General features: G+C 48.8%; 1 protein-coding gene across 2 annotated transcripts; it reads left to right on the forward strand.

The window, feature by feature from the left end:
* The first annotated feature begins 6,307 nt into the window (after positions 1-6,307).
* On the forward strand, positions 6,308-94,687 carry WTIP (WT1 interacting protein). 2 transcript variants are annotated; one of them, XM_071440216.1, is made up of 8 exons: positions 6,308-8,507; positions 37,732-37,833; positions 67,101-67,168; positions 81,174-81,236; positions 83,575-83,705; positions 84,775-84,826; positions 86,856-86,924; positions 90,590-94,687. In XM_071440216.1, exons 1-8 carry the CDS (start codon positions 7,055-7,057, stop codon positions 90,740-90,742), a joined length of 2,091 nt encoding a protein of 696 aa, XP_071296317.1. In that variant the 5' UTR covers positions 6,308-7,054; the 3' UTR covers positions 90,743-94,687. The 2 variants fall into 2 exon arrangements, with proteins under 2 accessions (XP_071296317.1, XP_071296318.1); XM_071440217.1 differs by lacking the exon at positions 6,308-8,507 and adding an exon at positions 8,552-8,683.
* The last annotated feature ends 11,081 nt before the right edge of the window (positions 94,688-105,768 follow it).

The following is a 105,768-nucleotide window of genomic DNA, read 5'->3' on the forward strand; positions in this document are numbered from 1 at the left end:
TCTTGATGCTTGCATTTTTAACTTAGTGAATTTGAGTGCCATGTATGGACAAGAAAATACAGACTATTACAGAATGTACCTAGTGTGCATGCTTTTAATTCAATATCCCTTTTCTGCAGCAGAGCATGGAAAGGAATATTGACCATTAATGATTGACAGCAGTTAACCAGAGATTCATGAAGCTGTTCTGAGGGAGGGTGAAGGAATTCCCAAAGCATTGAATCACCTTGATGAGGCAAATGATAAAGATTCAGGAGAAAGAGCTCTGGGGCCCTGGTGACAGCCCTGTGCCAGCCCATTTCCTAAAGAGCCACTGCAACTTGTAGGTGACCATTTAGTGTTTGTGGTGCCTGTGTGTGACATTTTAGCTTTATGAAACCATTCCATAGCTGAACCACAGAGAAAGGTGCATCCTTTCCTGGCCTCTGGCCTCTGACAGCTGGGAGCAGACTGATGTGCCATTTCAAGTTCTGACCTTTACAACAAAGACCTCTTGCTAACCATTTATTAGATTTCAGAAGATAAAATCAGCTTGTATTCAGTCTGTACATACCACTGATACCTGCTTCAAACCTTACTTCTACTGCCCCAAAATTTTAAATTTGGGTTAGAAAACTGAATAAACACAGAATTAAGGGAAATAGATTTGGTGTTGTTCTGTTTCTGTGGTAGACATATTTCTTTTCTTTGCAGCTAAAAGGACAAAAAAACCTCCATTTTGTGCATCTAAAATACAGAATGTGCAAGAAAGCAGGAACTAGGATCAGGATAATACAGCAAATTGTACACTTGTCAGTTATCTGTTTTTTGCTTGCCTGAGATTGTTTCTGGAATGACTACAGGAAGCTTATACCCGCAGACAAATGTACATGAGAGAGAGGCAATGCTTTGATTTGGAGGCCTTGATGCTTTTTAGGGGAGGAACAGGATGAAGTAATTACCTGTACTTGTAGATACAGCTTGATATCTGTTATATTGAAAGAAGGTAATTGCTGTGTAGATACTTGTTATCTTTATCTCTCCCACTGGCAGTCTCCTTCACTCTTATGAGAAAAGGTTAGAAGTCTGCAGAACAATTTCCAGAAGAGAAGATACTTATGGAATTGCTCTGCCAGTCCTCTTCAGCAGCACTTGAGGATACCTGCAAAGGTTGAGCAATTCCAGCCCTGCAATCCTGGAGGAGACAAACCCCCAGCAGCTTCTGTGGCAGCACTTTGGCTTTGGAGGTGTGGGACTGCCACCTTTGCTGCTGGGTAAGTGCAGGGCCAGACTGGGACACAGGGCTCACTGGACTGCAGCATTACTGGGGATTTGAGAGGAGCCACGAGCTGGAGAGTGCAGAGGATGCAGAGTGCAGAGACCAGGCTGGGTTAGTTACACATGGAGCAGCTTCATCCTTGCACATTTGTTCATCAGTTTCAGTTAATGAGTAGCACCTCTATAATGCCTCTAAAATACAAAGAAATGGAAATGTAATGGTGTTCTCAACAGACCAATGTCCTCCTCCTTCTGAAATGAACCTTCTCATCCCAGCTGAAGTGTGTTGTGCTGCCAGGTCAGGAGGTCAGTGCTCGTAGCCTGCCTCATTTCTTTAATGGGTATGAAGAGGCACATGCAGTCAGGCTGATACTCCTCACACCAGAGCAGAGGGGGCTGTGTGTCTGGCAGCCTGGCCCTCATGCAGTGTTTCTGTCCTTCATTCAGTGACTAATGCTCTCAGATTCCTTTGCTGGATGAAGGTTTGCAGGGTTGCAATCAGGATTTCTTTTTATTGCATCAAGAGAAAGTGTAGCTCCTGCAAGTCTCTGAAATCAGAAGCTATATAACTTCAGACCTCCTTAAAAGTACTAAGTGGGTGCACTGCTAACTGAGCTGGCCAAGTAAATGAGGGATTTATGCAAATGTAGTGGTTGCTAACTGATTGCATTGGAATATACAGTGACTGTGTCCTGTGAGTGCAAGGAATTATGGCCAGTGCCCTGTGCAGCTCCAAAGTATGAGCCCCTAAACTGTGCTGGACAGAAGTGTGATTATCTGAAATATGTAAGAGAAGTGGAAGATGGAGCTATAAAAGAAATAAGATACATATATGGTGCATTAATCATAAGTGCTTGGACAGATGTTGTCTGTCTACCCCAGCACGTTCACAAAGCGCCTGTTGTGACTGGAATTTTACAGGGTCTGTCCCAAGCTATGTTTGTGCAGCACAGTGAATAGCTGCAGTTGCAGTGAATAAAAAGAATGTAAAAAATGTTAAATAGTGTTTTATTGCAGATTTAGAATGAGAAATGACCTGTAAGCCTGCAGAGTGGTGTTAGTCAGAAATATTTTAAATAGTTGTGCCTAGCAAGGGCAGCCATTCAAATACAGTGTGTGCTGTCTGCCAGAAGATGGTGCCCTAAAACACACTCTACAACTGCAGTTTTTAGAAGCTGCAATCAACTGCAAATGATAATTTTAAAATACAGGTCAGAACAGAGTGATTTGCAAACAAATCACCCAAGTCCAAATACATATTAATATCCAAACTTCATATTCCAAAATGTTGGCTTATACGTAAAAGTATTACAACACAAATTAACATACAGGATCCAAATATGCAAAACAAACCAATATAAACCCAATACAGCTACCACTTCAAAGAAAATCAAAGCTTCAGTCTCCCATCCCAACATATAAACACTTCTTTGCATAATTTTTTAATTAATTTCACAACTTTTCTTGGGTTTTGTGTTTGTTTGGGTTTGGTTTTGTTTTTTCTTTTTTCATCAGACTTAAAACAGACCAGAGATAAAAGAATAATCATTTACGTTCCTTACCAAGAAACTGATCCATTTTAAAAGTGGAAAACAGGTGTAATTTCATTGATTTCTTAATGCTGGAGGCAAAGAAATAAATTGGAAAAAAGCAGGTAGCATCCAGTTCAGTAGGCAAATCTGCAGAGCAGCTTCAGAATGCTCAGTTGATGAAGTGAGACAAAGAACTCCCTCCTGCATTGTGTCAGGTCTGATATAACACACACACACCACAACACAAGTCGGGGGATTTTTGCCATTGTCTTCACCCGAGCTAAAGTTTCCACGGGGAGCTCTCACACTGACAGCTTCCCTGCCTGGTTGGTAATGAACTGTTTGCAGCTCGGGGAAGCAAAGGCCAGCAGAGCTGCAGCCCTCCCTGCCTGCTGGCTCGGGTGCTGCTCCCTTCTAGACACTGGCAATGCCAAGGACCCCGAGAGCTCTGCCTGGGAGGCCTGGCCAGCTGATATTCACAGATCAATGACTCCACCTGGCTGTGGAGTTATTGTTATATTTTGTTCTCTTTAAGTCTTAGACAATGGAGTTTATTTAACAGAAGCAGCTGGCTTTCCTTAATGTCTGATTTACTAAGATAACTTAAAATCAGGCATAAGGATAACCACACCAAACCATGACATGAAGTTCAGCTTTAATAACACTCCCACAGCTCTTGTGCTCTTAAGTTGCAGAAGTGTCAGTCTTTTTGCAGTATATACATGTTACTGCTGGTTGCTATAATTAAGCAAGTATTTTGAAAATTAGGTAGGGAGAAAACCACATCAGGATTGTCAAGCTGTAACTACCCAGTATTTTGGATTTTCACGTATCTAACTGTGAAGCAAACGATGGGGCTGCTCAGTACAACAACAGCTTTAACTCCAGCCTTTGTTTGCACAGCCTGGTACAGATGGTCCCTCTGTGAGCAATGCAGCAGTGCTGTGTGTGCTCTGTACCACTGCAAGCACGTTTATTCCACCTGTATGGCCCACACCTGGGGCTGTACTGCAGACAAATGAGTTTCTTCCTGTGTGTGACAGAAGAACAGCTCCCTGGTGAAGAGGGGCCAGAAGCATTGCCCCTGCAGCAGGTACAAGATGGGAACACGGGACCAGGATGTCACTCACCAAGCATAAGCTTTCTTACAGTAAAAGTGAGTGATTTTTGCCATTTGATCCACACTGCTTACTAAAAAGGGCCATTTCCTTAGACTCCCCTGTATGTTTTTCCCATGAGTTCATACCCAACAAAGTCCATGCTTTCATGACTCAAGTACCAATAGACTTAGTGCAGAAACCTGCTGGCAGCAGAACCAGCACAGAAACTGAGTGGCCTCAAAAGGCAGAGCAAGGGCAGATTTGTGGCTCAGAAGGACAGAGCTACAGAAGGACACTGTTGCTCTAAGTGTGAGCTGCAGCTTCAGCTCTGCAGTTCCTGCTGTAGGGATACCTGCCCAAAAGGCTTCTTCACATGAGCACATGGCAGGGCTTCCCAGCATGTCCTATCCTCTCTGTCAGATTAGTAATAAAGCTATCAAATGTTGTAAGGTTAAATAAAAAACCAACCAGACAAAAAAAAACCAAAAAACCAAAAAACCAAACAAATAAAAAAACCAAAACAAAAATACAAAAACAAATGAAAAACAAAATAACAAAAAGCAAACAAAACCCCCCAAAATAAAACAAGATGCCCTTAAAACAGAGTACATTTTCTTGACATGTGCTCTGATGGGCCAACCTCCTCCCAAGCTGTGCATGAGCTTCTCCCAGTTTCTCAGGAAAACAGCCTTACAAAAACGGACACTAAGTGGTGCTAAGTCGGTAACAGGAGAGAACAGCCTCACGCAGGCCCCAGGAACGATGGAAGGAGTACACTGTCTGCAGCAGTACACTGGAGGGCAGCAGGTCATGAGGTGCCCACTGCCACAAACAAACTTCATCCCAGGTGGGGCAGCTGAAGGCTCAAGGTAAAGCTGGTGTCCGTGTGCCCTGTGGGAGGGAGCTCTCTTTGTTCATGGAAGGGATGTGTCCATGTGGAAAGGATGTGTCCATGTGGAAGGGATGTATCCATGTGGCATGGCTCAGTCTGTGTCTGTGCTGACCGCTTTACCAGGGTCTGTGGCTTGAATGGATCAGGGACTGGAGCTGCTGCTGGGATTCTCCCACAGCCAGGGCACATTCCCCGGGCCGTGTTTGCTGCTCATCCCGGGAGCAGGAGCAGCGAGGGACTGCACCAGGACACCCTGCTGCACAGGTGCCTTCCACCATCACACACCTGCGGGCTACAGCTGAAACGTAACTTGTTCCACAAGTACCACACGTGGTAACAGCTTGTTTAGATGGACAAAAAGTGTAATGAAAGACATGAACACAGAAAAGAGCACTCGATTCCCAAGAGTGGTGGTGTTTGCTTATGTACATCCGCATGGATGTGGACTGCCTCTGTCATGCCTAACAGGTTTGTTTTTCAGGTCTTGCTCTGCACATTTACATAGTTTGTTGGATTTTTTTCCTGCCACCCCTGCACACACAAAAAAACAGATTGCCAACGAATTGCCCTCCACTGCTGGGGACCTTTTTGCGTACACAGTTGCTTTTAACGTTTAATTAGGTCTGATAATGGAATAAAATGTTCTTGGCACACAGAGTGCCTATAGCTCAAACCTGAGCCGTATTTCTCTCCTTGCAGGGTGTCAGCACCCAGCAGTGTAAGGACACCCGTCAGATACCTCTTGTTAGGGCTTTGTCAGCATTTCTGCCATCAACACAAATGATTGCCAGGGAGCTGCAGCTCAGTTGCAAAAAAAAAAACAAAACAAAACAAAACCCAAAAAACCAAAAAAACCCACCAAAACAAAAAAAACCCACAAAACTGTAGGCTACGTTTTAGCATCGGGGGTCTCGTTCAGTTGCGGTTCTGAGGGTTGTTTTCTGACAGCCTTCCCCATGAGCACACAGATGCAAATAGCAAGCGGCGCCGGGGTGTTCGTCACCGATCAACAGATGAAGCTCTTGCAGTCACACGCACAGTAGCTGCTTCTTTACACTCCCGTCAGCTCACAGATTGCTTTAGGCCACAATAATATGTTTATCATATGTCTTAGCGCTGCCTTTTTTTTTTTTTTTTTTTTTTTAAGACTTAATAAATAACTGGCAACAACCCTCAGCTGCCGTGCTACAAACACAAGTCCTTTCAGCTGAGACACCTGGCCGGCGCTGGGGACTCCGCACAGGTGCGGGGCTGCTCCCGCCGCTCGGCCCCCGCAGTGATGCCGGTGTTCGTGCGGGGCAGCCCCGGCCGCAGGTGGGGCAGAGCCGCCCCTTCCCCACGCGGGACGAGGCCGCGGCTCCTGCCGGGAAGTTCCAGCGAGGGGCGCGGGCGGCGGAGCCCCCCCGGGCCGGGATCCCGGGCGCTCCGTGCGCGGCTCCTCGGGGCCGCCGAGCCCCGCGCGGGGACCCCCGGCGCGGTGACAGCCCCGGCACCGCCGCGGCACCGCCCGCCGCCGGCCCCGGGCCGGGCGCGGCCGGCCCAGCCGAGGAGGGAGCTGCCGACCCCGCCGCCGAGCAGCGCCGCGGCCGCCCTCTCCCTGACTGACTCGGGGAAAATCATTGTTTGGCTCCGGCATTAGCTACATTCCAGCGGGACGCAGCGCCCAGTCTCCTTCCTCGCATTCCTGCCCCACACAAAGGAGTCCCTGCCTCGCCGCACCCCGCGCCGCGCTCGCCGCGCCGCAGAGCCCCTCCGGGCCGGCCGCCGCCTTCGCCCCCGCCCGGGGGTGCGGGCGGGCCGCGGCCCCAACGCGGGGCGGCCGCCGGGGGCGGCGGGGGCAGGGACCCGCCGAGCGCAAATTCCTCCGCGCAGCGCGCCATTGACTGGACCGAGCAACTTATTTAAGGCTGGAAAGTGACACAGGGGCGCCTCGTCTGCGCCGGCCGCGCTCCGCCGGGCAGCCCGGCCGCACCGAGCCCAGCGCCGCGGCGGGGATGCCGCCCGGGTGACCGCCCCGAGCCCGGCCGCCGCCTCGCAGCTCTCCGGACGAGGAGCCGCGTCCCGCCGCTGCCCCGCCAGGACCGCGGGAAGGGGCTTTCTTTTGGGCTGCTTTTTGTGTTGCTGGATTTGGGGATTTTTTTTTTTTTGGCTTTTTAGCTTTTTTTTTTTCTTAGCTTTTTTTTTTTTTTACTCTTCTTTCTCCGCTCCGGGCTGCGCTTTCGCGGAGAGTTCACCGCCCTTCCCCGCCCCGCGCCGCCGGGCTCCGGCAGAGCATGGAGAAGTACGAGGAGGACATGGCACTGAAGGCCACCAAGTTCATGGAGGACCTGTCCCTGTACGAGCCCTGCCCGGAGGGTCCGTACGGCCGGGGCGGCCGCCGGGACCTGGTGCTGCACCCCGACCTGGAGGAGACCAAGCGGGTCATCGCCGCCCACATGACGGCGGAGCAGCGGGGCCGGAAGATGAACGGCACCGCCGCGCCGCCGCCGCCCGCCGAAGGCTTCCCCGCCGCCGCCCCCTGCGGCAAAGCCGCCCCGCTCCGCGCCAACGGCCGCGCCGCCGCCGAGCCGCCTCCGGGAGCGGGCCCGCCGTGCTGCGAGGAGGGGCTGTGCACCCGCTCCGAGGTGGCGCTGCCCTGCTACAGCGGCTTCGCCGACAAGGGCAAGCGCTACTCGGCCGAGGGCTACCGCTACGCCGCGGGCAGCGCCTACGAGGGCGGCTACGTGGCCAAGGGCGGCGGGCGGGCGCCCGGCGGCCCGGACGGCAAGTTCGGCGCCGCCAGCCCGCGGGCCAGCCTGGCCGCCGCCGCCTCGCCGGGCCCCGGCGCCGAGCACGGCAAGTTCTCCAGCCCGCGCTCCAGCCTGGGCGGCGCGGTCGCGCTGCCCTACGAGAAGTTCTCCAGCCCCCGCTCCAGCCTGGTGGTGCCCGGGCAGGACAAGTACGGCAGCCCCCGCGCCAGCCTGGTGCAGTACGACGGAGCCGCCCACAGCCCCCGCTCCAGCTACGCCAGCACGGCCAGCGACACCAGCAAACACTCCAGCCCCCGCGCCAGCCTCACCGGCTACGACGGCGGCGGCAGCAAGCCCAGCAGCAACCGCACCAGCGGCATCAGCATGGGCTACGACCAGCGCCACGCCAGCCCCCGCTCCAGCACCGCCAGCCAGTACTCCTGCACCGCCAGCCCCCGCTCCAGCTACTCGGACTCCAGGTACGGCCCGCCGGGCAGCGCCGAGCCCGAGGGGGCGGGCGGCACCGGGCTCGCCCTGGCCAGCCCCCGCTCCAGCCTGTGCGGCCCCGAGGGCCGCGGCTCGGCCGGCCCCGCCGTGGTCAGCCCCCGCTCCAGCATCTCCAGCCAGAGCTCGCGGAGCTCCCGGGGCTCCATGAGCGCCTATCCCGAGCTGCAGCTGCCGTCGCCCCGCTCGTCCCTGCTGGGGCCCGGCCTGCCGGAGGACGGCGCCGTGCCCGAGCTGGGGGACGTGTACCACCGCATCCATGCCCAGTCCCCGCCGCGGCACGACCCGCAGCACCCGGCCGGCGCCCCCGAGCCGCCGCCTCCCTACGCCTACAGCCCCACCAAAGGCTCCGCTTCGGCTCCCAAATTCAAGCTCCCCTACCAGGTGACGCCGTGCCGGGAGAGCGGCCCCAGCCAGGCGGAGAGGCGGCTGGAGGCGCTGACGCTGGAGCTGGAGAAGGAGCTGGAGATGCACATGAAGAAGGAGTACTTCGGTGAGTGGGGCGGGGGGAGCGGGCGGCTGGAGGGCGGCGGTGCGCGGGGCCTGCCGAGCCGGGAGAAGGCGGGAGTGCGATGCCCGGGGCTGCTCTGGACCAGGTGCCTGCTGAAGTCTCACATGGCCACAGACCCTGTCTGGTGTCCGAAGCGCTTGCACCGTAGTTCACTCCCGGTATGTGAACTCTATCCCGTCTCTTCCTAACGCGCTTTGCCGGGATGTTTGCTGCTTCCCTTTCCACGTGTGGCTGGGAGATGAGTGCCTGACGTGTGACGAGAGCTGCTTGTGTACCGAGGCTTACAGCGACTCTCGTTTGTCTCCCTTCCTCACGGGATGCTGAAGCTTCTCTGCTAGCCTCCAGCATCCCGAGGATGTGGTATTTGCGATCCTCAATCTGTGGTAGCGTTTGTAGATGACGAGTATGGCTGGTGGGGCAGTTCTTTAGTGCCTGGTTCAATGAAATCTTTGTGCTAGTTCAGAGTACCTGTGGGAGCCCAGCATTGTTCCTGCCCCGCGAGGCCTTGCAGGGTGTGCTCAGCACACAGGGACATCCCTGGGACCACAGGGGAGCCCTTGGCCCTTGCTGAGGTTAAGTCGGCCTGTTGGTCGCCTCCTGAATTTTTGTTGCTTTTTTTATGGAAGAAAAGTAACTTCTTGAAATGTGTATGTTCTTGAAATGTGGATGAGTGCACGTGTTTTATAGCCACAGTAGTTAGATTAGGCTCCGCTGCCTTACTTTGTACTGGATGGTAAAGGCTAAAAAGCCCTTTGAAAAGCTGATCCCGGGGTGTGCAATGCTGCCCTGGCTCACAGAGCTGATCCCGGGCTGTGCAATCCTGCCCGGGCTCACAGAGCTGATCCCGGGGTGTGCAATCCTGCCCGGGCTCACAGAGCTGATCCCGGGCTGTGCAATCCTGCCCTAGCTCACAGAGCTGATCCCGGGGTGTGCAATCCTGCCCGGGCTCACAGAGCTGATCCCGGGGTGTGCAGATGCTGCCCTGGCTCTCCTGTGCAGGTCGGGCAGCCCTCGGGAGCAGCTCGATCGTTCCCTGCCCGAGCGTGGGGATGTCAGAGCTCCTGCAGCGCAGGGAGGGAGAGGCCTGGGAAGGTGAGGATGAGCCAGCCCCATCCGAGGCCTTTGAGGCAATGGTTACCTCCGTGCTTTGTGTGCTGCCGGCCCCGTGCGCTCCTGATGAGGATGGAGCCGTGTGTCACCTCGGTCCCTGACTCAGTCGGTGCTTTTGGCGCAGCACTGGGTGCTCTGCAGGGAGGGAAGGAGCTGCAGGGCTGCCTTCATTGTCTGGGAGAGAGACCTGGGCCGGCCAGTGCAGGTAGCTGAGTGAGCAGCAGCCTCTCTAGCAGGAAAACCTTTCTGTAAACTGCAGCGGCAGAGTTTCTCCGAGCTTTTGTGCCCAGACAAAGGGGGCTGAACGCAGTGCTTTTCCTGCCTTCCTTCACCTGTCATGGGCTGATAAGGAAGCTGATGGATCACCCGCGGGATGTTTGCAGTGCTGGCACCTGGCTCGGTGCTGGGGGACGCTGCTGAGGGCAGCTGTGGATCCCTTCGGAGGGGGCAGAGGCTGCGTGGGGCTTGTAACACACGAACTGCTGCAGGAAATGTTACCCTCAACATTCCCACGGTCTGCGGTGGGAGACTCAGGAATAAAATGTGAGAGTAAGAACAAGTTACCTGTCCTGAGCCTCTGGGAGGTGTTTGCAGTGGCCTGGGAAAGCTGAGGGTGCGATCAGGGGCTCCAGGAGCAAACGTGGGGAGTCTGTGCTGGGGATTGATTTTTGTGTTTCTCAGAGTTTTGCTGTTGCAGGTGCCCCTGCTGGCAGGGATGCTCCCAGTGCAGGATGAGCAGGGCCTGGGCAGCGTCTGTGCTGCTCTGGAGGCTCCTGCTGTGGCAGCACCGAGGAGTCACTACTGTGACTTCCACCCTGGAAGCAGATGAAACCCAGAAAACTGGGCTGCTTTGGAAGAGAAACTTGATTTCTGTGAGCTGCTGAGGTTTTGATAAATCCTGGTGGATTTGATCCCACCTTTTTGGTTCAGATGATCCATGTGGGTTTTGGCTGAGCCAGTGCATGAGGGGCTGGCAGGGCTGACCATAGGCTGTTGGGTCAGGGTGAAGGAGAGTGAGAACAGAACAGGGAGAAGTCTGGTTTTAGTTTGACTTTGAGGGTGTCTTAATAAAATGAAGCAAGGAAAATGCCTTGGTTTTCACTGCAGTTTGTACATGCTGAGCTGTCTGCATAGCACTGGTGAGTGGCACCCCAGAGGCAGTGGTGGGTGTTCTTTGGTGCCTGTGGAGAGCAAAAGTGTTGAGCCAATAGGTCCAACAAAGTAGAAGGGACAGAGATGCTTTACTGCTTCTTAATTAGATGAGCTCAATTGTTTAATGAGTAAATGCTGATTTGAGGACACCAGGTATTTACTGTGCTCTGTGTCCTGTCATCATGTTGTGTTGTTGCCTGCCCCCACACCCCCAGTAAAATTAGAAATTGAGCAGTGTGCTATTTTAGAACTGAGGTCAAGGGACTGGCCAGCTCTGCTTGGAGGAGGAGCAGCCCTGCCCTGCCTCCATGCTGGCTGTGGGTCAGTTTGTGTGAGTGTGGTTGGTGCTGGCAGGCCCTGGCTGCTTTCCCACCCCTCCCTCTCTGCTTCAGGAGGGAGCCACAGTCTGGGACAGATAAATAGGAGAGGGGGAGAAGTGCAGGGTCTGATCTCCAGAGAGGCTCTGGGGCAGCCAAGGCAAGCAGGGTGCAAGCGCTCAGGTCTCCTGTGCTGCTCTGCAGGCTGACAGTGCTGTGCTGGGAGCTTTGTTTGACTGCTCCAGCTTCTCCACCCTCCCCTTCCTTCTGCCAGGCTGCAGTGCATCTGGAGGAGAAGGAAGATGCCCTCCTACCCTTGGTTTAATCTGAATAAAGATGCCAGTGCTGCCAAAAGCAAGGCTCTGCACCTGCCCAGTTGCACAGGTGAGGCACAGCACCATTCCACCTCCCCGTGCTCCCTCCAACACCTTGCAGCCACCTGCACTCACTGATCTGACAGAAACAAAGCCTGCAGAGGAGGAGGGAGAAGAGGGAGGGTTGTTGGGGCTGGATTGGTGAGCTGCTCCAGCTCATCCTTGTCAAAGAGATGGCTGGGGCTGACCCAAGGGTGCAGACAGGGCTCCAGGAAGCCAAGACCCTTCCTTTGGCAGCAGCTGAATTGGGTAAAGCTGTGAGACTTTGTTCCCTTGTAGCTGCTTCCTGTGCATTCCCTCCAAACCTCTTCCTCCTCCACCCCTGAGACCTCCTGTATGACAGTTTGGTAAATGTGCTTGGTTTAGTGGCAGATGCTGAGAAGTGAGGTAATAAAAAAGTACTTTCACTCATTTTCATAACTCTTCTGAGCTGAATATTGGTATGAGGTGAGGTAGAAGTTGTTTCAGGCATGTTTTTTAAATGGAATGTTCATCCTGAGGTGTCAGCAGGACATTGGTGGGTGTTGGAAAGTCATGAGCTCAGGCACTGTCTTAAAATCTGTTTTCTTTGCAGAATGCATCAGTCTGATGTTTAGGTGTTGGAAAAAAGTGTGAGGTTAAAGTTGTATTTTGGCACACCCATCCAAGTCATGCATCCTTGTGGGACTGACTGTAAACCTGTGGCTTGTCACCTGCCAGGCAGGGAAAGGTCCCAAAGCACTTGGGCTGCTTGGCTGCTATTTTTGCAGCAGATGTCTCTGTGCAGTGGTGCCAGCAGTGCAGGGTGGCTGCAGGGCTACAGTCAGACACTGCTGCAGCCATCCCCCAGCCAGGGCTCTGCTCACCTTGGCCCTGGTGATGGAATCCAGCACCAGAAGTGACTTCATTGTCACCTTGGCCTCTCCTGAAGCTGCAGGAGGTGCCTGGGCCTGGGGAGGTGGGGAGTGCAGCTGCCTCCCTGTGCCAATCCAGAGAGAGCAGCAAGGCTGCGGCTCTGCCTTGTCCTTCAGCTGCCCTTGTGCAGGCAGTGCCCTCGCTGCTCCCCATCCCTGCACACCCCGAGCCTGCCCCAGCCCTGGCTGCCAGCTCAGCCCCCTGCCCTCAGCTGAGGTGCAGAACAGAGCTCAGACATGTGTGCTGCTCCCCAGTGAGAACAGGGGATCCTGTCCCAGAGCTGCCACCTTCCCTGCCTTCCACGGGCATCTCTGTGCTCATCCTGCAGGAGCTTTGCCAGGGGAAGCAGGGCTGTCTCTGGGGACACAAAGCCTGGATTCTGTTAATAATGCACTCCTCAGTTTGGCACAGCCCTGGTGGGTGGCCTGGACTTTTGGGAGCTCTCTCTTGCCAGAAAGCCACCCAGCAGTACCAGCACATGTTGGCTGGAGCACCACCAAGAGGCAGTGCTGATAACACGGGGCTGAAAAGCCTTTGGCTTGGCAGGTGAGGGAAGGGAAGACTGGGTGAAAGGAGGAAATAAATCTCTAGACCCATCCAGGCTCTCTGCCCTTTTTGTGCATAGTCAGCCATGTAAATCTGGATTTGAGCCCTACAATATGCTCATGGATTCAGAGTTGTATGTTTGTGCTTGTTCTGTGTGTGCAGGTTGATGTGATGGAAGGGTGTTTATGCAAGTGAGATCAAAATTAAGACAGGTAACAGTGGTAAGTCTCTAAAAGCTTACACAGAGATGAAATTTGAAAATTTGAATGAAATTTAAGATAAGCTTGCAGTTGGTGAGTAGAACACTTGAGAGATTTGCTATGGAGTTCTTTTCAGTCTTAGGAATTCCTGAAGGTTTCTCTGTGAAATATTAGTTCTTTCCTGTTTCCATCAAAGTAAAGGTGTAATCATTGATACATCATATCATTTGGGGGATAAGCAGAGGTTTATTGTCTGGTAATTACTTTATATTTCTCTTTTGCTGGGCTTAGAAATTCACCCAGTGTTGGTAAGCAGTTGATGTCCTTCAGCATTTGCAGTTGGGGCTGCCTGGGGAAAAAGTAGCCTTTGACAGGCAAACATTTAAACAGAAATAAACTCCCATGGTGGGGGATCCCTGAAATGCTCAAACAGGCCGTGTACCTCAGAGCTCTGCTTTTTTATAATCTCCCTGTTACAGCTGGAAAATCCATTGCTGAAGCTGATTTGAGAGTGGTCAGGCTTTTCTGGCCAAAGAGCAGGAAAGGCTCCAAGGAGGTGCTCAGGGGGAAGGGGCAGGAGGAGCTGCTGGGGTCCCATCCTCGGGGCCACCAGGAGCCTGTCCCCTGAATGAGCCAAGGAAATCATGGTCAGAGTGATAAAATCTGTACCTGGAACATCATCCAAGGGAGGAAGAGTAGAAAGGTGAGGAGAGAGAAAGTAGAAGGAACTGACATGGAAAAAGCATGGGGTAACAAGTGTACAGAGCTGGGAAAAGGGCATTTTGTCTGTGGCATTGAATGTACTATGAGGGATGCTCCTGAGATGGTTTCTTGCAGTCCCTGGTAGCCATGCACATCCTTATGACTCTCCTTGAAGCTGGGAATTGATATAATAACAGCAGGGGAGAGTTGTGGAGTATGTGTGGTTTTGTTTTATTAGATACTGGATAATGTAACATGTACAATTAACATGAAATGAGAATTTGGATGGCTGTAACTTGGATGGAAGCCTGTGTTATGAATGGGCACAAACATTTTCTTCAGTTGCAGGACACTTGGCTGTGGATGGGATATGGTTTGATAGCAAATGGTCTTTTTGTTTCTTTTTGTTTCTCATGCTTTTACTCTGTTAAAAGTAAAAGCACTGTGTGTAGGAGGGCAAGGAAAAAACCCTTTTCCCAAAGAACTGCCACGTGTTTGATTGGGGTGAGGTCCCAGGACAGAGGTTTTTGGGGTGGTGCAGGTGTGAGCGCTGCTGTGCTGTGCCTGCTTTGTGACCCCTGTGCTGCCCCAGGTCTGGGGATGCTCCTGTGGGTGCCCAGCAGGGTGAGGGGAGGGAATCTTGGCAGGGGCTGAGGGGAGCCTGTGCTCAGCTGGGTTTGGAGTGGGAATGCTGTGAGAAACACCGAGCAATTCATTGCTCCTGCTCAGCTTTTAGGGCTCTCACAAGCTCCAGGCCAAGGCTGTGGTGCTTCCCTCAAGGATAAATCCCAGAAGTAACATCAGGTTTTTAACCATGCCCTACTCCCTCATCCCCCAAAAAACCCCAACCCAATCAGCTCTGCCCTCTCAGGTGGGTCAGGGAAATCCTGAGCAACACTGGAAGTCAAAAATGGTTCTGTGGCAGAGTGGAACTTGCATTGGCAGTTGTTTCCCTCACCTCCATGCTGGATCTTCCCCAGAGATTTTTGGGTGTGAATGTCCTGTTTGAGCTCCAGTCACTCACTGGGGGTTCATATGTGCTGGTGTGAAAACTGGGAGGAAATCCCAGTTGAGTGACTTTAATGGGTTCAGTTTGCAGAACAGCAGTGCTACCCTGCTGTGGAGGAACAGCTAACTGTCAAAGTAGCTGAGTTTAGAATTTGATTGAAGTTGGGTTTTTTTCAGTGGAAAACATCCCTGAAGTTGTATAATTTTTACATCTAAAATGTGTAAATGGTACAAGTTTGTGTGCTACCACTGATGGCTTCATGGCAGCAGGTCTAGGCTGAAATCCTTAATATCCACAGTTAATGAATTAGGATGTAAATGGCTCTTTGCTGTGTGGATATTGGGTGCTTAGAAAACATTCTCCATGGAAGAGAATTTGCCTAATCCTAAAGTGATTATTTTTTAAAATGATTATTAAAAAAGTGCCCAAACTTGGCAAAGTAATTTTCAGGTATGTAATAGGATTTTTCAGCAATGGAAAGAAAATAAACTGACAGTGATAAGCCAGGTAGTTTTACTAAGATCAGAACGTTTATGCAGGTATTTAATCAGCTCTACACTTGGCCTTCTACCTACATCATATGCCCCAAATATCTCAGGGCAGCTTCACAGCACTTTGGTAGAGTCTGGTTGATTGTTAGTATAATTGTTAAATAGTTAATATGATTGTTCAATAATTTCCTCTTCTGTGGCTGGAGAAACTGAGTGTCTTGGCGTGTGATGTGGTGGTTGATTTTTGTGCCCACCCTGGACAAAGGGCCTCCTCTGGGACAGGGCTGTGTGCAGTAAAGCAAAGCTGAAGCAGCCAGAGGATGGGATGCAGGAACGTGCATGGTCTGTAAGTTTTGAGCTTGGAAGGGCTCCCTTTGGAGGGCTGTGTTCAGCTGCCTGAGGGTCCAGGGTACCTGGGGCTGTGATGTGGCATTGCCTGGAGCTGCTCCAGGGCTGTGACAGTTCTGGGGCTCCAGCAGGATTCCTGCTGGCTTATTAACTTCAGCTCTGAACAAAATTAGCAAATGTGCCAATGATCAACCAATAAATGTGCTGTTTGGCTGGACTCTTATGCGATTTTCAATGTGCCTGTGTGGGTGCTTTCTCTGGAAGTGGGTTTTCTGCTTTTTTTTTTATTTTCCACTGGAGCAGATAGCTCCATTCTGTGGTACGTGTTATCTCTTCTTATTAACCTCACTGGGTTGTTCTGGCTCCCTCTCAGCATAGCCCTGCTTGTTACTGTGCTGAGACTGAGCACAAAAAGCAGCCAAGCAAGTCATGTATCTCTTCCAGCTGGAGTATTTCACATTGTCTGAAACTTCATTCCTTGTTTCTTGGAACAGTTTTTACTGAATCTCTAAAGTCACATTTATGGTTCCAGCAAACTTTTAAGAAAAGGCCTGTGACTGATGAAGGAACAAACCCTGCACCCAGAGCACAAACACTCAGTGAAGCTCAGCTGAGAACTCCTGTGCACAATGTGGAGGGGCTTGCACAGGGACTTGGCTGGGGGTGAGGATTTATTATTATATATATAGGGTGATATATGTGTTATTTATTATATATAGAGAGATATGTGTTATTTATTATATATAGGGTTATATATGTTATTATATACGTAGGGTGACAGATGTGTTATTTATTAGATATGGGGTTGTATGTGTGTTATTTATTTTATATATAGGGTGATATATATAATTATATATATATATATGTATATGTATAGGGTGACACTTATTTCCAAATCTGAGATGCCGGAGAAGTTCTTATTGGCAGGCTTTGCATGAAGACCTGTGGGCAGTGGGGTTTGAGCTTCTCTTCTGTGTGGCTGGGGCTGGGCACAAGGGCCACTGTGCCATTGTCCCACCCTCTGCTGCTGTGGAAGGGGCTGCAGTGGCAGCTCTGCCTGGCCTGGTAAAAACCATCATGGGCTGAGCTGCCCTGGGGCTGCCCTTGTGCAGGGGGGCTCAGGGACCCCTGATGGGCTTTGAGCAGAGAATTGGGTTCCTCAGGTCCAGGGATGGGAAACCAAGTGCCTTGGAAAGAGGGATGGGATTGGGCTGCAATGACAGCACAAATACTCAATGATCTCCCCCAGGAGATGGTCTCCAGCCTTCATTGTGAAGTGTTTAATTGCAGGCAGCAGCAGTGAAGTGCATTTGGTGCCTGTGAGGGCTGATGTGTGTTTGGGAGTGAAGGCAGGGTGCAGTGGTACAGAGTGGCAATATCAGAGCTTGTCATGAAGTAGGGAGTGCATCAAATGGACAACCAGGAGGCATTTAATAGGTTACAAAAGGTCTTGTCTCATGTGTAGTATTGCTCTTTTAAGAATTTGGCTGGACAAAGCTTGTTTCAGTTCAGAATGTATTTACAGTTTTTTGGAAAAGTAGATGGCTGTTGTGGAAGGACTGCTAGGGACTTTCATTGTTTCCCAGCCATCCAAACATTTATTTATTTGGTGAACTGTTTCACTGCTGACACCTCAGAACTCCTGGAAAGAGAAAACAAGACGTTTTCTTCCTTTAATGTGGTCACTTGAAAAAATTAGAAAATTTCAAAGTTAAAATAAAGAGAAACAAAAAGCCATTCCTAAATGCAGTTTGACAGTTGTGCATGTTTAGATGCTCCAGCTGGCTTGGATCAAATTTCCTGTGGTCTGAGGAGAGCCTGTGGCCTCTCCCAGGCATGGGAAATACCCTTTTGTTCTGGTGGCCAGGGCACAAACCTTTCCCTGTGCTGCAGCTCCTGGGCTGGGTGGTCCTGCTGCAGCTCTGAGCCTCCCTGGGTGCTGGCCCTGCCCCAGGGGGCACAGGCAGGGCCGCTCCTGCTGGGGCTGTGGCTGGGTCAGGTGCTGGTGCAGGACAGCTCAGGGATGTCCCCAGTCTCAGTGCCACTGATCTGAGGCTCCTTTCTGTGGGTGTCTCTGCAAGGGCAAAACTGCAGCATGTGTGGGTTGGAAACCTTTGGGATGGAGGGGTTTCTGACCAGGTGGGAGAGGAGTGATAGTGGCTGTGATAAAGCAAGCATGGGCTTGGCTGAACTGAGCCAGCCCAGGGCTCTGCTGCTGTGGCTGTTCTGCTCTCTTGCCCTTGTGGATGTGGCATTGCCTTCAGTAGTGTTAGAGCAGGATCTTGGTTTTCTGTGTTTTGCTGGTGTGAAATTCCTGCTAAATCCATTTGTTTGGGTCAAATGTTGAATGACTGGAAAATAATCACTGACAGAGTGGTTCTGAGCAAGGGGATAGTGACTAAACTTTGTCACTTAGCTCTGGTTTCCCCTGCTCACAGGAGTGTGTTGACCTGGCCTGTGCTGCTCCTGCTGCCCTGCCTGTTCCTGTCACCACCCTGAAATGCAGCAGGATCAGACCCTGTCTGTGGATGCTCTCACCTGTCCCTTCCCTTCCCTTTGAACCAGCAGAGTTATGGAGAGCATGTTGATTTTGGGCTTTGTTTCAGGAAAAAGGGAAGAAGCAAAAGATACTGGAGTGCAATGTCAGCTAAGGCAAGACAACTGTGTAGCAGGCAGTGGAAAGAGCTGTAATTGGTAAAATCTTGGACTCTCTGTGTTCCTCTGTGTTGTGGCAGTTGCTGTTTACCTTGAGCATCCCAGATGTAGGTGCATTCTCAGGTGTAGGTGAGGCAAACTGGCAATTCCTCAGGGAGCAAGGCAGAGGTTTTGATGAATGGCAATAACTGTTGCAGCTCTGGTTTTTTTGTTTTGGTTTGGTTTTGCCAGGCAGTTATGTGAAAATTTTCTGCAGTTGGGGCTTTGCCTATTTTTAATCAAAGCCACGTTTCCCAAATCTAAACACTCAATAGAAAACAGACCTGCACACCAATCAAGTGTGTTAGAGCCCATATTTGGAGCTGGTTTCAGAAATAAGCATGTAATTTTTTTGAAGTGTATGTCAGTAGCTGGTTGTTTTGCAAAGTCTCTTGGCCTGCTGTACCTGTTCCTGGCTGGAGCAGGGCTGGGCCTTGGCAGTGCAGCCCTGCAAAGCTGCAGTGGTGCAGAGCAAGTGATGCACTTGCTGTGCTGGAAACCCCCCATGACCTGGGGCAGACCTGGGGGGCTCAGCAGTCAAGACATCTCAAAATAAAATTAATGCAAGGTATTTGGAATTCTTGCAGTTTTATTTAGGGGATGGAGCACATCTGATAAACCCAGGGCTGCCTCATGAGTGACAGTCCTGTTGAAGTCATGGGTGGCATGATGGATTTGTTTCTGACAGCTGGGAGTCATCTGGAGCTGTTTCCAATACAGCACAGAGATCAGGCAGTGAGGAAATTCACACCAGTGCTTTTCCCTGGCCGTGTTTGTCTGCCTGGCCCCTGCACCTCCCAGCCATGCCCACTATGGCGTGGTCCCAGGTGTCCCCCCTGCTTTGTGCTCTGTACAAGCTGTGTGCTGTTTGCCTGGGAACCTGGTACTGCAGCAGGTGAATACTTGAGGCACAGTTTGCAGGGAATGGGTGACTGTGAGCAGGTGGAGCCAGCCCTGTGGGACTGTGAGCTCTCCAGCTTGTACAAAGTCACTTCTGGGCCCAGAGCTCCCAGACTGCTCCGCTCTCAGGCTGGGGTGGAGGCTGTGTCCAGATGTGAGTTGTGCATCCTCTGCTTTTCCTCTTGTCATCTGCCCAGAGCAGGGGTCCTTAAAGGAATCCAGAGCTGGAGAGGATGTACAGCTCAGCTCCAGGCACAGACAGGGCTGATGCACATGAACTGCAGTTGTTCCTGTTCTAGGGATCCCCCTGGCACTGCCTGTGCTCAGTGAGGTGCTGGGGCTCTAAGGGCTCTTTCCATTTTATTCCTTTGGTTTCCTTTTTCTTTTTTTGCAGCAAAATAAAAGGTCCAGCCTATTCTTACTTAATGTCTGAAATGTTGGCAGTCACCGGGTGCTAGACTCAGGTGCTGTTTCACAAACAATTAGAAAAAAGCTTGTTTTGCTTTGCTGGAAAGAGAATCTCCCAGTCTTTCCATGTGTTGGTTTTGAGGGAGAGCCTCCTGTGTGAGGGTGGTGGCAGTGACAGTGCTGGGGAGTTGGCTGCTCATGGAGAGTGGGGCAGCAGCATCTGCAGCTGATCCCTGCCAGTTCAGAGAGAGGGAAGAACTCAAATCCACAGCATTTTGTTTTGTAAATGTTACTATATTCTAAAACCTTCAACTCTGAGTTTTCTACCATGTGATGTTACATACTTCTATTTAAACTACATAGCCATGATCTTAGTTCTGTCATTCCATTTTGGAAGCCTTCTCCACGGCCTCAGGTCAATGCAGTGTTCTCCTTGGGGTGAGTGCCAGGCAGCACAGAAAGTCTGAAATTCTCAGGAGCCAGGGCTCCAGCAGCTTTGGGCCTGGGGCTTTGAGCCCAGCATGGATGAGGTTTGCCCCTTGCAGGAGTTTCTGGCAGAGTGCAGATGTGGCCGTTCACTCACCAAATCTCACATTGCCTGAGAGCAGTGGGGCAATTCCACATGGGGTGGAATGACTGGAGTGCCAGAGCACACCTTTTAAAAAAGCAAACCCAAGATACCCCCCTGACCTATTAGGAAAATGTATAAAGAGAAGGGATGGCTTGGGTTAGGCTGGAATAGCCTTGCATGCTGTGTAAGAGCACAGAGAAGGTGGCTCCTTTGGGAAAAGGCTTTCCCAGCCCCTCTTTCCCACCTGGGAGGAATCCAGGCTGGTGAAGAACCAGCCCAGAAAGGGGAGGTGCACAGAGCCCGCCCCAAAGAAAACACTCTGAAGTTGTGCCAAGTGCAGACTTGCAAATCAGCTTCCTGGTGTGCCAAGTGTGTGAAGCTCTGCCTTTCCCTGCTTCCCACCCTGCTCCCACCTCCAGGGGCTTTGTCTGACTTCCCCATGGGGGCGGCAGGAGGATGGAGCAGGGAGCAGCTCAAACCCATGTTTGATGGGTTTGGACACCACATCTCACTCTGATTGACTTCTGTAACTCACCAGAGGGGAATAAATGAACCCCACAAAACAAAACCCCTGAGCTGAAGGACAAATCCTGGACTCCTTTGTGGCAGAGCTTCCTTTGAAATTACTGGGTGTTTTGCTTGGTTGGACTGGCAGAATTGGGAAGCCTGGGGTTAGATTATTGCAAGGTCAGAGAAAAATGCATTTCAAGTTGGGGGGAAGGACTTAGTTTTGTTTTTCTGACAAAGTACCCCTTGAATAGTGAGCATTGATTTAGAGCTCTGCTCCCAGCTGGGTCAGTGCCTGCATGGGCAGTTCCCAGCCCTGCCCCAGGTGTCACTTCCTCCAGCTCTCAGCCCCTGTCCTTGGTCAAGGGTGACATGCACTGGCTGACCCCAATGGTCAGAGTTCCTCTCTTCTGCTCTTTGGGGTGGGATTGTCCCTGCTTTGACTCCTGTTCCCTCTCAACATCCAAGTGCAAGGTCTGTGTGGGCTTCTTCATGGACTTGGCTGCTCTGGTCCTCAAGGTTGCTGTGAACTTTGCTGTGATATTTGAAAGCAGAGAGGAAGAGATGTGCAGTGTGTGTGGAGGAACATCTCTTCAGAGAGTCAGTCCCTCTGGGAGTGCCCACTGCAACTGGCTGCTCACTTGGGGAGATTCTAACTTAATGTTCCCATACAGTGTGGAAAAGGCAAGAGAGAAGTTTGATTAAAAAAAAAAAAAAAGAAAAAGAGGGAGTCTGCTGAGAGTTCTGGCAGGTACATGGTAATATTTGCTTAAGTTTCTGAGAAATGCATTATTTCACTTTTATTATGAAGCTTATGTCTGTGTATTTGCATCCCCCTAAGTGTTCTCTGGGGTTTTGCCATTTCAAGGCAATGTCTGTTGGTCCAGAACTGCCAGCACATGGCTGAGCTGAAAGTGGAATAAAATCACTTTGTTTTTAATTTGGGCCATTTTCATTTTGATCAGGGAACCAAATGATGGGGCGCTGTGAGGGAATGTTAGGTCATGGCTTCAGTTTTGCTTGTGCATGTTGTAAATTTGATTGGGAGTGCAATGAGATGAATGAGAGTGTGCCCTTCTCCAGAGACAAGAGCTGCATGCCCAGGTGACAACCATGTGTAAAAAATCTCCCTAAAGAGTAGAGTTAATTCTTGCTTTGAAGGAAGATCTGGGAGCTGGCTGTGCTGCTGGTGCAGGCTCAGTTCTTCATGCATCCTTTCCTGCTGGAACTCTACTGTTCCTCCTAAAAAACCAGCCAGAAAAAGTACCCAAAAGGGTCCAATTAGCCTGCAAATCAATTGCTGTTTGAATTTTTTGGACCATGCAGCTTGCAGTTGCTCACCAAGCAGTTGACTTAAGTCAACAGGGTAGGTGTTGTCTCGGGTCTGAATTCAGTCAGACTGACTCCAGGCCCAGTGTGACCACTGGGGAGCAAACAGTGCCGTGTTTGTGCTCATGCTGCAGCCCAGGGCAGGGCACAAGCTTGGAAGCACCAAAGGGAGGGAGGAAGGGAGCTAAGGATGTTCTGTGCAGGCTGGAGAACAGAGATCAGAACAGGTGACAGTCCACAACAGGACTAAAACAGTTCAGATGTTCTGTGAGAGAGCTCTGGGATCAGGTCATGAAGAAGTGGTGGCAAGTGTCGTGCAGGGGGCAGAGTGTGGAGCCTGGGGACAGCCAGGATTTCAGGGCTGAGCTGGAGAGCTGCAGGTGCTCCTGCTGCCAGCTCTGAAGGGCTGGGTGCTGGCTGGGATCTCAGCCTGGCTGCAGAGGACAGGGAGCAGCAGCTCCTCCTTGGCCACTCCTGTGCCTGCTGGGCCAGGGAAGGGATGTGTGTTCCTCCCTGCACAGCCATTCCTGCCAGCCTGAGTCACAGCTCCACTGCAGGACAAAAGCTGTGGCTCCACCAGATGAAAACCAATGGGGAACAACCATTTGGAGTGATCTCTTCAGGGTTGGCTTTTTTTTTTTTTTTTTTTTTTTTTTTTTTTTTTTTTTGCTTTTTGCTTTGCTTGAAGAAACATCTCTCTTGCAGGGGTGGGAGACAACCAGAGAAGACGTTTTGTGACTGGTACCAGAGTGAGGCACAGTCTGCTGTAACTGAGGATCAACAATGATTCCTTCTCTAAGAGGGACAATTGGCTCCTCTGGAGGAATTATAAAATCCTTCATCTCTCAAAGGCACCAGTGGGAGAAGCAGGAGATGTGCAGGCACCAGCTCAGTACCAACTCTGTACTTCACTCTTACAGAGAAAGCACAGTAAAGAGTTTCATCATTGATTTTGGTAAAAGCTGCCCTTATTTTCATGGATATAATTACAGAAGAGGTTACAGTCATCTGCAAACAAAGGCTCTAGTATTTTTTTTAAGCAGAAATAAATTTTAAAGCCCCCAACAACTAAATTAATTCTTTTAGCTAGTTTTCAAAAGATAAGTTTTGTGGGTTGTGTTAGTTGCTTTGTTGGTTTTTTTGCAAGGAAGCCTTGAGGAACCCATTTCTTGGTGAATACAGTGAAAGGAGAGATTCCAAAAGGGCTTTTGTGCAATTAAGGGAATGTTTGCATTAGGTTGTGCTGCAGTGATTTAACACATGAGAAGGAAAAATCCCAGCTGAGTGATTTACACATGGATCTTGAATGTTCTGATCAAAGGTCAGACTCAGAAATGCATTTATGCTTATTTTTGAGTCCAAAGAGAACCCAGTGGGGAGTTAAATCTCTAAGTAGGCATTTAATGTGTAAATATTCACAGGTAGCTCTTTACTTAGCCATGTCATTTTGCTGTGAGTTTAGACAGGGCCAGATTTACTTGGAAGCTGAAGCCCAGACTCTCTAGTACCTACAACAGGGGAGAGCATTTCTGTGGACTGAACTGACTTTGGATATTTCATATATGAATTCTGCATTTTACTGGCTTACAGGAGCTCTAAAGTAAGTTGGGAGAAGTGAAAAGGGGTCAGGAAAACTGGCTGATTTTTCAAGGCTTGCAGTCTCCAGGTTCAGGAATGGTCCATCCTGACATGCAGGAAGTGGCAAGAGGCCTGCATGGGTGAGCAAGGGGCTCTGAAGAATGAAATGGAAAGGATTTGTGTGATATGTGAGGGGTGGAAGCAGGGACAGCTGACCTGGGGGAATATCCAGAGACACAAGGCTCAGCTGGAGCTGGCCCTGGTGAAAGCCAGGGAAGTCAGGGAGTGCTTCTGCAGGTATGTGAGGGGAAGGAACTGCAGGGAAACATGGCCAGAGGTGCTGGGTTGGCTTTCTGGAATGAAAATCTTGGGGAATTAGGGGACAGCAGTGGTGCTTGATCTCAGCTTTAGTAAAGCTTTTGATGCTGTCACCCATAGCATCCCTCTGGACAAACTGGTGAGTACAGGCTGTGAGAGGGACTGAAAAGTGGCTGAGCTCAGGTGTGACCTGCAGGATGAGGCTGAGTTGGAGCCAGTCACTGGTGGTGTATTGCAGTGTTCACAGAGGTCCCAGGACAGGGGAAGAGATGAGAATCTTGACTCCATGTTTCAGAAGGCTGATTTATTATTTTATTATATATATTATAGTAAAAGAAAATGATATATAAAAACTTACTAAAAGAATAGAAGAAAGGATTTCATCAGAAGGCTAGCAAGGAAAGGAAAGGAATGGAATGATAATAAAATCTTGTGACTGACCAGAGAGTCTGAGACAGCTGGACTGGGATTGGCCATTAATTAAAAACAACCACATGACACCAATCAAAGATGTACCTGTTGCATTCCACAGCAGCAGATAATTATTGTTTATTAGTTTCTGAGGCCTCTCAGCTTCTCAGGAGAAAAGATCCCAGCAAAAGGATTTTTCATAAAAGATGTCAGTGACAGTGGTGCACCTCAGCAGTCCATGTTCTGGAGCCAGCAGTGTTTGACATCTTCATTAATGAGGGGACAGAGTGCCCCTCTAGCCAGGCTGTGGATTGTACCCCCATGGAGTGGATGTGCTGGTGCTCAGCAGGACCCTGACAGGCTGCAGAAATGTGGGAATGGGAACCTCAGGAAATTCAGCCCAGGGAAAAGCCAAGTCCTGCAGGTGGGGAGCCACAGCCTCATCCAGTGCTGGGAGCAGCTCTGCAGGAAGGCCCTCTGGAGTCCAGGCTGGGTGTTTGGCAAAGGAAACCACAGCAACTGGAGCTGGAGTTCAGGCTGACCACCCTGGGTCATGGATCAGGACTATCATGGATCAGAACCATCATGGATCAGGACCACCCTGGATCGTGGATGAGGGCCACTCTGGGTCATGGATCATGGATGAGGGCCACCCTGGATCATGGATCAGGACCATGCTGGATCATGGATCGTGGATCAGGACCACCCTGGGTCATGGATCATGGACCACCCTGGGTCATGGATCATAGATCAGGACCACCCTGGGCCACCCTGGATCATGGATCAGGACCACCCTGGGTCATGGATTGTGGATCAGGACCACCCTGGATCATGGATCAAGACCACCCTGGGCCACCCTGGATCATGGATCAGGGCCACCCTGGATCATGGATCAGGGCCACCCTGGGTCATGGATCAGGACCATCAAGGATCAGAACCATCATGGATCAGGACCACCCTGGTCATGGGTCAGAACCATCATGGATCAGGACCACCCTGGATCATGGATTGTGGATCAGGACCACCCTGGACCATCATGGATGAGGGCCACCCTGGGTCATGGGCACCCTGGAGCTGCCTGCATGTCCTGGTTGCCCGTGGGCTTGGTGCAGCCTCGGTGTTTGCCCTCAGCAGCTGTGTCTGAAGCAGGGGCTGGGAGTGGGGTGTGCCAGCTTTGGCTCTGGAGTCCTGGGGGGACACTCCAGCTCCCAGCCAGTGCCCAGTGGAAGCTCCCTCTGTGTGCTGGGAGCCTGTGGGGAGCTCAGCTCTCATCCAGGTTTCCCAAAGGCAGCCCCTCCAGTGCCCACCTCTCAGGTGGATGCCCTGAAACCTAAAAGGGCACCAAACAACTACCACATACTTCATAATCAGATGTGAATATCCTTTATTGCTTTTGGCATGATCCTAGTGGGAACCCCTGCTTTAGCCCTGCCATTGCACTGGGCTCCCCAAGGATGGGTCACAGGCAGCAGCTGAGGTGGAAAGGGTTGCCCCTCTCCATCACTTCTTTGTTCTGCTGAGTGTTTTAATTAAAACCAGATAGAGGAAAATTTCTCACAGTGTTTCCAATTTTTAGTGGTTTCACCTGCTGTTGAAAATTGCATCAAGACAAAATGGTAAAGGGATGATGCAAAGAGGAATGAATGCTCCTTTTAGTGGCTATGAATAGAGCTTCTCATATCAGTTAAGTGTTGACTTATAATTATGAAAAGATTATAGGTTTCTGTTATTTTTTAGCCAGTCCTTTAACACATAAATTAACTAACATTTCATCACTTCATGTAACCTTTCAAAACAGAGGAGGGAGGTTTGGCTGATGAAATTCATAAGATCACATTTATTTGGAGATGTTTACTGTAACTAACAAAGTGAAAAATTACCCTTTTCTATATGCTCACTCTTTCCCTGGTTATGCAGTTGAGGAGGTGATTTTTGCTGTTTTTCTAGAAAGACTTTTAAAGAATATTTATACCAGGGGAGTTTGCTCTTCAACTGTGCTTCAGTTGTGTTTTTGTAGGAGTTGCTAGAAATTCAGCCACAACTCCTTTGCTGTCTCATGGCTGTGGGTGGTGGAGCTGATGAGTTACTAAATAAGAGCTGTTTGGGTGTTGGGGTGCCAGGAATGGGTGGGAAGAGCATTTTGTGTCTTGTTCCTCCCTTGGACTGGAGTCTGGCATTGAGCTTCCAGGAAACAGAGTCCATCTTCCAAAAACCCTCCTGAGGAGAGGATGCCTGTCTGCCATCGGTGGGGAGGGTGAGCCTGGAGGAGGCACCAGGGTAATTCTGGGAGCTCCTGTGATGTGTGGCTGGGTCCTGCAGCTGCTTTGTGAGGACAAGGCTCAGTGCACAGGGATCATGAGCAAAGAGAAATCCTTCCCCCCTCAAGCAAATTGCTCTTTGACAGGAGCCACTGAGGCCAGGGGGGTTCCCTGTTTGCATCTCAGTGCCAAGGGCTCTGTGTTCTCTAGCAGCAGCAGCAGCTTTGGGCTTTGGCTGTGGAAAGAGCAGGTGATGCCAAACCCTGGCACAGGTGGGGGCTGCCAGGGACTCTTCAGGCTAAGTCAGTGTCTTGGAAGTTTGTCCCTCAGTGTCCAGTTTTGCAGGGCAGCCAGGCACTTGTGTCACTGGTCTGGTCAGTCTGTGAGAACAGAAAAGGTGGGTGGCAAAAAAAGCCAGCTCTGCCTGCTGGCTTGTCACTGGCAGGGAGAGAGCTCATCACTGGGGGCACAAGCAGGTTCAACATGTGCTTCCCAGCTGGGTGTTGTGACCATACCCATTTCATACCTTTTTCATCAGAGAAAACTAGCACTGTTGGTTTTCCTTTTTTTTCCCCCAATTTTTGCCCTTTTATACTCACTTTGCTCCTGTTTGATGTCAAGATGACAGTCTAGGTCAAAGTAGGGGAGAGGGATGGTCCTGGGTGTAATATTTGTGCATTTCTGGATCATTCATTGATACTGTTTGGATGTGGATCAAGTGTGTGTTCACATTTGTGTTGAATTAGCCAGACAGACACATACCCTGGAGTTCATTCCAGCTGCTGGAGAGCAGACTGTTACCTGATCCAGGACTGACAATATCTGATCCAGCAAAAAGTCAAAGCAGTCCAGACAGAAGATACCTGACCTAGTAGAGATCCCACCAAGATGAAGCTAACTATCAGTACTTTACACTGTGTGGCATCTTTTTCTATGGTACTGAGGGTTGTAAAGCTGGATTTATTCAGGTGCTGGATTTATTCAGCTGCTGGAACATGGCCTCCCGTGCTGCTGCCCATGTCAGTGGAAGGTTCAGTGTCAAAGGGAGAGCTGTCCACTCCTGCAGCTCTGGGTGGTGCTGGGGGGAGCCAGTCCCTGAAGGTGAGAGTGGAGCTCAGGCTCTCCCATGGCTGTGGGAAGCTCAGAGTTGCCCTCTTGCAGGAATCATTGCAGACAGGAGTCTGACAAAAGCCTGGAGAGCCCCTTGCCCACCTTGGGTCAGCCTTGCAGAGCAGCTGAGCACATGGGCAGTGTTGATTTTCTGATTTTTACTTTTCCCCCCAGCTGAATTCACAGGCAGGAAATGAGCCCACATCTACAGCATTTAGTGCTGCTGTTTCCCAAAGGTAGAGGAGGCAAAATTAGAATATCCTGTTTACATGTCGTTCAAGCTGTGTTTGAGCAGCTGTCCCAAGGGTTTTCAGCTTGCTGGATCAGGACAGGCTTCTCCTACAGTCTGAGCATCTTCCTGTGTGAGTGGAGAGAGTGGCTGCCTGCACTGAGCACCTCCCTACAGCTCAGAGGGGACAGCTTCTCACTGTCACCAAGCTGAGGCTCGCCAGGTCCTTCAGGACTAAAGGTGGGAGAAACCTGTGGCAAATTACTTTCTGAAATGGTTGTTCCTGTGCCTTACAGGAAGGTACATTCCTCCTCCTGATGTTCTCAATGCATTCCTGAGTCACTGGACTTGAAATGTCTGAGAAAAAACTGGTTCAGAGGGTTGAGGTGACAGATTTTTAGTTCACTTCCAGCTTTTCTTAAGTGAATAGTTCAGTCTTTCTCACTATTACCTTGGTGTAATCCCTACCTACAGCATGTTTGTGTTTGAGCAAACCCATTTATGCTTCTGGGCATGCTGAAGGGCCTCCCTGGGGCAGGTGTGACCTGGGAGAGGTGTCAGCACCTGTGTGGGGTGGGTGCTGGCCCTGGGGGCTGGGAGCTGCTCAGTTTGTAGCGTGGTGGTTACGTAATTCCTGCCTTTTCCAGGCTGTCATGCTCCTGCTGGAAAGAGAGAGTTATCTAAGAAAATAGCAAAGTGCACCTGGAAACTTTTAGACTAGTCTCCTTGTTTAATCATGAGCCCATGTGAAATAGCAAGGCAGCTGTGATATATGACCTTTTTCTGCCATATATTACAGTGATGACTCATCTGCAGTGTCAGGGAATGCAATGTGCAGTCTCCAGGCTGCTCTGTGAGCTGAGCTCTGCAGCTCTGACATCTCTGGAGTTCAGGGTTTTTGGACTGCATCCTCCCTGCTTTCAGTATCACTGTTCTTACCTGCTTGCACAGTTTCTGTAAGCTGAGGTATTTAAATTGATTCTGTCTTTTCCATGTCATCTCAGAAGGTTTTTTGTCTGAAGACCACAGAGGTGTCAGTGACACATTTAATATATAAAAGAGCCAAGACAGAAACTAAAGGTGACTAAGAACATCAAAACTGGAAAAGGGGGCTGGTGCAGTAGGTTTTGTGACTGGTTCTGTACTGTGAACCCTGTCACTTACATAGAAAAAATCTGCAATATGTGGGCAAATGTACTATTACAGGTAGGAAAGACAATGGCCATATGAGCTCTAAATATTTAATTTATTGTTATTTGCTGTAATAAAACTGTCTCAATGTCTCTAAACCTGTCACTGGGAAATCAAACTTAATAAAAGCTTAAATAATACATAAAAGGTCTATAGTCTGACTTTGCATTGTGCCAAAGTCTGAAGTAATGGCATGGCCAAGCATCTCACCCCAGAGTTCAGGTGATCCCAGCTGGTTTAACCAGCAACTGGTATAAATTGCAGTATCCATGATAATTAAAAACCAAGTACAAGTTTTTTGGAAAATCTCTTCTATCTCCCCCTCTGTGAAGCTCCACTTCTTCTGTTGCCCATAGTATTGGGATGTGCAGAGTGAAGGTCTGCCCTCTTCCTTGTCAGTCTGAGAGATGAGCTGGGCTCAATGCCCCTGGTGCTTCACACCAGCTCCCTAACAGGAATTTGCCCAGGAGCACTGGGAGCTTTGGCTGGTGGTATCTGATGAGTCTGGAGTGCTGCAGGAGCATGGCTCAGTTCTGCTGGCTCTGGGCAGCTGTGCTGGGCTCACTGAGGCTGTGCTGCTGGGTCCTCCTCTGCCAGCAGCTGGACCAGCTCCAGTTTTTGGCCATAGCCTCTCCTCCTCTGCTTGTACTACCCTGCTGGAAATTCAGCACTCCTCAGCTGGCTGCATTATAAATGTCATTACACTCACTGTGCTCCAGGCAGAGTAAGTGTGGTTGGAGCTGAGGGCCTTGTTGGCTGTAGGAGGGCTCATGTCCACAGCAGGACACTCAGGTGCTCAGTACTGGAGGGGCTGTAGGACAGGAAAGTCTGATTTACAGGCTTTCCCTGCAAGTTATTCATTCCCAGTGGTGCCCTCCCCAGCTGTATGTCTCCTTGCTTTGACAATCCCAGTCATCACAAGGTTACTTTTAGAAACAGGATTTATTTCTGTCTTTATTTTTTGCTTTGGTGCTGAAGTTATTTGCAGGTCCCCTTGTGCTGTGATTGTCAATGTGAGCATGAGCCTTGATCACTCAGCTGAGCTCTGAATCCCAGACAAAGCCACCCAAAGTTGCACAGCCTGTGGAGCAGCCAGGGGAACTCTTCTGTCTTCTGCTTCAGTGCCTCAGTGGCTAAAGATTTCTCTGTAAATGCCAGATAAGGAGTATGAATTACCCTGGAACTGCCATGCAGTGAATGCAGCCAGAGCAAGGAATGAATATTTTAAAGCAAGCAGAGTGTAACTGAGGGTGTGGGTATGGATGGGCCGTGCTCGGCCTTGTGCCATCGCTCAGGCACCAGGGCTGGGCCCTGCAGACACTGGCAGTCATTTCATGCCTCAGAGCAGTAATTTCACATTCTGTAGGAAGCAATAAGCATTTGCTGTGCTGGCTTTGGGCTTTCCCTGTGTGATGGGTGGCTGGACTTTAGCAGCAGCAAATCCCCTCTGGTTTGCAGCAGCTGCTGCTCGGGGCTGAGAGCGGCTCCGTGGCCTCTCCCTCTGCGCTGCTGGCCTGGAGCTGGCTTCACTCACCAGCACAGACATGCCCTGGCCTCAGAGCTGCTGAAACAGGGAGGGTGGCATTTGTGAATTGTTTCTGTGGCCCTCTGTGCTCCCAAACACTTGCCCATTACCTCACCCTGTGTGTGAAACTCAGCAGGGTTAAGGACAGAGCAGGACAGGCAGCACCTATGGCTGCTCTCAGGGTGAGAGAGTCCTGCTGGCAGCGCTCATCCCTCAGGCAGGTAGGGCTTGGCACTGTCACTCCTGGAACTGCTCCCAGGGCCTTCCTTTGTGGCCATAACCTCTCCCAGCTGCTTTGTCCCACACAAGCCTTGTTAAGCAACAGGCAGAGTAGAGGTAATGAAAGGTTTTCCAGAACCTAGAACTTTGCTTCTGCAAAACTTCTAGTGAATGTGAACTTTGCTGCACTTGTAACCAAACATAAATTATTTCAAATTTTGATTTTTCTGAGTAAAGTTCTACACATGCATCACTCCTGTGTATTAATTGAGTAAAGCCTCCTGTAGCACGCAGGCACTGAAGTGATGGAGATCTTTTTAAGTCAGCAGATGCATATCTCAAGGGCCTAAATAGTTTATTTATTATTCCTTGAGGACGAGAGTAAGGTTGGGGGCAATCACAACAAGGTTTAACAGTAACAACCAGAAGTTTCACAGTGCACAGGCTGCTTCTTGCCTTGCTTTGCTTAAGCTGTGATTTGTGTTAGGTGCTGTGGCCCCTGTTCCTCCAGTGTGGTTCCCTCCAGCACAGTCACTGCAGGGAGCACATGGGGACTCCAGCCTGGAGCTGGGGCTGTGTTGCTGGATGGGGTCAGGTGTGCATGGGCTGGGGCTTGGCAGGAGAGCCTAAAACATTTACTTGAGCATTTCTCGCTGTTCTTAGCCTGTCATTTTCAACCTTAATTCAAGCTGTGGTGTGTCCTGCTCTTCCTGGGGCAGAGGCAGTGCTGGTAGCTCAGCCAGGCAGTCCCTCCATCACTCCCAGCACAGGGTGTTGCTGCTGAGCATGTCCAGGTATTTATTTATAACTTGTGTGTACCAGATTTCACATTAGATACCGAATCCTTGTAAGGACTGTAATCCATGTGTAGGTTTCTGGCAGGTGGCAGATGCAAGCCCTGCAGTGAGAGCTGCCCACGGTGGGAGGCTGGGCGGGTTCCCGGGCTCCTCCCCGGCTCTGCCCCTGCAGGTGCCTCGTGTCTCCTCCCTGTGCCTGCCGGGGGTGACGTGTGTGTGTTGGAAGATCCCTCCTCCCGTGGTTCTTGGAAGGAAAGGAGCATTTTTCTCCCCTGAAGTCACCTCTTGGATCCAAGCTGCCCGGGAGCTCAGCAGGTGCTGCAGCAGCAGGGGCAGAACTGCCTGGGCTGGGGGCAGCTCTGGGGCTGCCCTGCTCACCTGGCTTCTCAGCAGAGCCCATCTCACAGGAGAGCAGCACCTGTGTGGGATCACAGGCTGCAGGCAGTGTGGGAGCCCCTCCCCTGGCACCTGCAGGTGTCTGACACAGCCCCCTGCTCTTGCTGCAGTTTGGCATCTGGTTTGCAGCTGAGGCTTCCCTCCTTGTTTGTTCTCCCTGCTCCATGGCAGTGGATGTCCATCTCCATGGATGGGCTGCAGGTGTACAGAATCTTGTGTGGGGCTTGTGTAGAGATGGTTTTCCTGTCTGAGAGAAGAAAAGGGGATTTTGCAGTGGCTCAGCACGATGTTCATCCGCCCTTTTCCCAGCACGGCAGAGGCAGGGATGGAGTCATCTGTGCCATGTGTTAGTTGTTAATTTTAGCTTTACCATAACTCTTGATGACAGGGCTTGGTTGTTTCCTACTGTAGGCAGCATGTAGCAGTTATCCTGAGATATGGTGGGGCTGCAGAGCAGGGAGGCTGCAGTTGCAGCTCATCCCTGGGCTGTGGGGCTCAGGCTGTGGATGCTCCCAGCTCCCACAGCTGCTGCCTGCTGCAGCTCAGAGGCCACGTGGTGCCATTTCTCTTGCATTTGTGCTAAACCTTTCAGGTTATAAAAGGATGGCTTCAGGCACAGGCTGAATTCCACCTGTGTCTGAGATCAAAGGTGGTTAAATATCTGCCATGATATGCATGGCATTTATCAGGATATTTCCCTAATTCTGGCTGCCTGGTAAAGTCTGTATGAAGGAGCAGCCTGTGCTGGCATGGCCAAAAGAGCATTACTGGATCTGATGTACAGGTCCCAAACTGAACTTCTTGGAATGCACAGACTACTGCAGGGAACTCTTACAAGTACCAGCAGGCTGAAAAACAGGTTGTTGCTGATACCTTTGTAATTATAACGCATTGCATTTGGTCTCAGGTTCCTGAGCACATCAGAAGGTCCCAGTGTGATCTGCTGTGCTGTGGGAGCTCCCCAGGAGCTGTGTCTGTGCTGCCATGCAGGGCTGGAGGCTTGCTGCCCCATGTCCAGGGATATGTTCTCACTGATGTGCTCCAGCTCAGCCAAGTGCATGGTTGAAGATGTGGGGAGCCCTGGCCATGTGCTGGAGTGCAGCAGGGAGGCTCTGGGAGCTCCTTCTCTTCCCAGTACCATTTTGTTGGTGGTCCTTTGCTGTGCTCCACAGAGTGTTTGTTCAGTCTCTGCTCTGTTTGGCTCAGTGCTCTGTGAGGGTGTGAACCTCTCTCCACCCCAGCCAGGACTGCTGTGACCCTGCTCCTGCCTCAGCCAACCTCACGGCAACTTTGAGTAAATGCAGCATCTTGTAATGTATGTTTCTGGGTAGACACACCAGGTCTGTAGGAGAGCTGATGACCTGGGCAGAAACAGCAGCTGCTGTGTTAAAGATCTGGGTACAGCTGACTGCTCAGAATTGAGCTGTCAGGAGGGGCAAGGAATTGTATAAAGGCAGAAGTTGCTCTGAAATCATGTCAAGGGAAGTGTCAGAAACCAGACACGGTTGCTCTGCAACAGAACATTCTTCATAGGTGGTTTAACAAGCCTTGGAATTAAATCTGGGGAGGGGGGAAAAGTGATGTAGCTGTTATGTCAGGGCTTCACAAGCCCACAGTGTGCAGTCTGGGCTGGGGCTGGTGGAAAAGCAGACCTGAGCAGCCATGTAATCAGGGCTTCTCCTTGGCAGCTATGAGCTCACACTAAACTCACACTGCAGCTGCATATATATTTTCCAAAATAGCCTTTTGGAATTTTACATACACTTTTTTAGTATGCTAATCATCTCTGTGGTCATTCCTTCCTGGAGTTAATGACTGCTCTCTTGGAGAAAACAAGTTAACAAACTGACAGCTGCTCCTAACTAATCACTTGCTTGGAGAGGCCAGTGCAAGTTTAGCATCCACAATAAATCCTTCTTTTGCTTCTGATGGTTCAGTGCAGCAATGTCAGAGAAATGAGGTAATAACCTGCATTTATCAAAGCAGTTAGGGCTGCAGTAGATTTGTCCACAAGAGACCAGAGACAGAATTGCCAGAGTTACAGACTGTGGGTTCCTGCTCTTCTTTGAAAAGTTTTAAGCGTAGATGGGAAAACGTAGTTGAGTTGGCATAACCTACCAGGCAGGCAGATCATCAACAGCTGCCAGGGCTGGCATCAGAAGGTGGGCAAGGAGTGCCCAGGGAGCTGGGGGGCTCTGAAGGGGCTTCCTCTGTCCCCACAGCCAAGAGAGAACCGAGACTCAGAGCAGGGTGTGGTGCTGAGGTGGCACCGGCTTGGCCCAGGTGTGACCCTGGGGCTGTGCAGCCCCTCCTGGGCAGGGCCCTGCAGAGCCTGGGATGTGCTGGGACAGAGAGCAGGGCCTGGGCTCTGTGCTGCTGCCCAGAGGGAGGAATTCCTGCAGCTGCTGGCTCACAGGACACCTCTGCCAGGCACAGTGTCCACAGTACCCATCTCTGATCAGTTAACCTTTAACTCATGGCAAATAGAGGATGTTGTCCATAACATTTGGTTACAAATAAATGAATAGACTTGGCAGCCTTGGATAAGGCAACAAATGTTCTGAAATTTCCATTTCTTGTGTCAGGGCTGAGCTCACCCAAGGACTGGCATTTTCCTAACAAGTTTGCAATAAACTGATGGATCTGGATGGCAGCTAGTTTGTCTCACTAGATTTAGCTTGGGTAAACTTAATGTTAATCTTAAAGTTATAGTTTTTTCTTCCCTAAATTCTGACATCATGTTTAAAATTTTAAAAAATATTAATGGATGTATTGAATTTTGAAATTCATAATTTCATTTGACAAATAGTCTAAAATGGCAACATTGTGCCAGAATGTTGAGCTAGCTAAATGAAAAGCTAATCTCCCTTCATGGCATGAAATGAGGCAGTTAAAGGTATAAACACCAATAAACCATGGGATTTAATGAATGGTCTTTCCATTTCAGTATTGGAATTTGTAGTATAGGAAAACTGCTTTTTTTAAACTTGCCAGTGTCCCAATTAACCTGATCCCACTCCACAGCTCACACTGATGGCTGTGTTGATGCTGCTCTAAACTGAAGCAGTTCAGTTTTGGAAAGGTTGTGTAGCCCTGGGCTGGCATGGCCAGGTTCAGGTGCTGGGGGGCTCTGTGAGAAGCTGCCAGAAGCTTCCCCTGTGTCCAGCAGAGCCAATTCCAGAGGCTCCAGGACTGACCCACCCCTGGCCAAGGCTGGGCCCCTCAGTGACAGCAGCAGCACCTCTGGGGACGCTTGGGAAGGGGGAGGAAACCCCCTGGAACTGCAGCTGGCTGAGAGCAGGGAGGATGTGTGAGAGGAGCAGCTCTGCAGAGCCCAGGGCAGGGCAGGAGGGGCAGGAGCTGCTCCAGGGGCTGGAGCTGAGGCTCCCCTGAGCCCGGGGTGCAGCCCAGGGAGAGGCAGCTGAGTCCCCCCTGCAGCCCTGGGGAACAGCAGGGACCAGAGATCATCCCCCTGCAGCCCTGGGGAACAGCAGGGACCAGAGATCATCCCCCTGCAGGCCCCACACAGGAGCAGGGGGTGCCTGGAGGAGGCTCTGACCCTGGGAACCCCACACTGGAGCAGCTCCTGGCAGCACCTGTGGAGAGAGGAGCCCAAGCTGGAACAGCTTTGCTGGCAGGAGCTGTGAGCCCACAGGAGAGCTGGGCTGGAGCAGCTCCTGAGGGACTGACTGCACCCATGGAAAGGACCAGGCTGGAGCAGCTCCTGAAGGATGCAGCCCATGGGAAGGGACCAGGCTGGAGCAGCTCCTGAAGGATGCAGCCCATGGAAAGGACCAGGCTGGAGCAGATCCTGAAGGATGCAGCCCATGGGAAGGGACCAGGCTGGAGCAGCTCCTGAAGCACTGACTGCACCCATGGACAGGACCAGGCTGGAGCAGCTCCTGAAGGATGCAGCCCATGGGAAGGGACCAGGCTGGAGCAGCTCCTGAAGCACTGACTGCACCCATGGGAAGGGACCAGGCTGGAGCAGCTCCTGAGGGACTGACTGCACCCATGGACAGGACCAGGCTGGAGCAGCTCCTGAGGGACTGACTGCACCCATGGACAGGACCAGGCTGGAGCAGCTCCTGAGGGACTGACTGCACCCATGGGAAGGACCAGGCTGGAGCAGCTCCTGAAGGACTGCAGCCTGTGGAAGCTCTCACACTGGAGAAGTTCATGGAGAGATGTCTCCCAGGACAAGAGAGGGATGCCTGTTCATGATATGCTGATCTTCCCCCATAGAACTTGCATTTTTATTTTGCATGTAGTTACACAGAATGTGCACAGCAGGGGAAAATTCTGAAAAATAAAAGCCTGGTTTTGTAGTTCTGCAGTTCTTAGGTGTATTAGCAGTTTTGTGGGTGCCAATGATTAATGCCAAGCTTGTGTATGCACTTGTAGAAATAGAAGAACACAGCAGTTTCTTTAGACCCGTTTGAAACAAAAAAAAAATCTTTGTCTTTATTTTCTACTGTAGTATTTTAAAAATATCACCAGCCTTGTCCTGATGGGCTGTCCTGCTAGGATTGAATAGAGACCTGTGGACACCTCAGAGGAACTTAAAAATCAGTAGTCCCAGTTGTGTGAGAGGAAGACATGGATTCCACAGAGTTTAGGTTCTTCTTCATAGGGATACAAAACCAAAGTGATCCTTGAATTAATTCCCTTCCTTGGTTTGAATTTAGAGAGGGTATGAATAGGTAGAAATAAGTGCACAGGCAAAAGACTCTCAAAAAAAAAAAAAACAACCCCAAAACTTCAAGGAAATAACTTTAAATAGTCCCCAAAACCAAACCATTCCCAAAAAACCCCTTTGTAGAGCTGACTGAAATCATGACCTTCCCTGTGAGTTTGCTATGTGTAGAGCTGAGCTCTGACTTGTTGGCTCCTGGTGCTTTGGCCTCCTGAGGACTCCATGGGAGTCATCCCTGGCATCCCCGGGAGCAGGGGTGGGCATCAGGGGGAATTTCTGAGCCCACTGAAGCACAGCCTGAATTTCTGCCCTGGGACCAGAAGGAAGGCAGAGGCTTTGCTGCTGGGGGTGTCAGGTGCCAGGTTGTGTTGATGAGGTTACATCCTCTGCCCACAGGGAATGAAACAATTCCTAGGTGTGACTGACAGATCCATTTTCCCAGTGGCTTTCACTGCAGTGCTTGGTGTTGTGTTTGTGGAGAGGGCCAAGGAGAAATCTTTTGGGTTGGACTGAATTGTTGTTTTATCAGTGGTTGTTGAATGTCATGTGGAGGAGCACTTTGTTGTGAAGGTCTCACTGAATTATTCCTTGGGCTGGCAGAGTTGTTTGCAGAATGTGTGGATTTCTCTGTCCTTTCTGGCTGCACCTGCCTCCTCTGGGTTTCTGTCTGCAGCCAGCCTCAGCCTCCCTGCTTTGAAACACCAGCAGAGGCTTGGCTCCCCCCTTAATTTTGGGTTGATTTCCATGCATTTGTTTCACTGCAGCCGCCTGCTGCTCTCTTGGGTACTTGAATCTATTCAGAGTGAGGAGCTCATTGATTTAGGGTATCAATCGTGGGGGTCTCCTGAGTGTTGTGAATCAACAGCCTGGAGCTGTTCTTTGGAGCTGCGGAGGATTTTAACTTTGATTCTCTTTCTGCTTTGTAGGTATTTGTATAAAATGTGGAAAAGGTGTGTATGGAGCGAGCCAGGCTTGCCAAGCAATGGGCAACCTCTATCATACCAACTGCTTCACCTGCTGCTCCTGTGGTAAGTCACATCTGCTGTGCCCTTCTTCTGTGCCTTCCTTTAGAACCAGTGGGCAAAGTGAGACCTCATCCTGCCTGCTTCCCCAGGCACATTTCCCACACAAGGCTCCAGCTTCAAAAATTGGTTTTTATTTGCCATCTGTAAGTGCTCAGTGGTGTTTTCCTAAGCAGCAGCCCAGAAAAGGAGTGTTTGGTTGTTTGAAGGGCTGCATTTACAAAATGGCTTCAACCTGGCTGTTAGAAGCACTGTGTGCTTTAAATCACTTGTGTTTATGGAACTGTACTGTGCATGTATCATTTTTATAGAAAAAAAGGTAATTTTGTTTGGCCAAAACCATTTTTTTGTCACTTTCATTTGCAAATGCAAGTCTAGTCAGGCATGTGTATTTGTCATTTCTGTGTATGCACAGTGCTCAAAAATTGTTCACTTACGGTTGAATGTGACAAGAACAAATAGAAACTGTGTGTTGAAATGTCTTATGCTATTACAAGATTTTATTTTTGTGGGGGAAAACCAGATGATAAATCACTGTTTCCTCCTTGCTGTTCTCAGGACCTTTTTAGGTTTCCCTTTTAATCTGAAAGAGATGTTTCTGTGTGTGATTTGGGGAATTCCTGGCTTTGCCAGGGGAAATGGAAAATTCAGGGCAGCATTTTCAGAAGTGTGCCTTAAGTCAGGCATTGTGAACTTAAGTTGGAGATTTCCTCAGTGTCTTGTCTGCAACTGCTGAGAGCTCACAAATTCCCACCAAGCTCAAGGGAAGTGTGAGAGCTCAATTTTCAGGAGTCAGGTGATTTTTCTTGTTTTATGCACTCATCTAGTGAGGTTCTTTATATATGAAAATATTTGCCTGGATTTGGAAGATCTTGTTATGATAAAGATACACAGCAAAGGATTTATTCTGAGCAGAATGTGCTGAACACAGATTGTTTCTAAAAAGGATTAATTAAGGATTAGAAAAAGAGTAAAGTATTATTGGCATAGAACCAAATCAGTTGATAATCAGAAGAACATTGTAAAGTTCACTTCTGACAGGAGAATTGTTGTCTTTTCTCCTGAGATTTGTACTGATAAATATTGGTTTAAAGAAACCTTCAACCTGAATGTAGAATTTAGTGACTTTTCTAAATGACTCTGGATCATTACCAGCTGCAGGGCTGAACTCATCTCAGCCCCTCAGGGATTGCTCATGGCTTTGCTCAGGTCTGACTGTGAGTTAGCTGTTTTGCTGGCTCCCAAAGTGAGCAGCATCCTGCTTAGCAGAGGATTACAAAATAGGATATCAGATAATGTCTATCCACAGCATTAACCTAACCTAATTGCATGGGTGAATTCCAGCTTCCTCTCTGGGGCAGAAATGTTGTTTTTAAGTACTCAGGCTGCATGTTTGCTACCATGGGGTTCTGTGTGCAGGTCACTGTTCCTGACAAAAATGTATAAGGGACAAGAAGTGTATTTTAACAGCAAAATACAAACACAACTCAATTATTGAAGCACATAACAACCTTTTCTGACTGTTGTGGAGAGGTGTGTGTGGCCAGTGCTCACCCACCACGGGGCAGCTTGAGACATGTCCACCTGAGGCATTGCCTGCCCCACCCTTGGCTCCCTGGAATTTGGTGATTCAGGCGCTTCCCGTGAGTCACCCCAGCACAGGGAGATGCTCCAGGTTGTCTTCTCAGCCTCTCTCTGTGCTGCTCTGGGCTGGAGGCACCACCAGCACAGTTCACCAGTGGAAGGGCTTGGATTGAATGTTTGCAGCCTCTGGTACAGCCCTGTTGGCAGGGGAGAGTTTGGGCACTGGAGAGGGGTTCAGGCAGCTGAAACATCTGAGCAAAGCTCAGCTCAAGGGTGGGTCCAGAACAGAGCTTTTCCTCTCAGCTCTGAGCTAGGATCAACATGAGCCAGTGGGAGCAGGGTGTTGCATTAACTCTTTCATTTCTCACTGTGTTTTGAGCTGTGCAACCCATGGAAAGCCCAGAGTGGTTTGGTACAGTGCCAGTAGAGCCAGACCCTGGGACCGGGGTGTGCAGGTCCTGTCTGTGGGAGCTGCACCCTTGAGAATGGGGCTGAAAGGGCTTTGCAGGAGCTCAGAGGCAAAACCAAATGGAAGCTTCTCAGAGGACTGCACTTCATGACCAGGGAGTTCATTTTGTGACATTGCTGGGACCTGTGTGAGAATCCTGAGCTGTAGGTTTGGTGCCCACTCCCCTTTGGATGGGTGAGAGTAACCAGAGAGGGCCCAGAAGAACTTAAATAGATGATTAAAGGCTGGAGAAAAGCTAATCATGAGAGCTCAGTGTATTTTAGGTATCTGAAATTGTGGGAGGGTCATGTGGCTGGAGCTTGTAAGTATATGAACCATAAAACAGCATTAGAAAGTGGACTCATATGTACTAGAGACAAACACAAGAGAAATGTTTCCTGGAGGCTGAAATTACACAATTCAAATAGGAAATCAAAGACAGTTCGTCTGCAATGAGGATGATTAACTGCTGGAACAAAACAGCAAAAGAAGTGGCAGATTCTCTATTCTTTTTTGTTTTTAAATTAAGACCAAATGTCCCTTTGGAGAATGTTTTAAGCTGAGCCAAGCTTTAGGTAATTGGGTGATCATTAATGATCTTTGTTAGGTGAGAGGTCACAGCACTCACTGCTGCTCCTTCTGAGCCTTGACAGCAGAGTAGAGAAGCCCATGGGTTCTCTCTGCCTGAACCTGTCTGTGCTGTAGTTCTGTGTGTGTTTATGTGGTGGTTGGACCTGGCTGGACTCCAGGTGCCCACCAAAGCCCCTCTGTCCCTGCCCTCCTCAGCTGGATGGGGAGAGGAGAGATAACGAAAGGCTGTGAGTCAAGATAAGGGCAGGGAGAGCTCCAAAAAATCTATTAACAACCAAGTCAGAGTAGGATAATGGCAAATAAAAGCTAAATCTTAAAACAGGTTCTCCTCACCCCTCCTTTCTTCCTGGGTTTAACTTTACTCCCAGCTTTCGCCACCTCTGCCCTGAGTGGTGCAGGGGGATGGGGAATGGGGGCTGTGCTCAGCTCATCCCAGGTTGTCTCTGCTGCTCCTTCCCCCTCAGGGCAAGGGCCCCTCACATCTTCCTGTGCTCCAGTGTGGGGTCCCTCCCACAGGGGCCAGTGAGCTCCTTGAGCTTCTGCAGCCTGAGAGCTTCCCATGGGCTGCATCCTTCAGGAGCTGCTCCAGGTCCCTTCCCATGGGTGCAGTCAGTCCTTCAGGAGCTGCTCCAGCCTGGTCCCTTCCCATGGGCTGCATCCTTCAGGAGCTGCTCCAGCCCAGCTCTCCTGTGGGCTCACAGCTCCTGCCAGCAAAGCTGTTCCAGTTTGGGCTCCTCTCTCCACAGGTGCTGCCAGGAGCTGCTCCAGTGTGGGGTTCCCAGGGTCAGAGCCTCCTCCAGGCACCCCCTGCTCCTGTGTGGGGGCTGCAGGGGCTGCAGGGGGATCTGTGATCCATGCTGTTCCCCAGGGCTGCAGGGGATGATCTCTGCTCCCTGCTGTTCCCCAGGGCTGCAGGGGATGATCTCTGGTCCCTGCTGTTCCCCAGGGCTGCAGGGGGATGATCTCTGGTCCCTGCTGTTCCCCAGGGCTGCAGGGGGGGCTCAGCTGCCTCTCCCTGGGCTGCACCCCGGGCTCAGGGGAGCCTCAGCTCCAGCCCCTGGAGCAGCTCCTGCCCCTCCTGCCCTGCCCTGGGCTCTGCAGAGCTGCTCCTCTCACACATCCTCCCTGCTCTCAGCCAGCTGCAGTTCCAGGGGGTTTCCTCCCCCTTCCCAAGCGTCCCCAGAGGTGCTGCTGCTGTCACTGAGGGGCCCAGCCTTGGCCAGGGGTGGGTCAGTCCTGGAGCCTCTGGAATTGGCTCTGCTGGACACAGGGGAAGCTCCTGGCAGCTTCTCACAGAGCCCCCCAGCACCTAAACCTGGCCATGCCATCACAACACAAATTAGAAATGTGAGAATACAAGCACAAGATTGCCTGTCTGTCCTTTTTTTCAGTCTGTCTTTTTTCCCCTCAAATAACAAGAATGATCTGAGGTCATCTCCAGCAGTTTTCAGTTTTACTTTCAACTGAATGGTTGTAGAAAATAAAAGGCAATAACCAAAGAAAAATAATTCTGCACCTGAAGATATCTGATTTAGATAAGGGCTCAATACTTAACCAGCTACAATTAAAAAATAAATAAAATAATATTTCAAACCCTTGGGAAAAGTTGTGGTTTGGAGACCACTCAGGCTGAAATGTGATAATGAATGATGGAGCCTCCAAGGCCTCATTTCATCACTTGGCAGGGAATGTTTTCAACTCAGCAAAGACAAGTGCAGTTGTGCAGAGAAGTGGAAATTCTGCCTGAGTCAGAGCCCTTTCTTAGGCACTTCTTTGAGTTTATCTTCAGTTCCAGTGCCAGGTGCCATCTGTCAGGGTGTCCTGGTTGAAGAGGGCAGCGTGTGCCAGGCCAGCCCTTCCTGAGCCTCCCCAGGAGCTCCCAGAGCCCTTTCCCACTCAAACTGATGCCTTGAGAGGCTGCCCCAGAGCAGAGGCTGACAGAGACAAAGAACAAAGCAGGGATTTATTAACGGGATCTCCTCCATGGATGCACCTTGGGCAGCACAAGAGCCCAGCCAGGGCTGCACCCAGCATGAACCAAAATGGCCCCAAAATGCACGAGCGCTCCCGGGGTCTCTCCCTTGGATCATTTCTGCTCCATTTGCATCTTGCAGTTCATTGTCCCATTCCAGCTTTAGCCCCTGCAGTCCCATCCTTGTTTTTCTCTCTCCAGCCCACGGTGTTTGTGCTCTTGGACTGAGATTTGGGTCATTTGTCCTTGGTCCCCAGCTGGAGCAGGAATTGTTTTGTCTCCTTGCTCTGTGCACAGAGCTCACCATCCCATAATATGAAGCTCAGAGTTACACACCAAAGCAGCACAGAATCTGGAATCTAAGGCATCACCACCATTGTTTATCACATCATTGCTGGGGGGTTTGTGTTGCTTGGAATTAAGAGGAAACCCAAACCCAGCCTCTCAGCCATGGGCACATCTGTGGGGGCTCCAGCCTCGCCAGTGTAGAGGTGTAAGGATGGAATGGGGGCTATTGGGGTCTTCTGCAGTGAGGGTGGGTCCCTCTTTGAGGACATGGATGGGGAAAGATGAGAAAGTATTTCAGGTGCACAGTAAATAAGCAGGAGACTTCTGTCCCTTCTAGACCTTTTGGTAAAATGTCTCAGATGGAAAATCGTTTCATTGTCTTCTGAGCTTCTGGCAATGTTGGGAAAAACCCTCAGTAATTTATTGATTCAGAGTTGTACAGGATCTCCTCACAAAAGGAGAGTTCAGCAGTAAGCTGAGGTTAGAATTAACATGGAAAGGAGGAGTAGATGACTTATTGGACATGTTCTGTGTGCTGCTTTTCTGCCTCTCATTGTGTTCAGTGGGTGCCAGATGCGTGAGCCTTGCTCCTGTAACTGAGCAAGTTCAGCATCTCAGATCCTTGCTCTGTCAGGAGATTTTTGCCAAATCTCTGTGAACTCCTACAGCATTCTGCCTAAAGCCATGCTCCTCAGATAGTTTTTATCCAGAGGTCAAAGAATTCTCTTCAGGTAAGGTAGAAGCCAAAGTGATCTGATTTCCTGAGATCAAGTATTTCAATGTAGATCTTTATTCACAATCTCTTAGAAGAAACAACTGAAGCTTGTTAGGATGGTTTTTAAATGCAGATCTGTCTCAGCCCTGACACCAACAGGATCTCTTCTAGGCCTTGATTCAGCAAAGCACTTAGATTTGTTTAAATATGTTATATTAGTCATATGTAAAATTGCTTTGCTGAATTTTAAATAACAGATATTAATTCAGGCAACAACATCATCTGTCCCTTCTGCTAAGTATGAAATCTTGGCTTTGGCAGGAGTTCAGTTGCAGATTTTGCTTATGGAAGACAAGAGCTGAAAAATATCTGCCTGAACAGCTCATCATCTAATTCCTCCTGGTAGTATTTCAGGGCATGACAGGATTTCTTGAAGGATAATTGCTGTAATGCCAAACTGCTTGTGTGATCTAAGTGCAGGTGAACAGTTGCAGGAATTAATGCACTCTGGTTGATACTCATTAAAAAAGAGAATTTCCCAGGCGCCTTCAGTGTGCAGATCATAAAGTCATCCACAGTGTCTTTTCAGGCTGAAAATTTTAATCCAGAGGCAACGATGGCAGAAACTACAGTAAGAGGAATCTTTACAATGAGGAGTATCAGTTTGCTGTTTGTAACTCAGAGGGTGTGAGGGAATGAGCTTTGGTGAGGGAATGCACTTTGCAGAGCTAAGGGTTGGAAGGCTCTACTCTCAAAGCTGAGTTATAAACACCAGGACATGTTCTGCTCTCCTCCATGGAAGCAAACCCTTGAGCATGCCATTCATCTTTAATTGGAGCTTTTGCTGCTGGTTTTGAGGCACAGAAAATCATGTAAGATCAAGCAGAAGCTTCAAGCAACCTGTAGCATGTGAGGGGGTGCAGCTCTCACCTGGTGGCTGCTGGCCAGCCCAGAGCACCCACAGGGGTCAGGCAGCACTGCAGCTTTGAGGGACACCTGGTGAAGGTGTCACACTTCAGGTGATGATGGGCAGTGCTGCTGCCTTTGTTCAGCCTTTACAAGCTCATCCAGGTCTCTGGGAGGGGATCCCAGGGAGGGCTGACAGAGCTGCTGGTTTCAAAGGCCCACGTGGGACAACCACAGTGGCAGTGTTGTTATTATTGGTATTATTACCCTGAGGGTATTGGGAGCACTTCTGAACCAGCCCGTGCCCCCAGCTGATGGGAAAAGGGAGTCAGTTCATGGCCACAGTCACAACCTGCCTTTTCACTTCTGTCTGAGGCCACTCAGTGCTCCTGGGTGTAGATGTCTATTAATAGGAGGTTGCTCATGTCCCAGAGAAGTTCCTTGTGACACTGGAATTGGTCTCTTGCGTATTTGCTGCCCCAAGTTGAACCTTTGTTTGCTCTTGGTGGCAGTAAGGCACAGAACATCTTAAGGAAGCTGTGTCCCTTTGGTGTATATTTCCAGCAGTTGGTGAGTTTTTTAAATACCCAAATTCCCAGTGGAAGGTTCATTTTCAATTCCTATTTGTTCCGTCCCACAGTGTATTTATAAGTTTGGCATGAGTCGCTGTATCCAAATTGCACACTGCCAGTGCTTGCTTTGTAGCTGCAAATTAAACTGTCTGTAAATGTGACTTTCCCATAAAATAAAACAAAATTCAGTGTCAAATCAGTGAGCTCTGCAGTGTCTGTCCACCAGCGTTCAGGTTGGTAATCACAGTGGTACAAACGTGTGTGTTTGTGTCAGTGGTTCACCCTTGGTGCCTCATGGCTGACTCTCCACTGACTTACTGCAGGTTCAGAATCTGCTCATCTTTCTGCAGCCACTTTGTGCAACTCTTCTGGGCATCAGGGAAACCCAGCAGGAGCCCTGGTGGAGAGGGGCTTGTGGGCATTGCTGTGAGGGCTGTGCAGTGCCAGGCTGCTGGGTAGCTCATGTCCTTGTGTGCTTTTCCTGCCATTTTCAACCACAGTTGTTGGACTGGAGCAGGCTGACACCTTGGGGTGTTTGGCCTGTGATCCTGCCAGAGGCACTGGCTAATAAATAGCTGGTGCTCAGGGGCCAGGCTGAGGAGGGGCTCAGTGCTGTGTCCCACAGCATCCCTCCCCACCCCTCCGCTCACACCCAGCTCATCCAGCTCCAGCCCGTGGCTGGAGAATGGAACCTGGGGCCGCCTGGGGGTTTGGTGGTTTCCAGGCTGTGACTGGGGCTGCCAGCAGGGCTGCTGTGTGTGGGGCAGATCTTTAGAGATGGGATTCCCAGGAAGAGCCGAGCGCTGTGCAGAGCTGGGAGGTTGGGTTTGGTGTCTGTGCCCTGGCCGTGCCTGGGGCAGACACTGGTGTCACTGAGACAGCTCTGCCTGAGTCACTCTGCATCTCTGGGGTGAGTTACAGCCTGTGCTCAGCCCCACACTCCCCACCTAACCCCCATCAGGACAGATGGATGTGAAGCCATTCCCAGTGTCTGCAGCCCCCCCCAGGGCAGAGCTCAGGACAGGGAGGTGCTCGCTGTGAAAAGGCAGTGGATGGCAGAGATGGCAGCTGCCTTCACATGGTTGGGCTCCCCTGTGCAAGACTCTGAGTCTCAGCAAAGGAATATAATCTTAATTTGAATTTAAAGTCAAACTTGGATACCAGCCCATGTAAGAGCCCAGGTACCTCTGGGTACTGATTGCTAGAAAAATGTTTTATCTTGTTCTTTGGTTAGTCTGATAATATCCCAGGCTTCAGAACAAAAACAACGGGAGGGAAAAGGGTCATCAAAACTGTTTGAGATGGGATAGACACAAGAAATTCTCCTTTATTTAAAATTCATGTAGTTGAGTTTTACATTTTAGGATGTATTTTGTATTTCTCTGCATTGCTGTCTGAGCTACCTGGGGCCATCTCTGGCCCAGCAGGGCACTGATCTGTGTGCTGGGCTGGAAATAAAACACTCATTGCTGGGTCCCTTCTACAGACTATGCTGGAAACATTATGTCATGAGATGTTTTCAATTCTGTGTCTAATTTAAATTTAGTTCAGCTCTGGGAGGGAACCTGGTTTTTCAGGGGTGGCTCATCTGATTGCTTCAGTTCCATGGGGACATCCCAGATATTGAAGATGCATGTGCTTGGCTGGGGGAGTGTGTCTCTTGGTACAGTGCCACTCCTCTCTTTAGCAGCAGTGGGGAGAGCTGGAGGCTCAGCCCCAGGGAAGGGTGGTGGGATCAGTACCTGGCTGCCAGGGAACTGGGAAATGCTTCTCTATTTCTCATGATCAGAGGACATGTGATCAATAATTGGCTGCTGGTTTGTCTCTGTCTCTTTGTTTCCTTGAAGGGCTGTAATTGCATTCTGCTATTAATGATTCCAGCAGGAAATATATGGCTTTTAATGGGTGGGGGTTGCCTGGCAACTTGTGATGGAAACTTTCTTCTGTGTTCATTGACTGACCATAGATGTATTCCTTCCACAACATTTTGTACTCATAATGTGGAACCATTCACTGATGGCACCTGTGATCCTTTCAAGGGCTGGAAAACACATAAAGTACAGAAAATATGCTCTTATTTAGCAAGGTTTCACTCTTTGTTTTTTATTTCTGTAAAAACTCCAGAGAACCTAATCATTTCTTTGCATAGTTTTGTGGCTCTGAAATGTCACCTATGGTCTAGAGTAACAAGATGTGGTCAAATTTCCCCATTTCCTTATTGGCATCTTTTATCCAGGTCTGAATGGTCTTCTCTTAAACCCACATCTTTTGGGTGTTTAGTCTTCCCTTCTACTCTTTTTTTTTCCTTTCTTACTTTCCCCTCTACCCATTTAAAATGTTTTCTTGGAACACACCTCAGTTTCTACAAAGGAAGAGATTCCCTTGGGCTGCTGTTGAGTTGGTCTCTCAAAAGGGAAGAAATCCAGATAATCCAGAACAGACACAGGCAAGTCACTGACTCTGTCAGCAGATGTTTCTGTTTCCCATTTCCAGGTTCTGTGATCTCTAATTGTTACAAAAAAACAGGTGGAAGGAAAAAGTGGAGAAAGGAATGAATTAAAGGAGAAACACTGGCTTGGTTTCCTGAACTGTTTCTCCTGTATGTTGTCCCTCTGTATTTTGCCAAGTGCAAAAAATGCTTCAGTGGTGTCCTTCATCTTTACCCATCTGAAAACTAAACCTTCAAACTAAATTCTGAAATAATTTCGTACGTAATATAGATCATCATCTGTTCTTCACCAAAAAGTCAGTTCCATGTCCACACATGCAGTTTATCAGTTTTGTCCTTCAGCACTTTGGGAATCCATTCTCCTGCCCACAACCAGCTGATGGTTTCTTTCCTGGTGCCTGCCTCAGTGCATTTTATCCTCATACAAAACCTGTTTATGTGTATAAACACATTCAGGCTCCTGTGTGTTTAGCCTGTCCTAAAGCCATGGATCACCTGGGTCTTCTCCTGGCATTTGGGTGGCTCTGCACTTTTCCTTTGCCCAGAGCTGATCTCACCATTGCTGCTCCTGACTGACCAAACTGTGGGCCACCATTGCCTGATTGTGTTCCTGCTGGGTTGGGAGGATTGAGCTTCAGTTTTTGTCTCTGAGGCCAAACTGTGGGAAGTTTTCCATTCCCCATGTGTTGTCTTTTCCTTCTTTGTGTCTGCATTTGCTCTGCTGTGTCTGCTCTGCTACTGAAGAATTCAAACTTTCTCACTGTTTTACATCTTTTGTTTTCCATCTCAAACAGGCACAATGGATGACTTTAGTAAGATCTTAACTGCATGTCAGTACCTTTTTCTCCAGAAAATAGTGAGCTCCTCTGGCACTGTTTGAAATCTTACTGTACCCTGGTAATTTCCTGTTTTATGAATATCTTTGGCTTTTCCTGGAATTCCCAGTGCCTAAGGACTGCTGGGAGCTCATCATCCCCATATTAAGGAAGCAGGATTATACCACTTTGCAGCTATGGAGACTTCAGTCTGTCCTTCCTCACCAGCAAACCTGCTTTTCCAAACTTCAGAAGAGTTTCCTGTTCTTATTCCTATTACACATTTTCCTGCTGTTTCTAGTCTTGCCTCGTTGCTGTCATTCCCTGTGGCAGTGCAGGGACAGGACCTCTGCCCTCCTGCCAGGCCAGCTCTCAGTCCAGGCTGCAGGCCCAGCCTAAGGAGGACTGGAGCTCTTGGCAGAGGACACAGCATGATAGGAAATCTGGTATTTGCTGCTTCTGTTCCTTCACTTCCCATGCTGTCTGACAGGGGGGCTCTGGCTTTGCTCCTCAGCCATGCCCCCTGTCCAGGCTGGGTTCCAATCTCATCCTCAATTCTTGTTAACTGCTTATTTCCAGGGAGAGTTGTCTGTATGGCCTGGAAACACATTAAGTTCTCACCAGAAAGCAGCCTGGGTTTCACCTTGCAAATTCATTTTACAGATCAAAGGTTTCCACTGCCACTCTTCACCTTAAGGATGCTTTGACTTCTTGTGGGTCTAGAAAAGCTCTTTCCCATAAGAATCTTGCCATGTACAAAACAAAACAAGATTTATCTTTTTTTTTTTTTTTTTTTTTTGCTTAAGTTTGTCTTCACACTTACAAAATATGCAGTTGCAGCAGACTTCAGCACTTTGTGTTTGAGGCTTTCTTCTGGCAGAGGACATTGGCAAACGACAGAGGAAAAATTCTTAGCTGAGAGGATTGGTAGGTTGGTGGTCACCAAGGGTGGATCAGCCCAGAGAGGCAGAGGACAGGGTTTGGCTCCACTTCCTTGTCCCCTTGGACAGATCACCTCTGTCTGGCCTGGCCCATGTGGGCATAATCCTGCTCACCTCCCTCACCTGGGTGCTGCTCTGCTGCTTTCCATGTGTAGACATTCTATGGAGATCCTGAGGTCAAAGCACTGGAGAAGGGAGAAGCTTTGTAAATCTTTCAGCAATTATTGTTATATCACAAATGGATGCATTTGCTGGAGGAAACACTTGCAGTGTCTGGCAGCCAAACCATACAGCTGCTACTGCATGCTACTGAAACTAATTACTTGCTCAAATAATGCATATTTACAGTTTATGGGGGACCAGTTTGAGGATTATATATCATTAAATAAATGTACTAATGCAAGATTTTTAAAAGCCTGCTTTCCCAGCACTGCTCCCAAGAGCCCTGAGTGCCTGGGCCACGTCAAAAGCGTTCCCATTCCTCTGTCCAAGCCCAATGTTGTGTTTTTAATTTATTTTCAGTATCCAAGGAATGCTGTCTCCAGTATTCAGAGGACTCTAAATCGGATGTGAGACACAAATGCACCAGAGAAACTTATCAGAGAAACAGGCTTGGCATGAAGCCTACATAAACAACCATAAATTTTTCTCATTTAAATGAGAGGACTCGGGAGGATTGGCCCATTAAAGCAGCAGTGGGCTGGCCTTGGGCACCAAGGAAAGTGCTTTGGTAACCCCTGGTATTTGACATGACCTGAATGCTTTGCCTGCCTATAAACTTACTGTTACAGACTAACCAGCTTGGTTCTGGTAAATTCACTTCTACAGGTCAAAGTTATTTACCAGCAGGGGATGTTTTCTCCTCTCCTTGGACTTCTCAGAAAATTTTAGTTCGTGTTAACCCAGGTAACGAAGAGCTCTTGTTTCCAACCACCCCTCGCTGCCTCACTCCCTTGAAACACAGAACAGGAAGAAACTCAGTAAATTCAATCTTGGCCAGAAAGCTATTTTTCTCCCTTGCTTCCAATAAATATCTCATTTCCTGAAAATCCTGACTTTGACCAAAACTTCTGGGACTTTCTAGATTTATCATCACTCATGGCTAAATCCAGTTTCAGTTGGTGTAGGGTAGTCAGAGTTCATGGAGGGCAGTGGGAGCTCTGAGCTGGGCAGCAGGAGCTTGCTCCCACCACACTGACAGTAACCCTGTGGTTTGCCCCAGGTGAGTCTCTTCCCTGTAATTTTGCAATATGGCTTTGATTGTGAACACCATGCCAGAAACAGTAAGGAACTTTTTTTTTTTTTTTTTTTGGTGAATTTTCTGTTATTTTACCAGCATGAACCCTCCACGTGGATGCCCTGCACTGAGCTGACACAAGTAAAAACAGGCAACTGCAATGCTTGCAGACTTGATCCCCCAGTCCTGAGTTAGGTACAGTAAATGCTTTCTGAAAGGGAACCTGCAGCAGGCCCTGCTGTGCCTCACCATGCTCAGTGCCCAGCCCATCCAGACCCAGTGCTCCTCCCTTTATGGGGATCAGGCTCCCTGTGGCAGCTCCCAGCACTGGTGTCTGATGGAGCAGAGATCATGGGCTGTGCTTCTGGTGCTGGGCTGGAATCAGTGCTGGGCTGTCCCCTCTTGCTGACCCACCCTCTTGTGGGGGCCCACCTGCTCTCCTGGCTTCAAATTAATGAGAATTGTTTTCTTCAAGCATGGAGAGAGCAGGAGTGCAGTAACTTCAGGTGTGGTTCTGTGTTCCTTGCCTGTCCCAAACATCCCTGCAGGCTCAGGGCAGGCAAGGAGTGAGGAGGGAATGGTGTTGAGGCTCCTCTGGAGTGTTTGCTGGACACCTGGGCCTCCCACTCCCTTTCTCACGGACACTGGGGACTTGAGAACAGGTTTTGTCCTGTGGTCATGGGCCAGAGTAACCTCTACCATTGATTTGGGGTGCTGGGTGCTCAGAACTTCAGCATTTCATTTTACTTGTGTCAGCTCAGTGCAGGGCATCCATGTGGAGGATTCACACAGGTAAAATAACAGGAAATTCACCAAAAAAAAAAGAGTAAAATAGTTCCTTACTGTTTCTGGCATGGTGTTCACAATGGCTATTCCAGGGCAATGAATAACCCACCCTTTACACCAAAGTGGCAAAGAGCATTTCAGTCCCTGTCCCGTGTCCTGCAAAGCCAAGTGACAGGTGAAGATGTGGCTTCAGTGTGGTTTTGTGTTTGTGTGTGACATGGCTGGAGGGGCCTGTGGGGCAGGAAGTGTTGCTCATCCTCTCATCTTCTGCCCAGTGTTTTTTTGAGTGCTCTGGTTCCCTCATGCTCTTTGGGAGAGGCACTTTGGGGCACAGGGTGCCCGGGAGGCTGGCGACCATCACGGCCTCTGCAAAGGGGTTAAAAACCCCAAGGTGAACTCCATTGCTTTTGAAGTAACTGGGGCCCTGTCAAGCCATTCCCAAAATCCCCCTTGAGTGCTTCTTGCCTTGTGATGTTGGGGGCAGGCCTGGAGGACCAGGTTTCAAGTCTGACAGAGACCCTGCCTCTCCTCTGCCCGTTCATGCCATGGGGTGCCAGTGGCACAGCAGTGCTGGGTGCTTGGTGAGAGGGTCCCTCACTGCTTTGGGCACTGTCCTGCTCTAATTGTGTCCACAGGCTCCTTTGATGGGTGCACAAACCCTGTGTTCCTTCCCCTTCCTGTTCAGGGCCCTGTGCACCTCCTGACGTGCTGAAACTGCTTCTGCCTGGCTCAGCCCCTTCCCTGGCCCTGCCATCCATCCCTGCTGTTCCCTGTGCCTGCCCTGGCCCTGCCATCCATCCCTGCTGCTCCCTGTGCCTTCCCTGGCCCTGCCATCCATCCCTGCTGCTCCCCCATCCCCATCCCTGGCCCTGCCATCCATCCCTGCTGCTCCCTGTGCCCATCCCTGGCCCTGCCATCCATCCCTGCTGCTCCCTGTGCCTTCCCTGTGCCCTGCCATCCATCCCTGCTGCTCCCTGTGCCCATCCCTGGCCCTGCCATCCATCCCTGCTGCTCCCTGTGCCTTCCCTGGCCCTGCCATCCATCCCTGCTGCTCCTTGTGCCTTCCCTGGCCCTGTCATCCATCCCTGCTGCTCCCCCATCCCCATCCCTGGCCCTGCCATCCCTGCTGCTCTCTGTGCCCTTCCCTGGCCCTGCCATCCATCCCTGCTGCTCTCTGTGCCCTTCCCTGGCCCTGCCATCCCTGCTGCTCTCTGTGCCCTTCCCTGGCCCTGCCATCCATCCCTGCTGCTCTCTGTGCCCTTCCCTGGCCCTGCCATCCCTGCTGCTCTCTGTGCCCTTCCCTGGCCCTGCCATCCATCTCTGCTGCTCCCTGTGCCCTTCCCTGGCCCTGCCATCCATCCCTGCTGTTCCCTGTGCCTGCCCTGGCCCTGCCATCCCCAGCCTCTGCACTCCAGCCTGGGCCAGGCAGGCAGAGCTGGGGAAGGGCTTCCAGCAGTGCTCCCTGCTCGGGATGCCCCCATGGGCTTGGTGCTTTCTCCTCCTCTCCACCAGCCCTCAAGTTGATTTTTTCTTCCCTAAACCCTTCCAGCATTAACCCTTTGTTTACCAAACACCTGTGAGCTCACACTCTGTTTGGAGTAGGGGTAGTAAAAGTGAATGATGGGCCAGGCAAGGAACAGGCAGGGAATTGGAGGAGAGGCACTTTGAAAGTGTAAGAGCTGTAAGAAGCCTGAGCAGTGGCTCTGAGTCCAGCCAGCAGGGCTGGCTCTGCTGCTGTGGTGACTGTGCCAGCACACAGCCACCAACACCTTCCAGCTCTTCTGGCTGTGCCTGTGCAGAGTGAAAGGTGTCCCATTTAGTGCAGATTTAAAAGCAATCTTTTAGCAGTCATTTTTGATTACTCACTGTCACATCTCAGCAGTTGTCTGTCAGTGTGCTCTGAAACACAAGTGTGCCATGTCCTGACATTAAATTAGATACAGGACCTCAGTCACACAACTTCCCTGCCTGCCTGGGTACTCTGCACTGTTGCTCTTCCAACTGCACTGCCTGCAAAATTTTTCCTGGAAGTAATGCAAATAATTTATTGAGTGAGTCACTGGATTACTGACCTTAGGAACCATAGCAGTGTAAATTCAGACCCATGGAAACAATTTGCTGAATCAGTATTAACAGTACAGTGCAGCAGTCTCCAAAGTGGGGTGCAGGCCCCCCAGACAAGTGTTCAAGATGATCCTTTAGGGTGCAGGAAGAAAATACTTCACATGTGGATGTAAATAATTTATAAATATATAAATGTACATGTATTGGAATGCATGTGCAAACAACTTTTACTGGCAGAGGAGCACTAGGGGAAGTCCCTTGGACTAGGGGAAGAAAGCCTAAAGAACACAACAGCCACCAGAACTTGTTCTGCTGATTCCATGAGTTATTTAACAAAGCAGAATCTATGCACTTGGGAAAATAAGGCTGGAAATCATCTACTTAATCTCTTAAGAAAATATGTAGGTGAAAGCCAGAGATCATGTTTCCTAAGCCTTGTTTTTGAAGGGATGTTATTTTTTTATTACCCTGTTTAGATTCAAGTAGCAAATCATGCCTGTTGTTCCAGTGTGCTGTTCAGGCCCTGCTGTGTGAGCCTGGTCCATGGACAGGGGCCCATGGCTGCTCTCTCTGGAGTGCTGTGGGCTTTGGGTGATGGTGGTGAAGGTAATTTGGTTCACATACAGAGATGGCAGCACAGGAGCTGGCAGATTGTACATTGAAACCTTGAGGAGGTTTCAAAATTTGCACAAAGGGGAAAGTCCTTTATCAGTGCAGTTCTGCAGCTGATCCTGTGCAGTTGTGAGTGATGAACTTTGGGGTCACAGGAGCATTTGATGTTTGTGGTTTGCTGTATAGCTGCTTCTTCATATTTGCTTCTAGAGCCTTTTTCCCCTAGCCAAATATTGGGCAAGTGAACAGGATATGCAAAACCCAAAAAGCAGGGGAAGCCAGAAGGAGTGACCAGCTTTGATAGGAGCATGGCTGAAGGCAGGGGTTTGCAGTGTCTTAGTCACCAGTGGCTGTAGTGGAGAGCTGATGTCTCATGCTGGGTAGAGAAGAGAGGAAGGAAGTGGATTTAGCAGAAAATTGATTGCATCTACTTGGGCTCTTTCCAGCTGAATCCTGAGTTAAGTACATTCATCCTGAACTAATCGTTGTGGAGAATTGGCTGAAATCTCACATACTTCTTAAAAGGAAAGCTAAGCATTAAAGGAACAATATCCTTATTGTACCTGAGTGCCAAAAGAAGTGAGTGTACTGTCAGGAGCTGTACCTATTCAGCCCTCTGGCTTGGGAGCTGCTTGTGGTTTAGTACTAATGTGACCTGTTGCAGGAAGCTGTGGTCAGTCCAGCACAAAATACCAAGGGCAACCCAAGGAGGGCTGATCTTTGATTAGATTTCAAATTGGCTGAGTAAACCCCAGTCCGTTTCAGTAATTGAGTACAACTGTGATTTTGTTTTGTTTTGTTTTTCTTTGCAGTATTTGCAAAGAATACTGGAATATTGTCTAGAACACATATCTAAGGCCCTAGTGAGGTTTTGTTCCAAGTTACCCAGGATAAATCTGATGTAACATTATTAACATCAATGTAATTGTTCACCAGTGTGGGCAACAGGAGAGTTGTTCTCTGTGCAGGTCTTTTAAATTTACAGCTAAATAATCTAAACCCAAAGAATGTCCTTCAAAACTAGCAGATGCCTTAATACTTTGTCATTCTGAACTTTTATTTTTCACTGTGTACTATCCTCTCCAAGTTTTCTTTGTGCTTCTGGACCCAAGGACAGTCCCTGGCACATTCTTCCATTGTCCCATGGAGAAAAGGGTTAAGCTTTGCTCAAGTCATTTCTAGGCACTGTGGCTCTTAACAATCTCGCTTTATTGCAAAGATTTCTCTCAGGGGAAGGGGAATTGAGCACTGTGAGCTGGTGTCAGCAGCATGGGGTGCTGCTGGTGCTGGCTGAGCTCTCTGGCCAGGCTCAGCCCAGCCCTGCTGGCTGTGGAGGAGCAGCGGCAGCGCCTGCGATGCTGCTGGGCTGGTGCTGACTCACACGGTGCTGCCTCTGCAAATCCATTCTTGTTGTGAGACAGCACAGGAGAGAGTTTAGGGGGGAAATTGCTCATCTCCCTTGAGGCTCTCCTGCATGTTGCCACAGGACTGGGCTGTGTCCACTGCTTTTGTTCAGCATACTTTATTGTGTGCCAGGAGAGGCGATGCCGCGGCTCACTGCATGTGAAGATGACACTCAGCAGCCTGCCTGCTCTTCCAGCTCTTGTTCAGATTTCTCTTCATCTGCTCCAGAGCCTGGCTAAGCTGGGACTTTTAGCTGAGGCTGAACTTGAATAGAGAATAATGACCTGCAGGAAAGAGCCCGGTAGCAATGGTGAGGGGTCTGCAGTACCCTCAGTCCAACAACCTCACCCAGAGTTTGGTGGCTGTCAGGTGGAGCCTCCAGTGGGTGCTTGCCCTGCTCTGAATGTCCACAGGACAAAGGACCAAACATCCATCTTCCTCCTTCTTTTCTTCATTTAGTCTTATTGGAACACAGTAGCATCTTCTTTTGGATGTATTCCCATAGGAATTGCCTCTCATTGTGTTTCTCAGCAGCTCATCCCTCACAAAGGCTGCTCAGGACCTTGGGGCAGTGCAGAGCTCGGGAGGTTGGTCCTGTTCCCCTCAGGGAGATCCCACAGTGTGAACTTTGATTCAGGGACTCAGTTCCATTTGTGTGTCCCCACAGCTGTGTTGTACAAGGAGGACCTGAGCAGAGTCTCAGGATGCTGCTAGGTAAAAACAACAGCTGTGCTGGAGATGTGCATCCCATTCATACCCAGGTGCAGCTGAAGTTTCAGATTTTGACTTGCAGAGCTCTTTAGTCTGGTGGTGATGACTGCAGAGGCTGCTGTGTTCTCTAGGATGCAACAGAAGCTTGAGATCAGCAGAGGTTCAAAACAAAAAAAGAGAACAGTTCCTACAATGCACAGTGAAATTGTGGGGCTCTGCCACAGGGACCGCTTAGAGGCCAAAAATATAAATGATCTCAAGACAAATTTGAGAAGCATTGGCCCAGTGAGGCTATTAAACATAATAGTTATGATGCAACCTGTGGTGCAGGAAGGCCTGAAGTGCTGCTGGAGGCTCAGAGGTTATCCTGGGAACACTGGAGCTGTGTGAGCCCTGTTTGCTCCTTCCCAATGAACTCCCAGGATGCCAGGACAGAGGGATCCTTGTGGCTGCCATCGTGGTGGCCCCTGCTGGAGGCTGATGGCTGTGTCCTGCCTGGAGGGCTTGGGATGGAGTGGGCTGCACCTTGGGGATGGATTGACTCTGCCCTAGAGTGGGCTGGCACTTGGACCCCGGGACAGTGTGATAACACAAGGACTCTTTTAAGCCCTGGCTTACAGGCAGCAGCTGGAAATCTGGAATTCTTGGCTGATAAGGAACAAGAGGCTGTGATGGGATGGTGAAAGCTTCCCACAGTGGAAACTACCTTGGGGGAAGAGCTACACCCCCTGGCCTCCCAGCTTGTTGAGTGCTGGGGAGGCCTCTCATGGTTTGGTGGGGGATTTTGTGTTTGTAAACCCAGCCCCGGGGGAAAAAACATTAAATTGAAGCACGCTTGGAGCTTTATTTTACATTTTCTTGTGTTGCCACTTGCTGGCTTGTTAAGTAATATATTTTAAGACATATGTTAATATATAGACCCAAAGTAGCTGTTAGATCAATGCAGGCAGTTGTATTTCTGATTTTAAATATATACTTGGCTTATGTTTTTGCAAACCCTTTTTCAGCACAAGTTCTTCTGTTAGAGCTCTGTGGAATACTTTATGTGTTAACCCTGAAATTGATGGGTGGTATGGGATAGAATAAATATGTAAGTGGGAGAGAAAGGAAACATCTGCCAATTTAAACTTTAGCAAATTATATGGAAGCTTGAAAGTATCTGCTAAGTTTATAATACAGTCTGCACAGGAATGGCTTGCCAGAGTGCCAGAGGTCAGAGAGCTTCTTGTCCCTGCAGCTTTAAGCAACCTTTCAGTTAAATAACCTGACCCAGGAGTAGGAGGAGACAGAAAGGAAGAGAGAATTCCACACTAGAGTAAACATGGCACGGAGATTATGGATACCCTGCCAAGAAAGGTGGGGTTTTCCAGCAAGGTAACAAAAGATATTGGCTATCTATCTACACAATCCTGCTGGAGGCTGACAGCTGCAGGCATGCAGCAAGGTTGGGGCAGAAATGTGCCCTCCATAGTTCAGAGTGTGCCCTGCACAGCCCAGAGTGTGCCCTGCACAGCTCAGAGTGTGCCCTGCACAGCCCAGTGTGCCCTGCACAGCCCAGAGTGTGCCCTCCATAGCCCAGAGTGTGCCCTGCACAGCCCAGAGTGTGCCCTGCACAGCCCAGTGTGCCCTCCATAGCCCAGAGTGTGCCCTCCATAGCCCAGAGTGTGCCCTGCACAGCTCAGAGTGTGCCCTGCACAGCCCAGTGTGCCCTCCATAGCCCAGAGTGTGCCCTGCACAGCCCAGTGTGTGCCCTGCACAGCCCAGAGTGTGCCCTGCACAGCTCAGAGTGTGCCCTGCACAGCTCAGTGTGTGCCCTGCACAGCTCAGTGTGTGCCCTGCACAGCCCAGTGTGTGCCCTGCACAGCCCAGAGTGTGCCCTGCACAGCTCAGAGTGTGCCCTGCACAGCCCAGAGTGTGCCCTGCACAGCCCAGAGTGTGCCCTGCACAGCTCAGTGTGTGCCCTCTGTGTCCAGCAGCCACTGGGGGCTGTGCTGGGCCAAGTCCCAGCAGATGTGCAGTGCAGGGATGCAAGGTTGGATGCAGGGTTGGATGCAGGGATGCAGGGTTGGATGCAGGGTTGCAGGGTTGGATGCAGGGTTGCAGGATTGGATGCAGGGTTTAATGCAGGGCTGGATGCAGGGTTCAATGCAGGGTTGCAGGGCTGGACGCAGGGCTGGATGCAGAGATGCAGGGCTGGATGCAGGGTTGGATGCAGGGTTGGATGCAGCAGAGGAGCCCCTCCCAGGCACAGAGCTGTTCCCTTCCAGGCTGCCACGGGCCAAAAGCCCAGGGAAGAGAATGAATTTTTTCCCTTGGCCATGGTGGCAGGTTGAGGTAAAGTGCAGAGCAGAGTGTGGGGTTTCCCTCGGGCTGCAGACAGGTCAGTGGTGGGTGCTGGGCTTTATGTGCTGGGGCACAGCTGTGAGCCCAGCCAGCACAGCCTGCAGAACAGCCCAGAGGAGATAGATGATAATTGTATGGCACCAGAGTGTGCTTTTGTGAGAGTGCAAGTAAGAGCTGGGCACCGGTAATTGGGAGGAAAAACAGTGAACTACCATCTGCCTGGCAGGGCAGAGCCACGGGGTGGAGAGGAGAATGAATGCTGACTCTGTAGCCACGGCTAATTCACACTGAAAAGCTCAGTTTTGGTGTACAAACATGAATTAGTATAGGGACTTAAACTAGAGAATGTTTTCCAATTATTAAATTGAAAATAATTTATTTAAAATTAAAATTTATGGTTTTTAACAATTTTTTATGCTTTTTCCGCTACAATATTTCTCAAAATTGAATCTCCTAATCTCTTTAAAGTCTTCATATCTTGCTATGTCTGCCTACCTGATGATAATATTTTATTAGAATTTGTTCACAGACTCTGAATACTCTTTCCTGAAAGAACCTATGTAAAGGGAGAAAACAATACACATCCTGTACTCCACCTTCATAGGCCTCCAACATACGATGCCACCTTTTGTTTGCAAGAGTTTAAATTTCAAATAAAATCCCAGCATTCTTTTGAAAAAAAGGAAAGGGCCTCTCCCCTGCTTAGATTGTCAAATCCCAGACTAGCCTGGAATTGAATAGGCCAAGTCAGTGACCTCAGGCAGAAAGAATGTTGGTTATTTACGTAGGGCTTCTGCTATTTTAGCAGCAAACCTTTTCTTCTGAAAGGACAATGTATACTGTTTTGTGTTTATGGCCGAGTAAAAAGCTTGTACATTTGAGATTTGCATCGTAATAGCCTTGTAACTCAATATACAGCATCCTCAAAAATAGCAGTGCAAGGCTCTGTTTTGTCTTAGCCAGTGCAGGTCTTTAGAGGCTTTTACAAAAGTTCTCTGAAAAACCGACCTTAAGATTCAGCTGCTTACACGTTTGCTTTGGTGGCTTTTTTTTTTTTTTTTCTTTCCCTGGAGTTTTGCTTTTTTTTATAACCTAAAATTACACGTGGTTTCTTTAGGAGCTATCAGGTCAGTGCTCAAAATATTTTGATGCATCTCAAGCAAAGCTGTGCCTGCAGCCTGAAACCAGGAAAACGTGTGAGTGTGTGTGTGTGTGCAGTCCAGACACTGAGCATTTTTCCTGAAATAATGGGAGATCTTTACAGGCATTCTGGCCTGGTGGATGAGCCTGCAATTCCAAATGGTTTTTAAAGTGTGCCTTTCTCAATAGATCGTAACCATGAGGAGCTATTGTGTGAGCAAAGCACACATTTAGGATCCAATCCTGCATTCCTTAAAGTCAATGGGAGTCTGAGCGTGAAAGGAATGCAGGATTGGGTCCTGGAACAGGGGAGCAAAACTGTGTGCCAGATTGCTTTGAAAAGAAGAATACAGCACATCCACAGTAGCCACTTTTAGTGTTTCAGATTTCAAACGGCTGGAGTCTGTGAAAAGTGGCTTCTGCCAACATGCAGTATCTTCTATTCAAAGGAATTTGGCATTGATTTTTTTTTCTTCCCCTATCTTAAAACCCCTGAAAACCCTAGAAATTCACCCCTTCTTTCACAAAGCCTGAGCATTATAGGAGGGGAGGGTGGCAGTGGGGGATGGAAATCTCTCCAAGGCCAGGGGCTGGGCTGGAGCTCAGTCCCCTCCTGGCACCCTGGCTGTGCTGGCAGCTCCACCACGGGACCCAGCACCGAGAGCTTGTGCTCCGTGGCTTTGTGTGAGCCCCCCGTAGGAGCCCGAGGAGAAAAATTTAATTAACAGTAATTGAGAGGCTAAAGCAGCCTCGGTTTGCCCTGCTCACAGTGGGTGGAGTGGCAGAAGCCCTGTGGAAGGAAAGCTCTGTGCAAGCCAGAGGGAGGGATGGGGAACTGCAGGCCCAAACTCACATGTGAGTAAAGGAGGAATGGCAACAAATAAAGAAAAAGTATTAGAAGCTCTTATTTTCTTCTGGCACATCCTCAATTCCTAGGCAGGCAAGCCTCCTCTACTGCTGAAAAGGAAACAACTCTCATGAGGGAAATTCTGCTCCTGTTTTAGCCAGAGGTGTCTGGGCAGAGGAGGTAGCAGGGGTGGCTTGCTATTGCTTAATGTTTTCAATTTTTTTTGGTTTTGTAAAACTTGGTATTTCTCTTGAAGTTTCAGCTCCTGGACTCATCTGGTGATTTAAAATTTAGCTTCCACTGTTCAGAAATAGTATCTGCCCAGCCTAGAGGTTTGTGGAGAACTGGTTTGGGTTCTGAAGGTTCCACTTGCTCTTCAGCCCTTGGGTTCTGTGTATCCCAGTTCCTCATCATCAGGGGGTGTCACACAGAGGAGGGGACAGGCACTGCTGCAGGTGTGCCAGGGGTTGCTGGGCAGGGGTTCCCACGGGGATGCTGCTGTGGGCAGGACCTTGGGAGCACCCTGGGCTTGGAAAGTGCCCTTGGTGCACCACAGAGCAGCTCAGAATCCAAGCAGCCCCAGACCAAGAGCCAGGGCACTTTGCAAAACAATAGCCAGGTTTGGCCTGGCAAAAATTCACATTTCACTGAGCAGGGATGGAGAGCCTGGCAAGGGGGGCAGTGGGCAGGCAGAAGCATTTGCTCAGCTCGAGCCACCTTGGGTCTCGTTCCATTTGCACGGGGCTTTGGGCAGTACATGGGAATTTTCCTGCACTGTTAAGGTAGCTGAGAAGTATTTGAGCAAATGTTGTGCATTAATCCTGTGTGTGTGTGTGTGTGTGTGTGGGTTTACATGTCACTGTGGTCTGAAGGCTTTGGGAGGCTGTCACTTGAGGTGCTGGGATGAGACAAGTCCTGGTGCTGGTGTCACATCAGTCACTGCAGAGATGGCATCTGAAGCAGTTAACAAGCAATTAGGTCCATGTTTAATATTGCTAACTAAAACAGGCACAGTTCTTTGGTCAGCCAGGCATGAAGAGCTCGGGCTGCCACGCTCAGGAAGCTGAGCAAGTCATGGGCCAGAGCTCCCAGAGCACAGAGATCTCACTGCATGTCCCCTTAGCACTGACAGTTCATCAAGCAGGAAGGAGGAACAATCTCAAGGAGAGAATCTTTGTGAGATGAATTTTTTTTTTCCTCCAGAAAGAGCTGTTAAAGAAGGATGCTGTCAATCTGTTGTGCTGCTGTGAGACAAGTCAGGAGCTCCTGGGTGTCCTTTGGCCAGCAGGATCAGGCATGGCCGTGCTGGGGGCTCTGGCAGGGCCCTGGAGCTGTGCAGGGCAGGCACAGCCACCCTGCCTGGTCCTGCAGCTCCCTCACCTCCTCTGTGCTGCACAGCCATGGCCACAGCCAACAGGAGTGGCAGCCTCTGAAGTGATATTCCACAGTGTTAACTTGGGCTGTTCAGACTGTTAATTAGCTCTGCTTTAACGAATTTCCTATCTTTAGCACTGATACCTACCACTGAACTCTTGGATTGTACTCCATATGGGAAGGTTTAATTACATTTTGTGGCTAAAATAGTGTCCTTGTTCCACACAGCTGTGACATTAGAAATAACAGGACACTATCAGTCACTCCACTCTTTGTCCCCTCTCACACTGAGGCTTTCCCACATGAAGTTAAAGGGGCCCATGGCTGTTGGGGGTGCTGGTGGTGAGGGTGCTGTGCTGTGGGTTTTTCAGCACGCTGTAATTTCTGGGATGCAGCAGGCATTATCTGGGAGGAGGGCTGGGGCTGCAGCATTCCCATGATGTCAGAGGGGAGCTGTTTGTGTTTGAGCAGCGTCAGGCACGGAGACAATGCAGCTTCTCACATGAACTTGCTTACTCTACAGTGCTACTAAATCATGGTTACCAAAGGGTTGTGTGTTTTCAATCATCAAAGTACTTAAAATATTATAATAATGCTTGGCACTTTTCAACTTCAAAGCATGCTGCAAACAGTAATTAGGTCTAATAACCCTGCTGTGACAGTGAGACATTCCTATCTCCTGTCTTACAGGGCCAGGGGGGTCAGCCCCTGATCCGGTTGCATCCATCCTGTGTGAGACAGGAGATCTCCCAGTGCAGGCTGTGATTGATAAACTGACCTCCCCACAGGCACATACCCAGGGCCAGCAGCAGCAGGGAGGGCTCAGAGGATGCTTCCCAGCCTAGAGGGGAGGGGGCAGGACACTTGCAGTGCTCTGTTGGGCCGTGTCCCCAGGACTGTAAAACCTGGGCTCGTTCACATTTTCTTCCCTGGAGTCCTGGAGCAGCATTGGAAACAGCATTGGAGAAAAGTTTTTACTCTGTCTTGGCTTCCTGGCTTGGTGTGCTTTCACCACCCAGCAAAGCACTGTGGAGACTGGGGAGAATACTTGTGGACAGCCTGTGTCAACTGGGGGTCATTTTTCCTTTTGCAAGCTGTCTTTGAGTTGTTCCTTTGATAAAGGAGCAGCTCTCTAGTCCTTCTTTTTAGTTTATGACATGTAGGAGATAAAAATTGTGCAGGAAGTAATTGATACATTTAAATAGCAGAGACTTATAAACTGGTTAAATGTCCAAACCACTGTTAAACATTTGAGATGGTTCTGCTTTAATTTTTATTTAAGAGTTCCACAAACCTGCATTCTTTTGGCTGTTTGTCATGTTGGTTGCAATCACCAGTTGTGATCAGTCCTTGGGATAGAGTAATTTCTAGGTTTCATTTAATTATCTGCTTGATTATCTGAATGTTTGCTGGAGTGTTTGTGAGGTCTCTGCCTCCCACCCGAGGTGGTGGAATCCCTCAGCCTGGTGCAAGGTGGAGCTGTCAGGAAATGGAAGTTGCTGGTTTGTCACGGGCAGTGCAAAACCTTTGTGTTCTCTGGGAAAGCAAGGCTGAAAGCACTCAGGGGAGAAGGGGCTTCCCCCCAAAAGCTGCTGCTGGTGTCAGGAGCCTGCCCACAGCCGGGGGCTCCCCTGTGCATTCCCTGCTCTGCTGCTGCAAACTGGTCTGACAGGGAATGCAGGGGCAGGGTTTGTGAAACCCCACCCCGTGAACTCTGCCTGGGCTGCTCATTGTCATTCTAATGAGCCGGCAGCAAGTTGCATCAAGTTCTGTCAGAAGCTCTTGACTTTTTTTGTTTCAATATTATGAAAGCAAATAGTAACCAGGCTTGGCTAGACACAGCCATTCAAAGGGAAGCCGAGCAGCAGGGCCTGGGTGCCAGTGGGCAGGGTGATGTCACCTTCCCTGGCTGGCCAGGTGCTTGGCTCAGCTGGCCAAAGGAACATCGGGGGGTTTAATCTGTAATTCCTGCCTAATTGACAGGAGCAGATTACAGCTGCACAGAACAGGCTGGTGCTGTGCAGGGCCCCCAGTTGCTCCAGGACCCTGAGAGGTGAAGCCCCCTTGTCCAGCACCTGGAGCTTGGGCCAGGCCTCCCAACATTCCAACATCCCACCATCCCAACCTTCCAACGTCCCAACCTTCCAACGTCCCAACCTCCCAACATCTCAACATTCCAATATCCCAACCTCCCAGTATCCCAACATTCCAACGTCCCGACATCTCAACATCCCAACATTTTAACGTCCCAACATCCCAACATCCCAAAATCCCAACATTCCAACATTCAAACATCCCAACATCCCAATATCCTGACATTCCAACATTCCAACGTCCTAATGTCCCAACATCCCAACGTCCCAACATTCCACCATCCCAACATTCCACCATCCCAACCTCCCACCGTCCCAACATCCCAACCTCCCAACCTCCCAACATCCAACATCAAGGTGTTGCACCCACCCTGCTGCCCTGGGGCTGGGGGCACCAGCACTGCCTCTCCTGGGGTTTCCTGTCCCCCGGCTGCAGTTGCCAGCCCTTCTCCCCTGGCTGCAGTTTGCTCATGATGCCCAGGCACTCTGAGGGTAGTGTCTGACCATGTTCAGTGCTGTCATTTAGTCAACCCTTCCAGAGGGCAGTGGAACCTACACTTTTGCCTTTATTTCTAAAAGGCAGAATGTAGAAGCCAATATAGGCAACCATGGTTGTTTGAGTGATAACTTGCTGTTTCTTGTTTATGAGATAATTATTGTACAGTCCCTGAATTAAATTATTGTAAGGTAAAAGGCCTGTCAATCCTATTAATCATTGCCAGTAATAGTCATTATCATGTGAGCAAGCTGCTTGCCTGCTTTATGAGTTTAGGCAAGTCAGTTCCCTAATAGGTGTCTTGTTCTTTTTCAGCTAAAAAATGGGGGAAATGGTATTTTCCCTCAGTTTTGAAAGGTTTTGCTGGGAGTGCAGTGTGCTGCAGTGGTGGCAGGTGTAGGGCAGGGAGAGCAGCTCTGTGTGCTGGGCAGGGCTGATGGGGACGCTCACAGTGGGGCCAGGCACAGGGCAGCTGAGGCCTGATGTGTCTGAGAGGCCCTCCAGAGCACTGGCTTTGCCTTCTTGGTTTGGATCAGAGGCTTCCCCCTCCATCCCAGTCCAGGGAAGCACTCACCCCACTGGCTCCATGCTGTGCCAAGGAAAGAACGGGAGCAGAATTTGTGCCATTCCCACCAACCTCAGCGCTGGCAGGCTGGGCCACAGAGTGGGATGTTGGGGTCTTCCTGCCCCTTCTGCAGTGCCTTGGGAGATGCTGGTGCCTCCCTGCACTGGCACCTTGCTCTCCTGCAGAGATCCTTCAGCAGCCCGTGCTGGGATTTGTCCCAGATCTGCCCTGCTGCTTTCTCAGCACGGTGGGCGTGTGCTGGGGTGAGGGCAGAGCTCCTTCCCCTGCAGCAAACACCCAGCTCCAGCTGAGCACAGGGAAAGAGCTGCTCTGGCACATCCAAGGCACCCTCTTCTGGGTGGACACTTCATCTCCACCAGCTGAAGACAAGTTGTGTGCCAAGCCTGGATCTGACAGACACATCTCCTTTACAAAGCCATTCTGGCCTCTTTCCCTTTTTCCTTTCATTCCATGTACTTTACCTTTCCCTAGAGAGGTTTAAAAACAGCTTTGACGAGCAGGAGGGAAGATCTAGATGTGGTTGCTCCTGCATCAGCTGGGAGAGTCCCAAGGTCCCCTGATTGCTGTCCCAGCCCTGTGCCTTGCTCAGGCATGGCCCAGTTTTACCTGAGACTCTCAGAGGGGATGAGCACATTGCCCAGGTCACCAGGGTCCTGGTCCCCACCAGAGCCAGCAGGCAGCTGGAAAGACAAACAAGAGCAGACTCCACCTACCAGCAGTATGGAGACAGCAGCCTGTGAGATCCACAGCCCAAGAATGTGCACACAAAGGAAGCATTTCCCTCAGCCACGACAGTGAAACCACCAGACAGCCACATGCAGCATGTGATTTCCCAAAAGCATCAGCCCAATCCCAACTCCTCTGTGCCACACGCTGTTTCCCAGGATCACATCACAGTGGCATCGTGTAAAAGGCTCTTCCTTCCAAACACTGAAAATTAATCATATTTTCCTCAGTGTTGTTTATGGAAACCATGGGGAGCACTCCTGCCCCTGTGAGCCAGCTCAGTGTGCCGGCCCTGGGTGTCAAACCCTCCAGGAGATGGAGATGGGTGCTGATCAAACCCTCCATGGAGATAGGAGCTGTTCAAACCCTCCAGGAGATGGAGATGGGTGCTGATCAAACCCTCCAGGAGATGGAGATGGGTGCTGATCAAACCCTCCATGGAGATGGAGATGGGTGCTGTTCAAACCCTCCAGGAGATGGGTGCTGTTCCTGGTGAGCTGCAGGACACATCCAGGCTCATTCCATGGGGTGAAGCTCTGGCAGTGACCTGGATCAAGAATTCCTCTTGCCCTCTGCCCTGCCCAGTGTGGCTGCTGGCACAGCCTGGGGCAGCTGCTGTCCCTGGGGCTGCCAGGGGCTGCCCAGAGCTCCCACAGCCCAGAGCTTTGGCCCCTGGGACCCTGGAGAGTGGGAATGAGGTGAGCTGGGATGAGCTTTCCCTTCTCATTCTCTGGTTTTACACTGGTGAAGCTGCACTGCTTTCAACAGAGCAGCTCTGATCTGCTGAATCTACAAACTGATTGTGCTTGGTGGTTCTTGAATTCCTGCTTTGAATCCTTTCTGTTGGGACTCTCTGGAGTCTGCTGTGCATTTCTTCACTGTAAAGGGAGCACCAGGTACTGACTGTCACAGGCTTTGTCAGTCAAAGGGAGCCATCAGTTAATGACTGTCACAGGCTTTGAGTTCCACATGGGCTAATGAAATGGCAAATATCAAAACTTGAATACAAACTCTCTTGTTTTCTGTGTGATTTTACTGCCCTTCCCTCCATCATGTGTGCCTTGAATTGCTTCAGTGTTGCAGACATCTGCTGTGGTGTTGATTATTGATATTTTTGAGGGTGGCAGGAACACCCATATGCAGAATCCTTTATGTTGTCCTTTGGAGACAAACGCTGCTGCTGTGGATTGCAGGGGATGTGAGCCTGCTGGGATTTTACCTGCCAAGAAAATTGTCTCAATTTGCAAAGGAGCCTTTTCCCCAAAATCCATTTTGAGCCTGGATTGCAAGTTTTTCAGGGATTGTTATCAGCTGGGTTCCATAACCTGCACTCAAAGGTGACATTTAGTAGGCACCTAAGGCAAGGTTTGGTACCTGATTTGGTCAGGCCGGGTAGAGCCAAGGGCCTGACCCTCAGCCCTGGCTCTGCACGGGCCCTGCAGGGATGAGAGGGCCAGGAACAGAGCCCAGGGACAGGTACAGGGACAGGGACTTGTTTGCTTTTCACTTTGTATCCTGAACACCTGGGTTTGGGGATGAAAACCAAAATTCTGATGGTCCTGTGCTTTAACAGGGAGAAGACTGCGAGGAAAAGCTTTCTACAATGTCAATGGCAAGGTGTACTGTGAAGAAGACTTCCTAGTAAGTAAGATTTCAGGCATTTTTTTTATTCTTTCTAAAACAAATTGTGCTTTTATGTTGGCTTATTTGCTTTGAGAGACAGTTGATGATGTGGGGCCTCCTGGCAGTGGTGGAATGGGGAAGCATCTGCCACTGACTCCCTGGTTTGAGGTGGTGGTTGTAAAACCAAGAACATAACTGTCCATAAGCCATCAGAAAGTGTCAATTGTGAGAAAAAACACTGGAGCTGCTCAGGCCTGGGACTTGAATTGCAGCCACAGAGACTCTCCTGCCAAGGCTGAGCTGGAAGTGCAACATCTAGAGAATAGCAGTGCTCAGAGGAGGGATCAGGGCTGCTCTGTGCTGCATCAGGGCTGTGCTCAGCATTGCTCTGTAGGGGCACAGTTTAATCTCTGCTCTGCTCTGCTCACGGGCTCTGGGGCTGCCCTGGGAGCTGCTGCCCATGGAGGGGCAGCTCAGGTTCCCTCCCTGCTCACAGAGCTTCTGTAAATGCTTTACTTTAATAGAGACTCAGGCAGGAAAGGAAAGATGAAGCCTGTTGCTGAGCTGTGTTGTTCCAAAAATAAAATATTCATGCAATTAAGGGTGAGAATTGTGCAGTGCACCACAAATGATTTGATAAGTGCAGACCATTTAGAATTAAGATGAAGAGGATGGCATGGCTGGGAATTGCAATTAGAGAGCAATGATATATTTTAGCTTAGAGGAAGATGAATTGGACAATCAGTATGTTGAATTAATGCCACCTTATTTATTGAAATACCATTAATTTGGAGGCTTGGGTCCTCCAGAAGACTTTCCATTTGTAATGAATATATAATCATGCTGTTTGCAAAGGAATTATTCAAAGTGTATCCTACAATAAAATTGTAACTGGCAGCTCAAAGTGCACAAATGCATTTGTCATCAATGCAATGTATAAAAATCATGGAAATTCCTAAAATATAAATTATATTTGCTTTCATGTGTTACACCTTTACTGTGAGCTGGAGCCTGTTGGAAAAGAAATTTTTCTGTTGTGCAGAAAATAAGTATCTTGTTATAATTTAAACTCATTCTTGTTTTGCTTGCATTCTGGAGAGGAAATTCTTTTTTCTTCCCTGCTTTTTTCAGCTCTTTCTTTACTGTGTTTCTGCAGAAGCACAGGGAGGGGGAGAAGAGATGGAGTGTGAGAGGGAGGGGCTCAAACCTTTGAGATTTTTCATTTGAACTGTGTTGGAATGTACTTTTCCTGTGATCAAAACCTTTCATCCAGACTTAATGACATGATTGTTGTTATTAGCTTGTAATTTCAGCCTAAACACAAGAATTTGAAATCTAAAAATCTTAATCTTTTGGAGAACATTCAGTTTTCATGGGGTGGAGGGGAAACTCTTTAGTTCAGGCATGTTCTGTAGTGGGTTTCTGAAGGAAGATATTTGCAGAGATTTTCCCAGAAAAACTGAGATTAAAGACTGGATAGGAATAAACTTTCTGCAAGTTAGGGAACTGTTGGGACACTGAAGGCATAGATTTAAAAGCCCAGGTGTGTTTTAGCAGATCGCAGTAGCAGAGGGATGGGGGAGAAGCAGATGGAGGGACACTGTGTAAGTCAGCAAAGAAACCAAACTCTGATGTGATCCCTGCTTGTGGTAATCCTGCTGCTGCTCAGGAAGTAGCTGCATCTTCCCTCAGCTCCCCTGAGCAAATGTCATAGCAAGAATCCTAGGAATTGTATGGTGGCACTAAAGAAATCAAACAACCTTGCCTGTTTTAGAGTTCTGTGAACAGGGAAAGCACAAAGCTGTTCTCAAAGTTGAAAGGAAACAGGCTGCAAAATAGCCATTAAAGAGGAAATCATTTTAACTGCTTCATCTTCCCAGGTCTTCCTCTTGAACACTGGGAAACCCAATCCTTTCTAAGAAGAGGCATTTTCAGTCCAAAGCAGAAAATTAAATGACTTTTCTGTATAAGTGAGAATTTCAGTCTCTACCATGACTCAGTTCTTTAGTGCAGCTCCCTTTGGTGCAGCAGGATTCCCTGCTGCCCCCATGGTAGTGGAATGGTAGGGAAGTTAGGGCAGGGGGATAGGAAAAAGATTATTTCAGGTTGGGAATCTAAGCAGATCCAGTCTAACTGCATTAGAATCATATTGCTGCTAAGAAAATGCTGCCTGCCGTGGTGTCCTGCCTCTTTCTGGGCTTTTGTTTGTCTGGGAATCGACCAGGAGAGTGGGATGCTCCTGCTGGCCTGGAGTGGGGTCACAGCTCTGTGCTCCTGCAGCCCCACAGCTGTGACAGCTTCTCTCAAACATGGCAGGGGCTGGAGAGCAGAGCAGCCTCAGCAGCCACGGGCAGGGGGGCAGGAGGGACAGTGCTGTCCCACAGGGCCCTGGTGACAGCCAGGGGAGCACAGGAGGGGCAGTGCTGTCCCACAGGGCTCTGGTGACAGCCAGGGGAGCACAGCAGGGGCAGTGCTGTCCCATGGGTGACAGCCAGGGGAGCACAGGAGGGGCAGTGCTGTCCCACAGGGCCCTGGTGACAGCCAGGGGAGCACAGCAGGGGCAGTGCTGTCCCACAGGGCCCTGGTGACAGCCAGGGGAGCACAGCAGGGGCAGTGCTGTCCCTGGGGCCCTGGTGACAGCCAGGGGAGCACAGCAGGGGCAGTGCTGTCCCACAGGGCCCTGGTGACAGCCAGGGGAGCAGGGGCTGTGTGAGCCTCGAGGTCCTTCAGGCATCCCAGACTGAGAGCTCGATGCTCCCTTGTTCCTCACAGAGCCACCGAGGCAGCGGTGCCTGCATGAGCCCCTCTTGTGCCCCCCAGTAAGGGGGGAACTGCAGTCCTGTCAGTGGGGGACAGAGCTGGTGGCACCTGGAGCAGGGCTGTCCCCTTGCAGGGAGGGCTGTCACTCCTGCAGAGCTCTGTCACCCCACTGCTGCCTCTGCTGATCCCATTCGTGTGCTGCAGGTGCTTCTTCCCTGTCACCCCTGGAGGCACACTGGGAATGTCCACAGTGATTTTGGGGCTGCAGTGAGTAGCACCTGCACAGTGATGGGCAGAAAAGCTGAAATGGCTCTTGAAGTGAACAAATGCAGAAAATTTTAGCGAAGAATGGATATTATTTATGGGTTTCTTCCCATTGTAGCTGCTAGAAATACTGAGCATCCTATAGATGTCAGTATTTTATTTCTCCTGCAAAACCACATTTTGCTGTGCCAGACCAGCTCCAGCTGGAACAGTCTCCAGAGCTGCAGTCAGGGGCTCAGATGGGATACCTGGTTCCTTAACTACCACTCACTCCTCACAAATCAGCTCTTCCACTCAACCAGAGGTGGGATGTGGAATTCACTGCAGTGTCACCTGTGGTCCCTGAAGCCAAGACCTTGGAAAAACCCATTTTCTGATCCTTTCAGATGTTTGGCTCTTAGAAGAGCCCTCCTTGGCTGAAGTATCTCCCTCGAGGTCCAGCCAGTGCTGGGTCCAGCTGCTACATAGGTCTCTTCTCTTCTCTTCTCTTCTCTTCTCTTCTCTTCTCTTCTCTTCTCTTCTCTTCTCTTCTCTTCTCTTCTCTTCTCTTCTCTTCTCTTCTCTTCTCTTCTCTTCTCTTCTCTTCTCTTCTCTTCCCTTCCCTTCCCTTCCCTTCCCTTCCCTTCCCTTCCCTTCCCTTCCCTTCCCTTCCCTGGCCATGGCTCCTGTGCAGGTGGCATTTGACCACAGCACATTTGTCACCTTAAGCACAGTGAGTCCCTGAGAGCTTTGGCTGCCCAGTGCTTCCAAAACATCAGGGAGGAGCTGCTGGCATCAACCTTTCCAAATGTGCCCCTCTATTGGAAAAGGGCTTTTGGTTTGTGGACACAGGCCAGGGGTGAGCTGCTGCTGGTGTTATAGATGGATAATGAGATGAATGGAATGTGAATATTAAGAGAAGTTTTAGTGATGTATGGTTATGTTATTGTGGTTTACATGGCCTCTGCCCTCCCCACAGTTCCCTTTCCCCCTGTATTGTTGCCCTCAGCCAGCCTGGGCTGTCTAGCACAGGTACAAAGAAGCTGCACAGGTGTCCCTGGCATGGGGCAGGTGGGAATGGAAAAGCTTGGGGTGCTCAGGGGGTGGGCATGGCAACACCTGAGCTCCAATGCAGGTACAAAGCAGTCTGCACTGATAAATGGCACAGAAGAGCTGACTGACAGACCTTGGGAGGGGCCAGGGCTGGCTGATGCAACCCCCAGGGGTATAAAAGACTGAGCATCCATGTTGAAGATGAACTGACAACATGGTATCCACAAGGGGCAGTTCCCAGCGCTGCAGCTTTTTCCTTATGCAGTCCTTTGTTGTATTTTTGTCAAGGTTTAACAAACCTTTGTAAATTTTCAAAGTGAGCAGTTGTCTCTCACACTGGTGCTCCTGGTGAGTGCTGTGGGGCTGCCCCAGCACAGCCCCCACTGCCCCTGCCAGGGCCACAAGGCACATCCTCCTGGCAAGGAGTGTTCCCATGTTTGCTCCTACTGAGGGCACATTCTCCACACCAGCTGGTTTAGTTTGCTCTGTCTTTGCAGGGAAGGTGTCAGAAGTTTTTTCCCCACTTGTGCAGTTGTAGGTGGGCAGGGGATGCCACGGTGGGGCTGGGAATGGATGGCTGGGGATCCCCTGCACCTGGAGGATGTGGAATACCTTTGTCCCCCAGGGTTATTTTGTCAGCCTCCTGCTGCCAGCCCTGATTAGCTGCACATTCTGTCAGTGCTTAAAGCCTTATTGGCTTATTTGGCTTTGAATGAAGTGAATGAATCAGATTTTAAAAAATAAATACATGGATAATTCTACAGATAATTCTACTTCTGCCCAAGAGATTGCCTGATCTGTGCCATTTCCAGGAGGATACTGCATGTGTGAGGAGCAAAAAGAACAAAACCAACCCCTCACACTTCACATTGCTTTGCTTTAGCTCTAAGGAAGGTCCAGTCACTCCTTTAAATGCCACCTTAAAGTAACAAGTCCAGCAGTACCCAAGTCTTGCCCCAGCCCTGTTAGGAGCTGTTATTTCATGAAAGGAAATAAAACAAATGACAGTTTAATCCTTTCCTGAAAGCTCTTTGGACACAGATGGCTAACTAGCCATAACAGAGACACTGTTCCTGGTGAAGTGAACAAAAAATAAATGCCTTACTGTATAATAAATAATCCCAGTCAGATGTTCGTGTTTCATTTTGTTGATAAATTGCTGCATAATCAGGAGTGAAGGAAAAATAATTTAAATTTGTCTTTCCTTTTCAATGCTTAAATATCACGTAAAGATTTTTTTTTTTAAATACTGTTTTGCTTGGCAAAAAACACTTTAAAAATGTCATCAAAGCAGCCTGAATTTTAGATCTACTATCTATCTCTTTGCTTTTTTCCCTCTTTTTGATAGGCTTACCCTTCTTCTCTTGAGGTAATGAACATTATTGAGTGGGGGTCCAGTAGAGGTTAAGAAATGAGAGAATTTCCCTCGAGGGAGGAGATGAGAGGGAAAATGAACCTCGTGACAGATGTTAGTTACATTGTTAATGCACTACTGGAAGAGGCTCAGATGCTCTGGAAATAACCTATTACAGACACCACAGGCTGCAGTGCACTGCTGTAAGGTCATCCCAAACCTCCCCTTGTAAGATTTTCTCTTTCACTGTCTTAAAACTTTGCCAAATTTAATCATTTAGGCTGAACTTCTTCGTGCTAGGTTTTTGCCTCTGGCTGACTTTGCTGTCATTAGTTGTTGAAAGTTTCATCTAGAGCTGTTCATCCATTTCAGTGAGTAAGACAGGAGGAACTCTGCCCATAAATCCTCCAAGAGAAAGGCTCTAAAAGCTTCATTTTGCACATGGCAACCATAAAGACACTCAGTGCATTGCAGACCTGCAGGAGCCTTTGGGTGTCCTCTCCCTGCCCTCCCCAGGAGGGTGCCCAGCCCCAGAGGGCTGTGGCAGGAGGAGGACAAGCAGCCCAGAGCCCCAGCAGAGCCCCAGCAGAGCCCCTTGCAGCCCTGCAGGCTCTCTCCAGCCTTCCTTCTCCTCTCCATCCACTCTGCTGGGGCTCTGCATCCCTTTCTCCCCTACCCAGCCACTGGTTCCCAGCCAGGACATTTCTCTTTGCTGGTCTCTGCAGTGCAGGAGTTGGAGTTGGCTACTGAGGACACAGAGGGCCTGGTCTCACATCCACAACCAAAAATGTCACAGTGAGAGCAGAAATGCAGAAGTTGTCAGGGTGTGCAGGAGGCAGGTGGGAAATGGAAATGCTCAGCTTTTCCTGAGGAAGGGACAGGATCTCACTCAGAGCAGTTGGGAAATGGAAATGCTCAGCTTTTCCTGGGGAAGGGACAGGATCTCACTCAGAGCAGTTGGGAAATGGAAATGCTCAGCTTTTCCTGGGGAAGGGACAGGATCTCACTCAGGAGCAGCTGGGAAATGGAAATGCTCAGCTTTTCCTGAAGAAGGGACAGGATCTCACTCAGGAACAGCTGGGAAATGGAAATGCTCATCTTTTCCTGAGGAAGGGACAGGATCTCACTCAGGAGCAGCTGGGAAATGGAAATGCTCAGCTTTTCCTGGGGAAGGGACAGGTTCTCACTCAGGAGCAGCTGGGAAATGGAAATGCTCATCTTTTCCTGAGGAAGGGACAGGATCTCACTCAGGAGCAGCTGGGAAATGGAAATGCTCAGCTTCTCCTGAGGAAGGGACAGGATCTCACTCAGAAGAAAGGTGGGAAATGGAAATGCTCAGCTTTTCCTGAGGAAGGGACAGGATCTCACTCAGAGCAGCTGAGGGATGGGCAGCTCATCAGAGCAGAGCTTGCACCTTCATCTCCTGGAGCACCAAACACAGCAAGACCCTTACCCCAGCCAGGGCCCCTGGGCATGGCTGCAATGGAAATATTAATACTAATGAGGCTTTTCTTCTCAGTTTGTGCACATGCTGTTTTCCAGGGCTGGCAGTGTGGGAAATGGCCTGTCCCACTTGCTGGGGCCCTCAGAAGATAGTTTTTATTTAGTGTAATGGAAGCTGGTGTCAGCTGGAGTCAGAGGTTTGATTTTCCATCTCAGTGACTATAAATGTTTGGAAGTCCCCCTTGGGAGGGAGCCCTGGGACTGGTGCATTAGTCAGAGAGCCCATTTCTGCTAAGTGAGACTCAGAAAAAAACAGACTCAGTGGCAGAGGTGAATGATTGAAGTTGCAGCTTGTGTCCATTTCCTATCTGATGGGAATCACAGAGACCATGGGGTTGCAGATAACTGGGAGGATGTTGTATGGAGAACAGACAGAGAACAGACAGACAGGGGAGTTTATTGATAAGTTTAAAGAATGATGGAATCAAAGCTTAGAAAAGGATTTGCTGCAATATTCCTGATGTACAGAAGCATAAGGAAGTCTGTGAGTGTCTTCAGGGTGCTGGTTGCTCTAGGTTGGGACAGAAGGTTCCAGAGTCAGCGTTGCTGTCACTGGAAACAAGGGCAGACAGTTTATAGCATGTTCCTGATGGGGGCACGAGGCAGTGCAGTCCTGTTGCTGCTTGTGTATCTCTTGCTCCAGCCCCTCCCTGCCAAAAACATTTGAATAATTTTCTTCCTTAGTTTTCCCTAAGTTTGTAATATGCCAGCGGTTCTGGGTGTGTTTTACAAATGAGTTTGACAGCAATGATGATTAATTGGGGTATTCAGAATTGAAGCATTGGGTCAAACCTACAGGTGGGCTTAAAATTCAAGTTTCATACTGTGAAGGGATATTGGTCAATATTGGTCTGCCTCTGCACTGTGGACTTGGATGTGAATCAGCATGAAGAGTGTGTAGAGCTGACAGTTTGGGTTTGCCTCTTATTGCAACACAACTCCAGGGTGCTGTATCCTGGATCAAGAAGTTTCAAGTCCATTGAAGCTGGTGGGAGAGTCCCATTGTCTGCAGGGGCCATTTGGGTTTTCTCCTGGGGATTCTCCCCAGAGGACAAAGTTTCAAAGCTGGAGAGAAGCTGAGGGTGCAGGCTGGGAGCACCATGTGCAGGACTCACACAGGGCTCACTGGGCAGCCCTGGGGCCACAGCAGAAACCAGCTGGAATCCTGAGACATCTCAGGTTTATGAAAGAGCAACACCCAGGTGGTGCCTAGGCCCAGGTGATAGCACAGAGAAACATAATGCAATGAAATTTCAGAGTGTGAGTAAGGTCTGTGCTCAGCCTTTCTGAACTGGGCTGCAGGTTGTTAAAGGAGTTGGAGGAACCATTCTCTGGGACATGGCAAAGGAGACAAGGAGAGGCAAAGTCAGGCTTTTTTCTGAGATGTATCACTGCTCACTACCTTTTGTAACTCTCCTGTGTGTTACATGTGCTGGTGGAATGTTGGAAGAGGCTGTTACCAACTCCAGTTGGTTTCATGCCAGATAATCACTCCACTATTTCCTCTTGAGATGGTGATCCAAATAGTCAGACTATCCATTTTTCTTAATATTCCATTGAAAAGTAAATTACAATAACTGAAGCACGCTTAAAATAACTAGAGCCCTTTCTAATGATGTCTTAATTCCTGCCAAACACTTGTAAGCAGACAGCATTAATTTTTTTCTATGGGAGGGTTAGAAAAAGACCCATGTGAGAAAGTGACATGTTTCCACTTTGGTAATAAATGTTGGTATTAGCTGCTGTTATGTTCTGCATTGAAATCTCTCAACAACTGTTTTGAATAAAATCCAGATAATTTTTGTTCCAGGAAGGTAGGTTCTTGTGTAAACAGTTTGTTCAGTGTATGTTTTGCAGTAGATGGTAGCAGGGACAGTAAACAACCTGCAGCAGTTACAGCCCTGTGCAGTGTGAAGCTTTACAGTGTGAATCAGGTCAGTAAATGTTGGGCTCTGTAATTTGATCAGAGTTAAAGCTGTTGATTCAGCCTTTTTTCTTGATCGTTATCACTGTGATGCTCCCACAGGAGTTTGTTTAAGGAAGATCTAGGTAAGAAAATCATTAGTGGCTCCTAATCAATCACACAGCCTGGGTGAGTGCTCTCTGTAGGTGCTGTAGATGTACATGGCTGGGCTCTTCTCAGGGGCTGTAAAATGGCAGAGATCAGGAGCAGCTGAATTCCTGGCTCAGCTCTGTGCATGGCCTGACCTCTGCTGCCTCTGTGCAGAGCATGGAGTCCTCCTTGCCTGTCCTTGTCCTTCAAACACAACAAAGGGGAAAGACAGAAGCAAGAAGGCAAACTGCTGTGTGGTGTTTCCTCACAGCCAGCAAGGCAGAGTCCAGCTACAGGGTAGGGTATATGAAGGGGTTTCATCTGCATGGAGAGTAAAGTTCTGGACTATTTTCCTTTAGTTAACCTGCCAGCTGCCATGAGGCTCCTTTATTTTTGAGCCTGAGAAGGCCCCATTTTGTCCAGTTCATTTTAATCACTGCATTGGAATATGTGTGTAAAAACAACAACAAAACCCCATCTGCATGAAACCAAATTTGATATTGGCTCCCTCTCTTAATGTGATCCCATGAATTTCTTACATTGTTGTGTCTCATGTAGTAAGGGTCCCATGCAGAGAGCAAACAATGCAGCAGTGAGAAGACAGATGCTCTGCTAATGGGAAACCAAGGAGCAGAGAGTCTGTGAGGGATTACAGGCAGCCTGGGGTTGGAATACATTATTAGCATAGCACCCAATTCAGAAATTAGTTTTCAGAATTAAATGCCTGAAGCATTTTGGCAAAACCTCCTTATCATCCCACTCAAAGGCTCTGAAAGTGTGAAAGAGAGGAATCTCAGGCCTGGGCTGGGCAGTGGGTGACTGTGCAGTGCTGCAGCAGTGAATTGGAGATTTTACAGCTTCATACCATTGCCAGGGCAGCAGCTGCCACACCCACTGCAATGTAACCACTGGCTCTGCTTGCACAAACCTTCAGCAGGTTTTGGACATCCTCATCAAAGAAGCACATGGGCCTGAATGAGATTCCAGGCTCTGTTTCCAGGAGGAAGGTTTTGTTTTGTGGAGTGCAGAACAGCAGGGAAGAGCAGCAGCCCCTCCTTGGGCACAGTCAGGCATGGCAGGGAGGAGCTTTGGCTTTTCCAAGGCCTGACATTGCCTAGGGCAGAAAGTTTGGGTCCTGAAGCCTTTTTCAGGAGCGCTATTTTCTGAATGTTTTTCTTTTGAAAATCATGATGGGAACATCAAACTTTAAAAGACCCTGGTAGACAACCAAGGTTTGCTACAGGGCTGAGAACAGGCAGGAGAAATTGTTTCTCATAGTACTTGGTGGGATTATCCTCCATGCATAATTGTTCATTGTATGCTCAAAATTCATTGTTCATTTCTTTTAGATATATTGCATATTAGACAGAAGAATTATAAATCCCAAGATTATCACAGGAGGATACTAACAGGCCTAAATATTCAGGACAGAAGGGGTCTTGTTTTCCTCTTACATTGAAACAAAGACTCTTGGACAGGATCATTAGAGTTTTTTTTGGTTTTTGTTTTGGTGGGGTTTTTTTTGATTTTGTTTTGTTTTTTGGGTTTTTTGTTATTGTTGTTGGGGGTGGTTTTTTTGGTTTTTTGTTTTTTTGTCTGATAATCAAAGTATATTGGACAGCAAACAAAAGAAAAGTTCAGCCAGCCAAGTTTTCTACTTTATTTTTACTCTGCTATTCTAACATAATTAACAAATTTCTCAATATTTATTTAGCTTCCCAGAGTCTTATTTTATATAAGTATCATTGAGGAGGTGAATTACAAAGTCTTCATTTGTGCATATAAAATGAGATTTTATTATCCTGGTAGAGAAGACAAGGACAAGGTAAATAAGGGAGAAAACAGTTGAGACCAGACTGAAGAAATCAGGAGAAATAATAGGCCAGCTCTTCAACTTGCACTTTGTTTTCTTTGCATCCTGGTGTATCCAGCATTGTACTGCTGAGTCACTGAAGGGAGAGTAATTTCATTTTCAGCTTTGAATTTAGAGCTGGTCTTTTAATAACAACTTCTCTCAGTGTTTTTCTATGTGCTCAAGGAGTATCTGTAATGAATATTAGGGAGAGTTCAAAATGACACTTCCCATTTGTTGTGGATAGAGTGTCCATAGGCTTCTGCCTGTTCCCACCCAGACTGACATTGGTCTGTGTTTACATCACTTTACTGCTCTGCCAACAAAATACTTTTTTTAAGAAGCTGGCACAGAGGGAACCCATTTATAGAGGAAGGCTAGAAATGAGCCCCACATTGCTGAAATCCTGAATGGAACTGTGCCTGTGAATGCCACAGGAGCAGGAGCCAGAGCTGAGATTTGGCTGCTCCATGAGGGTCCTGCCTGCCCGCCTGTGTCACCTCAGTGCTTCACCTCAGCCTGTTTCTCATGTCTGCAGATTGGGAATGGGGGTTCTGTGCTCAAGAGCTCCTTGTACTCCTCTGACTCTGTCAGTAATGAGAAAGTCTCTGATTCTGTGTAGCAAAACCTTCTCCTCTCTCAGTTACCTGCTCACAAGCTCTGGGGACCAGTGCTGCTCCCTCCTGCCCTGCTGGGAGCCCACCCTGGGAGGCTCCTGGTGTGCTGAGACAACAAAGAGCCTCTTCTGCCTCTTCTGCCTTGGCTGCAGGCTGGAGCAACTCCCAACTCCTCTCCCATTGCACACACAAGATCTGTGAGGGTTGTTAATAATCAAGTGCTTCAAAGACAGATGATGACAATTTTAATTAGTATTTTAAGACTTTTAAATTCTGCTTCTAAAATTCAAAGCTTAGTACAGTAGCTCTATTTGAACACTCCACGTTAGGATCAAACAGTGCAAAGAAGCAGTTTACAGTCAGCTCCAGAAATGTTGAGAAATTGAGCATTTATTGCTTTTAGCAGCAGTGCCCACAGTGCTGCCATCCTGTAGAAACAGTGCTGCTGGGCTCAGGCTGTTACTCTTTTCCAGCCCAAATAGATTTAAAATACAAGCAGACCTGGATCCAAAACCCTGATGTCTCTGAACCAGCCCTTCAGTCTGTCTGGGATTGACCCTGTGACCAGGACAGAGGAGTGTCATGGTAAAGGACAGCTCCCTGAGCCTGGGAAATATTCTGTCACTGCTGTTGCACTTACTGCCATTTTGCAAAGTCTTCTTAATGGGGTAATCCAGTTCTGGATGTGTTTGACTAATAACAATTCTCTTGTTAAAAACAAATCATGGTTTTAATTTAATAGGGTTACTTACATAAAGAGTGATTTTGTGTCAGCAAAGCCTTTCTTTCTGACAAACAGTATAATTTATGACAATCTAGTTAGCAATAAATGCCATTAATCTGACCACTATGCCATTCTCTTCCTGGGGAATAATGTCCCCTCTTAATCAATAGCTGGGTGAATGCTCCTTTGCATTCCTTATCAAATGACAGCCAGATGGTACTGGTAAATTCATTCCAGCAGGGTTTTAGAATTAGCTGGATTTGTGCTGCTGTTAATCCTCTGCTGTCTGTGTCACTAGGAGCTGCCCACCTGTTTCAGTAAGCCTGGGGTTCCCAGCCCTAGGAACAGCCAGCCAGAGGGTGACTCAGCCATGGGGCAGCCAAGAAACATCCCAAGCAGTGAGACCTTTTCCTGCATCCGTAAGAAAAACGAAAAAGCAAATAAAAAGAGGAAAAGTCTTGCAGCAATAGCCAGCTAGGACTGCCCACCTCTGTATTTGTTCCTCAACACCCTGATCTCTTCCAGGGAAGTTTCTTAGTCCTGCACAAGCTGTGTTTCTTAGGGCATAGTGAGATTTGGGTGTGACAGCTGCTATATCATTTACTGACTTCTGGGCCCATCAAAGTGTCTGTGAGACCTTTTTCTACATAATCACTTTGTTGCATAGCAACAATAATTTTGTCTCCAACCTATTGATTGATAACATGTAATCCCCTCACTCCAATAAAAAAGAAAACATATGGCAGCTCCAGGCAGGGAACCACAGGCTTTTGATGTGAGGGGACAGTTAATCCCCACTAAACCAGGGGGGAATGGAGCAAGACACATTCTGTTGGGCTCAGAGGATGCATTAGGTGCCTGAGCCAATTAACCTGTGTTCTGGGAGAGGAGCCTGCTTTACATTCATCCTCCCCTTCCTCATCTTTTATGTCGTGCAACTGAAGCACATTTGAGGTGAGCTGTGCTAGAGGAGCATCGCTGTGCAATGCCCCAGGGGGTGGGCACAGGCAGGATGGTGCTCACACAGCTCTCAGCTGACATGGGCTGCAGAGGCCCCTCAAACACCAGTTTCACAGGGCTGGAGTCCCTCAGAAAGATGTCTCTTGTTTGTAGGTTGTGGTTTGCTGGGTCACTCTGATCACCTGCATGGTTTTTCCATACCTCTAAACAGGGGGCTAAAAACAGACCTTGGCATCTGAAACAGGATCTGCCTTGGGGACAGGAGCACAAAGTTAAGGTCAGGACTGCTCAGGCAGGGAGCACAGAGCTTTGGTCCCAGGCAGACTCAGCCTCTGGCTGTGCCATGCCCTGGCACTGCAGTGTGGGCTGGCACCATTGTTCTGAGGTGCCTCCTGCTGCCCACGCTGTGCAGCCAGCCCAAGGCCCTGTGAGTGCACTGCTGGATCCTTCCCTGCCTGGAAGGCTTGGTGTCCACAAGGCAGCTAAATCCCTCTTGGGCCTGGGTTCATTTTTCTAGCTTGCAAAAGCACTGAGTGACATGTGGGTCCAAAGTCTGAGGTGGCTGATTTGAGCAGGCTTTGGGAGGTGAGTCCTCTGTTATTTAAAACAACCACCAAAAGAGTCAATTCAAGCTAATTTCTGCACATCAAACACAAACTTTCCATAAAGACTTTTAAAACATCAAACTTACAATAATACTGTTACATGGGGAATCTCAGTGGAAATATTGCAGTGGATCAGAAGGCCAAACTGGTCTCTGAACATGCTGCAAGAGCTGAGTGAAGGCTTCTGAGTCACTGTCTCCCAAACCTGTGTCATACATAGCACAGCCTTCACCTAAAAGGTATTTCTATGGCTAGAGGAGTGGCTACTAATGATCCTTTCTTTTCTGTCATTTTAACAGTATTCAGGTTTTCAGCAAACAGCAGACAAGTGCTTTGTTTGTGGACACCTCATAATGGAAATGGTAAGAGACCTAAACTCCTAATGACAGGTAACTTGGGAAGTGCACTGTGAGACATCTGCTTCTCCCTGCCCAGTATTGTGTTTTCACTGCTGTCAACATAGGTTTTGCAACTGAGGCAGTAAATAAAAATACCTTCATGCTCCATTACTACTATTAGGGGCAGAAAGTTGGGCTTCTTAGCTACCTAAGAATATGGAAGGCTATTACTCTGCCATTTGTGAGTTAAAATAAAATAAAATTTTAATAATAAAGGGGGAAGTACAGCAGAGCTTTGTATGAGAATAGGTAAAGGAACACAGTGGGTGTGCTCTGTAAGACAGTAGATAACAAGAGCTCAGTCATGTGGGTGGAATCTGGGATAGGGCAGAGAGGGACATTATCAATAGTCCTGAGATTTTCACCTGCTCTGTGACTTGCTTTGTTTACCCTCTGTTGCTTGCTCCACGTCATTTAAAATGCATTATTGCCACTGGGATTTTTAGGGAGCCAGCAATCAGAGTTACTTTTGTAATAAAAATAAAATCAAAGAGCTTTGGGTTGGCCAGATCCTACTGGCATCCTTTCAGGGGGTGAAAGTAAGAAGAGTTATATGTGCTCTTCCTAAGTAGAAATTCCCAAACCAAATGAAGTGGTTTGCACCACAAAGAAGGGCACATCCTGCAGTGTATCTGTTTCTATCTTGCTTTAAAGTGTGCATCAAGCTCAGTGTGCCTAAGAGAAGTAGCTGGTGTGCTGCACAGACAGAGGTTCAGTCAGAGCTGGAACAGGGACTTCACTAATGAGGATTCTGGCTCATATTCTGGCACCACTGGTTGGACAAGGATATTGCTCGTTTTAGCCCAAGAGCAAATCTCTGCAGTTGTGTCATGCTGGGAGGGGGAGGGTATCCCGACGTGCTTGCTTCGAGCTGGCCCTTAATTGAAGAATCCCAGGCAAGAGTCCATAATATCTCACTGGTGCAACTCAGTAGCTGCAAGCTTGGCAGGTGCTTGCCTGCCTCTCTCCCATCAGCAAGTGTGCTCTGACAAAAGGAAAGAGCTCGGGGAGCTCCAGCTCAGCTCTCCTGTTTGGGTAATTCCAGCGTGCTCCTGCCTGGGAGCACAGCCCAGCCCTGCTGAGTGCTGGCCTGGGGCAGAGCTGGGGCAGAGCTGGGGCTCTGCAGGGCTGGGGAGGAGCTGCCCTGTGCTCAGGGCCTGTGGCTGCACAGCTGTGCCAGGCTGGCACCACAGCAGCAGCAGCAGCCCCAGCACAGGGACCAGCTGCCTCTGGCTCAGAACAGCCTTCCCAGTCAAAGAGAGTCTGATACCACTGAGCTACTGGACTTCATCAGAGAGGGGAAAAAAGGTTAAATTAAATTGGCCTTTTTTTCTGCCCTTCTTTCCTCTTGGTTTGATCTTTATTCATAGGATCACCTATAGTGCCATGGGAGCTTGGTCTGTGCAGATTTTTCACCTCAAACTTCCCAGCAGCTCCAAGCTGAGCACTGTGCTAGCAGCTGAAATTTTGAAATTACCTTCTAAAGATACTTCTTACACCCAAAATGTATGGAATTGGTCTTATAATCTGTTGAGAGCTGCCTGAAAGTGATAGCTGTGTCTCACTCTTCCCAGGGGCTTGTTCATGGGCTTGCAGCATCCTCCAGTGCCACACTGAGTGTCACGTACAAGGATGTCAGGAGTGGGGGATCTGCTCTGTAGTAGTGCAGCCAAGGTTGCATCAGACCTTTCCCTGAAACCTTGAAAATGCAGTAGGGAAGGTCAGCATGGGAACAGCCTGGGCAGGTGCATGGATCAGTATCCAAACACATGGATAGTGGTGGAATTTTATCAGAAACCAATGAGCCCCTGTGACTAAGTGATAACCAGTCAGTAACTCTGGGAGATTAGGATCCTTAGTTAATAGAGAGGCACCTCTTTATTTGCTTGTTATGTTATTTAACTTTTTGAGTAATGACCAGTTTGGATTCTGTCTGTCACAGCCTGTCAAGTTTTGTAAGGTAACTCTGTATCCCAGTACCTTGTATTTGGGATTTCCCCAGAGAGGGTCTGTGAAGCCATTTTTAATTTCCATGGGCAGTACTGGCCCTGCAGAGCTAAAGCTGATGGGCTTAGTCTGATTTTCAGCTCTTGCTCTTCCTTGGGAGCATATTGAAACCCACTAAAATAAGCAAGCTGATTGTTTTAAGAGGCCCCTTGCTGACAGATCTGCAGAGTGGTAATTTCATCCTGAAGTGCTTTTCTCACTGCCATTATTAAGAATGAGAGAGACACAGCAGTTTATGGGGAGACAATATCTCATGTAATCATGCATCCACTTATTTTGTTGTTTGCCTCACAAGATCTTACAGGCCCTTGGCAAGTCCTACCATCCTGGCTGCTTCCGCTGTGTGGTGTGTAACGAGTGCTTGGATGGAGTCCCCTTCACTGTAGATGTGGAAAACAATATTTACTGTGTCAAAGACTACCACACGTGAGTACACAAATCCACTGCATGCTCAGCAAACCTACAGTAGTTAAATCATTGATCTAGTTATAAGCCTTGTGATAAGCAAAAAGGTCACTCCTGTTTGCTCAGATGTCCCTCAACTGCTTCTTTCACGTGTTGCATTTGTAAAGTATTTTAAGGTTTGTTAAGCAGTACCTTCTGGGCCCGCTATGGCACACAGTGGCCAGATGAGGCTGAAAATCAAATTGTGTCAGAGGATGGGCTTCTTGGGGCTGTTCCTCTGCTTCCTTCAGGACTACCAACACTAATTACACCAAGGCACTTCTGGAAGTGTTGGTAGGTTCTGCTGGCTGTTACAGGAGCAGAGGCTCTGGCAGTGCTTGACTCAGTGTAAGTTTTGTTAACTGACACGGAACACAGGTAATAAACAGTTACTGGCAGAACAATCTGAGCCTTACCTGACAAAAGGTAGAGGTTTAAGAGATTGCTTTTGGAGTCTTTCCTAATTCCACTCAAAGGCAATGGGATCCTGCTCTTAGCTCAGTTAGCCAATAACTCAGTTATGCAGCAGGAGTAAATCACCCTGAATTCAGCTCTGTTGGTGCCAATCTGGGTGTGTTACAAGGACACAGTGAGTGTTGGCCCAATGACAAAATGCAGCTGTGGACCATAAGCCCATTTGTGTATTTACCTGGGAGAGTCTGGCCATGATCAGCCCCTCTCCTGTTTAGGACCCATGGTTGTGTCTTTCTGATGTCAGAGTCCCTAAGTCAGGAGCTGCTTTGTAGTCAAGCATCAAGGCTCTGGAAGAATTTGAATGGTTTTATAAATAAAGGAAGGAAAGAAAAATGGCATATACAGGAAGAGGGGTGGATTCACTATGCCTCAAGGTTGGGAAGACCTAAACAATAAAGTTGGGATAGATCAGCCTTTCCCAAATCTCCTTTTCATTGAATATCAAACAATTAGAGGCATTTCAAATCCTGTGGATCTCCATTTTACTAAAAACAAGGCATGATTAAAATGGCTCTCTTGCTTCTGCTTTTTGAAGATGCTTTAAATGTGATTGGAACCCTTTCTTCTTGCACCCTAGGGTTTTTGCACCAAAATGTGCTTCCTGTAACCAGCCAATCCTCCCAGCACAGGTAGGTGTTAACATGCACTGACTCCTGGGGAAAACAGCTGTTGGCATATGGGCACTTTCTAAAAACACACTAAAGGCTTCTCCTTCCTCTCCAGAATCTGTACCATGTTAGATACTAAATTAAACACAGTTCAGCAGTGAAGTCACTCCCAAACATTCCCAGAGGTTGTAACAGTCATACTACTCCTACAGCATAGTACTTTTTATCTTTAGGGTGCTTTCCAGGTCTTCATTAATCTGTTAGAAACTTCATTTAATCGAAAACACTGACTGGTGCTCCAAGAACAACTCAGGGAGTAAAACCCTTGAAAAGGCATCTGATGGTTACTGGCCCTGTGAGAAGGTCACACAGTCTGTAGTCCTGAGGTGGCATTTTTGCCATTTCCATTTTGAATGGAAGTTCTTAAAGGGGTTAAAAAGGCAACAACAAAAACTGGAACCAGGTGAAACCTGCCTGCCAGCTCAGCCTGTGCTGACAGTGTTATTGGCACAATTAGCCCAGAGTGGGGCTCCCTGGTGCTCTGGTGAGTGCAGGACCCTCTGAGCTGCCTTTGCTGAGGTCACTGACCAGTTCATTTGTAAGCAAGGGCCTCAGCATCTCCCTGCTTTTCCTCTGTCATGTTTACAGCACCAGAGCTTCCCTCCTGTGAGCTGCTGTGCCCCAGTGAAGCCTGATGCTAGAGCCTCTCACATGCCCACCTCCATCACTCTGCACATTAGTCTCATTTGTCATTAGTATTTCTGTTAATTGGCCAAGTAACCAAACCCCAAAAAACCTCATAAAGGCTGAACTGCTGTCTCATGGGTTGTGAGGAGAAAACCTTTGTGTAAATGTCACTGAAATTGGGTCTTAAAAAAGGATTCTTTTTTCTTTTCAAGAAAGAAAAAGAATTAAAAGGCAGTCATAGTGCTGACTCACCTGACTAGCAGGACACACTCCATGTTCTTACCCTGGGAGATTTCCTGGGTTAGTTCAAGTCTGGCAGTGCAGGTGCTGACTTGCCCACAGCTTCTCTCAGACACAGTCCACATCATACCTGGTGCTCTAACCACACCTGGAACTGGAAACAATGCAAGGCAACCAATTTAATGAGCTCTGTCTTCAGAGTGGATCAGGAAAAGAGCCTGTGAGGTTACAGAAGGGTATGGGCTGCTCTGCAGGCCTGGGGCTCAGCCAGGATTGCACAACTCTGCTGAGGTTTGGCCTGTGCAGGTAATTGCCTGCCAGACTGGTATGTCAGTCCCTGTGGGGACACACAGTGACACGTGCATGTGCAAAAGGGCTGTGCAGCAGATGGTTGGAGAGGAGCACAAGTCCTGGAAATCAGAGCAGGATGTATAGAAGGGAAAGTTACCCAATGAGCAGGTTTTTGACTGGTGATTTGTTCAGATCCTGGGCGCCCTTGGAAGAATAAGTGATTTCAAGACTGATTTGTTCCTTGAGCATGAGGCTTTGGCTACACCTCCCAAATGACCTGTGCAGTTTAGATGTGCCAGACACCCAGACTGCTGCTGCACAGCTGAGGAGTGGTGCAGGGCCATGCCCAGGGCCAAGGCTTTCAGTGGCCACAGAGCTCTGCTGTGTGGGGGCAGAGGGGATTCCCCCAGGGACACAGCTCCCAGACCAGCTGGGCACTGCATGGAGACTGAAAAACACTTCTGAGACACCGCTGTCACTGTGTCCTGAGTCACCACTGGCACTGTGTCCTGAGACACCGCTGTCACTGTGTCCTGAGTCACCACTGGCACTGTGTCCTGAGACACCGCTGTCACTGTGTCCTGAGACACACTGTCACTGTGTCCTGAGATACCACTGTCACTGTGTCCTGAGACACCACTGGCACTGTGTCCTGAGACACCACTGTCACTGTGTCCTGAGATAGTGCTGTCACTGTATCCTGAGACACCGCTGTCACTGTATCCTGAGACACCACTGTCACTGTGTCCTGAGACACCACTGGCACTGTGTCCTGAGTCACCACTGTCACCATGTCCTGAGACACCACTGTCACTTTCTCTGTGCTCCCCAGGGCTCCGAGGAGACCATCCGGGTGGTGTCCATGGACAAGGACTACCATGTGGAGTGCTACCACTGTGAGGTGAGTGCCAGGCCTGGCCTGCAGCAGGGCCTGCTCTGGGGGGGGACCTGCTCTGCCCTGAGGGGGCCCTGCTCTGCCCTGGGGAACCTGCTCTGCCCTGAGGGGGCCCTGCTCTGCCCTTGGGGCCCTGCTCTGCCCTTGGGGACCTGCTCTGCCCTGGGGAACCTGCTCTGCCCTGAGGGGGCCCTGCTCTGCCCTTGGGGACCTGTTCTGCTCTGGGGAACCTGCTCTGCCCTTGGGGAACCTGCTCTGCCCTGGGGAACCTGCTCTGCCCTGAGGGGCCCCTGCTCTGCCCTGGGGACCTGCTCTGCCCTTGGGGCCCTGCTCTGCCCTGGGGCCCTGCTCTGTCCTGGGGAACCTGCTCTGCTCTGGGGTTACTGCTCTGCCCTGGGGAACCTGCTCTGCTCTGGGGTTACTGCTCTGCTCTGGGGACCTGCTCTGCCCTTGGGGACCTGCTCTGCCCTGGGGGACCTGCTCTGCTCTGGGCCCCTGCTCTGCCCTGGGGCCCTGCTCTGCCCTGAGGGGGCCCTGCTCTGCCCTGAGGGGGCCCTGCTCTGCTCTGGGGAACCTGCTCTGACCTGGGGAACCTGCTCTGCCCTGGGGAACCTGCTCTGCTCTGGGGTTACTGCTCTGCCCTGGGGCCCTGCTCTGCCCTGAGGGGGCCCTGCTCTGCCCTGGGGGACCTGCTCTGCTCTGGGGCCCTGCTCTGCCCTGGGGCCCTGCTCTGCCCTTGGGGACCTGCTCTGCCCTGAGGGGGCCCTGCTCTGCCCTTGGGGACCTGCTCTGCCCTTGGGCCCTGCTCTGCCCTGAGGGGGCCCTGCTCTGCCCTTGGGGCCCTGCTCTGCCCTGGGGCCCTGCTCTGCTCTGGGGCCCTGCTCTGCCCTTGGGGCCCTGCTCTGCCCTGGAGCCCTGCTCTGCCCTTGGGGCCCTGCTCTGCCCTGAGGGGGACCTGCTCTGCTCTGGGGCCCTGCTCTGCCCTGGGGAACCTGCTCTGCCCTGAGGGGGACCTGCTCTGCCCTGGGGGACCTGCCCAGCCTCAGGGGGACCCTGACTCACCCCCTAGGCTGCACTCCCTGCCTCTTGCCCCCCTGGGCAGGCAGGGCTCTGCCCCACAGCTCCTGAGAAAGACAAACAGGTGAATGCTGCCTGGGCTGGAAGTGGTGCTGCCATCCCCAGTACCAAATTAGTTTTGAAGGGTTTTTCCCCAGTATATGAGCTTCAAAGCTGGGCTTGGTTTGTTGGGTTGAATTTTCTCAGTATTTCTGGATGGGGAGTGAGCAAAGAGTAGGTGCTAGTTGTCTTTTTCCTCATCTGTACAGTCTGTAGGCTCTGATCTGGGGAGATTTGGATTTACATTGGCCGTGCAGGGAAGGAGTCTCACTGGAAGGCCTTTCTAGAGGATCTGGTTTCTCCATGCTGAATGAACATTGATTCTTTACTGGAAAAATTGACCAGGATATTATTGACTTTCTGTCACTTTTTTGGGAGTAGTTTCTTATTGTGCAGAACATTTAAACATTTATTGCCATGGATCAAGTTGTGGAATTAGCGCTCTTGCTTCAGAGAGGAGACCTGAGTTCATCCTTATCCCACAGCCAGGAACATGAGAAGGGAAACAAACTCACTAAGCTGGGATCAGCCAAAAACTTCCCTTTTGCTGTAGGTTTGGCAGTCTGACACAGCACACAAATATCCACACAGATCTTCCCTGTTAGCACCAGGGGCAGAAATACAGCAGTGCTGCCTTCAGGCACTGTTGCATGAAGGTTTTACAAAGAATCTTCTGACTGAGAGAGAAAATAACAAAATTCAGAGCATCTTGAAATGTTGTGTTCCTAAATGTAAGGAAGGCCCCATCCACTCAGCTATCTCCTTTCAACAGACACCTGATACTCCATCCATTTCTATTAATTTTTAAAGAGAATTTGGCACAGGAAATCACAGCATTTTGGAGAGCTGAACTTCCCTCCTCCTTTTCCCAGCTATTGCTTTGTGCAGGCTTCACCTAAGATGACAGCCCCCTCCCCTGCTCTCAGGCTATTGACTTTATGCTGGAATGTCCCACTGGGGGTTTATTTTCCCTTCTGTTTCATTATTCATTTCCCCATTTTGCCTCCCCATCAAGCTGCCTCCACATCTGCCCAGAAAGGCATAGTGCATTTATGTACAGAAATCAGGAGTTAGCAGGGGTGGGTTACTGCCTGATGCTCTCACATGAGGCTCTCTGCACACTGCTGTCCCCAAATGCTGCTGGAAAAGTGACTGCAGGATTTTGAGGTACACAAGGGAGGCATGTGAAGATTTTAGCATGACTTGGACAGCCACTCCTCACCTGCTGCTAGTGTCACCCTCAGCTGGTGCCACGCACAGTCAGTGCTCAGGTTGGAAATTTGCAGCTTTTCTGTGTCATCTCTTTCACGTGCAACCACTTGACTTCTGTGGAGGAGTTCAAGCCCTTTTGCAGATGACTGGAGCCCCATTCTGAAACTGGAACCCTCTGACAAGGCAGGCTTCCTGCTTGCAGAAAGGGAATTCAGGTTTGGAGAGGGAAGAAGATAGAAACACTTGGCACATCTGTAGGGCATCTGAAATTGGTAAATTCTAATTTTAAATCTTGTATAAATTGCTATAAAATCATTATATAATATGTAGCAACACACAGAAAATTACCTTGGCAGATACTTAGATTAAGACCTCTCTAAACTAACACTCCAGTTTTAAAGCTTGCTTTAAAACCCATTTTCAGTCTTATTTCAGTCTTGTAAAATTTGAGGATTTAAACTTGAGCTGTGAAAACTGAAAAATTGTACTCTCTATTCAGTTAAAAGTTTAGCATTTGTTTTCAGTACTGAAACCACCTATATACCCAGTTTGTTCTGTTTGGCTTTTTTATTTCTTTCTATTAAGCACACAGATAAATACTCAGAATCTCTGGTTTCTCAGAACTGATCACTGTAATCATTTCTAAGTATTTAACATACTTGAAACATTAAACCTGAGTACCAAACTTCAGTGATTTCCAAATGCCCTCAGAATTACAGTGATGGAAATCAGAGTGGTCTCTGTTGCAGTGTACATAAGGGTCAGCAGGCAGGATCACTGATAGCTGCTTCTGTTTATCTCTGTCTCTGTCTGGAGTTATGTGTCAGTCCCAGAGGTACCAGCATTTCCACTAAGGGTGGGCCACTGGCCTTAAAGTCTTAAAGTTCTTTTAATTGCAAATTAGAGAAAGTATAGACCTGCTCCAGAAGTAAGCTGTGTCACCTCTCCCCCCTTTTGCCCTCCCCTCTCATTCTCTGCTTGTGCTCCCCCCATCTGGCTGGCTGCCTTGCTGCAGAATCAGCTCCTCCTCTGTTCAAGCCTCTTCCAGTTGTATTTGGCAGGGTCAGCCCCTGGCCTGCTTTTAGGCTTTTGGTTTGCATCACCATTTATTAGATGGAGAAGAGAGCAGAATGGGAAAGAGGGGTGAACAAAGGCTGGGCACTGCTGCAGCCTGTCCTGTTGGATGCCAGTGATGTCAGTGGTCAGGGTGCAGATCCCAGGAGCTCTGGGGGCTGCTGGCCTTGGAGGTGGGGGAGCTCTGGGGCCCTGCAGGACAGGGCAGCAGGGCTGGGAGAGGCCTGCCTGAGTCACTCACTGAGCTGGGATGTCTCTCTTCCTTCCAGGACTGTGGCTTGCAGCTCAATGATGAGGAAGGCCATCGTTGTTACCCCCTAGAGGGCCACTTGCTCTGCCACAGCTGTCACATCAGGCGCCTTAATATCAAACTGCCATCACATCCACCTCCCAGCTACCCCATGCATGTCACAGAACTCTGAAAGACATTTCCACGATCAAAAAGCCGCTGGAAAGAAGACAAAAATCTAAAGATTACTTTCGTGTTCCTTTCAAGATGAGGTTCCAGTAATAACCATCTAAACCAGCTATTTATTTTTTGAATCAGAGGTGAGGGGTCCTTTTCTGATCTTGTACATATGCATTCTTTTATCTAAACATTTTCACTGAGACACCGTCTACTTGAACAAATAATTCACCACTAAACTGTAACTGTAAATGGCAGCATTGCTAAAAACAATGGTACAAAGGGCTGTTCTGCACTCCCTGCTCTCTTCCTTCAGTGGAGATTTCACCCGAGTAAGGAGTGTCGAATTACTTTCCAAAAGTTAGCACCTTATCATATTGCAGCAAGCATGATAAGATAAATGCTAGCATTTTAGCTAGTTTTGTTGAATTCTGGTCTTAGAGAATACTTAGATTCCAGAAGTAGGGAATAGGCAGCAAGCAGGTGTTTTAGCCAGGGCAGTTTTCAGCAAGGTTAAAGCAGGGTGTTCTGTGAAGAAGTGTCAGGCCAGCTCTCCATGCTACAGGGTCCCACAGTCATCCAAAGATTAATTATTTGGCTTGTTCAAGAAATGTGGCAAGCCTCTGATGAAAAACCCACAGTACAGAGGATTGTATCCAAAAGATTGGCACGTGCAGGGTCAGCAGTTGCAGCCCTCTGTAATTGCTGGCTGTGTAGCCATGGCTTCAAAATGCATTCCTATCAACTGGACCATTTGGCACTTACTAAAGAATTCGTCTTTCAAACCTGTTTTTTGTTCAGTAGGGTTCTATGCAAAGGTACACTTGTCTTTATACTGCTTGTTTTATCCAAGACTTCATTTGTTACCAACTGCTTCATGATTGTATGTTGAGACATTATTAAAGAGAGGCACAGTGGTTTGGTATTACCTTTTCAGCTTTGTGTTCTTTTCAAGATTACTTTTCAACTGATTATGGTGACTGTCTTCATTGGAAAGCAAAGTGCAGTATGGCAGGAATAGTAATTTAGAGAGTCAGACCATGAAACATCAGTGTTTACAACAAGTGTTAGCTGTACATAGACTGTACACACTTTCATGTTTTGCATAAGCTTTTACAGTACCCTCAGACCTCTGGGGAGAAATATATGTCTTCCATATAGGAAGTTAGATGAATCTTTTTTTATGGTTTGTTTTTACCATGTGCTGATGTTTTACATGCAAATCACACATCTGTATGTCAAAAAAATTCCTTGCATTCTCACGAGAATTGACCCAGCCTTCCTGAAGCTGCAATTTATCATTGCTGTCTTTAACTGCATTCAAAGTTACAATAAAATAAAATTCTTCAGCCCCAGAGGAAGTAGAAATACCAGAGTGGATTCTTGGCATGTGTGAATTGGGCCATTTCCATGCCAGTTCCAGCACGGCAGAATCCGCCCGATCGTTCGGAAACGGTCCCGTGTTCAATCCAGCATGCAGACTGATGGAGTGACTTATTTGGCAACACCATTGCAGTTTAGTTTCTTATGCTCCATTGACTTTTTGAAAGCCATTTGTGGTGCTCTTGAAAAGCACAAAGAGCATCCAATGGCCACTAATTCCTAAGTGGAATAATTAACTCCCTTAACAGAACTTTTTGATAGTCTGGAATTTCCTTATGAGGAAAGGTGGGGGAAGGGGAACAGGAAAAATTCCTGAGAACTATTTTTTCTGTTAGTAAGGAACAAAAAGGATGCTTTCTGAACTTCTGCCAGACTTCCATTGGCCTAGATTAACCTGTCCTACTGAAGACTCCTGGGCAAAGTAATTTTGTAGTTAATATGTATCAGTTTGTAATTAACATGTTTAATGCGAATGCCAGGATTTGAAGCAACTTGAGTGCAGTCAGTGCCCCATTTCTGCACTGTGGCCCAAGAGGCCTGGCCTGCAGGTGAGAGGCCAGGGGTGCACCTGCACTTCTGCATTTGCAGACACTCCCTCTGTGTCCATAGTCAGCAGCCCAGCCTCAGCAGGAAGTGGAATTACACGTGCCAGCAAATGCTGGAGAAAGGGGAAAAAATGTCTCAAACTGGATTGTATGACCAGGTCAATTCCTTCAGGTTACTACAAACATGGAAGGTGCCAGAGCTTCAGGATAAACTTTTAGCATCAGCTGCAATGGAGTGCATTTTCCATTGCAGGAGGGTGCTGTGGGCCACATTTAGCTTTGAGGCATTTTCACTTGCATGTCTTTACATGCAGTCTTTGCCCAGATTAAGAAATCATTAAAATACATAGAGGAGGTTTGGGTATGTTCCTGGGAACAAATAACAGTTACTTGCTGAACTGGAAAAATGCTTTTCTCTACCAGTAGAGAAGCAAAACCTTCACACTGACAGTGGGCAGAGCTGGAGCTGACTTACCCTGGCATTCAGCCCATCCTCTGCCAGCACCTTCCTGAACACTTGGCCTCCATCAGGGCATCAGTTTAAGTTTCCAGCATACTTTCTAAGGGCCAGCACACTTTCAAACATGTACATGCCAGACCATTTCTTCATGTTTTGTTCAAAATGATCATCCTGTAGAACAGAATAATATTTCATTTCATTTGACATGCTGATTTTTCAGTCTCTTGTAGTTCTGTGCAGTTCTGATCTGTTAAGTGTCACCATGGTAAAAATTCTGAAAGGTAATATGTCAATATAGAATAAGCAATTTGTTTAAAACCAGAAAGCAGCAGCTGTTGTTCTAGTATTTTCTATAGACAGATGCATTCCATTACTGTATTACAAAGTGCAGCTTTGCTTTTCCAGCATTTACTATAAAAACTGGGGCTTGAGTGAGATTTGCCAGGTTTGGTTGGGGTTTTTTTTTTTTCAAATCAAAGAGAAAAATAAAATCAAACCTAAAATAATGATGTGCTGTACTCTTTAGTGCTAGTGACAGTTTCTGCACATTTTACCTCCTGCCTGGGGAATAATGTAAATGAGAACTCTCATTTTAATGATTTTCTTACAGAATATTCTTACATTAACTCAGTTCAACACAGATGAAAACTTCCTAAGTCCATTTTACAGTGCAGTTGTTCTTCAGAAGCAGTTACTGTACTTTCAGAATATTTCCATAAAGTCACATCAATAACAACCTGCTCTCATTTGCATCAGGGCTGCCCCTCCCACCTGGGAGGGGAATCCTCCCCAGCCCCTCCACAGGAGCTGCTGCAGGGTCCCTCCCACCCAAGGGCGAGTTCCAAAGAAAGGACCAAAATCATCCTTTGAAAACAAAAGAATGCACTCAGAGAATGGAGCTTACACAGAGAGTTTGTTGGGGTTTCTTTCCTTTTCCTTTTACTTGTGTGCACGTGTGTGTATATATTTTGTAAGGTGGAGCTTCAAAAGGAAAACGTGGTTAGAGGAACTCTTTAAGACCAGAAATTCCAGAGTAGTAAAGTAAACCAAAGCTCTAAAGGAAACAAAAGCTGCTTTCTTGTGTTTCAAGAAAAGTTTAAAAGTTTGTGATTCATCCTGTAACTAATGCCGTAACTAGAGTATATAATTTGACTTAAATTAAGTTTTCATTTGAGAAATATTTTCATTTTCTTTAAAAGAATATAGTTTTCTTCCAAGAACTTGGACCAACGTTGATTTTTATTTTGTAGGAAATATATGAATTCCCAGTTTGTATATCATGTAACTAGTTTACATGCTGAAAATATACATTAGTTAACTATTTTTGTATATATATATCTTTGTAAAACCTTTCAATGTGCTTCTGTCTTTTAGTCTTTAGAGTTACTTGTGGTTTTGTGTTTCAGTGTTTGATTCCCTTGATTGTTGAAGAAAAAATTGGGAAATGTAGATTTATTTATCTAAAGAAGAAGCTACTTGCTATCATCTTAAGTTATTTAATATTAAAGTCAGAAGTTTCATTTAACCTTAGATGCTATAATCTGCTTTTTTCAATAAAGACATTTTGTAGTTATCTCTGGCTTTGTAGTCTGTTGCATGTAAGTATTTTATTTCATCTAGGTGGGCATTAAAACCTTTTTAAAACAATTAAAACAATATTCATCAAGCATTAAAACAATTTTCAGGAACCCTTGTATGCCTACAGAAATGCCTAACTGATATTAATTGATTGCAGCTGCATTCATGAAAGATTTTGGTCCTCTAGTGCAAGTGTTACTAATTAAGGTCTAAAATGTGCCCACAGCTAACGTTCTGCAGCTGCACTTAGAAAAGAATTTAGTCACTCTGGCACTTTTTAATTAAGCTTTAACCAGTCTGGCTAGTTCACATGTCGGACAGTCAGTATTGAGGAACACTTCCTTTTCAAAACTCTCATTATTTTTTGGAGTGTTCCACAAGAGAAATATTTGCCTGGGCTATGAACTTAGCTCGAAGCACTTGGATCTCGGTTTGGGGAATTTTCTCTATATTCTTGCTAAGTCACAGTAATCCAGAAACTGTGGCCAGAGCTCTGATAGGATCAAAGAGATGCATGTTTGTCTGTTTTGCCCTTGTGAAGCTTTTTGCCACGTTCCTGTCTCCAGTTTCATGGCACAGATGGGAGCCTGGTCACATTTACCTTGCCCAGGCCGTGTCCTGCAGGAGCAGCTGTGTCCATTGGGCAGGAGGTGCCTTGTCTCCAGCTGGCCAGGGGAGAGGACAGCAGAGCTCCTTCCTTGTTTCCTCATGGTCAGTGTCCTTCCTTTCCATCAGGCTGGGCAGGCTGCTCTGGTGAATGTTCTTCCCTGCACTGAGGGGCACACATCAAACACTCACAAGCTGCTCTTGGGGTGTGCAGCCACCCTCCCATCAGAGGGGCCTCTGCAGCTCTGCCACCCTGGCTTGGCCAAGCACAAATGACTTCACAGCTGGAAAAGAAACTTCCTGGAGGTTTTCCCACAACGGCTATTTTGGCAAATTTTCTTCTGCACAGTCAGAATGGAAAGAGTTACAGATGCCACAATTGTTTTAGGGACAGTCTGCACTTTGGTGCTTTGAAACAGATGTACCATACTTCTGCAGGGCCTTCATATACATGCTATTTTCTCACTCATTATTTTCAAAAATTCATTCAAAATGAGCAATCCATGCCCTCCTTGAAGGAAAAAAAAAGGCACAAAGACTGGCCAACTCAAAGCATTTTAGCAGGGCCTTACAACATGGGTGACACAAATGTACTTAATAAAAATTGAGGACATCTTAATGCAGCAGGAATTTACACCAACTCATAACCAACTGACTGAAAAGAACAGAGTACTTAAAAACCTCAACTGTTCCATGTGGGCCTCTGAGCAGAAAGCACAGACTGGAGAAATGAACACTGGTTCATGTCAGGGTGGGTGTGAGTCAGGCCCTGGCTCCTGGGGAGCACCACCAAAGGCTGCAGTGCTGGGTCCCTGGCACTCTGCTGGGTCCCTGGCATGGCAGTCAGCCACAGCCTGTGTGTTCTGGCACTCTTGAACCCCAAGGTTGCTAAACCTGGCGTGCAGATGATTTGGGAGGGCTTGGCCAGCCCTGTTCTCATCAGCCACCCCCAGGGCTGCAGCCCTCACCTTGCAGCTACTGCACAGAACCAGGATGTTGCCAGGTCATCCCAGGACTGAGCCAGAGACATGGAAACTGTTAGGAATGTGTGAACTAGGCTGGTGAGGCTGTCTTCAGTCCCCACAGTTCATAGAATAAATGAGGATGGACAATAAATAACTAAATAAATAAATATATCATTTGATGCAACACCTCACCATCAACATACAGACACAGAGCCAAATATGTGTGTGTACACAAATATAGAATTGTTTAGGTTGGCAAAGACCTCTAAGATCATTGAGTCCAACCATTAACACAGCACAGCCAAGGCCACTACTAAGCCATGTCCCCAAATGCCACATCCACACATCTTTTCTATCCACCCAGGGATAGTTATGCCAATGCTTGACAACCTGTTCTGTGAAGACATTTTCCCTGTTATCCTACCTAAACCACATCTAGCACAACTTGAAGTTATTTCCTCTTGTCCTGTCCCTGTTCCCTGGGAGCAGAGCCCAACACTCCCCAGCTGTGCCCTCCTGGCAGGAGTTGTGCAGAGCCACAAGGTCCCCCTGAGCCTCCTTTGCTCCAGCTCCCTCAGCCTCTCCTGGTGCTCCAGCCCCTTCCCCAGCTCTGTTCCCTTCCCCTCCAGGTCTTTCCTGTAGCTGGGGTCCCATAGCTGAGCACAGCATTCCGGGTGTGACCTCAGCAGCACCAAGGACAAGGTGACAATCCCTGCCCTGGTGCTGAAGCCCAGCTGGGCACTCCTGGGCTCATGTCCAGCCACTGTCACCAGCACCCCCAAAGCCTTTCCCTCTGCAGATTTCCAGCCCCTCTGCCCCAGATGTTGCTGTGCAGGGGGTGGTTGTGACCCAAGGACAGGACCCAGCATTTTCCCTTGTTGACCCTCACACCGAAGGCCTCAGCCCATCCATCAGCCTGTCCTGATCCCTCAGCACAGCCTTCTACTCCAGCAGGTCAACGCTCCCACCCAACCTGATGCCATCATTGGGTTTAGCTGAATTTGCTAAAACTGTGACCCCAGTTGGTGCAACCAGCCTCATGCTTGGGGCAGCGTGCAGATAAGAAAATTTGAAGGAGGAACTACTAAGCAACATCTGGAAATAGTGAACAAGAGCTACCAGACATGGAGAAGGAGACATCAGTCTTCACTGGGTGTCTAAGCTGGACATGAAAATGTCACTCTCTAAATAGAGGGCATTGGTTTCTGGAATAAATTGCAGGTCACTCCTCAGCCACCATTACTGGGTTCATCAGCAGATGATTTATGTATTTTAAAAGCTATGGGTTTCACTGTAACTTCTGATAAAACTCCAGAAGACAAAAAAATATTTCTTCCCGTTCAAAATTTGAGATCCTATCATAGAGCTTGATACAATTCCATCTCCTTACGCTTTGAGACAGCAAACCCAAGTTCCCATGTTGTTTAAGAGCAATCTCCTGTCTGCAGTACCTGCACTGCCCTGTGCTGTCACTTTCTGTCCCATCTGAAGACAATACACAGCATTAGACAGCATAAATCACTGTGCTCACACAAAGAGCACAGGAGAAGGACAAGCTGAAAACTGTACAAAAAGGGAGAAACCATGAGGAGATCTGGTTTTCCAGAAGTGATAAAGTACCTATCCAGCAACACATTTAAGAGCAAATTCTTAAAGGCTTGCATCACAGCTGAAAAAAGAAATCCTCAACCCCCCTCATTTGTGTGTACATGTCTGGAAAGCCATTGCCTTGGAGAACAAGGTCTGCTTTGGTTAGTCACAGCAATTCAGGCAGTTAAGTGGACTATCCAAAAAACCCCATGTTCATTAAATCTTTGGCACATTGAAACTATTGCAGGAATGTTAAAGCCAAATGATCAGTTAATTACAAGGCAAATGAAAGCCAGAGACACCCTCAGTGGCTGCCCTGGGAAGGGAACAGTGACACCACAGCTGCCACACGGTGACAGCAGGGCTGGCACTGCTGGCCCTGGCACTCTGCTGGGTCCTGCTGCCTGCCAGTGCTCGGGGCACTGGGACACGACAGGAAATCCCTGCATCAAGTTGCGCCTTGTGCCATCTCAGCTTTGCAGCTGAAGACTTTGTGAGTCACATGCAACAAGCATATCAGAGGGAAAAGAAGCAGTGATGAATTCTGCTCTGGAGGGTCAGGTGTTGGGGGGCTCTGGTCTCACCTCGGTGTCTTGACCAGAAGTTCTCAAAGCTCATGCATTATGGATGGATACACAACAGAGTAGGGCAGAAGATGAAAGTGGCCTGTGTGGCAGGGTGCAGTGCCAAGCAGAGGAAAACAAGAGTTATCTGCAGTACCTGCAAGCCACATGTTTAACTGCACTTACCTGTATCAGTGGACATGGATCCCAATTTTATTTTTTTTCACAGAGCTTCTTCAGGAAAGATCAGGACAGGCTGATGGATGGGCTGAGGCCTTCGGTGTGAGGGCCAACAAGGGAAAATGCTGGGTCCTGTCCTTGGGTCACAACCACCCCCTGCACAGCAACATCTGGGGCAGAGGGGCTGGAAATCTGCAGAGGGAAAGGTTTTGGTAAGAGGCAAGAGAAGGGGCTGGTGTCCTGCACCAGGCACTGCTGCCTGACTCCCAGAAGGATGGTGGTGACACCCCTGCACACATGGCTCTGCCTGGGCTCACCTAGGAGCTCATCCTTTTTCTCACCTCTTCCTATGTCAGAAAAGGAATAGGGGAATAAAGCATCACAGCTTTCTGCACCATTTACTGTCCATCCCTTGTCAGGGCATTTCCCAGCAAGGAAGAGGAAGCAGCTGGCTGGGCACAAGGCTGAGGCTCTCAGCACAGTGTCACTGTCACACAGGAGTCCTTCTGTAAAAATGGCCACTCTTGGTCCAACAAACATTATGGCCACTTTAGACACATTCTACTGCTTCTAGTGACATCTTATCTTGTAGAATGATTCATTTGCTACCTACATTCCTCACCCATAAATGTTACAGCTGCAGTTTCTTTGTCTTGTGGTTCTTTTATCACCCCAATACACTGTAGTTAATGGTAAAAGTGACAGACATGCAACTGTATCTAGATCTGCCTTTGCTTGGCTATTTCATTCTCTATTTAAAAGAAAATATTTGTAACCTTTTTTTAAAATTACTTTCCTTGCAATCAGCTGCTAGCTGCTCACCTACCCACAGTAAATTTTCAAATCTCTAGGTAAAAACTTCTTTTTTAAAGCCAGAAAACCCTATTTTTAAAATTAATAAATGTACTGACAGTTAATATATAACTGGCTCATCATTTTCCAGAAGCCACATCAGCATGGGGAAAAATTAACAAAAATATCTGTATGGAAGAATCCATGAATGCCCCTGAAAAGGAGCAGAAGTCCTTAAAGAATGTGTAATTCAAACAATCAGAAAAAAAGGAAGGTGGAGCAAGACAAAGTTTTCTTTTAATGTTTCTTGGATAAGGCCTTGAGCAACCTGATGTAGTGGGATGTGTCCCTGCACATGGCAGGGGGGCTGGGACTGGATGATCTTTAAGGTCTATTCCAACCCCTAAAATTCTGTGATTCCCATTTCATTCTGCAGCATACAGAAAAAACCCTGCTAAACCAAAGGCTCTGGCAGCCACCAGACAATGCTTTGATAAAAAATGATGTATTTCAGGGTAAAATGTAGCTGATGTTTTTTTCCCCTGCATTAATCATGATATCTTCAGAGGTGAAATATTTTCCTTTGCTGATGAGCCAAAAGATAGTGTGAAGTTAGGCAGCTACTGCACTGCAGTCAGTAGTTTCCATATCACCTTTCCCAAAAGTTTTATGGCTTTATTGGCACTTGGGTCCAAGGATCTCCTGCAGCAGGAATTTGCTTGCAGGCTTAGCAGGCCCAGTCAGGGAGGACAAAGGAGGGGGAACCACAGGCTGGTGTTTTCCTTGAGCTGGATCCTCAACTGCAGCCTTGTGTGTGAAGGTGCAGCCCAGAGAGAGCAGCAGTGCAGGGAGGCTGCTGCAGTGCTCAGCAGTGCTCCTGTGTGGAACAGGACAGACAGGGCTGGGTGTGCTGTGCCAGCTGCCCCTGGCTGTGAGGAACAGCAGAGCTCTCTTGAGGTGGTGCATGAGCAGTCTCTGTGTGCTTTGTCCACATTCTCTGCAGTTTTCATCACTGCATGTTGTCCCTTGTATCTGCTTGTGAAGAGAGCAGAGGTTTTGTTGGTCCTTACAGTGCCTCCCACTTCAAAAGAGCCCCAATCCCAAATATTGAACTCACTGCAAATACTGTACTCAATATATACAACTAAAGATCCCACATGTGGAGGTGTAAGTGGGCTGAAGGGCTCCTGTGTGCAAAATTCTCCTTTTAGAGGGAAGCTGGTCACATCAGATCCACAGACAAAGGGTTACAGAGCATTTTACATGTTTCCCAATATTACTCCTCAGGGGCAGATGATAACACCACTTACATTTCCTCTCACTGTGTGACAGTAGTTACTCCTCACTCCCTCTCCAGCTGAAGTGTACCAGATTTCTTGTTTTCCAGGAGGAAATTCTCCCTGTCTGAGCTGCAGATCCACACCCAAGCACAGGCAGCAGAGGCAATGCCCACTGTGGCCATGGCAGGGCACAGCCTGGGGCCAGGCCATGGCCAGAGATGGGGACCAGACTGTGGGGCTGCTGTGGGGGTTCAGGATGCTGCCCCACAGCCTCCCCCAACAAAGCACAGCTCTGCAAGCACAGCAAGATGAGCCCTCCTGGGGTTTGCTGTGTTTGGGTCTTGGGTGGAAGAAAAAAGCTGCAGCAAATAGAACTAAAGTAAAGGTGGACAAAAGGTGGGAGAGCCAGAGGTGACCCAGCCTGGGGCTGGACTGAGGTGGTCATTGCTGGGCTCAGCTGGTCACTGCTCAGCCTCCTGCATGGTGCCAAGTGCACCAACTTTGAAGGACATGGAAACGTCACCAGAGGCTTTTCCAGCAGAAATACCAAAGTTATTTCAGAGCAGATCCCCTTGAGGAGCATCCTGCATCCTCCCCAGTGCTTCCTGGTGTGCCCAGCAGAGCCAGCTACCAAAGTGAGCACTGGAGAGGCAAGAACAGCACCTCCAGCTCCTCTCCTCCTCTGCCAAAGTGCCTGGGAGCTGAGGGCCAGCACAAGAACTCAGGGAGCCCTCGAGGCTGCGTGAGGAACCCTCAGAGCTCTGTGGGCTCCTGCCTGAGGAGATCAGCCATGGTTATCTGGGACACCATGGAGTGTGTGAGGAACCCTCAGAGCTCTGTGGGCTCCTGTCTCAGGAGATCAGCCATGGTTATCTGGGACACCATGGAGTGTGTGAGGGACCATGGAGTGTGTGAGGGACTCTCAGAGCTCTGTGGGTTCCTGTCTGAGGAGATTCAGCCATGGTTATCTGGGACACCCTGAGTGTCCCCAGGCTGTGTGAGGGACCCTCAGAGCTCTGTGAGTTCCTGCCTGAGGAGATCAGCCATGGTTATCTGGGACACCATGGAGTGTGTGAGGGACCAGGCTGTGTGAGGGACCCTCAGAGCTCTCTGGGTTCCTGTCTGAGGAGATCAGCCATGGTTATCTGGGACACCCTGAGTGTCCCCAGGCTGTGTGAGGGACCCTCAGAGCTCTGTGGGTTCCTGCCTGAGGAGATCAGCCATGGTTATCTGGGACACCATGGAGTGTGTGAGGGACCATGGAGTGTGTGAGGAACCCTCAGAGCTCTGTGGGTTCCTGCCTGAGGAGATCAGCCATGGTTATCTGGGACACCATGGAGTGTGTGAGGGACCCTCAGAGCTCTGTGGGTTCCTGTCTGAGGAGATCAGCCATGGTTATCTGGGACACCCTGAGTGTCCCCAGGCTGTGTGAGGGACCCTCAGAGCTCTGTGAGTTCCTGCCTGAGGAGATCAGCCATGGTTATCTGGGACACCATGGAGTGTGTGAGGGACCAGGCTGTGTGAGGGACCCTCAGAGCTCTCTGGGTTCCTGTCTGAGGAGATCAGCCATGGTTATCTGGGACACCCTGAGTGTCCCCAGGCTGTGTGAGGGACCCTCAGAGCTCTGTGGGTTCCTGCCTGAGGAGATCAGCCATGGTTATCTGGGACACCATGGAGTGTGTGAGGGACCATGGAGTGTGTGAGGAACCCTCAGAGCTCTGTGGGTTCCTGCCTGAGGAGATCAGCCATGGTTATCTGGGACACCATGGAGTGTGTGAGGGACCCTCAGAGCTCTGTGGGTTCCTGTCTGAGGAGATCAGCCATGGTTATCTGGGACACCCTGAGTATCTCCACACTGTGAACTGCAGTGACCTCTGCTGAGCCCCCCCCCACAGCAAGGCCAGGTTTATCTGGGTAGCTATCTCATTTCTTTTTTTTTTTTTCCATTTTTTGATAGTAGAAGTTTCTGGAAGTCACTAAAAATAAGTTTGTTTGGGTTTTTAAGGCTGATTCAAACATATTTGTGTCGTCTTTCAAGATAGCACCTCCCCCTTGCGCCTACTTGACAACAGATTTGTCAGTCATGAAGAATGCTCTGTATGCACAGAAATATCTCGGGTTACTTTTCCCATAATCAAAAGAAAACAAATCCCAGAGCAGCCCTGGCAGCCACTTCCGGCCAGCACTGCTGCCCCCCCTGAGACACATCAGGCTCAGCTGCTGCCTTCAGAGGGCAAACAGGGGAATTTGCTTCCAATATAAAATTAGACACTGAAACAAACTGACTTCCTCCCCCCCTCCAAAAAAACCAAAAAAACCTTCAAAAAAACCAAAGAAAAAACCCCAACAAACAAACAAAAAACAACAACAAACAAACAACAACAACAACAAAACAACAACAAAAAAAAAAAAAAAAGAAAAAAGAAACCAACTAATAAAAAACCCCTGGAACAAAACCCCAGACTCCAGCCCAGCTGCTTCTCCACGAAGGATATCCCAAGGCATCAGTTAGATGTGAGTGAGTGTGTGAGTGCTTGGCTGGACAAGGCAGCACTGCGGTTCTGTCCTGCCCTGCCCTGCTCCAGGGCTGGCTGCTGCTCCTGGCAGGAGCTGGCAGCCCCCAGCACCCTGTGAGCAGTGCTGGCCCAGCTCAGCTTCCAGGGTGCCCCCTGCCACTGCCTGCTCCCAAAAGGCCCTTCCTGATTACAGAGGATTGGCATTTAGAAGGAACTGCAACGTTTTTTACCTCATTATCCTCCTTTAAATCCCTCCCTAATACCTTCATCTGCTGCTATGGTTAAATGAATGTTGCCAGTTTGAGATGGTAACATGCTATGGCTACAACCTGTGTCTACCTATCCCACTTAAATTTGGACAGTGAATTTGAGAGAAAAAACCCTGTTTTTAATTACAAGAAAGACAGTCTTGCAACTCTACAAGTTTAAAAGTAATCACCAGTAAATCTTTCAGTATTGCCAAAATCTTGACCTAATGTAATAGCAGTTCTGCTATATGAAGAATTTTTCTACCTAGTACTGAAAGCTGCCCTTATTAAAAATGGAAAATGTAAAATGAAAAAAAAATCTATCACAGCCATCCTTAGCAGTACCACTCCTGCAGTGGGTTTACATTGCTAGGTATAAATTAAAGAGATTCCATAGGCAGTTTGCAATAATTTACTCAATTAGCCTTTTGCTTTCCCTGTCCATTTTATGTAACATTGGTGAGAAAATTGCTGGCTGCTATCTGGAATTGTTGAGGAAAGCTTCTGGAATGCTTTGCATTCCTGTGCTGGGGACCTTAGCAGAGCCCAGTGCCGGCACTGCTGGGTCTGCAGGGTCAGATGAGTCACTGCAGCGTCTCCTTTTCACGTCTGATCAACTGTGCAAAATCCTGGGGACAAATACTCCTGCACATTACTCTTATGTCCTGGGGATCTTCATTCAAAACCATTCAGAGAAAACAAGCATGAAACAAGGCTGCAAAGTGACATCATTTAAGAATTTCAGCAGAGTTACAAAAAACATCTGGGGGCCTAAACCAGCCTTTTGCTACCCACATACAGTACCCAGCACAATGGAGACCTCATGTATTACTGTGCCCCTGGACTTAGTGGCTTAATAAATAATTTCAGCAGACCTGCTAATTCATTGGATGTCTCTAGGCCTCTTTCCTTAAATATATGTATCATCACACTGGATGTGCCACCATGGAAATGTAAAATAAATGTTCTGTATCATCACATTTGTTGGTGTGGAGTTGCACAAATTTCACCCCAGAGAGCTCTGGAAAAGAAGAAAATTACAGTAGCTTCAATCACAATAAAATATTCAGAAGGTGAAGCTCAAACACATAAAGGATTCCAGTTGTGAAAGGTTTTTCACTGCTGTTCACTGTGAAGAAATACCCAGAGGCACCACTGAGCATTGTCAAACCCCTGCTGCATCAGCCTTTATGTATGCAGGATTCCACAAACCACTACACTGGGGTTTTATATTCATGTTTAAGCCAAAACCTAGTTCTTGTTCTTTGCTAATGAGACGGGAAGGGCATGGGCAGGGAAATGTTCTGACACCAGAGTATGGCAAAGAGCAAGGAGAGAAGACGGTGCCAAAGGAAAACACCTGCCTGTCTTTAATTTGGAGACAAATTGCTTCTCAGGGCTGGGTTTCATGAAAAACAGCAGCTGAGCACAGCTCCTGTTGGCCTTGGCAAAGTCACAGCCTGGGGACACAGCCAGGTCTTGGGACAACTTAATCCTCTCAAAGCTCTTGGTCCACGAGCAAAGCTTGGTGCAAGTCCCCAGCCCACCCCACAGGACACTTGAGGATCACCAGGAGTCAGGGACAGACCCCTGCCCTGTGCCCCTGGCAGAGTGGACACCCCTCTCCTGACCACCCTCGTGTCCCATGGGGAGCACTGTGTGCCTCCAAGCAGCAGGAGCATTTGGAGAGGTCTGGAGCAGAATTACACAGCCAGGCTCTCCCTTATGTGTTCATGTCCCCTAAGCAAAGAGCAGCAATGCTGCAGCAGTCACAGCCCTTCACCAGCCCCTGTGGTGGGCTGCATGCCTACCCCAGCTCCACACAGATAAGAGTGTCTGCAGCCAGGGACAAGCTTACATAATTAAAATGCCTTCACTCCTTGATTTCTTAACTTTCAAAAAGATGATACTGAGGTGGAGGTGTGAAAACACAAAAGCCTTTCCATTTGAGAATCGCCCACTTCCCAACTTTTGAAATCCTTGTGTACAGGACACTGCAGAATGCCATACAGCCACCTAGTGCTGGAAAAAAATCACTTCCCCACATCTGGGGCTGTCCTCTGCAGTCCCACAAGTGCAGTGGAGACCAAGTGTCCAGCAAGGAGGAACAAAAGCCAAGTCTCTGCAAAAGTCATGATGCACTTCCAGCTATGGACAGCAGCAAGTCTGAGAACAAAACTGATGAGCTGCCCACAGGAAACAGCTTTTATCCCAATAAAGACAGGGAAAGGCATCCCACAGATGACACAACTGTGGCTTCTGCTATCTGTGGCACATCTCCTCAGCACTCTGGGTTAGGCTCAGTAATAAGCAGATCTGCCTCTTTTCAAGGGTGC

The sequence above is a fragment of the Agelaius tricolor genome, unplaced genomic scaffold (assembly GCF_023055355.1).
Source record: "Agelaius tricolor isolate 1412-34295 unplaced genomic scaffold, bAgeTri1.0.p SCAF_15, whole genome shotgun sequence".
NCBI lineage: Eukaryota > Metazoa > Chordata > Aves > Passeriformes > Icteridae > Agelaius > Agelaius tricolor.

Bases quoted from the DNA above. Each gene is read 5' to 3' on its own strand.
- WTIP (XM_071440216.1), top strand. From the start codon at position 7,055: ATGGAGAAGTACGAGGAGGACATGGCACTGAAGGCCACCAAGTTCATG. The intron at 81,237-83,574 runs GTAAGAGACCTA...TTGCCTCACAAG, and splicing joins GACACCTCATAATGGAAATG to ATCTTACAGGCCCTTGGCAA. The intron at 86,925-90,589 runs GTGAGTGCCAGG...TCTTCCTTCCAG, and splicing joins TGGAGTGCTACCACTGTGAG to GACTGTGGCTTGCAGCTCAA.